The sequence below is a fragment of the Centroberyx affinis genome, unplaced genomic scaffold (assembly GCF_046629955.1).
Source record: "Centroberyx affinis isolate AG114_WGS23_722 - 3 ecotype Tasmania unplaced genomic scaffold, CSIRO-AGI_Caff_v1 ptg002475l_1, whole genome shotgun sequence".
Lineage (NCBI taxonomy): Eukaryota > Metazoa > Chordata > Actinopteri > Beryciformes > Berycidae > Centroberyx > Centroberyx affinis.
Genome location: NW_027280707.1, coordinates 528,355 through 660,987, shown reverse-complemented (window position 1 = coordinate 660,987; position 132,633 = coordinate 528,355). Strand labels below are relative to the sequence as shown.

The 132,633-nt window shown below is 43.0% G+C and overlaps 11 protein-coding genes and 4 non-coding genes across 24 annotated transcripts; 9 read left to right on the top strand and 6 right to left on the bottom strand.

The window, feature by feature from the left end:
- Nucleotides 1-93: 93 nt before the first annotated feature.
- LOC139656426 (chloride channel protein 2-like) lies at nucleotides 94-12,299 on the bottom strand (the record flags this gene model as incomplete). The annotated part of the gene is made up of 14 exons (XM_071534000.1): nucleotides 12,131-12,299; nucleotides 8,429-8,560; nucleotides 7,153-7,281; nucleotides 6,546-6,679; nucleotides 6,087-6,167; nucleotides 4,543-4,566; nucleotides 3,935-4,013; nucleotides 3,679-3,804; nucleotides 3,262-3,346; nucleotides 2,590-2,691; nucleotides 2,028-2,112; nucleotides 803-958; nucleotides 587-656; nucleotides 94-204 (listed from the first exon to the last, which is right to left on the bottom strand). Coding segments are annotated over exons 1-14 (1,483 nt in total), but the record flags the coding sequence as incomplete, so codon positions are not given.
- A 558-nt stretch (nucleotides 12,300-12,857) lies between these two features.
- LOC139656415 (zona pellucida sperm-binding protein 4-like) lies at nucleotides 12,858-15,075 on the top strand. The gene is made up of 8 exons (XM_071533979.1): nucleotides 12,858-13,143; nucleotides 13,384-13,571; nucleotides 13,644-13,741; nucleotides 13,877-14,034; nucleotides 14,110-14,302; nucleotides 14,432-14,579; nucleotides 14,766-14,841; nucleotides 14,924-15,075. The coding sequence occupies exons 1-8, from the start codon at nucleotides 12,858-12,860 to the stop codon at nucleotides 15,073-15,075; spliced, it is 1,299 nt and encodes a 432-aa protein (XP_071390080.1).
- Nucleotides 15,076-28,701: 13,626 nt separating this feature from the next.
- thpo (thrombopoietin) lies at nucleotides 28,702-31,566 on the top strand. Its single transcript, XM_071533999.1, is given in 6 exon segments — nucleotides 28,702-28,708; nucleotides 29,394-29,552; nucleotides 29,719-29,843; nucleotides 30,046-30,132; nucleotides 30,484-30,648; nucleotides 31,423-31,566. Coding segments are annotated over 6 exon segments (687 nt in total).
- A 1,682-nt stretch (nucleotides 31,567-33,248) lies between these two features.
- LOC139656434 (solute carrier family 12 member 9-like) lies at nucleotides 33,249-39,629 on the top strand. Its single transcript, XM_071534014.1, has 14 exons — nucleotides 33,249-33,450; nucleotides 33,780-33,914; nucleotides 34,245-34,382; nucleotides 34,477-34,583; nucleotides 34,745-34,946; nucleotides 35,223-35,330; nucleotides 35,529-35,640; nucleotides 36,105-36,262; nucleotides 36,845-36,927; nucleotides 37,417-37,541; nucleotides 37,755-37,947; nucleotides 38,028-38,202; nucleotides 38,401-38,547; nucleotides 38,674-39,629. The coding sequence occupies exons 1-14, from the start codon at nucleotides 33,249-33,251 to the stop codon at nucleotides 39,627-39,629; spliced, it is 2,841 nt and encodes a 946-aa protein (XP_071390115.1).
- A 9,651-nt stretch (nucleotides 39,630-49,280) lies between these two features.
- Nucleotides 49,281-77,308, top strand: per2 (period circadian clock 2). Of its 4 annotated transcripts, none has more exons than XM_071534011.1 (24): nucleotides 49,281-49,427; nucleotides 57,835-58,409; nucleotides 62,901-62,993; nucleotides 63,273-63,430; nucleotides 64,003-64,124; nucleotides 64,394-64,595; nucleotides 65,482-65,533; nucleotides 65,888-66,030; nucleotides 66,285-66,363; nucleotides 66,499-66,605; nucleotides 66,718-66,871; nucleotides 67,077-67,191; nucleotides 67,609-67,758; nucleotides 68,773-68,878; nucleotides 69,064-69,241; nucleotides 69,508-69,632; nucleotides 69,833-70,039; nucleotides 70,414-70,677; nucleotides 70,825-71,729; nucleotides 72,187-72,303; nucleotides 73,234-73,486; nucleotides 73,975-74,182; nucleotides 74,729-74,879; nucleotides 75,704-77,308. In XM_071534011.1, exons 2-24 carry the CDS (start codon nucleotides 57,961-57,963, stop codon nucleotides 75,881-75,883), a joined length of 4,518 nt encoding a protein of 1,505 aa, XP_071390112.1. In that variant the 5' UTR covers nucleotides 49,281-49,427; nucleotides 57,835-57,960; the 3' UTR covers nucleotides 75,884-77,308. The 4 variants fall into 4 exon arrangements, with proteins under 4 accessions (XP_071390112.1, XP_071390113.1, XP_071390111.1 ...); XM_071534012.1 differs by having other exon boundaries at nucleotides 69,061-69,241; nucleotides 73,975-74,101; XM_071534010.1 differs by having other exon boundaries at nucleotides 69,061-69,241.
- A 2,391-nt stretch (nucleotides 77,309-79,699) lies between these two features.
- On the bottom strand, nucleotides 79,700-81,665 carry hes6 (hes family bHLH transcription factor 6). Its single transcript, XM_071534015.1, has 4 exons — nucleotides 81,388-81,665; nucleotides 81,210-81,296; nucleotides 81,011-81,092; nucleotides 79,700-80,609 (listed from the first exon to the last, which is right to left on the bottom strand). Exons 1-4 carry the CDS (start codon nucleotides 81,460-81,462, stop codon nucleotides 80,185-80,187), a joined length of 669 nt encoding a protein of 222 aa, XP_071390116.1. The 5' UTR covers nucleotides 81,463-81,665; the 3' UTR covers nucleotides 79,700-80,184.
- Nucleotides 81,666-83,610: 1,945 nt separating this feature from the next.
- On the top strand, nucleotides 83,611-89,072 carry itm2cb (integral membrane protein 2Cb). 3 transcript variants are annotated; one of them, XM_071534002.1, is made up of 6 exons: nucleotides 83,611-83,721; nucleotides 85,922-86,059; nucleotides 86,175-86,363; nucleotides 86,492-86,602; nucleotides 86,833-86,983; nucleotides 87,798-89,072. In XM_071534002.1, exons 1-6 carry the CDS (start codon nucleotides 83,635-83,637, stop codon nucleotides 87,887-87,889), a joined length of 768 nt encoding a protein of 255 aa, XP_071390103.1. In that variant the 5' UTR covers nucleotides 83,611-83,634; the 3' UTR covers nucleotides 87,890-89,072. The 3 variants fall into 3 exon arrangements, with proteins under 3 accessions (XP_071390103.1, XP_071390102.1, XP_071390104.1); XM_071534001.1 differs by having other exon boundaries at nucleotides 86,172-86,363; XM_071534003.1 differs by having other exon boundaries at nucleotides 83,623-83,721; nucleotides 85,904-86,059.
- A 401-nt stretch (nucleotides 89,073-89,473) lies between these two features.
- Nucleotides 89,474-93,757, bottom strand: LOC139656431 (G-protein coupled receptor 55). Its single transcript, XM_071534009.1, has 3 exons — nucleotides 93,683-93,757; nucleotides 92,309-93,041; nucleotides 89,474-91,580 (listed from the first exon to the last, which is right to left on the bottom strand). Exons 2-3 carry the CDS (start codon nucleotides 93,035-93,037, stop codon nucleotides 91,377-91,379), a joined length of 933 nt encoding a protein of 310 aa, XP_071390110.1. The 5' UTR covers nucleotides 93,038-93,041; nucleotides 93,683-93,757; the 3' UTR covers nucleotides 89,474-91,376.
- Nucleotides 93,758-95,195: 1,438 nt separating this feature from the next.
- On the bottom strand, nucleotides 95,196-101,871 carry snorc (secondary ossification center associated regulator of chondrocyte maturation). The gene is made up of 3 exons (XM_071534017.1): nucleotides 101,730-101,871; nucleotides 97,047-97,217; nucleotides 95,196-96,415 (listed from the first exon to the last, which is right to left on the bottom strand). Exons 1-3 carry the CDS (start codon nucleotides 101,860-101,862, stop codon nucleotides 96,306-96,308), a joined length of 414 nt encoding a protein of 137 aa, XP_071390118.1. The 5' UTR covers nucleotides 101,863-101,871; the 3' UTR covers nucleotides 95,196-96,305.
- Nucleotides 101,872-103,632: 1,761 nt separating this feature from the next.
- gigyf2 (GRB10 interacting GYF protein 2) lies at nucleotides 103,633-119,622 on the bottom strand. Of its 5 annotated transcripts, none has more exons than XM_071533980.1 (29): nucleotides 119,567-119,622; nucleotides 117,378-117,429; nucleotides 117,017-117,173; nucleotides 116,731-116,826; nucleotides 116,264-116,372; nucleotides 115,103-115,211; nucleotides 114,847-114,887; nucleotides 114,710-114,745; nucleotides 114,316-114,492; nucleotides 113,698-113,909; nucleotides 112,529-112,679; nucleotides 111,859-112,107; nucleotides 111,535-111,707; nucleotides 111,240-111,396; nucleotides 110,947-111,113; nucleotides 110,205-110,299; nucleotides 109,818-109,940; nucleotides 109,500-109,630; nucleotides 109,238-109,338; nucleotides 108,812-108,952; nucleotides 108,539-108,697; nucleotides 108,194-108,442; nucleotides 107,642-107,764; nucleotides 107,206-107,442; nucleotides 106,433-106,641; nucleotides 106,097-106,248; nucleotides 105,778-105,995; nucleotides 104,282-104,423; nucleotides 103,633-104,156 (listed from the first exon to the last, which is right to left on the bottom strand). In XM_071533980.1, the coding sequence occupies exons 2-29, from the start codon at nucleotides 117,413-117,415 to the stop codon at nucleotides 104,089-104,091; spliced, it is 4,020 nt and encodes a 1,339-aa protein (XP_071390081.1). In that variant the 5' UTR covers nucleotides 117,416-117,429; nucleotides 119,567-119,622; the 3' UTR covers nucleotides 103,633-104,088. The 5 variants fall into 5 exon arrangements, with proteins under 5 accessions (XP_071390081.1, XP_071390082.1, XP_071390085.1 ...); XM_071533981.1 differs by having other exon boundaries at nucleotides 104,282-104,426; nucleotides 105,784-105,995; XM_071533984.1 differs by having other exon boundaries at nucleotides 104,282-104,426; nucleotides 105,790-105,995.
- Nucleotides 119,623-121,634: 2,012 nt separating this feature from the next.
- Nucleotides 121,635-121,706, top strand: trnap-agg (transfer RNA proline (anticodon AGG)). Its single transcript has one exon. It is a non-coding gene; the product is annotated as a tRNA-Pro (tRNA).
- Nucleotides 121,707-121,995: 289 nt separating this feature from the next.
- On the bottom strand, nucleotides 121,996-122,067 carry trnaw-cca (transfer RNA tryptophan (anticodon CCA)). The gene has a single exon. It is a non-coding gene; the product is annotated as a tRNA-Trp (tRNA).
- Nucleotides 122,068-122,436: 369 nt separating this feature from the next.
- trnai-aau (transfer RNA isoleucine (anticodon AAU)) lies at nucleotides 122,437-122,510 on the top strand. The gene has a single exon. It is a non-coding gene; the product is annotated as a tRNA-Ile (tRNA).
- A 464-nt stretch (nucleotides 122,511-122,974) lies between these two features.
- Nucleotides 122,975-123,046, top strand: trnag-ucc (transfer RNA glycine (anticodon UCC)). Its single transcript has one exon. It is a non-coding gene; the product is annotated as a tRNA-Gly (tRNA).
- A 2,179-nt stretch (nucleotides 123,047-125,225) lies between these two features.
- kncn (kinocilin) lies at nucleotides 125,226-130,743 on the top strand. The gene is made up of 5 exons (XM_071533972.1): nucleotides 125,226-125,373; nucleotides 126,977-127,045; nucleotides 127,281-127,352; nucleotides 127,909-128,002; nucleotides 130,671-130,743. The coding sequence occupies exons 1-5, from the start codon at nucleotides 125,226-125,228 to the stop codon at nucleotides 130,741-130,743; spliced, it is 456 nt and encodes a 151-aa protein (XP_071390073.1).
- Nucleotides 130,744-132,633: the final 1,890 nt, after the last annotated feature.

Genomic DNA, 132,633 nt, shown 5'->3' with positions numbered 1-132,633 from the left:
GCTCAGGATAAAGTAGATGAATAATGGTGAATTAAGACATAGTGTAAAAAACAAAATTGTAAAAATAACAGCAACTGAAGACCATGTGCTCACCAACTACAGCGTAACCACCGGGAACTATGGGATACACACTGCCGTCAGCATGTATACCATCAGGAAACATGGCTGCCATGATCTCTCCAACCAGTCTGCCAAATGCTGCACCTGTCCATCACACATAGAGATACAGCAAGAAGTTATGGTCGCACTTGCACTAAATCACTGTAATATTGAGATATCAAGCCTGACGTTGCTTGGCAGTAAAGCTTCCATGGTGTTATCTAGTACTTTCATAATGGGTATTGGAAAAAGTATTACATAGTAATTATTCACTAATGATTGCACAACTTACTAAATGTAGTATCATGCTAATAATTAATTGTTATCACCAGAAATTCCGAGTTCAATCCTGATAATTTTTATGTAATTACACAGTAATTACCCTGTAATTTGTGTACTGTAATATAAAGAGCTAAAGTGTGTTTTTACACCATGAGAGTAGAAACCAATTAATAAACAGACGCAGACCACAGTAAATTTTACTCACCAATAAGGAAAACTGGCATGAAGGCCCCGCATGGAACGGGCATAGTGGTCGCCACAGCAGACATCCAGAACTGATAAACAGGGAAACAGAAACAGAGACAGTGAGGAGGAGAGAAGAGCATGTGTGACTGTCATGAAATCACATGAAACCATATTCAAATCCCGCACGTTCAAAACCAAATATTTCCTGAACACGCCAACTCATGCCCAGGCTTACCTTCATGATGATGAAGAGGATGAGCGTGATGAAGACGTTGACCTGGGGGTGTTTCCAGGCGTGGGAGTGGCTGATGTAGTCGAACTCCTCAGCCACGCCCTGACGACACCAAGTGCGGTTGTCAAACAGAGCGACCAGAGACTCGTGCTGCGTCAGCTGAGGGGTCGACAAGGGAAAGTTAGCTGGATATTAGACCCGTTTTTTTGCTTGTAATTTTCCAATGGCAGTATAAAGTGCATTCAATTATTATTATTATTCATTCCTGAGGCTACTATCTTTGTGATACTGTGTTTTATCTTCATCTTTGCAAAGACATGTTACATTTAGCAAGTTTTACAACTCTTTATATTAGCATTGCTAGCTGGCAGCAACTACAATATAGTACCATCAGTAGCTTATAATGCCAACATTACCTTACTGCCTTACCCTAGCTAACTGTTTTGTTGTCTTATTGGCTGTGACTGTTTTGTCTAACTGTCATGTTGCTTAGATACTTACAAAGATAGAGCTAAGGATAACAGCCATGCATGGCCGAAACACAACACAAAATGTGATCAGTATTTCATCCTTTCCTGTGTTTAGCAGTGAGCTGATTGTTGTAATTAAATCACATGATGACACTTAAAAAATGTGTTTTGATTAGAAGAAAGTAAGGAAAGAGAACACACTGCTCTTACTCTCATTACACCCATGGATAATGCGGCCAATCTGCCAACCTAACTGGTCGGTTAATGACTCACCCTTAACTGATAACTTACTTACAGCCCAATCTGGTCTATTTAGTACATATTCAGCATTTGTAAGAGGGTTGTGGTGTGTGCAAGGCGGACTGGAGCAGGATAATACAGAATGGCCCAGGATGGTCACTGTTGTAGTGACTAACACACATACAACAGGAACATAAAGGAACACACATAATGCTACCATTGCTATGTTGAAAAAACAGAGAACAAAAAGAAAAAAATGTGATTTTATTGCTACTTTGGCAATGGAATCTCCCCCAAGGTCTGTGCACTCACTTTGTCTGTGACATTGCAGAGAAACCCGTCTGCATATTAATCCATATCAGGAAACATGACATGGCTATACTGTTGAGCAATTTATTCTATCAAACAAGAGGAGTAAAGATGACCTTACCACCTAGAACCAAATCCCACTTCATTATTTAAAATCATCATCAATCTTTCAAACTGCCAAAAAAGTGTGAAAGGTTGTATTTTCTGACCTGTCCAGCCATGAACTGTCCAAAGCCTGGAGGGAATGTGAGGGTGGAGACGAGCAGGGTGACGAGTGCCGGATACACCAGGCGCCTGACAGGAAGAGAGGGGCTGTAGGGTCATTAATGGGTGTGTTTGTCACACTGTATGTGCGTGCTTGTGTTCTGTGTGGTGAGGATGGACGTATTGTACAGAACGCTTTTGATATGCGTGAAAGAGACCCCATTTATTCTAGCCATGTAAATCCATTTCCAGTTATAACCATAGGCTGTAAAAACATATATCTTGAAACACCACGCCAATTTTAAACACTAGTCTAAAGTCACACAAAAAGGATTTTGATTTTTCAAATACCCACATGGGTGCTTTAGGAAAATTAATTTCCTTTCCTTCTTGTGTCTATTTACACTTTAACAGCGCTGCAATGTGACTTGGTGCCCTATCTAGACGCACTCTAGATACAATCATTTGCATATGGATTTTTATGGCAGGTGGAAATAGGCTCACAGGGTCTATATATGTGCACAAATGTGTTTAAGTACTGTACAGTATTGGTGTTCAGATACTCACTTCCTCAGCAAGAACTTGTTAATGGTCTTCTGCTTCCTCATGCACTCCACAATCAGCCGGTTCAGGTAGACAAACAGAGCGCCACCAAAGCCGCAGGCAATCCTGAGGACAGAGGCAGCACAAAACCTATTTAGTCTGTTGACGGTTAAACAGAAGAGCATCCTGGGATAGTGCAAAACCAGCTACAGTGAAGTAGCATCATGTACTGTGCTACTCTGGCTGACCTCTTACCAAGATATGCTCTGGGTGACCCATAAATCAATCACCTTGAAATTAACGCCAACTACCAGACAAATACGGCTGTGTCTTGGCTGAGCCTGGAAGTTGGTCAATTTTACAAGCCTCTTTGGCAGGTAGCCAACGTGTTAATTTGTTTTATTTTCCCCTATTAAAAAGTACTTTGGTGTCAAAGAAATTAAATTTGGCAAGTCATATTCTGGATTCAGCCTCCAGTTGTAATCAGTAGAGTAAAAAGTTAATTTCATGCCCCATTCATCTAATACAAATCAACCTTCAGAGAACTCAATTGGAATGTAGAAGTGAAAGGAGACTAGAGGGGCGGGGCTGAAAGAGAGAGAGAGAGAGCAGTCTCAGATCTACTCAGACGCCAGACTGTAGCGGGGAAGGGGGGGGGGGGTCGGGACTCATCTCGATCCAGAGGGACGTACTCACCCCAGGATGGCAAACGCTGGCAGCTCCTGAAGGTCAAATGGGAAGTCCAGACGGAAGCGAGTCTTAAAGAGGGCTGTGATGGTCTCTGAGATGAAGAAAAAGATAGTTCTCACTCTGTGTACGCTACACAGCAAGGACGTCTGTTACAGAAATGTATACTAAACTGACGTTCAAATAGTTTCCTTTGACCTCCTGGTACACAAATACATTTTGTACATGAATCCACCCCCCCACCACCACCTACACACCCACAACAAAAGAGAGACAAATACAAACTCTGATGTGCACAAACATAAAAGTAGAGGTAAAGGCACAGAAATACACACACACAAACAGAAGAATGTTATCAAAAAGGTAGAAAAAGGAAATCTATATACAAATAATACAAGTAATACTTTCTCTCTCTCTTGTCCTTACCTTCCTCCTGGTTCCACACTGCCAGGACTCTGAATATAAAGGCACTGAAGGTGGCAGCAAAGAAGCCCCTCCAGTAGTTCCTCACCGCAAAAAACGTTGAAGTGACCTCAATACTGAACAGCACCCCTGCAGCGCGCACACACACACACACACACACAGAAAACAATCCCACCCATACGTGCACGCACACACAGATTACAACAATACTCCTCATCCAATTAGCCACCATATGAAATCAATCAGAAGCTGCACTCACCTCCAATGGGGGCGGCGAAGCAGCAGCCCACACCCACTGCACACGCAGCCGACAGCATCTCCGTGTTCCTCATCTCGTTCTGTCAGAGTAGAGTCAGGTACAGGTAGACACAAACACACACATACACACACATCCATACATTCAAGCCCACCCACACACACACACACACACACACACTCAAAGCCAAACAGATATATCCACGTACGCACGCACACACAAACCCACCACATATGCGAACACAAAATTCACAATACATTTCACAAAACAAAATCGCTATCTGTTTACAAATGCAATGGCTCACTGTATCGCTGTTGCTGTATCAGTGCTTTTGACATTCGATGAAATTACATATATGAGCAGTGGGATATGGGACACCATAATTGAAAACCGGGACTGAGCGTTCAAATCATGGAATGAGATGTTTGTATGGAACCAAAAGGCAACGCAGATCGATGCCTCGGCGCGATGGTTCGCTGAACAACAGGATCAAACGCAGCGCAGACAAATGGAATGGCGTCTATCTATCACAGCCTCAGAAATGGACAGCATGGATTATTCATGTAGATGAAATTGGCAATAAAGAAGCTATCTGACTCGTGCATTCATACCTTGTTTCCCTCAAAGGGCTCTTCCTTTAGCAGTAAAAGTGAAAAAGACAGAAACATGTGTGAGTGCTATCCGTCCAAACAGAGGTCACTTTTTTTTTTTTTTTTCCTGGAAGACATCCAATTTATTATCATAGTCACACAGAATCAAATATGCAGAGAATGGGCTTTGGCAAACAAAGTCTTGATTCCAGAGTGTACTGAATGAACATTTTTCCAGTTTGATTATATTTAATGTCCACACAGTCGACCCCCTGGACTATTTGAGTGTCTCTAATAGTGCTGACGTGTCTCTTTCTTCCAGCACATCGCTCTCCTCCATCTTCCTCCATACTGGGTGTTGCTGATGCTGCTGGTGCATGGAGGAGAGCTCTCCCAGTGACAGAAGTACAGCGACCTGTCCAGTGCAGAGTGAGACAGAAGCCCAGGTGTGTCTCACATGAGTGGAGGTGAGAGTGTGCCCTAAGGAATGGCAGAAAGTCAAATAAACCTGAAAGACTTGTGACAATACATTTATAATGTGTATGTGTGTGTTCTCTATACTTGTGAGGACCAAATACCCTCGCAAGGATAGAAAGATGAGGAAAATTCTCCCAAGTGAGGACGTTTTGCTATTTTAGGGTTAGGGCTTGGGGTTAAGTTTAAAATTAGGGTTAGGTTTAGGTTAGGGGAAGGGTTAAAGGCAAAATCCACGCACCCTAAATCACTTTAACACTGTTATTGGTGATGTACCTTACATTTCTGGGTCCATTTTGTTGTTTGATGGTGTATTTTTCTTATTCCGAAGGATAACTGGCCAAATGTAGACAAGATATTTCCAGCGCAGCTGCAACAGAGTTTGATATCAGAATTTGTTTCTGCTATCTAAAACAGCCATAGTAAACGTCAGGTTTTGGTGTCAGTCCCTCAGAATCAAAGAGCTAGTGCTTCTTTCTAGACTCACCATTTTACACCGAGGTTCAACAATCTTACAGGGAGAAATCCATCGCTGAAGAGGCAGAGAGACCAATTTCTCCTCTGACAGTAGACCAGAATGCAAGATATGTTGTGTTTTGAATAAGGAGCTCAACTCACTTTTTCGTTTGCAAAAACATTTGCTACACTATCGCTATTGCTTTCTTCACCTAGACATGTAACCCACAGCTGAATGCAACATGTTCAGGCACGTTCTCTGAGGGCTGCTGAAAGTCATTTGGGGAAAAGTAGGAAATTACTTAAGTAGAAGTAGATAAGGCAGGTTGAGGGAAAGTGGGCACACTAAAAAAAAAATTAATTACAACACAAAATAACTCCTGGAAAGCATTGAATGACTGTTGATATATAACAGTGTAAAAGTATAAGGTGGGTTTTTCCTTCACGGTTAGGCATGTAGTGGACAAGGGTTAAGGTTAGGGATGTACTCACCGAAGGTCCTCACAAGTATAGTAATACAAACGTGTGTCTATGTATGTATGTGTGCGTGCCTCTGTCTGTCTGTGTGTGTGTCTCTCTTTTCCTCTGTGCCTGTGTGTCAGTATACGGGTGTGTCATGCAGTTACGTCCCTCACCATGTATGTCCCACCAAAAAGAGCAGCCATGAATTTGCTCAGGAGAGCGGCACACAGGCTGGCAACATGGACGAACGGGCCCTAAGAGAGAGAGAGAGAGAGGGGAGAGATTAGGATGTCAGCAGACAAGCCCATGACCACATGGTTGAAAGCACATTTTAGTACTGAATGGAGCCCGCCCCATTCAAGATGAGGGCACATAATCGAAACACTTCCACAATGAAGCCCTGCTCAGATTCAGATTCAGACAACTTTATTACCCCCTGAATGGAAAATGCAAGTATTATTAGCGATATATCATGTTTTATTTGCACAGCCAGGACGTTAATGAGACCAGAAGAAGCAAGATTATTACCCTCCAATAGGAAACTTCAGCAATTGTCGGCAATAAGTCATGTTTTATTTGTACAGTCAAGGCTGCGAGGGTCATAGATGAGGCTAAAATGAAAGGTGTTCTACCTCCTTCCCCAGCGGCATCCCGCTGCCCAGAGCGCAGGTCAGACCAATGACTTTGGCCACAAACGTCTTAAAGGTCAGGTATTCCTTCAGCACCACTCCTCTCAGAATAGTCTTCATCTCAGGAATGCCTGAACCTAGGAAGCAGGGAGAAAGAGATGACAGGTGGGATGATGAAGCGGAGAGGAAAGGCGGGCTGGAGGAAAGCAATTAAAGAGAGGGGGATGAGAAGAATGAAAGAAGAGCAGGGAGGGAGGAATGGCTGGAGGACGGAAAACACTGTAAAATGCTGATTGATATTCATATAGCTTTCTGTATGCATATATCATCGGACGTATATATTTCATGGGTTTTCTACAGAGTTGCTTTCCCAAGATCAACGATTCATGTCGACTCAGGCCCACAGTTCTGTGACCTCTAAAGAGAAAAGAGGTGTACATGTCCTTGCAGGCCTTATGGTGCATTATAGAGACAATTACATTATTCAAACACTGAAATGTGTGCATGAATTAGGAATACGCATACATATGAATATGCATGGGATGTTTAAGTGACTGTGTGTGTGTGTGTGGTGTGTGTGTGTGTGTGTGTGTGTGTGTGTGTGTCTTACCCACAGCCTGCGGAGCCAGTATCTGTGTGAATCCTGCTGAGAATGTGATGAGCACTACAGGGTAGGTGACCCAGGCAATGTACTGTAGAAGCATGTTACTGTCCAGTCCACCGTACATCCACTTCTGTGCTGCACACACACACACACACACACACACATACACACACAGAACTATATAAGTAGCTATGCCTTAGTGTAACGCAGTATTTTATATCAGGGCAGAAAGCTCAGATTTACAGTTACGCCACTTAAAAAACCTGGTTCCCCATCTATCAAAGCTTATCAGTTGTGAAAAGATTCTGTGATTCCTCTCCTCATTGCTGTCTGTCCCTCCCTCCATCATCCATCTTCCTTCAACGTTATTAGCAGAAGATGGTAGTCATCATGTCAGTCATCATTTAGCATTCACCGCTTCATACTTACCAAACTATCACTTGCTCCGTCTCTTACTCTTTCTCTCTCTCTCTCTCTCTCTCTCCCTCTCTCTTGAACACCTGTACCCATGTATGTACAACTGCACAAACACTACTACACATAATGAAAGCACACAATTAAAGTCTGTTTCCCAGACAAACATCTTTGTACATTCAGTTCCCTACATAAAACGTACAGTTCCAGTCCTCTGTTCGTATTGGTTCAGTTGTGGGTGAAGCCGTTTTCTTTTTCAAAACAGAGATTATGGGCTGGAAAGTGAGCTTTGAAAGTCTTTGCTACACAAGTAAACACACGCGCAGATCACCTTTGCATATTTGTCTGACATATTTAATCTGACAAAGGTCAAAGGACAGAAACGTCGATATGCAGAGGTGATCTGTATGTACAGGAATTTGCTTTTTTTTTATAAGGACTAACGATTTCAGTGGATTTTATTCCATGCACTACTAGAGCGAACACAGTTTTAGCGAGTTTTGAAAGCCAGAAATCTAGTAATGGTTGAGTCATTGATATCGATCAACAACCCTGTAAACCCCATAGTCATTTTGTGCTATGGGGCAGTAAAAATCTGATTTATTGCCCCTTTAAAAATTAATGAGAAGCCACTTTGTTTAGCTACTGTTCAAGAACTATATAGCTTGGTGGAAAAATAACATTTAATTGTTCTATTATTGATTATTCTGCTTCACACCATGCCTGACAACACCTCTTAGCTGTTCAATGTGAAGCACGGCCTCACATGGCTTACTGCTTAATTATCACATGTTGCCTCTATTATTTCCCACATATTCCCATACAGTCTGCCCCTCTCTCTCCCTCTGCCTCTCTGGCTCTGTCCTACCTTCTTGGCAGAAGGCGATAGCGTAGTCCATGACCCAGCTGACCAGGGCCATGAGCAGCCCCAGCAGAATGAGGAAGATCCAGTCCTCCCCCACCCGTGAGATCAGGAACTTCTGGCAGCGAGACGCACACACTGTGGGCAGAGAGAGACAGAGAGAGAAGCATGAGGGAAACGACAGAAAACTAGCACTCTCCAAAATGAAACTTGAATGTGGGATGGGGGCGGACAGAGATAACTGTTGGCGAAAATTGAAAGAACCAGGAGTGACAGAGAGGGAAGAAGAGAAAAGAGGCGATGGGCAGCAGCAGAAACGAGAACGGGTGATGGATGGAAGGTTTATAGGGATGAACAAAGAGATGGATACTGCTAGAAGAAGAAAATTGAACGAGTATTCACATGCTGTATGAAAACAGGGATGATTCAGTGTCACATGAAACTGTAGATGAATGGGGAATAAAAAAAAATATGCAGATACAGTCTATCTGCCAGGTGGGAGTGATCAGTGGAAGAACAGTAATTAACTAAAAGAGGTCATTATGGGGTGGTGAATATTGTGTGTGTGTATGTGTGTGTGTGTGTGTGTGTGTGCGTGTTTGTGTGTGTGTGTGCGTGTGTATGCATGTGTGAGTGAGAGAGAGGGAGAGAGAGAGAGAGAGAGAGAGATAGATAGAGAGAGCACATCACTTCTGCTCCATCTACCTTCAATATGAGAATACGAAGACAAAACAAAGCTAGGTCACGGTTATAAATTCAACCATTACATTATAATCTATAACTCTGAGCTAGGTCAGCTAAAAGAAGCATCACTGGACTCATTTCTTCTCTCTTGTCTGCGGACCCTGCCAAAGCCTGGAATTCACTTCAATATCCAGAGCGTTCATAGATGTGTCTGTCCCTTGAGAAGCTAAAAATGTGCCACTAACACATTTGCTGGATCCATATTTCATAAAAATGCTACAGTCGAGATACCTCAAACTTGATTTTGAAAGTGTCCCGCTTGGAACCCGTGTGTGACGTTCATCGTAGAGAAAATGATCAAATTTTAGGAGAAACCACGCGAGGAGCTGAAACGTGGCGGACAGCGAGATAAGGGGCGAGGGGGAAGAAAGAGAGAGAGAAAGAGAGAGAGAGAGAGAGACAAAGAGACAGAGAGAGAGAGACAAAGAGACAGAGAGACAGAGAGACAGACAGAGAGACAGCGATCAGACAGTCAGATTGTGCAGCAGGCACCACAGTAGAGGATTCAGGTCACAGGGGGATGCTGAGTCTCCCAGAGGGCAGTGGGGCACAACTGTGTGCATGGCGGTGCAAGCTGCCGGGCAGCCAGGCCACCTGCCATGTGGCAAGTTGCACGTGCATGTTTTCCCATAAACATGCACATGGACTACACACACAATAACGCATTCATATTCACACAACATACACGTTGGTCTATAAATGCTATTTTTAGACCAATGTGTATGTGTGCATCATCAATAATTGCTGACATGATCTTTATTACATTGTTTACTGAAAGTACATTTCTGTCACTGCCTCCCCCTATCACTACCATTATAAATTCTCTCTCTCTATCTCTCTCTCTCTCTCTCTCTCTCTTTCTCTCTCACACACATACACACACACACACACACACACACGTCTTGCCTGGCACCTATAAAGCAGTCGTTTGCCCAGTGCTTCCGTGTGCATCTTGGCTAGCGCTCACATCCGCAGGCTCAGTGGCGTTCACAGATGTCTTCTCCTGATCCCGTAATAAAAATCACACTCATTGCCAGACATTTTCTTCACCTCTGCTAGTCCTGCATCGCATCACCTGATGCCAACTAGCTGGAATCGGGAACGATGCTTAACACACAACATACACTGTTAAAATAAGAATATGAATAAAAATAGGAAAAGATGAGATTTTATTAATATACATACAATGAAACTTGCACTGAAACCACGCAACCACTGAGTGAACAACCAAAAAATAACTTTATGTACGTGGTAAGTCAGTGCTCATTCTTGGAGCGATTTGCAGACAGAGGTCTGAGAAATGTCAGCTATAAACTCCCAGAAAGATTCTGATATTATCCGCTCCATGAGTCATGCAGTGCGATGAATCAGGCTACGGTCCTCTATACAACTCTGCACAATAAACACCACTGCAGAAGAGCGGTGGTGAGCAAGAGGAATGACACTTCGCTTCACCATTCCATGTTTTTAGCTCTCCGTCACGATCAGCAGCGGAGCCTTTGGCTGTATGTGTAGGCTGCATTGTTCAAAAGCTGTGGCTCCGGTTACTGAGCAGAACTGAGGCACACACTCGTAGTCCATCTCCCACAGAGGTGATGTTCCCACACACACACACACACACGCACACACTCTGATACTCCCACTTCCGCCAATCTGAAGATGCTTTGGTAAGTGGGAGTGTTGGTGACCAGGCTCTCCTTAACATATTACATAACAAGAATACAGCAGAATCCAACCAGAATACAAGCATCTGTCTAAAAATATAGAAACCTACTGTATTACACACATATATACACACACACACACACACATACAGCACACACACACACACACACACACTGAGCACACAAATCACTTTGTCTCATAATCTAGAAGTGATTGTTTTAAATGACTTCCATTACAGCGAGTGGGTGATGCTAGTCTGATGTAGTGTGGCTATCACCTATGGTGCAATATAAAGCTTTAATCAGATCACTAGTCACAAGGGCAAAGAGACAAAGACAGAGAGATCTTGGAAAACAGCCACACTGGCTCACTTGAGTGTGCGAGCATGTGTGCAAACACTCTCACTCTCTCTCTTTATCCCTCGCTCTCTTTCCCTCACTTTCTCTGAGCTTATCTATTACTCACTAATGAAATATTTATATTGTTTTTTTAACTCAATGTGTTGCTGCTGTTTTGGCTGGGTCTCCCTTGTAAAAAGATTCCTTTGATCTCAGCAGGACTAACCTGGATAAATAAAGGTTAAGTGCAGAATAAAAATAAGACACACACACACACACACACACACATACACACACACACACAGCCACAATCTGTCTCTCCACTGCTGTTGAGTACATCAGTCTAAGTGGAGCTCTCTTCTGCTGCCACTCCCTTATCTGCAGTGATCTGGAAAGACTAGACATAAAATAATGTGACAGTTCAGATCAGAGTTCTGCTCGCACAAACACACACCCACACACACTCACCCACACACACACAACCAAACAAACATCTACACACAGGCCACGCATGCAGACATGCACGCAGTGGGCCACTGGCAGCCAGCAGAGGGGGCTGTCTTTGTCTGACATTGAGACGGTCCTGTTGGCTGGAGGTCACTGCACAGATCAGTCACATTTAATCGTGTTCACATCCTCCTCCTGCTCCCTTGAGTCAGGTAGCCACTCTGGTGTTCTTTAAGAAGTCAGTGTTTTCACACAACTTTCACGCTTGCTGGAGCACTGCAATCTGCTCCACAAGGCTGCTTTAGGCTGCCCACACACCAGACCCTCTTTTGTTTATGAGCACTAAACACCTCTTTGGTCTGCTTCTCGTCTGGCCTTGAAAACACTGCAGGTTTGTGCAGCTACAGTACCTGTGCCCTTTATCTCTGGGCGAAGATTGATCTGTAGCACACTCGAAAGAAGATTTAGGACTTAAGCATTAGTTTGTTTGGTTAGTTCGGTGATTATGACTTACTTTGGCACTTCGCACAAGGGTCTTTCTCATACTCCAGCAGATCTGCAGCACGGCTGCGAACACTGGTGGTCCTCCGCAGCCCCCCGCCATCCCGCACTCCTCCATCACGCAGGCGGGCCGCTTCCTCCTTGGCATACACACCCAACTCCTGGGTGTACCGCCCATACATCTGTGTGTTTGTATGAGAGAGAAAGAGAGAGACAGAGAGAGAGAGAGAGAGAGAGAGTATATAAGGGTAGTGATGGGGGAGGCAGTGACAGAAATGTACTTTCAGTAAACAAAAAAGTTAAGGATGGTGCAGCACTTGAGGTCTCACTTAAATGATTCATATATCATCAGGACACAGTAAATAGGGTACGCCTTTCCCAGAAGACACTGTGACAGAGGTTCAAACCTTTGTCTCTGGCAGAGTAAAATGGAACTGAAAGTCAGCAAATTTACTGCATGCATCTCACATCTCCACACAACTGGCAGTCACTTTCAAGTCTCCACCCCTCAGCTTTGAGTCAACAGTGGCTTCTCTTCCGACAGATGAGTAGACAATAAGCTCCACCTGTCGGCTCCCAACTGATTAACTGTGCAGGGCTGGCACACAATTGACTCCTAATGATGAGAGGCGGGGTTCTTAGCAAACTACACATTATCAATCATTTATAAAGCCTACGTGGGGGGGCATAGGTATTATTGTTGCAGTTCTGGCCAGTGTGCAGGTATCATCAGCAGCATAATGGGGCTTTTGCAGTATCTGTGTGGAGTTGTGGTGATTGCCCTTTTGGCCTATGGTGTTGCTGCCCAGCATCAGTGGATGATGCCTCCACAGAGACACCAAATGCCTTCACTTCCGCAGCTGCCTCAGCGACAGCAAAAGGCCCCGGTGCCTCAAGCTCCCTTTGACAAATGCCAGGTAGAGGAGGGTGAGAAGATCCAGTGTGGCACCCCAGACGTCACAGCTGAGCAGTGTGAAACCATCAACTGCTGCTTTGATGGGCAGCAGTGCTACTACGGGAAAGCAGGTATCTATGCTCTACTGAAAGGCTTAGCTGATGAAGAATGTTATATACACCAGTTTGACTACTGTTGACAAAATGTACTTATTGTAAGTTGCTTTGGACAAAAGTGTCTGCTAAATGACAATGCAATGTACTATATTTGCTGTAGTTATCACACATCTTTTTTTTTTTCAAGTATTGTATGGTCACTATGAAAGGTCTTGCCATGATAATGGGACATTAATCACCTTATTTCTTACCCAGTGACTGTGCAGTGTACTAGGGATGGCCAGTTTGTGGTGGTGGTGGCTCGGGATGCCACTCTGCCCCACATAGATGTGGATTCAGTCAGCCTGCTGGAAATGAGTGATGCCTCCTGTAGCCCTGTCGGCACCACCTCTGCCTTTGCCATCTTTCAGTTCCCTGTCACTGCATGTGGTACTACAATGACGGTGGGTGTGTGAGTCTTGGCTTTACGTGTGTAAAATGTTTGTAAAAATGGTAAATATTTTTCTCTCCTGCAGGAGGAAAACGGTTATGTGGTGTATGAGAACCACATGTCGTCTTCATATGAAGTGGGAATTGGACCCAGAGGATCCATCACTAGGGACAGCCACTTTGAGTGAGTTAATGTAAAATCAATTAAACTTCAACATCAATTTCATGCTCTTGGATAACATGGTGTACGTGTGACTTGTCCTGTGACCCACTGAGGCTTTCTGAGTGTAAATGTAAAACTGCATCAACATTCCCACAGGCTATTGTTCCAGTGCAGGTACTCTGGCAGCTCTGTGGAGGCTCTTGTCATTGAGGTGAACACTGTTCCTGCACCTCAGCCAGTGGCTGCTCCAGGACCCCTCAGGGTGGAGCTCAGACTGGCCAATGGACAGTGCCACACCAAGGGGTGTGACGAGGGTGAGCGTCACAAGATCCTCCCAAGCCAATTTGACACAGTATTTCAATCATGTACTCAAACTATTTCAATTCCAGAGGAAGCTGCATACAGCTCCTTCTACGCTGCAGCAGACTACCCAATCACCAAGGTACTGAGGGAACCAGTGTATGCAGAGGTGCACATCCTGGAGAGGACTGACCCAAACATCATCCTGACTCTGGAGCACTGCTGGGCCACCTCCACCCCCAATCCTAATGGCCTACCACAGTGGGACCTTCTGGTTGATGGGTAGGCCTAATACAGGCAACCTCTGTGAACCTGTTTTCACTACCTTATACTAAATTTGGTAGATTAAGTCTGCTTAACTGAATGGAATAATACTGAATTCTGTTAACAATCGGCTCTCCTCGTCTCCAGGTGTCCCTACCATGATGACCGTTACCTAACCAGAGTCATCCCTGTTGACGGCTCCTCTGGGCTTCCTTACCCAACTCACCACAAACGTTTTGTCATTAAGATGTTCACCTTTGTGGATCAAGAAACATTCACTCCTCAGAAGGACACGGTAAAATGTTTCATGGTGTAGCATTCAAATGCTTAGATCTAGTTGGGCTCATTGTCTTTGAAGTCCTTGAGACATGCTTGTGATAAAGAGCTATATAAATAAACTACTTGAAATGCAGTTGAAAGTGAAGGCATTCTAATGGCTGCAGTTTCTTGACTAAAACATTACAATTTGCAACCTTTTTAGGTGTTCATCCACTGTGCTACAGCAGTGTGCCATCCCAGCAGTACAAACTCATGTGAACAGCGGTGCCACAGGCAACGTGAGTAGTGGGCTCCAGTCTATGTAGAAGCTGTACACTCTAAAGGGCAACTTAATTTGTATGCGTAATTTTCTGTTTACAGGAAGAGCTGTAGCTGCAATGAGGAAGGTTTCCTCAGGCCAGAGGGCGCTAGTGTCAAGTGGAGAGGTTATCCTGGCTGCTCAAAGGCCTTTCTCTGCCAAGCACAGCAGAAATGAGACAACCTCTGCTCCCAAGACTAAATCGAAGAGATGACCATCCATTGGCAGCTGTATCTGAAATTACTTTTTAAAATAAAAGCTTCATGAGCTGATGCTGACAAACTGGTCTGTCTGAATTCCTAATTTTATAAGGTGACTAGCTGTACAATATTTTTTGCTGAGGCAGAGTGGCTTTTATGCAGAGGGACTGTTGTCCCAAGCCAGTAATGCAACCCCTGTTCCTGAGCAGTGCTGAGAAATCAAGAGGTTAAATTACAAGCAGTTCAGTCTTGAATCCACTAATGCAACACTAGATAAGAATCTAGCACAATGAAAGATTAGCTGCCATGCTGGATTTAAAGCTAAGCCTGGATATGATCACTCCTCAGCTGTGGGGAAAATGTAATTGTGCTGAAAGTGGCATCTGATCCTCCTGTGGCGTAAATGCAGGAGCTTGACTTTTTTTTTTTTTCTTTTTCAAGTGTCTAGCTTTGTTTTGGTTTTTTTTGGGACAAATGTTAACCAGTTACAACCCACACAGCCCTCCAAGCCTGCACAGCTGTTAACTGCCCACATGTGCAGTTTCAGTGAATTACAGTAGACTTGCACGTGTCCCAGTCGTCGGTCTTAAATTACCCCGTCTCTGGCTTTCTCCCTCTTTAAATACAGCAGCACAGCACTGATCTGAGTAGCATGCCACAGGCACATTGAGATGAGCATCACGACTCCTCCAGACTCACTGCTCTCTCCTTCCCATTCTCCCTCTTTATTTCTCGATGCAGTCCCTCTAGGTTTCTGTGTATGCTACAGCTCACAACATCTCTCCTCCACTGCTCTGCACCCCCTCCCCTCTTATCCCACTCCAACTCCTCCACCCCCTCCTCCTCATTGAGATGGGCATCACGATTCCTCCAGACTCGCTCTTTCTGCTCGCATGAACAGGTGAGGTGCGGAGGGAAAGCAGAGCAGCCGTAGGTTCAGTCTGACAGACAAGGAAAGAGGGCCATGCTGTCACAGCGCTCATCTCCCCCTGCTTTACCCTCAAACCTGCTGGCAGCCATTTAACCAAGACACGTCCATACATCATTCAGACAGCGCTCATCTATAGCCACACAGTAAAACCCCAGAGGAGACAGCCTATGCGTGTGAGCCGACAAACACTTATTAGCAACGGATACAGTGTCAATGGAGTATAAATGTAAACGGGTTTTGCCGCTGGTGTAAAAAATGCTGTCAACTCTAACTTGCAGACCAGACACATTTCACGAGGCAAACAGTGTGCCTCCGTTGTCTATGAGAAGCAAGTAACCACATGCGCACAGCATGAGAAATGTTTAAAGAATATATATTATGCAAATGAGCACAATGGTCATGGCGCGAGAACCAATCCCACTCAGGCAAAAATCTGGTTCCCCAATCCAGTCGTTAAATTTTTGTTCCTAGCGCCACATTGTCTTTGAATAGAAGATGGAAAGAGAATTATTACAGCTGTCGGGATTTCACAAATTATATGACCCATCTGTCATCTTATAAAGATTTGACAAATGAAATAATGGATGGAGGAAAGTGTCAGAGATTGTTGGTGTTCCCAGTGGGTGTCATTACCTGAAGCAGCCTCAAATATTTTAGCAGCTCACTTCAGCTCTGGTAGACTAAACAAATAATGTTAGCTTGCAGGCCGGCTGATCCCATCGCATACAAATAGCTATAGCCACTTAGCTAGCTAGCCAGTAAAGCATAATTTCAGGATTACATTTTCAAGACAGGATTATGGACTTTATTGGAGCATAATGATATGAATACATTTATAAAACTCAAAATAGGTCTACATTAACAAATATTGTTAGACAAACCCAACACCCACAAGTTATTTTTGATAGAGCAAAGCAACAAAAGTGGCCACACTTGGTCTGCATGTACTGTTAGAGTTCCACATTAGCAGCTGGAGACATATGAACCATTTTCACTTCCATAACTACACCAAATTGCAACTTTCAGAGTCCTGTTTCTTTCCAGGATGACTTCACTGTATGTGCAGCTATAATTAGCTTGTCTAGGCAAACAAACGCATATGCACCCAGTCATATAGACACACACAAAGTCACCATCAACAACAGACCAACACCCACCAGGAGTGTAAATGGAGGGCCTGTTAGTGTTTCTTTCTTGGGCCTGTGAGAAAGCAATCAGCGGCCATCTGGAGCATGGCCCCCTGGGATAGCAGCAGGTGGGACCTTGTGGGTTAAATGAGCTGTGATCGCTAACCAGTTTACCTCCCACATTACTACCTTCTGTATCTCCATTAGTCAGTTTGCCTCCCACATCAAAACCCTCTACACCAGTTCAACTCCTACCTCACACTAGGTGCCTCCCATTCCGCACTTGGTACTACATTTAACTCCCTCAACTTACATTTCACTCTAAAATACTACCTGCCGCACAGGCTTACCCACCAGATTAGCCTGCCATTATCATCACCCTGTTAACATAATAGTATTACATGTCCAACTTCAAACTGCATGTGACCACCCACTTTACTATCTGGTGCTCCACTCATTTTACCACCCAACTCACACTATGTGCAAGCCAAGCATAACAGATGAGATTAAGAGTTCTTTGTTATTCAGCAATTCCCAAGGAGGCACTGGAGGATAATTTATTCATTGTGAGGAGACAGCAAGGACAAATATTTGACACTCTAATGATGAAGGCTCGAACATCTAAAACTCTCATCCTTGCTGCCCCTTTTTGTATTAATACATATTCATGACACGATTTTAATCTCGGGCGAGGTGTGTGAGGGGGGGGTTGGGGCATCGCTGCAAAGAGAAAGATGGATGTTCTATATCCTGAAACCCCTACATATGGAAGCATAGTATTATAGTTGTATCATTACTTAAGAGCGTGCATTGATGAGACCGAGGGAATAAGGGGAGGACTAAAGCGCTCCGGCTAATCTGAGCCCTCTAGCCTCCAGGGACAAAATTGGAAATTGAATTAGAGGAGGAAGTGACAAATTTGACTCATGCTGCTGTCTACAGATTTGCATTAACATAGGTAGTGGAGGCTGCTTTTAGAATACTTACCTATGAGTCAGATTCACACGCACATACATGCACATACTGGAATAGACATGCAAAACCTGGGTACTGTCGAGTAGACGTGCGCACGCACACAAAACACACATGAACACAAAAATACACACACACTCCCATCATATTAGTAGAAAGCAACACAGGGGGAGGGGGAGGGTGTCAGAGAGAGTGAAGAATCAAGCTGAGAGACTGACATCTTGTCAGGAACAGACTACAGGGGGGAGCTGGTTGTTTTGCACACACCAAGACACACATTCACACGGATTACATTTTTTGCTCGAAGATATCCTTCAACAGGTTTAAGATGAACATTGTATTCAGGGCATTAACCAGTGAAATAAAAGGCGCACTCCAAGGTCCACTTCATTTCACGAAAATAAACCATGCACACTACATCTTCTAAAAATGACAGCGTTTTATTTTTTTCAAAATAATTGAAGAGTTTCATTTCAAAATGCTACATATCCATTTCGGGTAAAACATATCCATTTTGGGTTGTTAGCTCATGTTCATTGCTCAAAATTTACACAGTACAAACGATTACATCCTCTGGAGTGTAACTATTCCATGAGCAAGGATCCCAAGATAGCAGACAGAGTAGATATCACATTCTGTCATTCTGGAATGAAACTCTTCAGTTTCCGAAGACACCATGTACAATGGCCATGTTCTATCCCAAGTGCTGAATGAATTGTGATAGATTTTTCTGTCTGCTCTCTCTGCAGTGGCTCACTCTGAGGTGTGCAGGTAATAGCCCTATTTGGAAGTGACAGGACCTGAAATGGACCCAAGCCCAGCTCCATGTGGGAGAAGGCACAGAATGCTGACTATGAGGAACTAGACCCCCCTGAAGAGACAGCGCTTTTCTGTGTGTGTGTGTGTGTGTGTGTGTGTGTGTGTGTGTGTGTGTGTGAGAGAGAGAGAGAGAGAGGGAGAAAGAGAGAGAGTGTGTGTGCATGTGTTAAGAGAGAAGAGAGAGACATCAAGATAGAAAGCGCAGGGAACGATAGATAGATAGATAGATAGATAGATAGATAGGTAGATAGATAGATAGATAGATAGATAGATAGATAGATAGATAGACACACATACATACATACATACATACATACATACATACATACATACAAACATACATACATACATATATACATACAAACATACATACATACATATATACATACAAACATACATACATACAAACATACATACATATATACATACAAACATACATACATACATATATACATACAAACATACATACATACATATATACATACAAACATACATACATACATATATACATACATACATACATATATACATACATACATACATACATACATATATACAAACATACATACATACATACAAACATACATACATACATACATACATACATACATACATACATACATACATACATACATACATCTATATGATATTCATATATATGAGGCTTTTTAAATAAAGCTAGGAAATGTCCCACTTCCCTCATGTTTACCACCCCGGCCGGTCTGTGATCACTTCATACCAAAGAATACTAAAGGGACCAAAGAGGTAAAACATCTAACATTGGTGAGTCCAGCTTTCTCTGGACGGAGCGCTCGCTCGCTGCTTTTTAGGAAACAGTTTGTATTCTGCTGTTTCGATTCATCACTTCCTGCAGGCAGACAAGTGTTTGTCAATACCTAACACCAGAATTAAATCTGGGCAAATAGGGTGAATCTATTGGGTCTCAATAAGGGGGAATGGGACACGCTTCTTTTTCTAACTCCACTTTGTGATTTAGGCTGATAGGACGCGTGTATTTTTTACATTAAAATGTTGCCTAGTATAGCTTTAACCTTAATATAACCCATAAAATAGTAAATACAGTAGACAAATAAAAATGTAACAGTAAAAACACCCACAGACACATACATAGAAACAGAGGGGGAGATGAGAGATAGAAAAAGAGATGGAAGGAGAGAGGGATTTTCTCTGCAGTGTGTCTTCATACCCAATGCAGCAGTTGCTCAGAGACATACATAGCTACATACACACACATACAGAAAGACTAACACACCACGTGTGCAGCGTTTCAGTGGCTCTGCGGCGCCTGTGGGGGGCTTTTCCTCTTCAGGTTGATCATGACTTTGATCCTTGCAGCAGCCAAATCCTGAACCTCCTGCTGTTAGAAGGACATGAGCATGCTGTCTCCAACATCTGCTCTGACAAAGTCTTACCACACACTCATTTAAGTGCAAATACATAAACGTAGGCACACACACACACACACACACACACACAAGACCTATGGAACAAACATGCACACGCTCATGAACGAAAACACATGCACACATACACAAAAATATGACACATACCGACCTCCCACACCTCTCAAAAGAGCTTTTGAAAAGACATCAGATGGAACGCTGCAACACTTAGTGTTGAGTCCAAGTCACCATAACACCGTCTGTCTCTCCTCTTTCTTTTTTTTTCTTTTTTTTTTTGTTTTTCTGTCTCTGACCTGGCCTCTCCTCCACTTTACCTGTTCCCTGCCTCTATCCCAGAAGTCACTGGGGAGGCAGACAGACGCTGCCAGCTGTCCCAGCATGCAATGCACCTGACAGCAGTTGTAGAAGCCGGTGACCCATGCGCCCGTCCCAAGTTGCTTTCCAACTGTCAGTCACCACTCACAGGACCTCTGCTGCACTCCCACGTCACCACACAGCTCCCAGAAAACAACAGCCGCTGCCCACAAAAAGGCTGAAGCTAATCAGGGTGACAGGCACCAAGGTGGAAAAACATAAAACGCTTTGTTCATTCAAAGTCTCCATTGTTATAAATAGCTTGTTTATTGTTTTCACTACTCCCTTTGGATAATGGGCTCAAAGAGGTTAGTAGGAACTATGAGATGCTTAATATTCTCCAAGCTGCCTATTTGAAGCAAGGCTGAAAATACAGTATCAACACTATTATACTTGAAATAGTTATGAGAACATATGAATAAAATTTACATATCAATAACTGTTTTGTTAAACTGTCACAATAGGGCTGCTATTGCACTGGAGGAATGGGGATCATTTACCATATGCAACATAATAGTGCAAATCATTAAATCATTACCTCTTTTAAATTGTATCATAACCACCACATTATATCTTAGTAAAATGTCACAGCAATACTCAGAGTGATTGCAAAACTCTAGCCCTGAAAGTAAGCCATAAATTAAAGGTTATTTTTGTTTCATTGTCTTGGCAAACACTACAGTCTGTCAGCTGCTGAGTCTATAAAGAGGTTGTTGCGAGAAATATATAAATAATTGAGGAAAATAGCATTTGTGGTACAATAGCTGTGAGTGAAAAGATGACATTTCCATGCTGATTCTTCCAGCAGAAGTTATCAGACAGATCTCTATTGTTCTCTATCTGGTCCATGTCATCTCGTCTGTCCTGCTTCCACTGTTCCCGCGCTGACAAAATCCCAGCAAACGCCGTGATTAGAAAAACTCGTAAATCGTACTGTTGGCACAAGCCAGCCGCAATCTGAAAAACCAATAAAACACGGCGGGTCATTTGTCAACCTTAGAATCCAATTTCGGACAGCAACTACATCTGCAAGAAACTACACACCCCATCACTTGTCTGGTTAATATCTATGAGACACGTATCATTCAGTTTTCCAAGCGGAATAAATAGATGCCTTGCCTTTCAGCTGAGGTAAGGCATTTGAGGGATAGTGCTGCTGCTTGATACTTAGAGAGTATCAAGGCACAAGACACACACAAGGCACAATCACATGCATGCGCACACACACACACACACACACACACACACACACACACACACACACACGGCATCTATTTTTGGACAATGGGCTGGGATGCAGGGACTGAATGATAAAGCCATTGATCTGAGCACTGTTCGGCTGCGGTCAGAGAAGAAGGAGAGGGCAGACGGCACGTTCCACAGAGACTCTGGCTGCCATTTTACATTACTATTGATCTTTACACTGAGACACACAGCACATTGATCTTCACACCAATAAGAGCAGAAAACAGCTCTGTGTCTCTGGAGCCCAACGCACGCACAGCTGCACAAAAGACAGACTGACCGACAGAGTGGCAGACAGATCTCACACCCTCACACACACGAACACACACACACACACACACACACACACACACACACACACACACACACACACAAACACACATCTCTTTCCCAGCATGTGCTGCTACCACTTAACGCCTACTGGCATGGACAATAAAAAAAAACCCTCACGAGTCCCCTCACTCCCCACAGCACAGAGAAGAGGAGAGACAGACCAGAATTTACTGCAGTCTGATACAGGTGTACAGCAGTATGCACACACACACACACACACTTAGACACATGTGCATACACTGTACACACACACACACACACACACACACACACAACTCAGGGTGGGAGGACACTTTCATCCACCGGTCTGCCTGCCTGTCTATCTGCCTCTGTGTCTCTCTCTGAATATAGATATCCCTGCGTGAAGTGCTCCAGGGTATCACTGTCAATCCTGCTGTGACATGAGTGGGGAAAACTGGTGCATGAGGCAATTAATATTCAGAAAGACTCCACTTTTAGTTCATAAGTAAAAGGGGCAGAGCCGGCAAAGAGGGAGGGAGGGAGGGAGAGGGATGGTGGGAGATGACAGAGGAATACATGAGGGGCACAAGGAGGGACAAGATCTGCAGGAGAAATGGAGGAGATAAGGAAGAGACCGGACGTGAGCAAAATATATTACATCTCAGTAAGCAAGCAAGCAGTAAGGGTCTATCTTGTAGATCTGGGATATTAACATCTTAATGATGGCCCATTAGGCCGTACATATAATTGAGGTGGTAGCTCAATACATGCATTTCTGTGGAAGTGGAACAAATGAATCTGATCCAATTAGGTCAACTCTAAATTGATAGGAAGTAATGATGAAAGCGGGGTTGGACAGAGGTATAGAGGCTACAAAGAAGGCAGGAGCTGTGAGTGATGCAACACCTGTGGATCAATGTGAAGGAATAGAGAGCTGGATTAAATATTTCTTAAAACCACAGGCTTCATTCAGCTCTGAATCTCAATCTTAATCCGCCACCGCTACATCTGAGAATGTCCTTTCAACCCAGAAGACCCTCAACACAGTTTTAGCTATTTCAGTGGAAATCAACACACAAACACAGACAGGGGGCACGCGCTCACGTACACACATACACACACACACACACACACACACACACACACACACACACACACACACACACACACACACACACACACACACATACACACACAGCGTTCTGGCTCTGGAGATTGCTATTTTTCTGAATCGATGTAAAATCACCTCCATCCTTGAGCAAGACAGAGGCGAGCATCCAGCAGCTGCGCCTTTATGCTCTGACGAAACAAGCAGTCATGAAGCGTGTAGCCTATACGTGGCCGTCCAGGACTAAAAATAAGGTCTTTGGGTTCATCAGAAACTCACCAAAGTTTGCTGATACTGGAGCGTCCGGTTTTCGGCCTTGTCCTTCACCATTGCCGCAATATCCTCATTAAAATAACCAATCCGGGACTCGCAGGAGTGTTACTCGCCTGGTAATTAATCTGCGGAGGAGGGATCGGCGGTGCTGGCTGCCATTGCATGTGCAGTGTAACAGGTTTCTTATCATAAGCCCCCCTGCAGTGAATGAAGCAGCACCGCGGTCTGTGCCAGATGAGTAGCTGGCTGTCGCCTCAGTGCGCTGGTGCGGTTTTACTGCAAAACACCGCCTCCCTCCTCCACTCGCACTGTGGTACAGTCTCTGGAGTTAGTGGAGTTGATGATGTTCGGCATTTTTTTGTGTAGCTTACTGCGGGGGTGTGTGCAGGTGTGAGTGCTACTGGATGATTGTAAAATTAGGTGTGTGTTCCCTTTTTTTTGTCCGCTTGTGTGGCGTTTCTGAAAACCTCAGCTGTCCTTTGCCCCCGACGTGAGTCATCACGGGTTTGGTGATATGATGACTAATTCACGGCTCTTGTCTCAAGGGTGAGGCCAGTTCTCCTTTGGACCAAGCGCTTTTATATTCAGTTTTACTTTATATGCCCTAAAGAAAAATCTCCACAATATTCCTATAATATTCCTACAGTAACCTATTTCTGTTTGTGTTACTAAATAGTGAGTTTATAGTGACCTTATCGTACTTTATGGTATTTGTATCCACTATGATATCACATATCATATCATTCATAAAGGATATTAGGCTACAAAGCTGGGGGCATCTTCCTGATATCGAGTTGCAGTCCCTTCAGCACAATCCACATCTCAGTTATCTCAAAGTTTAAAAATCACCTGCTTCTCTTTATCTATATCTCCTCCTTTGTGAATGGCATAGATCTAATAAGGGAAATCAATGAGGGATAATGGCTTTTTTCATCAGTGTACTTAATGAAAAGAGTAAGTGTCACTAATATTTTGTACATTCAGTGTATAATTTAACTTTGCTTTCATATGTGCATGGCATCCTTCTAAATTTTATAGGATCATTAGCTGTAGTTTCATGAGGGTGCGCTTCATTTGGTGGATGCAAGGTCTCTGCACTTTCTGAATGAGAATGCCAATAATTCCCTCAAGGACTTTCCTTGCTTTGAATGCATGGAGCCAATAAGCAGTCAATGCCTTGAAGAGAAAAATATGGGTTGTCAACGAATCACGGTTCCCTATTTCTAGGGAATGGTCTATTAACCGTCAGGCCATATGAAATCATGAAGGACAGAAACACCATGGTGAAAATAAAAAGTCTAAAGGCTTGAAATGTTTCTCATTTAAAGCTACTGTCCTTGCTCAAGGCTTTCTCTCTAAGCCTTTGTTCACTCTTCCACCAGTGAAGGGCAAATTGACATCTGACATTCACTCAGCAGCGAACTGTTTTAATTGTATTAAGCACAGATGAGCAGTGTGTGTGTGTGTGTGTGTGTGTGTGTGTGTGTGTGTGTGTGCGTGTGTGTGTGTGTGGAGCTTCCCAGGACAGTCTTCTACTGTTGGCTGAACAGTCCCATTGGAGGAGCAGTTGGCAGTTAGGTGCCTTGCTCAAGGACACCTCAATGGTCTTAGTGGAGGGAGCGTTAATCATTCATTTCCCCACTCAGATTTTCCCAGGCGGTGTAAAGCAGCTCATCTAAAGTCTATAGCACTGTCCTGTGTGTGTGTGTGTGTGTGTGTGTTTGTGTGTGTGTGTGTGTGCTTGTAGAGGCACTTTTCAGGAGAGAGCTATTTGCACTTCAAGAGCCTCTCCTTACCTCAGATGACACATGGCATTATAATACTGTGAACTCGGGTCACATGTCGTCTCTCTCTGCTCTTCACCAAAGGCTGTCTGGAGGTGCTACTTAGACTGCCAGAAAAATATATTGCACTGAGAAACATGGTGCCAACTGCCAAGCGAGGCGCAGACCCTGAAGGTTGAAGACCACCGTCCCAAGATTCAGCATTGGTTTATCTCAGGACAAACAACATCGTATGTCACTCATGTTTGGCAATACGCCTTCAGAGAATACAGGAGGTGAGATGTTTGAGTCAAACTTAAGGGTTTTCAAACTTCCTCAAGCCAAAGAAAACATGCTCACATAACCCATACATAGCATTGTTTTTAGAAATCGAGTAGCAAAGCAGCGGATTGCTAATGACTTCTAGCTTTATGATAGCGGCATCACATTATACAGTTTAACCGGTCATAGGGCTGCGGGCCTTTGGGTACCGAAGGCTCTGATCCTTCACAGGTTGAAAGACTTAATTCCTCTGAGAGACAAAGCCTCTGACTGGCTGACAGATAAAACAATCCTACACAAGACTGTAGCTGATAGGCTGTTGGCAAGGCAACCAGTTCAAAGCGGTGGACCACAGGCACAGGAATGGACCAGTACCTCAGAGACCACTGAGTTTGTACAGCGATGGGGGGCAGGAGGGGGCTAACACACACAAACACTCTCTCACTCTCTCTCTCTCTCTCTCTCCCTCGCAGAGTGAATACCAATCACCTACTTATTCATGCACTTCAGGTTCCGTGCACCTTCAGCCTACAACTCGTCCTCACATCACATCCTCCTCTAGTAACTGAGGGTAAACGGTGTCAGTGACTTTGTTTCATCATTACGCTGGATGCAGCTGGCAGCCACAGACAGGCAGCTATATTGTGGCCCCTGCAGCAGAAGAACTGGGTGCTCTGCAGCCCCAAGCACCAGCACACTGACCCACATCTCTCCATCTCAGCAGGCTTCTTCCAAAATACATACCCACCTCTGGAGGCTGGTTTGGTACCAGCATACGAGGGGGAAAATTATACGTCACCAGTCATGTGTGTGTGAGAGAGAGAGAGAGTGTGAGTGAGATAGAGGCGGATTGAAAAGGAGAGAGATCAATGTTTTTGCCTCCTAGGTGATTAGAAAGCATGGAGGAAATGATCACTTCCAGAACTCATTACAAAAAGGCTTTAAGGCATTATAGGGTTAAGATTAGAATTAGAGTTAGGTTTAGTCAAGGTGAAGGCTGTGATTGTAGTTCTGAAGGTTAGGTTTAGTGTTAAGGGTTAAGTTATGATTGTAAGTGTAATCAAGTGTCCTCATAAAGTAGCCTATAACAGCATATGGATGTGTATGTGCCTGTGTGTGTGCGTGCTTGTAAGGGAAAGTTCTCATATATACAGTATATAGCCCATTTCATGAATTTCAAGAAGGTCATCATCAAAAATCTTCTCTCATCAACTCTATTTTTATATTCCGGCAACTTCTTCCCTTAAAATCAATTATGCTAAATCTGAATATTGATTTGAGACGCATAATGAGTCGACAAATTCATTGATTTGATATAAAAGGTGGAACTATGTGCATTTTGTCATGATAATTCTACCGCAATATAAGGACCTACAAGGACCTTGAGTCCTTCTAATGTCCGGATGCGCAACATCGATTGGGATGTACAACCACCTGTACCCCTTTCTATTTTGTTTCGCAAGTTTCTCAATTATAAGTGATAGCTACTGCTACAACGTGCAGAAAATACTTAAACTCTCGTGGAATAACCACAATAACACTAGATTATCAGCAAATTATCGCTAATCCAATCAGACCTTCAATAACCGTTTGCCCTTGAGCAAGACATGGCCAAAGTTCAACGGCAAGTAGACACACATAGGATTTGACACTTAGAGAAGGAAAAGAGAGTATGATCCATCTTGTCAGTACGCAGCATACTTACGGTTTTCCCTCGGGCAGCTTTGCTCCTCTTTTTTCTTCTCTCCTCCTCAGGTTATGGATCCAAAATCGTCAGCTGTGTCCCTCCATTGCGCCTTGGTGGAATAATGACTGAAAAAAAGGATACACAGCTACAGGTTGCAGCACCCCCTCGATCGGGGACCTGGTCGGGCAGCGGATCCCTCCTGAGGATCACACTTGACTCCACCGAAGGGAATTCTCAGTAGATCCCAATTAATGGCCTGTTGCTGGTGCGCAATCCACACAACGTCGCGCCAAAGTTGTCAACACAGCGCGCAATTACCGGCTTTGCGCCTGCAGACCAGAGCAGACAGCAGCTGGCTGGCTTTGGAGACCAGGAGCGACAACAGCCAGCCGTCTGAGAGTGCGGCTGCATGGATTTTGGGCATAGAAACTCTATAATAAGATGCTACAGTCCCCCCGTCGGCTCGAGTTGTGGTGGGCGGGAGACAGCAGGGTACCGGGTCCGTGATGCAATGCGGGTACCGTCAGTGCCATGGCCCCCCGTTTTCTCCTTGTGTGCAGAAATCCAGGCGCTCCGGTCATTATCTGCGGAGCCGCGGCGCACATTCGTCTTAATTAACGGCGGTCGGGATTTTCTGCAGAGATATTAGGACGCGTGGAGAGAAACAAAGAACATGTGTGTAGTGTCCATAGTCAGCCAGTCTCTCTCTCTCTCTCTCTCTCTCTCTCTCTCTCTCTTTCTCTCTCACTCTCTCTGTCTTATCTCTTTCTCTCTCCCACTCCCTCTGTATGTGACATCGACGACACACACACACACACACACACACACACACACACACACACACACACACACACACACACACACACACATACAGAGAGAGAGAGAGAGAGAGATAGAGAGAGAGAGACACACACTTCAGTTAATTTTAGGTGTCATGCGTCTTGATCATAGCGCACATGGATAGATTGGGCATAAATAAGAGGGGGGGGGGGGCTCAATCAGTGTCCGAGGTGGTTGTTTTATGACTGTGAGACGGGGTGAGCACGTGTGTCTGAAATGAGAATAAATGGTGCATTCCCCCATGTTTTCTCTTGCCCGTGGCTTTGACAGCTATTACATTTTTCACCCCGCACCCCCCCGGCTGGAATTGAATTGGAGCGTCACCGCATCTCGCAGCTGCGGCCCCCGGGCATTACAACCCGATAGATGATTGTATCCGGGGTGAAGAACACTTGTTCACTTCTCCTCCTGAGAAATAAATACAGCGAGCCTGGCTATAAAACGATCCCGGGATACCTAATCAGGGTGACAATGATTTCACCTTGTCCTCCGTGCGAAGACGGATAGGCCTGTTATAACACATGGAGGGTAACATACCCACATTGAACTGTAAAAATGGTCACAACTAAAGTTATAGAAACAAAAAATATCAGTTTGGAGATTTTCTTATTAAAAGGATGGGGCTTTTGGCCCCAGGGAGAACAGCCAGATAGTCTGGCTTGTGCCTGTATGGTCGATACCTGGACGAATATGCCATATGCCTTGAGGATATTTATTGATATAAACCTTTGATATAGAAAGATGCTTGTGGGTCTATCTGAAATCCAATCAATTAACACGCTTTTGTAAGTTGTGTACGTGCATTATGTCAGATAGAGAGAAGTAATCACACAGAGAGAGAGAGAGAGAGAGAGAGAGAAGGGGGGTACGTGTGTCGTTCCCATCAGTTTTGTGAATTAGCCTATATGAACCCAAGCTGATAACTCTATTGGCCAAATGAAACCTTGACAAAAAAGTAAACAGCTTCCAGTAGTAGGCTATTCAACGACTGGATTCAGCGTCAGCTGTGTAAATCGAGTCTTTCACAATAATAAATCATTAACCGGTTACTCAGCATGCTGTCCCCTGAAGCCAGCAAAATAGCCCTGCTAATATCAATGAAATGCCATTTTCAGTCAATAACATTTTGTTATGTGGCGCAGCAGGGAAGTTGGAGCGCGCCTCCTGCTCTCCGGTCAGATAACACTCGCACTTCCCACTGCTGAATGAGAAGGTGGGAAATCAAGTGGTGAGAAGACAAAAAGGACACACAGCTTCTCTTTATGAGAGAAAAACACCACAGTGGACATAGGCTGTTTTCCATCTGTTACTTTTCTTAATGGAACAAATGTATACCCATCGGGAACGGCCAAGCGGGGCATGGCTTTAAGCAGTGAGTAATGGGCAGAAACTTCAAAGTTTTACTCTTATGATGATTTCATTGTAACTGAAACAAGTTGGCTTATGGCACCACAGTTTCAAGAGGTTGTGTGTGTGTGTGTGTGTGTGTGTGTGTGTGTGTGTGTGTGTGTGTGTGTGTGTGTGTGTGTGTTGTCCAGGACTTCTGCTGCTCTGCATGGTAGCCTCTGAGGTGTGGGATGCTGAGACCAGACCCATAGACTTTGTGTGTAATAGAGAGTCCAGGTGGGCTATGAACATTGTGGCAGATCTGGAGACGGCACTGGTGAGGCCCGCTGACAAGACTGTTGAAAGATAAACCTTCTCTGTACTTGTCTGTCTCTCTGTTCTCCTGCTGATCTGTCAGTCTGCCAGAGTGATGTATCTGTTCCCCCTGTAGTCACCTGTCTGTCTGTCTGTCTGTCTGTCTGTCTGTCTGTCTGTCTCTTTGCCCACCTGTTTGTCTGTCTCCTATCGCCTCCCCGCAGAGAGACTGTGATGGTTTGACGACTCTCTCCTCACCCGTTCAGCTCCCCTGCATCAAGGTTCACAAAGCATCTTGGGAAAACAAATCAGTATGTGTTCACATATTTGAGTCCAAAGTCATCTACCACAATGGCTTATTAATGTTAATTTTAGTGTCTAGTCTAGTCTTGTTTATTTATATAGCCCTTTATCACAGTCACATATACCATACATATATACACCACATACATATATATACATCATATACATGCTATGAGGTCATTCATATACATTGTTTACTACACCATTTACATACTACACATCATATACTACATACTACATTATTTTAGTGTCTTATCTTGTGTTTAATGATTCCTTCTGAAACCGATTACATTTCTCTGTGTTCTGTCTTTCTTTTCCTCTGTGTGTGTGTGTGTGTGTGTGTGTGTGTGTTGCCACAGCATCAGGAGAAGAGAGGAGACATAATCGCATCGTTGGGGCTTCTCATTGAAGGCGTAAAGGTTGCCGGGGCCCTGAGCCAGCCGGGATGTGCCTCCTCTCTGCTTCAAAGACTGGAGCACAGCATCAGCAACTACCTGCACATCCTCATACACCTAGAGCTGAGCGTAAGAGCCTGTCATGGTGTTGATTTGCATGCATTTATGCCAACAAGCACACAGGCGCATGTGGCCCTGGTCTCAAGTCTGTCCGTCTTATTCTTTTCCACTCATCACGACTCACAACGCCACATGAATTCATCAGTGTGATAACGAAAGATCACACGCAGTAAGTGAGGACTTGTTGATGTGCTTCTCTCTGGTCTGCATCTGATATGGAGACACTATCAGTTTCCAAAGGCGCAGAAGAATCCCAGTTTCCCGTAAATCCATTGCTTTCTGTCTGTTATATCTCTGCCTGGTAGCAACGGCCTAATTGTGTGACCCCCACGCCTTCCTTCCTCAGGACAAGTAGAAGATTAGGAGAGCATGCTTAGCCGTTGAGACAGCCGTTAACCCCTTACGTCATGAAAGTCACACACAGAGTGCAAGATGGATGTTCTGTTTGGAGTGCAGAATCTGTGTCTTACGTAATATCCGCAAATCTTCGGACTTAACATTGGCAAGAATCAGTTTTTAACAGTACTTTGGCCTTTACTGTTACTCTCCATCTGCAAATAGTGACATTTTTGTGAGTGGGGTGTTATCTTCTACCCTCCTTTGCCCTTTCATTTCTAGCCTCCTCTCCTCTCTTTTGTTCTATTTATTTTCTTTCTTTTACTCTTTTGCTATTTTTTATATTTTACTCTTTTATTCTTTTTTATATTTTACTCTTTCGCCATTTTTTTTTTACCACCATTCTGACCACTTTTCCCTCTTTGTATTTTCTGTGTGTACCAGCAGGGGCCAGTGGAGAGTCCAGTGTTGTCCTGTGTTCCTCAAAGCACCCAGAGTCTCAGTTCAGTCCTGTGGACCTACAGCCGACTGATCTCTGGCAAACTGGAGTGGCTTGTGGTGAATCTGGCAGACAAATGCACTCCCCAGTGACAAAAGAACAACTTCATGCTCTTCAAATATAGGGGGATAAGTTCAACTCCATGGCTGTCCCAGGTCAATTAAAACAGAATGATACTCCACCTGGGAGAAATAGCAGAAGTGATCAGAATTTACACTTTGGTATTTTACCTTTCACAAAAGCCCTTTTTGTTAGCAGGCTGCCTTTGTATCCTGTGAGGTGTCCAAAGACTAAAGAGTCACTCAGTGGAAGAGGCCTTTTGGATTAAAAAGTGGAAACATACTCTTCTCTGCTGGTCATTATGAGGAACTGCAGCTACTTTGTCTTGTTCACTGGATAGCTGTCGAGAAAAATGAAAGACAGAGCACTGGCTATAATGTTTCTGCAGAAATATAATGAGCGTAATGGATGAGTGAATGTTTGATAGGAGAATTTCTTTCATCATTCTTCATAAAAGGAGGGATGCTTTAAACCTGGCTGTAGAGCAGATACAGGCCTACAGAGTACACGTCCCAGCAAAAAACATCAAAAGGTCAAATAATCTTACTTTTTTTTATGTACAGGCAGCTTCCTCATGTTCCCACTGATTCTGTGAATGAGCGTCTATCTCTCCTTGTCCTGAGTTAGCCTTCCAAGCGGGAATCAGTCCAAACAGCTTTCCCCTCAGGTGCTGTGCAGCTTGTTCACCTGGCCAGAACTGTCACTTTTCTAGCCAGCTTATTTTTGTTTGTTTGTCTGTATTCATGCCAGAGAATTAATTACTAAAGGTCTAAAGGTCTGATTTCAGATTGCTTTTGCTCCTGCTTGTGGTGCAAAGCTCTAGTAAAGTGGATGGAAGCTTTAAATATCCAACCAGATTTCTTTAATTTCACAATCCCTGCATTTCAGCATTGATTATTATCATAATATTGATCCATATTTGTCAGATGTTCCTTGTAAATGTGTTGGAAACTAGAAAAAAATAACAAAATCACTTGGACTTTCAAAAGAGATTTAGCCTACTATATAAAGAATGTTAATGAGACTTAAACAAGTTGCTCAGCCTTCTGGTATAGATTTAGTGAGCAGTATACTGGAGTGTTTATTCTGTTGCACTTTTTACCCGTTTACATTTTTATTCTATAAAAGTTGTTGATTTTACATAGACGTGTACCTTCGTGCTTATTGTTTATTGTTTGCAAATACTTTTAATTTACTGTGTGAAATAGGCCACGTGTAAAGACTTAATTATTTCTGTAGCCTATGAAAATATCCAATTTATGCATCCAGCAGGCAATTTTTGTACCAATTTATATTACCATTAATGCTGTGGACGAGAAACAGTTTTTGAACACAATAAACTTGTCTAATTTCATACATCATACTTACTCGTTCTAATGACGTCAACATATATAAACAAACCCGCCATTGGATAATGATATAAAGGTAAACCTGTAACTGATTGGTTGAACCAATTACAGGAAGCAACGTCACTGTTTCAATTAGAGCGGCGCGCTTACCTGCAGAAGGTGAAGTGCTCGGTAGTCGGTACCGCGGAGGCCTGCAGGTGGACGGACATGACTGAATTAGTTAAATGCCTTTTCAAATTGTTGCGCATTGCACCGAGAAGGGGACTTTACTAACTTGTGAGGTTGTAGTTCTGTTCCCATAGGTGAAATTGTGCTTTTCATTTGACACCTGCAACCTGTAGTCACCGTGGCAGAACTTGGCCACCATGACAGAAAAGGCTCCTCTTCTCCACTACCGACTCACCGCCGCCAAGGAGCCGGACGGTGTGTCCCATCCCACCGGGGTCACGGTGGAGAAAGACGGCCGCCGCCCAAAGGGCAAAACCGCCACGAAGCTAGGCGTGGTTTTTGGAGTTGTTATTCCGACTTTACTGTCCATGTTTAGCGTCGTTGTGTTCCTGCGAATCGGTGAGTAGGACTGCCACACACAATGAATGAATGAATCAATTAATATTTGGCCATAACGAAAAATCGCTAGGCCTAGCCTATATGTTCCTGTAGGGACTCATAGTGTATCTGTGGCACTCGGTAGTGACCAGTGTGCCCATTTAATACTTTGTTTTTTGGGTTTTTTTTCTCCTATCTCCTATCCTATTACTTGCCCCATAGGAATTTCTGTGGTATATTTTTTTTAACCCTATTAAATAAACTTGATTAACAATTAACACCTAACTTTTATTTGTCATGTGGTGTTCAAGGGATTCTTTTGTAAGGCCGATTTCCTCTGTTTCTTTTAGGATTTGTCGTGGGTCAAGCGGGGCTCTACCAATCCATTGGCATGTTCCTGGTGGCCTACTTAATCATTACCATGACTGTGCTCTCTGTCTGTGCCATCTCCACCAACGGGGCTTTAGATGCTGGAGGTGCCTACTGTATCCTTCAGTGTTGAGAGTGTCTTTAGATGAAGCCCAGAGCCAAGGGTTGGTCTCGGTCCGTCTCCCTCATGAGATATGAGATATGATTAAGCCTGGGTAGTGGGTTGAAAAAAATCTCCCTACTCTGAATTCGCTCCATTATTTAACCCAACCACAAATTGTATGGGTTCCCCTCCTAGTTTTAACTTGACTAATTATGTGGTTGATGCACAACCCTTCTAATTTGGGTGAGAAATTCATTGAAGCAGCGAGATTTTGTGCCTATAATTATAGTTGCCCTACATTAACTAATTCGCAGTCATGAGATACCTCAACTTGGATCCCCAGACATGATCAGTCGAGCCTTGGGTCCAGAGTTCGGCGGCAGCATTGGGATTATGTTTTTCTTTGCCAATGTGTGTGGCAGCGCTCTCTATATTTTGGGTCTGGTTGAAGCTATCATCTCCGCATTTGGCATCCCAGAAGGTAGGGTGCATGAAGGGCATGACGGGAGATCCCAAGGGGTGTGTGTGTGTGTGGATGTTTTTTAATTAATTCTCTCCCTCCCCTGCCTCTTCAGATGTTGCAGCAAACGTTGCAGGTCCCCATCAGGTGTTGCCGTCAGGATACTGGTGGTCTCTGCTCTATGGCACCGCCCTGCTCTTCCTCTGTCTCATCGTCTGCCTGGTGGGACTCAACACAACATTTTTAATTAGGATACATTCAATCAACCGATCCCTGTTGATTATACAAACAGAGGGGGCTTTGTGATTTTTAATTTCAAATAAAAGCAATTATCCCATAGTACACCTCTGTCTTTCTTCACATTCAATGGTTTGTCATTACAGGTGGGAGCCCACATCTATGCCAAAGCCACCTTTGTCATCTTCATCATTGTCGTGACCGTCCTGGCTACCATCTTTATCAGTTTCTTCATTGTGGGGCCCAGAGTCGTGATGCTGTCTGACACTTCTGGTGTCAACATGACCGGCCCGATCAGCAGCAACTACACAGGCCTCCGGCTCCACACTTTAGAGAGCAACCTATGGCGTAGGTGTTGAACATGGTGCTGTTACGTTACACATTATGTACACAAATGGTTTGGGATTTTATAAACTTTGACAAACTCCATCTATTTAAACAACCTGGGATTAAAATTCTTATTTGGGTTTGATTTGTCAACTCAGGACTTTGATCTATTTAAACAGCCTGTGTCTGAGAAGAAAATAATTTATTGATCCAGTATAGTATACATCCCTGCTGTCTATATATAAATGATCCCTGCTGTCTTCATGTAAGTGATCCTCCTCATGTCACTCCTTCCAGCTGACTACACAGTAGACTACACCACCGGTGCCATGATGAGTTTTGTGACGGTGTTTGCTGTCATGTTCAACGGCTGCACTGGAATCATGGCTGGCTCCAACATGTCAGGTGACAGGAAAAAGTGTTCATAATAACCTAATTAATAAGTGCTTGCTGAAAGGCAGGCATGTGTGGCTCAAAGATGGAAGTGAATTCATGCGTATACATCTGGGAAAGGCAGAAGTCTGCATGGACTGTGTTTGTTTTTCGGGTGTTAATTCAAGCACTTGTGTTCAAAAAGGAACTTTCCTTTCATGTGTTGCTCAGGTGACCTGAAAAACCCCAGCTATTCCATCCCAAGAGGAACCCTGGCAGCAGTGCTCATAACCTTCATCACATACAATCTCCTTAGTCTGCTGGCAGCTTGGTCCTGTGACCGGTTGGGGACACAGACACACACACACACATACACACACACAGTAGTTCTGCACTGGTCAGTACTGGCACAAAGGTGCCGGAATAGAAAATGTAAAAGTTACTTCAGTGTCTAAAAAATTACACTCAAAATCATCAGCTCTAAAATTCGAAGCTGTAGAAAAATAGCCCATAAAATCAGTGTCCTTTTTTAGAAGCACTGGAATGGAAAAAGAAAAATATAGTTTCAGAAAAGAAATAGCTGCATATATAAGCATGATTTACTGCCTGTTTGAGAAGTAGAATGTCTTCGCTGTAGTTTAAGTGATTTTTAAATCACTTAAACTACAGTGGTTTTTGTTTTGTTTGTACACAGAACAAAAATAAAGTGGTATTATTAGGACAGATTTCTAAAGTGCTGAAGCAAGTATGCAATTAATATTGTTGACAAAAATTCATATTTGGAGTTGTGTCCCTCATCTCTCTTAGCCGCCTCCTCCAAAGAAATTACAGTTTCCTTGGGGACATCAATATCTGGCAGCCCCTGGTGACAACGGGCATCTACTGCTCCACCATATCTGCTGCCATGAGTAATCTCATAGGAGCCTCCAGGATCCTCTATGCCCTGTCCAAAGATGACCTGTTTGGTGAGATCCTGTGACACCGTCTTGTATCATGCTCTTAGCTGTCAGACTAAGCCTCACCTACCAGGGAGCAACAAATTAAGTTTCCTTATGTGTTAACTGACTGAGCGGGGTTTGGCCAATTCTGGTCTCTGGCCAGTGGCTTTGTGAGAAGGATTTAAATGACTAACCCAGATTATGTTTGGGTTAACAACATGGCTGAATAGTTGATCCAGATATATGAAAGCATATCCCAACCACTGGTTATTAATATCATCATGTCTCATTTTCCCAGTGCAGACATGTTAATTTGCAAAGCATTATATTACACAACAGATGGCTTGCAGTGTTGACCTTGTCAAAAAAATCCACTCATTGTGTTTTTGGCGCAAGGATCAATGCAGGATGACTCGGTGGTTTATCTGATTTGTGAATTTGCCAATACACACGCTGAAGAAGGGCGTCTTGCCCGAAACGTCCGTATGGCAAATAAAAAGTCAATTTGGAGTGCTGTCCTGGTTTCTTTTTCATTATCTGATTCAGGACCATGAGTCATACTGAAGGGCTGAGACTGACTTCTGTTGTTGATGTTGTAAAAATCTACAGGTGGCGTCCTGGCTCTGGCGAGGAAAACATCTCTGAGTGGGAACCCCTGGGCCTCAGTGCTCATCTCCTGGTGTCTTGTACAGGTAGAATTATATAATAGTCATTAACTGTCCCCCTTGTGCATAAAGTTTAGAGTGACTCTACTTAAGCTCTGCTTAGTTACGTTGCTGTCATTGGATATAGCTTTAACTCCAACCTGTCAAGTCATTTATCACAGTGGTTCTCAAAGTGTGGTCCAGGGACCCCCGGGGTCCTTTTTAATTTCATGCTCATTTAATTCAGTAGAAACTGTCCCAGTTAGAGAGTATACAAAAATGACTACTCTAATCATAGGTTTCACTCTCCTCACTGTTGTCTCCCTACTGCAGTGTAGACAGTTGCACAATTTTATACTAATCTACTAATTTACAACTAATACTAAATTGACACCAACAAAAATCTTCCCACGTAGAGGTCCCTTGGCCAACATCTCTGTGGCCTAATGTGTCTGTCTGAGGGTCTGTGACATGAAAACTGATTATGTTTAACGTTTTGAAGTCAACCAAATTGGTGTTCATTCTTCCTACCACTAGGTGGTGCTGTTTTCTGGGAAATTGAACACCATTGCTGGAATTGTAACTATCTTCTTCTTGTTGGTCTATGCTGCTGTGGACCTGGCCTGTTTGGCCCTGGAATGGGCTTCAGCACCCAATTTCAGGTACAGTATGGTTAACCTGGGTCCAAACAATCCTTTAGACCTCAGTTCTTTAGGAATTACAGCATGGCATATTACATGCAATACGGCATATTGCAGTGAATCAAGCATCTTTTGGAATCTCCATTTCTTGTTCACTTTACACTAAACCTGCATCAAAAGCTGATTTTCCTCCATTCCATGTTCTCTCCCTGTCTTTTTTATTTTGTTTTAAAGACCCTCATTCCGTTGCTTCACCTGGCATACCTGCGTTCTGGGCATCCTTGGCTGCCTGGTCATGATGTTCCTGATCAGTGCCATTTATGCCTTTGCCAGCATAGCCTTCATGCTGCTGCTCTTAATGCTTATCCACTACCTCTGTCCCACCAGCAACTGGGGCTACATCAGCCAGGCCCTCATCTTTCACCAGGTACACACACACACTGTCTCACAAAATGCAACCATAGAACACAAGAACATATTAATTACTTCATCCTCTGTTTCACTCAGGTGCGCAAGTACCTGTTGATGCTAGATGTGCGAAAGGACCATGTGAAGTTCTGGAGGCCCCAGGTGCTGCTGATGGTGGCAAACCCTCGCAGTTGTACAGGCCTCATCACCTTCATAAATGACCTGAAGAAGAGTGGCCTCTATGTGCTGGGACACGTACAGATGGGGTTACTGGGTAAGAATGGTGTGGTTAGGTCAGAACTGGGTTCTGTGTAGGAGAGGGCTGGTTCATAATTGGTCAGTGCTATATAGGAGAGAACAAAAACATGCTGCTTTTGACAGCATGAGGTCCATGCATGTGGATCAGTGATAGTCCATTAATAGTCCACATCTTTGACATTTTCTTTCCTTATGTGTGTGATTGGTCTTTCAGATGGGTTGCCCTCTGACCCCCTGCAGAGCTGTTATGACTCATGGCTGTCTCTAGTGGACCATCTCAACATCAAGGCCTTCGTCAACCTCACCCTGGCCGACTCTGTCCGACACGGAGTCCAGAACCTACTCTTCATCACAGGCTTTGGTTAGCAAGTTTCTCTTTTGTCTGTACAACCATTTGGGTATGTCTGTTTACATCTTTGACCAATTGTGACAAGGAGCTTGTGTGATTGACAGTGTGTGCAAATTTGCCACATCTGTTTGCATCTAGGTGGAATGAGGCCGAACACGCTTGTCTTGGGTTTCTATGATGACTGCGCCCCTGAAGACAATCTCCAAGGCAAAATTCTCCTGTCTACAGGGCACTGCTTGGATGCAGTGAGCCCAACCAAAAACCCCAGAGAACAACGGCCCCCCTTCTTCCCAACTCTGAGGGGAGTCGAGGAAACCAAAGACCTCCAGGAAGAGGAATATGTGTCGGTGATTGCTGACACTGTCAAAATGGGGAAAAACGTGGCACTGGCCCGTTACTTCAACCTGTTCAACCGGGAGGAGATCTTTGGGCTGGGGCGAAAGGTTGGGTGTCACCGTGGCAGGACGGGGCCATTTGTTGATGTGTGGCCTCTGAACCTCCTTCGACCAGACAGCTGTGGCTATGTGGACACCTGCTCACTGTTCCTGTTGCAGCTGGCCTGCGTGCTTCATGAGTCCCGTGCCTGGAGCCAGACGAGGCTGCGCCTCTTTCTGTGCGTGGAGGCCGGGTGGAGCCTGCAGGAGGAGGAGGAGGCGAAGCTCCGGGTGATGCTGAAGGAGCTGAGAATCTCTGCTCAGGTGCAGACGGTGGCCTGGGACCAGGTGGTGGCACTGCACTGGCAGAGACGAGGAGAGAGGGGGGCAGGCAATCGAGAACAACCTGCAGAGGATGAGGAGAGGGACGGGAATGAAGAGGAAGAGGAGACTAAGAAGCAAGAGCAGGAGGAGGACAGTATACAGAGGTTCCCCAACAACGCTGCGCAGCTGACGGATGAATATATCTGTGCTGTCAACAATCTGATTCGTCAGCATGGAGCTCCTTCCCCTGCTGTACGTTTCCTGTACTTGCCCCGCCCACCAGCAGACACAAGCCGTTACCTGGCCTACCTGCGCCAGCTGGACCTGCTGAGTCGAGACCTGGGACCTACACTGCTCATCCATGGGGTAACTCCTGTGGTCACTACTGACCTCTAGTATTTTACTATCAACTACTTAATCCATCATTGACCTTGGTCCCATATTGTTCATCCATGGGATTATGCCTGTCATCACCAATGGTTCTCAATTCTTTACCTGACATTTAACATTTCACCGACCAGTATAAGACCTGGGACTCACACTGCAACAGTCCATCTTTCCACTTGACTCTGACCCACAACTTTCCTACATATATGCTCTCCATATGCTACCAAGACACTGCCACACATCGGAAATCAATGAATTACGTGGACATAATGACCTCACATTTACTCATGGGAGATCTGGGAATTGGGTCAAATTATGCATGTCACTATTTTTAGGCTGATTCTTCATCACAGGGATTTGGAGCTATATTGATATACATATGTATGTGCACATTTTGTGGGGCGAAGAGAAGAAAGTCCTGAAAAAAAACTTAACTGTTCATACCCTTAAAATTATATTTTCACACAGGGATAATATATGTCCTCCCTAAGCTTTTGAACATTATGTGAATCATTTGTGTCTTTGTACATGTCAATGGAAAAATAAATTTAATTATTGGTATATTACGTCAGATTTGTCTTCTACAATTTCAAGAGAATTTAGTGGAGAAAGGGGACCTACCAGGAAAAAACTGTTGAATAATCAGCTTGTCTTGATAACTGATAGTCCTTTTTTCTTTCCACACAAATACTGGTGTATTAAATAACAAGGCTGAGGCATGACTGAGTCTTGCCTCTTAAATGCCTGCAGAGGGCGACATATGCTTAGTAACCTTGCTATGATGGTAGGAACTAAGTTGTACAAAGTCATCCAGCACAAGGATGTCGGTATAGATAGCATAGTCGAGGCTGAGGACTTGGACCAAAAGCTTTATACTCTAGTGAAATTGTGAATGCTCCAGCACCTAAGCAGCCACAGAAAGATGTCATCACAGGCTGTAATTGGGGTATATGTAGGCTGATCATGGTTTTGTTGTATGATCCCATACTGGCCTCATAGTCACTAACATGAAATCACTGCTGGTGTCAAGGTTGGTCTGTCCCGACCGTTTCCTCTCATGCTGACTTGAACGGTCTTTAAATCCTCAGTTTAACAGTTTGCAGGACAGAGAGGCTGCATCATCTTGTTTCCCAAGTGTGTTCATTTACCCCAAATGGCATATAATGAAGGAACGTATAAGCAGAATTATTTACATTGTGAATTTGTATGACCAAGGCTCCTCCTTGTTGAATAGGTGATGCAGCATTGAATACTGTTACCATTCCAGATGGGAAACCTTGAATTATATGACTAATAACAAGCAGGTGAATAATTACTTAACCCTTTGGTCTTCCTGCCATGTTCACTAGAGGAGAATACCTTGTGATGGGAAGAAACAATTATGATCTGATTGAGATAAGATGGTTCGCCGTTTGACCAAACGAATGTACAGACCTGTCATCTGGTTTAATCTTGCATAAAAATACCTGGCTGACGCACTTGGCACATGAGTCTTGTGGTGGGCAATGGCTAGACTGCATCTTGTCATGAAGAAGCAACGCCATCTGTGGCATACGTCACGTTTACAGCTGAATTCCATGACTTTGCATACAGGAGTAATAACACCCACCGACACAACGCTGACAAACTGCGTGTGGGAGGGGGTGTGCTGACAGCATGAGGCAGATGGGCTCCAAATACTATAAAGGGATCCCACATTCACACTCATGCAAGTTCACATTGCACTCCTGTTAAGATATAATTGACTGAATCTTTATCAGCATCTGCTGCTCATTTTGAAAGTAATAGGTTTTGTTGTAATTACAAAGAAGCGATAGTGCCCCCGAAAGGATCCACCCAAACTGCCAGAACAGCCTTTGGTGTCAGATTGAGGGTGATCCCTCTCTTCCGACTATGCTGCAAATGGTACTGAATCACTTCCGGCTGGTGATAGGCTGTGGGAGTCAGGATTGTTGCTGGTGTAGGAAGAGCGTAATGGACTGTGAATATAAAAAGCACTATCCGTCTGTGACCCTCTATCAGGCTGGCACTTGTATTAAGTGTGACAAGAGGAAACGGCATTTACATAATGGAGCCTTCAGATGTATTTGTTGTTAAACTGAGGATGCATGCATTAGTGCCCACATGAGAAAGAGGCGGCAGGTGTATTCTATCTGCAATAAAATGGATACTATGACATTGAATAACAAATGAAAGCTGATTTGAAGCATTATTTTTGGCACAAAGCATACTGGAGGCAACAATCATTTCTTTTTAAAAAGCATCTTGTTCAAGTGCCTTTGAATATTTAGAAAAGCGCTATACAAATAAAATGTATTATTATTATTATTATTAAAAACACTGGGAAAACAATGACACACTGTATCATCAGGTTGTAATGATCCTGGATCCCACACACAGACACCAAAGACACACTTCGAGATCCTCAGAAACCCTAGAAGCAAAGCATCTAAGTTATTAATCTAAAGGAGGGAGATAGAGAAAGATGTTTATTGTGGTCTTTTGTGATGTTTACCCCAGGTTCAAGAACTTTTGAAATGATATGGACTGGAATCCCATGAAATGACATCTTTACCTGTTGAAACAGGATGTTGGGCCGGGACATAATGAAGTGAGGGGTCATTCAAAAGTCTAAACCAATGGAATATCAGTCAGGGAGAGAAAGGTAGTTTATGGGAGGGGCGGAGGGGCAGGATTGTTAAAAAAATCAGTGATGGTTTTATTGGTTGGAATTTATTTTTACGCCCCTACTAGTGCAGCATGAAGTCAGCATTAAAGATGCTCTGTTTTCCAGGAAGTAAAGGTAATGGGAGTTCATTTCATGGGGACTTTAAGGCCCCCTCTAATTTACAGCAATTAAAGTTGAAGTGTTTTTCCATGCCTGCTAGGCTTTCGTTTCCCTTTTAGCACCTAGTGACTTTAAAACTCTGTGTATAATTCTGGCAGGAGGATACTGCTGGCTCTTCCAAATGAAATGAACATAAGAAAACTGTACCTTTTTTATCATCCTGTATCAATAACGATGTATTGGCTGTTGACTGAGTGGTCAACTGTGTGGAAAACAAAAGCAAGCGCAGAGAAGACTAATTCACCTTTAATTAGTTTAATTTGATTAAAAGACATTAAAAGTGCTTTGAAATGGAACATATGCATCAGCATCCTCAGTAATGGAAGGCTTATCGGTGCTGCAATTAGATGTGTAAAGAGGTGCAGGATAGCTGGCTGACTCATAACTTTAGCTTTCGTCTTCCATGTTCACAGTGGGATCCACACAGAATACTGACAAGGGAATAATTTCCATCTCCAGTCATCTGTATGTTGTCACAGGCCACCCACAGATCAATTCTAGGAAGAGCAGAGCCAAAAAAGAGGCAGGGAGAGAAAGCGAGTAAACATCCGGTCCTATGCCACAAGATCTTGCAAGCCTATGAATCCAGGTCACAGAACAAATATAACCTTTTGGGAAGCCGAATTGGGTAGCAGAAGGGCATAGTGACTAGGGAGGCTTTTCTTTGCCAAGAGGGCTCAGGTTCACGCCGCCGTAACGTAACCCCTTCCAGCTTCAGAGACGTTACTGTCTAGCTGAGCGGCACAAGTGAAAAGAGAAATTCCCTATGGGATCAGTGAAGTATCACAAAAAAATAAATAACAGTGTGATTCAGGTCAGAGCACCAGTTTATTCTGTAACGGGTGAAGTTGATACTGGGAGCTGTTTAACATTATTGTGCCACATCAAGGAGGCACAGTTTTGGATGTTGAGAGGAATAATAAGACACTATTCTGAACTTCTGAACTTCTTGAGTATGACATATCCCACCAATCAAGGGCTCTTGATATGATTCTATATCTTCAGCACACTGCAGCAAATTAGATCTCTCTTAACTCAGTCTCAAAATCCATCCTTATACCCTTGTTGCGATAGGTGGAACTAGGCAAAGCTGACCATCAGGTAAAACTGCATATTGCTCATCATCTGTGCACTGAATTCAAAACCAATTCAGAAACACTGACAAACCACAACAAAATTCGAGACCTGGGAGCAACAAAGGGCCAGACGGGAACGAAAATGACTAATCAGTGGCCTATGTTCTGAAAATAAAAAGTAAGTGAGTAACCCTCCATACACACAATGTGGCTCCTTATGGAAGCAAAATTGAAAAATGCCCTTTAGTGTGTGAATAGGGGGATGTAGCGCATGTACCCAAAGCTGCTGATATGTTGCCAGGGTCTGAAGTGACACAATCAGTGCTTTTGTAAGAGTCCCCACCATTTCCTGCTCTAAAATGTGTTTTGGCATCCTTCCACTCTGCTTTCAATCAGTCAGTCAGTCAGTCAGTCAGTCAGCTCACCCCCCTCTCTGGTGGCTTCATTTGCTCCGTATCTCTCATCCAAAAGCTATTCATCTCTCTTTTCCAACCGGAGCTGACGCAGGCATCGTCTGTGTTCCGTTTAATTAATGAGTGAAAGTTACAGCATATTGAGTGGTTCTGGATAAAGGCCTTCAAGCACTCCTATATAGCTGATCGTAGGGTTTGTCGTTATTGCCTGGATGGTAGGAGAAAAGCCTTTGTTGGGTTTGTTGGAGTCAAAGAGCGATAGGAGAGGACCGCACGTGCCAGCTTGATAATTGCTGTGAAACAGGGATGGGTACTGGTAAAAAAAAATGTGTTTCAACAAAAATAATGTGACACGTGAATGATATGGTTTCTATTATTATTTTAACGTATTGTTTGATGTATTGCTCCATTATTCCATCTTTTGTTATGTACTTCGAGCTAGTTATTCTTGTTACTTTGCTCACTTGAGAGAAACTGCTTTAGAAATCCACAAGTACTTTTGGAGTACTTCTGAATATAAGATAAGATAAGATAAGATAAGAGTGTCAAAAGCTCCTCTGTGGGCAATACACCCACATACTCCTCTCAGGGAACGTAGTCGCTTAATTTTGAACACTCTTTAACTTAAACAGATTAAAGGGTTTGAGCGTCATGGAGAATGCCAAAGAGGAAGGATGAATGTGTTAAGCTCCTAAATTTCATTATCCGTCAACCTTTTTAGTTCTAACTAAAAAAACGAACTAATCAAGTATCATCATTAACTAGTAACTTCTTTAGTTCCTTGACTTAGTAAAGACTAATCTACCATTCTTATCTGTTAACATGATTTATCTTAATATAAGAGGAAGGCCACCACCTCTAACACAATGTTTTTCTTCCAAGTGTGAGTAGGGCTGTAACTTTAAAACAGGAAGACTGAACGCTGGCGGCAGTCCATCCCATAGTGTTGCTTGCTCCTGTCTGTGGCTGGGTGTAACAAGCTGTGTAATGACATCACACCAGTTGCCTCTGTGGAGCTCTACAAGTGACGTAGTCCAAAGCCCTGTTACTGTGGAAATAGCAGCTATACTTCATCCCAGCCATGCCAGGAAAGACAGCAGACAATTCTGCTCTGTTGGGAAGGAATGCTGCATTCTTCCACTGCACATACTGTACATCATTCATGATCAACCATGATATCAAGTTATTGGTGGACTAGTGCTAATGTGCAGATTTTACCATTTACCATAGATTTTGCCACACCATTTCAGTCAGTTTTGTCAAGATCTCAAATGCCCAGTCCACAATTTTCATTTTAGTGAAATGAGATGCCAGTGTTTGTGATACTCAATTGATCCCCAGAAGAAGAAATTAATCTCTTTGCTTTGTGCTTCTGGTTGAAAGACAGTCTCCCTAAACAAGGTGCCACCCTGCTGCCCATTGTACTTCAGACTTTTACAAAGGATGTTTTGATGTTGATCACAAATGCCTCTAAATGTGTTGTTTATTTGTATGTTTTGTCTTATGATCAGGTCAATATTCTGTGCCAGCGAGCTACTAAACCACTCAACTCACTATGCCTGTGTGCGCTGCCTTACCACCATGCTGTTTGAACAGTAGTGGCACTGATGATCATACTGTATGGTGGCTGTGTCACTCCACCCCCTCATACCAGGGAGGCCCCTCTTATCAGAGATGATAGGACCTCCAGAGCTGATTTGCGTCACTCTCACACTTCCATTTTTAGGCAACAAACAAGGGAAACACTCACACCTCATCATTATGTAGCCCTCCGGTTGGAAAGAGAGATAATTGACAACCAAAATGATTTTCATTAGTATGCTTAACCTTGGTTCAGTGACATGCTAGGATGTCTGCGTCACTGAATGCGTAGGAACGGTTTCTCCTCGCTGTGTGGATTCGAGGCCTGTTTCCATAAGCCTGCGTTCAGGATGATTTCAGATTTTCCTTCATGGAAAGTGGTTGATGCTTTTCATGATCTAGCTGCTGTGCTGCTTTAGATGCTTCTCAGACTTTGCCCCATGAGACGTTTTTAACAGACTAATGAAGCGCTTAAGGACTATTTTGAAGGCTGGAGGTACTTTATATTTTGTTCTACTTTGCTATTTCTTCAGGCTAAAACATTTTCATTGTTTAAACTCAGTCATATGCAATCCGGCTGCATTGGCAAAGTGCACAGACAAAGTTAAGTGAATTTAATGTTTCACCAGTTCTATGAAGCATACAGGCCTATTTATGTGTTATGGCAGTATTTTGTTATTTGTCATAACTTTCAGTGTCATTTGTGTCTTTATTTAGCATCTTGATTGTTTTTATCTTTTGGGAAGGGACTTTTTTGTGCAAAAAAAGATATATTAAACTAAATTAAACCGAGCTAAATTAAACTATCCTATTCAGTGAATGATTGCAACACATTTAATACAACAGTGTAAACTAACTAAATATCTGTGAATAAAATAAATGAATGCCTGTATTGGCTGCTGCAGTGTTGTGAGAATGTTTGAATGCTTAATGGGCCAGCCATGGGCGCAGGAACATTTCCAAATTTGAGAATCATGATTACATTGTATCACTATTTTCAGTATGATTTCATATAATGCAATTTTCAGTTTGGGGATAGGCATCAAGACCACTGTGTTCATTTTAAGCATGTGAGATATTTGTTGTCAGTTTGCCAAGGTGTCTTTTTAAATTTTATGTACTCCATTTTGAGGCCAAGATATTTCATCTTTTTATATTCATTAAATCATTAAGAGAAAGGTTTTGAGACGTTCAGCCAGATTTTAAGAATGTCAAAGCTACTTTTTAGCAGCACATGTTGTTGTGTCCCATCAACATGGCAACAAATTAACTTCGGGAGGTGGATATAAATAGTACATAATACTGTTGTCAACCTGTATCTAAACCCATTTACAGCTTTCTGCATCTAGATACATTTTGACAAAATAAATGATGTTGGCCTGCCAACCTGTTGCTTCTTGTACTAGTTTATATGATGTGTCTCAGTAACACGTGAATCTGTATGGGCGGAAGAGGATGTGAGTGTATGGAAGACATATGTGTATCTTACCTATTTTCTGGGGCTACACATGCTTGGCATGGGGCAAACCTGCTTTCTCACCTTGTTTCTTCACATTTGCTGAGACTGATGCAAAGCGAAGGCAACCAAAACCAGCCAAGACTGGCTAGTTCTTTCTACCATCTGGTGTTATGTTGCTTCTGTGAAAATGTGTGTTTCTCTGTATAGAGCAGACTCCAGACTCTATGCCATCTGTGGTCCCATAAAACACTGGATAATACATTGAGTTGCTGCGGATGAAGGAAGCGAGAAAACAAGCATTTTAATGGCCTTATTCCTTTTGTTAACGATTTTGTCAACAACAATCATAAAGTTTCAATGCTAAAATGTCAACAGCAATCCTTGGAAAACGTGTTTTTCTTCAGTTTAGTGAAATCAGTGAAAATCCCTCAAACACACGTTTGAGGGATTCAATATTTGGATTGGATTGGATACATGTGGACAAAGACTTTTGCCAGAAGGTAGGCTACCTAGTGAAAGGACCTTGATAACATAACATCATACAGACATTCCTAGATAAAATCAATTAATACTTTACAATAGCCACTGTCTGTTGTTAGTGAGTACACCAACTGCAGCAAGAAAATAGCCTATAGGGAAAATGTTACCTGCAATTGCAGTCTTTGTGCAATGTGCTGCTTCGTGTTCAGGATTTTGGGCACCAAACAGATCAACCAGATTTTGTGCACAGACCAACCTGCCAATACTGATCATATGTTCCTAACTTCCTAACACTTTTTTCCATTGATCACAGCTCGTCTTAGTGACATCCTATTTCTGCAAGTGACAGCTCAATGTAGAGCAGATGGCGAGACGTGTCACAGCAGCTCTCTGCATGTGTCAGCAAAGGTCGACCTATAGTGTGGGGAAAATGCTAATTGCCCGCTAGTGTGGTGGGATAGGAGCAAGTGTGGTCGGTGGTTGAAAACCAGCTTAACTTTTATTTTTGGGTCATGCTATAGGTGAGGCGGGGGGATGGAGAGAGAGATGTTGCTAACCTAATTCTCATGCAGCGTGTTTCTATGATGGATCATGGTTCCTTATGAATGCAAAGTTATCGCTGTAAGGCAGTCACATTGGTGCTGTGACATGCATCATATAGGCGCTCACGGCTGCCACTGTTGTCCAAGGACAGTTTACTCTTCATTTACCTCCCTAACAGCAAGTTATCCATGAATGTCCAACAAAAGTAATCTTTAGTGAAATCTGAATTGTCTCTAGTGACTGCTCTAAATCTGACCCCCAAAACTTCTCCACATTGACAGCTTTGACCATGTTCGGGTAACAGTAACCTTCTCAGTGGCCCAATCAGTTCACTATCTGGCATCCTGGTGGCAATGCTGTAAATAACATGGGGCTGCACAACTGTATCATGAAATTCACCTGTTTGTATTTGTCTGTCCGTGAGTAGGTTTCACCCTTAAACTGCTCCAGTAAACACCTCTAGGTGCTCCAAATGGCTGTCAGATGCCATTGGGGTTTCCTCTGGAAGGACGCTATTGGGCACAGAAAAAATACACAAATATTTTGTGATTACAGCCTCGAACCACAAGCCCCCACGTGCACGGATAGAGACTGATAAACTTGTTATTCTCTTTAGAAGGATGCTATATAAATATCACAGCAAACCTACAACACCTTATAGGTATATCATAGAGATATTACAGTGATACCACAGGAGATACAAAAAATACCATAAAATCAACCCACTATTGAGTAACACAGGCACCCTACAGTGATTTTTAGGTAGGGGTGGGCAATGTGAACGAAAAGTTGTTTATTAATAACTACGAATAAATCCCTCCATGCAATATCAAACATTTTCAGAGGGGTCAAGATCTTTTCGTCTGACGCATATGAGAGCGCATTTAACAATTCGCCCACATTGCCTATACACACACTTGTATAACAGTTTAGATAACAGTCGGCCGTATTGAGCCGCTGTGAGCCAACCACCGGCACCGCTTCATTCACTGGGAGCTGCCTCGTAGTGATTTGCTCTCGCCGCTTGCACGCCGGCAGTTACCGTGGGTTTCCACGTGAAGAGGATGACATCCTTATATAAAAAGACTGACAGCGCGGGCAGCCACTCACCGCGCGGGACGGCCGCTTCCGTATTGTTTCCGCGGACACGACGCCCGTCTGGACCAATGAGCGCAGAGCTGAGGGGAGGAGCTGAGGGAGGAGCCCGAAATGAGGTCACCGCCTGGGCTGGAGATTCAGGGCAGAGCTGGTGTGGAAACCTGAAGAGGCAGAGCACTGTGTCAAATCGGCTGCGAGCTGGTAGCACGTATTTGCTTCCCTGTTGACGGAATTCAACCGAAAACACCGCTGCAAGAGATTTTATTTTGCGGGACACGTTGGAAAAAGCAGAGGAGCTGCATCTGAGAGGTTGGTGGAGTTTCTTGTATTTTTCTGTGCGGTTTAACCCTGTGCGTTTAGTAACGTGCAATGTGATAATGGATTTCTCTTAAGAGCCTTGACTATTTGTTTGTATTTCTGCATCATACAGAATTGTGGAAACTGCTAAAAACAAATGAAGATACGTGTTGTTAAGGCGAAGTGCGCTGACACTGCGATATAGCCCACAATGTGAGCGTGAAACGGGAGTTGCATAACTGTGTCAGTGTGTGGGTCAATCCCGGTCAGTAGACTACAGTAAGCTAAGCCCTGCCCACATGACAGCAAGGATTTCGTCCTTATTCGTAAATGGGAAAACGTGCGGTAAAGCGATATACTGCTGCCGCCCTGCGCCCAAAGACATATATTTTACGTAAGTAGGCAAATTGTATTATGCAACGTAATTGATCTCTGTGCGCGAGGCTCTGGGTTTTTTAAATACAGACTGATAGATGACTAATGACGTAATTGCATCACTCACATATTGGTGTGTTGTAGGTATACATTCATGTGTCGCGGTTATGGCAAAAGTGGCTTCAGCGTAATGCCTTACATAAAGAGGGGAGGCTGCTGCAGCATCACATGTTGCTCAGCTGATGGCAACTTAACTTCTCGTAGCAGGAGTGAATAGAGGATTGGGAGATACTCTGGTTTTCGAGTTGTAATGTTTTCCTGCTGTGATGTTTGAGTCGAGGTGTTTTAGTTTTGAATAGTTTTAAAGAAAATATAATTTTTTTCTCCATGGTTAATGCACAAGTTCCACTATAAGCTTTCTCTCATTATGCAATGCACACGTTTTGACAATGTTAACTGTTGTTTAGTAATTCTTTATTCACTTGTTGAATCCACTAAAAAGGTGTTATTAATGTTTATATTTTACAATGGTTTCATCTCTGCCTAGAGGAACACAAAGCAAAGCTCTCCAAAACTCAAAGCTTGAGAAAGTAAGTGAGTAAATGGTAGGCTGTATTAAGGCTGATACAGTCTGAGACATTGTCTTTAGTCTTTCTGGTTAATATTTAGCAGTGAAACATGGGACTTAAGTTTATGACAAATGGTTAATCCAACTGCATTAAAGTTTGACAGGCGTAGTCACATTCAGTGTTCTTTGCGAGGGTGGAAAGGGAGGGGAAAGGAAGAATGACGCAAAACAGGCTGGCAAGAACAGGGAAGAAGTCATTTAGAGCAGTTATGTTTGTGTTCTGTACAACAGAGGAAGCTTGGCACGGGGCCGGGTACAAATTTCCCCTCCAGCCATTTACAATTGCACCAGGGGAGGCGGCTGCAGCATTAAGCTTAGTTAAAGCAAACTTAGTCCAAGGCTTGAGTGTATGCTCACAGGAGGACAATCTAGTGTGCCATTCTTCAAATAGAAGATAGACTCACATTTTCAAGCCCAAGTGTCCACATGATATGTTTGTGTGGAAGATTACCTTCAGAATCCTTAGTGAATGCATCCTTTCCTCTTGCTCTAATGTGGAGTTCTCTAATTGACCTCCAGTGGTTTAAGAATAAAAGACAAAAATGGCAAATATTATCGTTTCTCTGCAACGGGACGCTTCCCTGTTGATCAAAACACAATCCATCAGGCTCCATGCCCTTTTGTTTTGCCGCCAGGAAGATGGATAGGGCCCTCGGGTGCGATAAGGTGGTCTTCCAGGAACTAGGGAGGCGCAGTACAGCACGTAGACTGCATGTGATCCACCTTGACTATTTAAGATGATATTCAGGATAGATATAGGTCAGAGAATGGGGAAACAACCAAGGCAAGCTCAGCGCTGTCTGCACATGAAAGAACCTGTGTATTCCCTGCTATTAATGCCTCAAGTGTTGAGTGTTAATGAGATAAAAGAAGTGCAAGTGTGTATCAGCACATTAACAGCTCATTAAACTTTACTTTATTTAGACTAACAGTGGTAATGAAGTTGGGTTGCTCAGTCCTGTAACAGGTTCTTAAAGCAATTGTTGCAGTTGTCTTGGGGTAAAACAACCCTATCGACCTACTGTAATGACAATTATATGATATGCAGCATTGCACTCAGGCCCCCCCACTCACCCTTTTTCCTACGCACATTCATTTGACTGTTCCCAATTATGTTAGTTCCTATGTAAACTGAGCTGGTTGCACAAGATTGTTGCTACACAGTGTAATTACATTAATGCCACCAACATGATACGCAGTTACAAAACTGCAACAACTCACTCAACGTTGTGTAAGGTGGTTGAGATTACCTATTAGATAGCATGACAGCGGGTTTGTGAGATGTGTCTTCTTCAAAGGGAAAATGTAAAGGGGACTTTTCATGATGTGGAAAGTCTATAATGAAGAGATAATGTACAAGTGATGCACAATTTCCATTCTTAACTACAACACATTTGCTGACAAAGCCCAGCACTTGCAACTGTTTAATTTTCAAGGGTCAGAATATTTCCCCAGCAAGAGATGAAAGAAGAAGGCTAGGCTATAGTTCACATAGCTATTTATTCAGACAATGATGGAACACATAATTGGCAATATAACAAGAAGCTGCTTAAATCTAACATTAACACGTTCAAGAGAGCAGAAGTGAACTGCTTTAAATGTTAAAATCTTGCCTTGCTTGTCATGTTGTCGTTTTTCATTGAAATATCACTTTTTTCTTTGCCCCCCCTCCCCCTTTCCTGCTTCACTTGCTGCAACGCACCACTTCTCTTATCTGTGTCCGCTGGTCTTAACTCCGACAACTTTCTACTTCAACTTGTCTTTTTCAAGCTAGACAAGCTAAACTAACACAGTGGGGCTTTGAGGCTTTGAGATGTTTTCCCTTTGTAAAGGGATTTCATATCAAAACCATTTCTTTTCAAACTACATTGCTGAGTACATTGCCCGTGAGTGAGCGTAGGGACTTGTACTTTCTGTTTACCTTGGTAACAGAACAGTTTGTTCTCAAAGTGCGTTGCTAAGTACGGTGCCCGTGAAGGGTCATGGTTAACAAAAAATGCGTATAGGACGTACACAGAGAGCAATGACTATTTCCATATGCGATTTCGCTTCCGTACGCTTCGAAAACGGTCTGCTATCTGGTATTTTTTTCCCCCCACATTGTGCAAACTTTGTTCATCCGTCACAAAGGCGGATGAACAAATGTCCCAGCCTCTGCGCATGTGACGGCAGATGTTAATTTCCCACCCTGATTAAACCTGGGCTGAATGGTTATCAGGCAAGTCTGGATGCAATGTTCCATCCTTTTACAACCAAAAAAAAAAACGTTGAATTTGTCTGTCTGAAAATCTCTTTAAGATTGGGAAAAGGCAAGTGAACAACATGTTCCCTAGAAGGTGAAGATGCTGTTTCCTCCTATGATGGTCCGGAACTGATCCGATGATTGTATTACCCAGGCTCAAGAACAGTAGTATATCAACCTTAATTGTGTTATCTACCTCATCTTGCCTTGTTAGCCACCTTCCTTGTGCCTGGATATATGTAGGACACAATTGCTATTTCGTAGACCTGTTACCCCCCCAGTTGTTTGACATGAAAAGCAGCATAACCAAATTAAATATCAATGCATGTGTTTTTAGATGATGACACACTAATGAATGCTGCCGACTGAGAAGTATCACTGCAGTAATGCCACATGCTGAAGAGCGCTTATCAAGTTCCCTGTGAGGTCACTCATTTTGAAGTGGATCATCCTGACATCGGATGGCTTAGCAGCAGCCTGTTTGCTGTTTAATGTGATGATAGGTGTGTTGGCCGGACGACACGGGAAACCTGTTTTCCCCTCGCTCCCTGGTGCAGCTGGAGCGGATGGAATGGATCCCAAAGAACAGGGGCAGAACTGTAGTGAATAACAGGAAAAAGAGAAGCAGAAGTGCTGCAGATGAGTGTTCAGCTCAGATTGTCGTTAGGGATATAAGGATACATTCAGCTTACTGATGGGTTCACAGTTCGATATTATCACAATGTTTTGAACAAAATGTGAATGAAGACAATTATAACTGAAAATCCAAACAAACAAAAACTAAAGTGCAAACCATAAAAAGGGTGACTACAGCTTTCTTTAAGTTAAATTAAACACCTTTTAAGACCTATTTAATGCCAGGTCAAATAAAATTCAAGACCAAAAGGTTAACAGGTGGTTGACAAAATATACAAAAAATAACCGTTCAATTTAATATATAAAACGATATCTTAATACATTTGACTGTATGTTATTGTATGTTTTTGTTTATCTGTATGATTATGCTACAAAATAACATGTAAGTGTTTTAATGGACTTTTCCTCTAATCCGATTTAGAGTAGAACTTAATTCTGATGTTTTCTAACAATTGACCAATATGAAACGGTGAAGCAGAATTGAACCAGGCAGGAACCAAAACATACTAGCTTTCTATTTTCCATCATTAGGCAGCATACACCTGAGGTAGGTTGGTATGCCTTTAAGCATTTCACAGAATAAGGAAACAAAAAAAAAACCTGGGTGTTTACATTTGGTGCTGGAACATTGCATGCAAATTACAGGCTCATAATTCAAAACTGATTCTCTTCCCTGTTAGAGGCTGTTGCCTTACTTCACCTCTTTCTCTCACACACACGCACACACACACACATACACACACACACACACACACACACACACATATACACACACGCGCACACACACACACACACACGCACACACACATATATAAACACACACGTACACATGGGGTCTGTGCAGGTCATATTCAGTCAGTTGACCTGACTTGACTCCAAGGAGTACACCAATCAGTTAGCTGATAACTGGAGTTTGCTTTTGGAGTGGGAACACTATTTGAGTCTGCTCTTTAACTTTGGCCCAAACTTTGTCAGCAGCCGCCAGTTGCACTGCGGCGCCTGCCAAAAAATTCTCTATGCAGGAAAAACCCTGGCCAGCGGTCATGGCGGTTTGTACAGAATGTTCAGTATGTTCAGTATGTACAGTATGTTGACTGAGTCATTTCCCTCGCTTGGGTAGATGCAGGCATAGTAAGAAGTGGCGTGTGATGGCGATTTTTAGATAATTCTGCAGAACAAAAGCAGATAACAACTGCTGCACTCTGCACAGTAGATCTCAGAGAAGGATAGCACATAAGTTTATCTTACCAGAGAACCTCCAACCAAGCCATACAGTCCTGCTAGCTCATTCACGTCTTCTTGATTGTCTTGGTTACTCTGTCGCCATATGCTTACTCAGTAATTCACACTAGCTATACTGTCCTCCCAATGATCAGACTGGTGAATATGTACTCACTCCTCTTTGCTGTGTAAAGAGCATCAGACCACCAGTTTGATTATTCATTAAATGGAAAAAAGTTGCCAGATGGACATGTATTACTACTGTCACTTCGACATAAAGGTTTGGCTAAATCATGACTATAGTGTCATATTGCATCATTCATTAGCCACTCTGAGCTACTTTTGTTGTTGTGACACCTCATAACTCAACTGGGCCCCCATACATACACTGAAAGTTTTCAATAATCCAACCAATTTTTTAATACCAAGTTGGGAAAACCTACCACTGCACATGCACTCTCAGTTATGGGCCCCTTCATGTTTGTCCCCTCCTCTTTTCATTTCTGTACTCTACCTCTTATACTTGGCTTTATGCTGGCTATGATCCTTTTTTTCCAGTTTTTGCATGTTGTCCCATTTATAGTGTGAGCACGTTTACGAGTTAACTGAGGACACAGACCGAGGTGGAGGGAGGGGCAGAGAGAGGGAGAGGACAGAGAGAGAGAGAGGGAGGGAGGGAGAGAGAGAGAGGGGAGAGGACAGAGAGAGAGAGGGAGAGAGGGAGGGAGGGAGAGAGAGAGAGAGAGAGAGAGAGAGAGAGAGAGAGAGAGAGAGAGGGGAGAGGGAGGGAGGGAGACAGAAACTCTGAAGTTCTGATCTTGGAAAACAGGTGCGGTTCAGAGAAAGCAGGGGCAGATGAGGTCAAATGCTCATACAGTGTTTTGAGAAACAGCACAATAAAATGTTCAATGAAAAGATGAATAAAAATAAAATAATAACATGATTGAGAGGTGAGTGCTTTGAAATGCTTCCGATATTTCCGGATAAGTAGAGAAATTGGACTCTTTTCTCTAAGTAACTTCACACTGTAACTTGTTACTTGCTATAATAAATTAGCGCTCTCCAGACAGTCCTAATGAACACAAAAAGTGAACAAAAGTACATTTGTTGTTTGCAGTTCATTAGAGATTTAGATATTTTTTGTATGATACAAGAGAGTTTAAATGGCCTAATATTACCCATTACCTCATTATGTACGATTGTTGCCAAGTCATATCTTTATCCTAGTTCTTTGTCCTCAACAGTGTATTGCTACACCAAGACTCTTAACTCCTCCTATGGGTTCATGCAGGGTCTCTTCCCACATTACCTCAAACTACCTTTTTGTTTATCGTGGGATGGTACCTCTCTCCAACAATACGTGCACACAACATATACACACAAACACACACCTTATAACACAACCTTATCGTGATCATGATATGGCAGAACAACAGATTAGGTGAACGTCAGACCTACATAAGCCTATGCAAACTCTGCTCCTGTTGTAGCTTGTTGTAGCTTGCTCACGCTTCCATGGACTTGACGCTTAAGGTTAACTGGGTGAGACGCATATACACACACACACACATATAGGGCTAAGTTGTCTTTAGTCAGAGTAGAAAATACCCACTTTTCCGTTGCAGGGCAGAGAGGATCATCAGGTTATCCCTGGAATAGAGCCGGGACTGGAGGTTACTGAGTGGCTTCCTGTCGCTTAAAGTGAACAGCGGCTGTAGTGTCACCTTGACATGCTGCCCGGAAACAGGATTATCCAAGCAATGGCGTTTTATTTCTGTACGTGCTAAATCTTAAGTTTGACCAGTATACCCAAATCAGAATCACTTTTGTATCACTGGGTTCAGTAAATGTACAGGAACTTGGTGACTTTGGTGTAGAGATGTTGACAGCTTACAGAGTTCACAGTGCTGACACACATGGTAGAAGAGGTACAAGAGTACTTCACATACACATATACTCAAAGCATTTCTGTTGTTCATTCATAGCTGTTGGAACAAAGCTGTCAAAGCATCCTCACCTGTCAAGAGTACTGACTTAAATACATCCACTGAGAATAATGTGGATTTGTGTCCTTTTCAGTAGTGTCATGCTTGTATCGGCATAATCTGACAACCGAGCTTACTCTGGTTTTGTACTGGGCAGGGTGCCATTAAAGCCCTGCCTTTCACATTATCACTATCTCTTTAGGCTACTTAAAACAAGGGCAAAGTTCCATGCTGTTAGTAAGTCAGACATGCTGGCAGCCAGACATGCATTGGCTAGTGTTTCATGTGTCCCAGGGAGGTTGACCCTTTGAAAGCGTTGGATGGGATAGACCCACTGTTCTGAAAGGCCACAGTGTCTGGTCTGGTGGCCGTTTTTGCCGTGGAAGTGAGGGAGACCCGCAGGGGCCCTTGAAAGGTCAGGGGTTAAACCTGCTATGTGCTCCGATACAACACAGGACAAAAACACACATCTCTTTGAAGGAGGATTGTGTGGTGCTTTGCCTTTTTGTCTCTCAAGGACTTTTGAACTGTATGTGTGCTTACATGTGTACTTCTGTGTGTATGTGTGTGTGTGTGTGTGTGAATAATGATGCGCTACTAGCCGTCTCTTTAAATCATTAGACCGACACTTGTTGCTATATTTAAAGTTGCTCTAACTCCTCATGGGCTAGCTATTTTAACTTTGCTACAAGGACATCAGAAAGTAGTTGCCAGAAAGTGATTACTTATTCTTCAACAAAGATAACAGAACAGCGATCAGCTAGGTTATATCTGTCACAGCCATAAGATTCTACCTTACATCTATCCACCAGTATCTTATTTCCCCCTCAGTTTTTTGGGTTAGGGTTTGTTTGTTTTTTTTGTTTTTTTTTGTTTTTTTGTCTTCTGAGTCCCTTTTGAGAACAATAACACCAAGACACATTCACATTCACATGCGTTGCTATTGTCATTCATTTATTGTCTTTACTCGCTTATTCCAATTAAGGGTTGTGGGCAGCTGAAGTCTATCCCAGGATGCATTAGGTGGAGGGAAGCAGGGAATCACTCTGGACAGGTCACCAGAGCATCATGGGGATAACACGGATAGACAGACAATCACACTCACATTAACACCTTAGGGCAAATTAGAGTGTCTGATCCACCTGACTTGCATGAAACTGGAGCAGCTGGTGGAAACCGCTGAGTCACTGTGCTGCCCCCTATTGCTATGTTGTTGCATTCTTTTCATCACTCATTCCAGTAAAATATTTTTCTCATGATTAAAGTATGCATAACTTGCAGATGGCAAGCGTTATTGCGTTACTGACATGCATGCTGTCCCTCTCCCAACAGATCGGTCAGCTCCCTGTTCCATTCCCTCTGGCGAAGACCTTGTAGACAATGGGGTGATTGTGTTCCTCAATCATCCACTCAACTTTCCTAGATCGAGCCCTCGCTACAGGACAGCACTCCATCCTCATGTCGGACGATTCAGACTCCAAGCCCTATCGGTTCCCGGTGCTGGAGGACCAGGATGGTGCCTCAGGGTGCAGAGGGTCCTCCTCGTGCAGCTCCATGCCCCGGGGCGCGTCCGGGTGCAGCTCCATGGCGCAGCTACACCGGATGAGCGGCTACAGCCAAGGCGGGCCTGACCTGGGCCTCCCCTCAGAGGGCAGCGACAGCAGCGGTCAGGACCCCCCCGCCTTGCCGCACAGCCACCGCAAGAGCGCCCGCTCCCGCTCGCTCCCCGAGGAAGACGTGGAGATGAAGAGTAGCGGGTCCAGCGGAAGCGGAACCGAATCGCACGGCAACGAAAGCCACGGGAACGAGAGCCATGGCAATGAGAGCCATGGCAATGAGTCAATGGGCAGCTCCAATGGCAACAGCAAAGACTCCGCTCTCCTGGAATCTTCTGGAAGCAACAAGAGGTCAGTGATTGTTGTGGGAGGGGCTACGTTTGACAGGGGGCATCTAGTAATGTGGGCGGGTTTTTTAACCTGTGCGATGACCCACCATGTGGCCACATTGGACTGGTAAGGGCAGGGCAAACCATCTGAAGTGAGCTGACTTTACGCCTGTGGTACCAAAACAAATACACTGAGGCACGACTAAGATACTAACATAAAATAGAAACAAATAAAGGTTTATGTAATTTGTTCTGTTCTCACAGCTTGATTTTGGAGTGAGGTTGGAGTTCCGAGTGGCACACAGATTCTATAGATGCTAAAAGTTACACTGGGCGTTCACATTGTTGCCTTTTGAAAAGCCATTCTACTCAATGAGGTGGCAACTTCTACTGAGCTTGTCTACACCATTTCTATTAATGTGTTTGTTATTTTCAAGTTCAAGAATTTTTGCCACTGGGCAATTTGCAACCATCACATGAATTTTGAAGTTATTAAATGATCATGATGAAATTATTTCCACAAACTGCATGTTGTAAGAGGGTCAACTATTCCTGCCCCTAGTAATGGATTTTGTTATGCTCAACATCTGATTTGGAAATGTGCGGTGTCGAACAAAAGGTGAAATCGGTTTTCCGCATTTCCTTTTGCCATTGTAGTTGACCTTGACGTATTCAGATTTACTGTCATCAAAAAATTTAAAAATAACTGTATCCTGTTTACCGTCTACCGCCACAGTCAGAACACAGGCTGAATGCAGCCATCAGCATTGGAGGCGTTTGTCAACGTTGGTCTATGTTTAAAGATGAGTGAACCGAGGCTTCATTGACGGCCATGAGGATGGCCATCAATGAAGCCTCGGTTCTCGGCGCTGACATTTGGCTTTTAAATGTAATAAGTGTTGAACCAGCTCCGTTTGGCTCGGTTCTCTGTGACCATGAGAGTTTCAGAGGAAATCTAAAAATCCAAAAAGGAGATTGATTTGAATAATGGATTTTAAATTGTATTGCTTTTTCTTCCTGCCAGCTGAGCACTTTCTATAGCCGGCATTGAAGTAAACATCACTTAAGCACAGACAGCTGTATGTCATCTCCTTTTATTTTGGGACTGAGCCCATATGAAGATGAATGCCCATCATTCCATATTACCATGTTTTTTTCAACTCTGCTATGACTCTTTCCTCCATCCATATCTGACGGCAGTTGGCATCACATAAGTGACTCACGCTTCGCTTCTGCTACAGACCGTTGCTGTTTTTCCTCGAAGTTCACAGCTTTGAGTCTCATCATTTTCTGTTTTTTATATTCATTTTGATTAAACGGCTGAAAAGGAGATCTTTACATCTGAAATATAAGTGATAAACAGTGAAGTCAAGAAAGTGAAGAGGGTTGCATTGGTTGGGTCTAGGATACTAATCCACATGCAAAATTCCTTTTGGATGCATGTAGGTTCAAAGCAAACACCTTTTTTTTGAAGGCTTGTTGGTGTCTAGAGTCAGCGATTTACAATGTTCAAACTTTAAGGTGCTGACTTTGAACTTGTGCCTGCCAACCCTCTTGGTTTCAGTCTGTAAGTGTACAGTACACTTAAGTCTTCTGGTGAAGGGTCTATTTCCACTCAATCTTTGAGACGGATCATTACCAGCAGAGACTTACCTGTTTTGTCTCAGCGTGAATTTAGGTTGAAACACCAGCCTGTTAGCGCTCGCTGGACTCGACCAGAGCCTGACCTAAAATAGATTAAGACATGAGTACACTCTGTACACTCTGTACAGATGACGACCAGACTGGGACGTACTGGAGGAAAATAAAATGATTCCTGCTCTCGGGGGCCTGGAAGCTGGCTTTCGCTCTATACCAGATGGGACGCTTCACATCCTCCGCCTCTCATTGTTCCCATGGCGACGTGGTGTTTGTCTCTGTTTACCGCGGGGCGGCGCAGTCGGGGTCGTATTACTTCACGTTCCTGCTCTCTTACCCCCCCCCCCCCCCCCACTCCCTCTCTCTCCCACTTGAACGCAGTATTTCTGGCCTCCTTAACTTTTTCCTCTTTGTGTCTACGGGACATTAGCACTACGAGCACCAGCTCTCTGCCTCGTCTATTGTCAGGTCGCTGTCGCCTCAAAACTAACTCTCTCTCTCTCTCTCTCTCTCTCTCTCTCTCTCTCTCTCTCTCTCTCTCTCTCTCTCTCTCTCTCTCTCTCTCTCTCTCTCTCTCTCTTTCTCTTTCTCTTTCTCTTTCTCTCTCTCGCTCTCTTTCTGTTTCTCTCTCACTTTTTTCTACCTGTCATCTATTTGCCATCTATCTCTGCTACATAAAATTTTATCGAAAGGCTAAAATACCCTGTCCTTCACAACCTATGCATTGCCATAACATTGGACCGTAGGTGTAGATTTAAAAAAAAAAAGATAAAGCAAATGGTACTGGTTATCAAATGACAAAAGGGACACCTGAAACTACTTTCACATTCATATTTAGGCTGAGGTCTTGGTTATATGTGTTTTATTATACAATCAAGTGGCAACTCCCTCTGCCAGAAAAACAAAATTCAATTTTTAAGCCCATTGGAGCTCCTCAATATTGTATTTATATGCAGTTGCTTCCCCATGGTGTTCATGCATCTTCAGAGTAATGAGGAATCCACACACACACACACACACACACACACACACACACACACACACCTGATGAGGTAAGAGGTGGAGTGCAGCATACAGGGCTTCTAATTAAACCCCTAATGAAACACCTTCCTCTTTGCAGAAAAACATCCTAGTAGAAAGTCTTCTTTTGGTAACACATGTCCACAGCGGGCGGCACACACACACTTACTACCACGTTGTCCATTAGCCTACTCTGTTAAATCTCACAGACTCTACTTGTTCAGGCTGTCGATGCTAAAAACAGTATTGTATTCTTGATTAGGCTATATTTGATAGAATTAGATCCCTAATTGTGCTTGGCGGAGCTATTTGTGAAGGTGCTTTCTATTCTGAGCCATGTAATCCTGGTATTCTTGGTAACCTGTGTTGTATCTTAGGAGTCAGTATATTAGGCAGCTGTTGATAGTCTTTGAGTGAATTAGTGCACTGTTAAGCTTGTAGGCTAATACAGTGGCACACACACACACACACACACACACACACACACACACACACACACACACACACACACACACACACACACACACACACACACACACACACACACACAAACACACTTCAGTTGACTGTGCCAGCCAAAGCCTTCTCCATGTGTTTCACTGCTTTGTATTTCCACCACAGATTCATGGGTAGTTGCTTTGAAAAGAATATAACAGACCTACAGATGGAGAAAGATAATTAGGGATTAGGGAGATGATAGAACATGAGCAGGCTATTGAAACAGTATAATTGGCTGTTTTTGAACATATTCTCAATATATGCCATTTGGATGCTTTTATCCAAAGCACTTCACAACCCAATGAATGCATACATTATTTTTTAACATAGGTAGTCCCAGTGATAATAGCACATCATTCTCTACCCACTGAGCTACAGAACCACTTCAAGTCCCCTAGTGGGTGACGGTGACCCCAGGTGTGGAGTGGGGTTTCTTTTGTAATCTGCACAATTCAATGAAAGATGGACAAGCTGCATGTCTCCTTGTTCCCTAGAAAAAGTAACCAGTTTCTACGCTGGCAGAAATCAATTTATTTCATAGGCTAGGCTTAACAACCAGCCCCATACGGAGAGATTTCAGTTATCTCTTCTTTCATCCAAAATGAAAAAAGATCTTTCACACACATAGATCTGTGCAGTTTGCATTTATTATTATACTATTACCGCACACTCTTTTTCACTGTGTATTCAACAAATAACTCCACACCTAAGCAAAGTGAGCGGTAGACAATTTTATCCAAAATGAAATGAAATTTGCGCTCCTGAAATATAAGAAATAGTATCATCATGTACTACATCAAACATCTATGGCAAAATTATTTTCTTATGTTTTTCTTTACTTAAGTACAATACAATCAGCGGTCGTATCTTTGAGTAGGCTATATTTGGTAGAATTAGATCCCTAAATGTGCTTGCCGGGGCTATTTGTGAAGGTGCTTTCTATTCTAAGCCATGTAAGCCTGGTATTCTTGGTAACCTGTGTTGTATCTTAGGTGAGTCAGTATATTAGGCAGCTGTTGATAGCCTTTGAATTAGTGCACTGTTAAGCTTGTAGGCTAATACAGTGGCTCAGAAACACACACACACACACACACACACACACACACACACACACACACACAAACACACTTCAGTTGACTATGCCAAAGCCTTCTCCATGTGTTTCACTTGTTCGTATTTCCACCACAAATTCATGGCTCCTTACATACATGGCACACTCTTTTTCACTGTGGATTCAACAGGTATTTCCAGCACTGTAGCAAAGCCTCTCAGTCTGGTGAGCGGTAGACACTCTGGACACTCTGAAATGTTTCATTAAAGACAATTGAAATCAAATCTCTCTCTCTCTCCCCCACAGTTCGAACTCCCACAGTCCGTCTCCTCCCAGCAGCTCAAACGCCTTCAGCCTGCTGAGTTCGGAGCAGGACAACCCCTCCACCAGCGGCTGCAGGTTAGCACGCCGACCACCACTGTATCACCAAACACACTCCCTTTCACTACATAAGTCACTGTGGACTGAGGCCTTATCTTTTGTGAACTATCCAGTACTGCTTACATTACCCAACAGTGTTTATCACTTTGCCCTAAGGCCTTGAATATCAAATATATGAAATATCTCTAATTTGAAGCTACTTCAGCAAACCTTTATTTCACAGTTCGGTCCATAAAGATCAAATTGCAATATCTGACTTGCTTCTATGCATGTGCGTGTGATTCATGCGACTTGCAGCAGCGAGGAGTCGGCCAAAGCCAAGACCCAGAAGGAGCTGCTCAAAACTCTGAAGGAGCTGAAGCGTCACCTGCCTGCTGAGAAGAGGAACAAGGGCAACAAGTCCACGACCCTCAACACCCTGAAATATGCCCTGCGCTGCGTCAAACAGGTGGAAGGTAAGGACGCTCGCATCGCTGTCTGTCTGCCTCATCTGTCTTGGCTGTCTCTTGTGTTATAACTATTATTATTTTGGGCTGTTTTATCTGCAGTGTATATGAAACATTTTTTTATGTGTAGGCTGTCTATTATTTTCCAGTTAAGGGACTGACTTGAATGTCTGTTTGTGTATCGTTCTTTTTCATACTATAGTATAGTTTGCATACTACACTAATGGGTAATGGTGTGTAAACTGTAAAGGATTCATTTTAGCCTGGCTAAATATTTACAGATGGAAATGGGCGGGCAGAGGTTTCACAGTGTGATCTTTAATTCCAGCGTCACAGCAGCGGAATGGAGTGACGAGTTTTAGCCCTGAGGGATTTTTCATGGCAGGCAGACTTGTGATCTAATGTCTGCATGATCTCATCAAGACTAGTCACTTTTTGTTTTTGTTTTTTTTAGATTGCCTCATATCCATTGTTTTGTGTAGAATATGGCTGATGTTTCCTCTGTTTTCCTAATTTATCCACCCATCTATTCCATTTTGTGTATTATGTTTTGACAAAGTGACTGTTTTTGTTTGTTGCAGCCAATGAGGAGTACTACCAGCTGCTGATGATCAATGACAGTCAGCCATCAGGCCTGGATGTGTCTTCTTATACCATAGAGGAGATTGACAGCATTACCTCTGAATACACCCTCAAAAACAATGTGAGTCATCAAATCCCCTTCAAAATAGTATTTTTCCCCCTCCAAATACTGATTAATGATGTATAAACCTTCAATAAATACCTCTGTAAATGCTCCCCTCTTTTCAAACATAATGGAATAGGCAGTGCTAACAGATTTGTTTGATCAATTAATTTTTTGCACATGCTTTAATTTCACTGTGTATGAGCAGTTTTGTGTATGTGTGTTTTCTCGTTCATCCCCAATTTGTAATTTTCCTCATTTTACTTATGGATCTGTCTCTTCAACAGGACATTTTCGCGGTGGCAGTGTCTCTCATCACTGGAAGAATAGTCTATATTTCCGACCAGGCTGCCTCCATCCTCAACTGCAAAAGAGATGTGTTCAAGAACGCCAAGTTTGTGGAGTTCCTGACGCCGCAGGACGTTAGCGTGTTCTACAGCTTCACCACGCCGTACCGCCTGCCGTCCTGGAGCATGTGCACAGGAGCAGGTACAGCATCGGATTACAGATACCTGGGAGGGAATAATATCCAAGAGGGTTTTGATTAGGATTGTGCTTATGGGTACAACAGTGATGTGGCAAGATAAGAAAGACACTTTTCTTTTGAAGTAGTAGAAAAATATACAGGAGAAAGCAAGAATGATCACAAATTAGATCCCTGGATACCACCAGTTTGCATGGCAACCAAAATTTTTTTTAATAAAGCACAGCCTGCCATCAACATGGTGCATGAAGTTCAAGTTGTTCTGACCTAAGTCATTCATATAATCAATAAAGTGATGATGCTGACCACTCAGAGTCAATTTAGCCAGTGACAGTTGTAAAACTAATATACATTAAGATCCAGTCTAAACCAGCAGTTCCCAGCAAAAAACAAAATGTCCTAGGCACTCTGTCTCATACAGAAAGTAAAATCCCTTGATTTCACGTGGCAAGAGCAGATTAAAAACATTGCACCAATGTGTTGCGGCTGAGTCTGGCCTTCATCAGGGAATGTTCCCTGACAGAGCGTCTTGGACAGGGAACTGCTGGTTTTGACTGGATCTTAACAGTATTAACAAAGACTTCCCATGCACTGGCAAGTCTGACTGCTGTTCCTTACTGTACATCCACAGAAGACCTGTCCTTCCTGTCTGATTTTGGCGACACATGACTGGAAATATTTTGGCTGGCATTCTAAAATAGGTGCTTGATTATGTCTAAATTCATTGAATTAAGAGGCAGGGCCGTGCTCCTAAATTATGTTTATTGATGGAGCTGATGAAAGCTCAGTCGCCCGTGGGAGCAGAAATCCGACTGACTGAAAAAGACTGGCATTTGGCTAGATCATGTTCCTCCCTCTTTTGAATTTAAACATTTCTTTTTCCCATTTCAGAGTCCTCCCCACCGGACTGCATGCAGGAGAAGTCCTTCTTCTGTCGTATCAGGTGGGTGTTCGCGCGCGGCTCCGCTGCCAAGCCATCTGCTCCTTGTGCCTTTATTTAGTAATTATTCATACTTTCTTTCCACTCTAAAAGCTTTTCAATTAGGTTTTCCTTTCACAGCCACGTAAACTTCAATCTGATGCTTTTTCCAGGGCAGACATATACATACATTCAGGCAGACAGACACACGTATAAATGGAAAAATAGCTCAACAGTGCCCCCTTGAGTCCATCAACTTGAAATCCTAAATCCATTGAATGAGAGCTTTTATCACACAGAAAACTTGTAATAGAATAGTAAAAGAATGGAATAGGTCATCCTTCGCTCTGTCTGACTCTCCTTTTAACTCCTATCCAGTGGTGGTAAGGAGTGTGCGGGGGACCTGCAGTACTATCCGTTCCGCATGACCCCCTACCTGATGAAGGTCCAGGACACGGAGCACGCTGAGGACCAGTTCTGCTGCCTCCTCCTGGCTGAGCGGGTTCACTCTGGTTATGATGGTAAGGACCTGACTGCCTTTTACCATCAGGGTGGAAAAGTCTGGAGAGGTTTGGAAAGTCAATTTGGAAAATTTTAAGGTCTTGAAAAATTTTGGAATCAGACTGAATATATGGGGGAAAAAACTATTTCTGCTCATTTTACATAGTTGTAGAGTGACATACTGCCCAGCCAGTATGACTGTATCAAGTCTAACTTGATATGAAGAAGTACTAGTAAGTACTAAAATTTAAAAATTATTTTCTCTTTCTTATAGCACCCAGAATCCCAACCGACAAGCGCATCTTCACCACCACACACACTCCGAGTTGTGTGTTCCAGGATGTGGATGAGAGGTAAGGCCCGAATGCTTTTACCCCCTGAGCCAAAAGTATTTGGCGAGGGATCACTGAACTGTAAAGGCACAACAGAATTAGTGCTGCTACTTGCTGACTAACAGAGTGATATGTTGTGTGTTTTGTGTACATCAGGGCGGTTCCACTTCTCGGGTACCTCCCCCAGGACCTGATTGGCACCCCGATCTTACTACACCTACACCCTAATGACCGACCAATCATGTTGGCCATTCACAGAAAGAGTGAGTTTGTACACTGGAATGGAAGAACGAGTATGTTTATCTTTTAGGGCCATTTGTCTGCACAGCAAATTCATCCCCACAGTGTTCTGACTGTGTTTTTGTCTCTCCATAGTCCTCCAGTACGCAGGGCAGCCATTCGACCACTCATCCATCCGATTCTGCGCGCGGAATGGAGAGTATATCATCCTTGACACCAGCTGGTCCAGTTTCGTCAACCCCTGGAGCCGCAAGGTCTCCTTTGTAATCGGGAGACACAAAGTCCGCATGTGAGTCCTTGAGCCGCAGTCTCCATCCAGATTAATATCTATGTTTATATACAGGGTGTCATAGTTCGCCAAGCCACTGTTTATGTTGATTGCATAGGAATTACATAGTTAATCATGTATGTTGTAGAAGTGAGATTAGGAGCTGATAAATGGGTGATACGTCTTGACCGGCTTGTGTGTGTGTGTGTGTGTGTTTATCTCCCAGGGGCCCAGTGAATGAAGACGTCTTCGTGGCCCCGTCCCCGGCCCCGAGCGAGACCAAGACCATGGACTCTGACATCCAGGAAATCACTGAGCAGATCCATAGGCTCCTACTACAGGTGAGGAGGGCACAACATGGTGGAAAAAATACAATAACATTAAGACCCAAAAGAGAAGAAGGTGAAGATAGAAGATGCACTCCATCTTTATCTCTCCTGTTTAAGTGGGAAAATTACTGGGCAGGCAGATGTGTTTGTCAGATCTATTTGACAGACAAGTCGTGCAGAAAGCTCCAAGAATGAGAATCAACCGATACAAAAACTCATTTATCGCCAGTACTATCAAACTACTTTATAGCCATTCTTGAGGAACTATTCTTCATTCACTTTTGACTGCTACAATGTTTAAAAACTGTTGTGTATTGTTGTTTGAGATGGTTTTGCACCAAACCAAATTGCCCTCTGGAATTATAATAAAGATTGAATTGAACTGAACTGAACTGAACCTCCTCCTTCCCTGTCTGTATCTGTGACCAGCCGGTTCATAACACCAGTTCCAGTGGGTACGGCAGCCTGTGCAGCAACGACCACGTTATGGGCTTGACCTCCTCTAGTGAGAGCATCAACAATGGCAGCGGGAACAAGATGCGGCCAGAGGAGGAGGAAGAGAGCAGCAAAGCCAAACCTGTAAGTTGACCCAAATATTTGTAGTTTGATAAAGCGTTGCCAGCCCAGGTGGATAACTCGGTGATAGTAGATAATGGGTTTAGGGTGACCACCTGTCTCGCATTTCACGGGACAGTCCCGAAATTAGAACGTTTGTCCCACATCCTGCACATCACATAAGCAGTGTCCCACATTTCAATGATTAGGCCTATTTTTTATTTATTTTTTTATTTTTTAATAAACAACATACTTATTACTTATACTTATATTTAACCGTGCATTTTCTAGTCACTACTTAAGGAAACTGGTCTGTTTATCCCTCTTATTCTTGCATAAAATGTGATTTTCAACCGAAGTATTAACCTGTTATATTTAATTCATTATATTTATTGGATTGAATAGGCCCTAGTGTCGTTAAAATAAACATTGCATAAAGTCTACCGATGATTTAAAGCAGGTTAATATCCAAGGCAACTGCAAATAGGCATTCCGTCTAATATTAAATCAATATTTACATAGCCTAATAATAGTCATTTCTCTCTCTCCCACGTGTCCCGCAAAATCACATCTGCTGTCCTGCAACGGAACAATTAAGAGGTGGTCACCCTAACTGGGTTGTCTAACTTGCACCGTAACCTTGAAAGCCTGATTGGTCTTGGACTGAATGGACTTTGGGTGGGATCATTCCAGTGAGGTGTTGTTTTGTAGCCTCAGTGTGAAGATTATTCACATCTATCCGAAATTGGTCTAGAGTTTACTTTGGTTAAATTGGTCAAGTTTACTTTGGTTAAATTTCTGTTGCATTGTAGACTTGTGTTATCAATGAAAGTTCTGAATCAAGGTATTCTTTACATGAGATCTCTGAGATAAATCTTGGACACATGGAGTTCTACTTTCATGCGCTTTAGTTTGCTTCACATTCTATAAGCTATGTTACCCAGGTGGATACCAAGGTGTTTGAAATCAGATACAACTGAGAGCTGAGTCTCTGTATTTGATAGAGGTTATGCTGAATCTTGTGTCTCTTTTCCACAGCGAACCTTCCAGGAAATCTGTAAGGGGATTCACCTTCAGAAGAGCCAGGAGCAGCAGGTCTGCCTAGCTTCTTCCACCAAGCCAGACAACAAGAGGAGCAATGGCAGTAAGTCCAGCTAATAATTGTCCGTGCATCTTATCAGAGAGGGAGAGAAAGAGAGAAAGAAACACAGAGGCAGAGTAAGAATGCATATGTATTTGTGTAACTTGATCAGCTAATGACATTGCATTTGCCTGAAATATCGACCGCATCCCTGACCCTGCCCCTAACTCCTGGCCTCTCTCCAGTAGAGTCTCTGCAGAGGAGCCAAGCTGTGGTGAGGCCCAAAGACTCGGCTGCCCCTCTCACCTGGAAGGAGACAGGGGCCACTATGGAGGAGAGCAGGACTGCTTTCCAGGAGGACCTGGCCTTCAACGACCCAACGGTCTACTCCTATCAGCAGATCAGCTGCCTGGATAGTGTTATCAGGTAGAAAGATATGGGCTTGCATGATCTCATAGAGTGGAAGCCATTGTTAAAGTGCCTCACCTTGCATGCATCCTGAGTTATACGTAATGCGGGGGGTAGCATAACAGTACAGCAGCAGTGCAGTAAAAACGTAGAAAAGGGACTACTTTCTTGCCTCCACATTTGGTACCAACAAGATTTTGGGAGGGTGGAATGGTGATTAAAAGGTAACATAACAGAGAGAGGAAAAAAAGGCAGAGGCTCATCAGTGTGTTTTTTCTGTTCAGGTACTTGGACAGCTGTAATGTTCCAATCACCATGAAGAGAAAGTGCCAGTCGTCCTCCAACACGACCTCCTCCAACTCGGATGAGGAAAAACAGAAAGGACCCAACTCCATGCAGGTGTCTGAAGGTATGTTTCACCACTTAAATTCATACCACTAAAGGACACCAGACTCTGGATCATAGTCTTATATTGGCTGTGAGTCATCATACAAAGCTCTGGCCTAAAATAGTACATTGTATGAATGTTTGCTTGTCATTTGAGCTCATTTGGGTGAGCTTTTCTCCCAGACTCCAAAAACCCTACGTCTATGGTTTTCTGTTTGGCAGAGCCGGCCTTGTTGAAGGATCAGCCTGGTCTCCCTCCTCTGGATGTTGCAGACAAAAAGCCCAGTGACACGGCCACAGCGGTAGTGGGCACCTCCCTGCCCCTTCCAGTCCCTAGTAAACCAGAAAGTGTGGTGTCGATAACCAGCCAGTGTAGCTACAGTAGCACCATAGTGCATGTTGGGGACAAGAAACCTCAACCAGAGTCAGGTAAATGCAACTGTACAGGCCTCCACCTCCTGTGTGTGTGTGTGTGTGTGTGTGTGTGTGTGTGTGTGAAGACAAGTACATATTTTTCCCACTTTGTAAACTTTACTACTGTTATTACTTCTCATTTATAATGTCACTTGCTATACTTCATAATAGTCCACATCTAGCTAGGTTTCTTAGCAATTTTAAGCTTGGTGTTTGTTTTTTTGTGTCCCATGTATGTACCAGCTTATGCCACAATATTATCCTGCAATACTCTGGATCAACATTGCTTTTGTCATTATCACTGCAGGTGCTGAACAGTTTTAATATAGAAAACTCAAACTCTCATTGACTTAAGTTAAACGTCTCTCTCCACCCTGTCATCCATGCAGAGATCATAGAGGATGTGTCTGGAGCCGGGGAGACAACAGAGGGCATCCAGATCCCTGGTGTTCCTCCCTGTGCTGTTTCACCTCCCAGCCAAGAGAGGGAGTCCTACAAGAAGCTAGGGTTGACCAAGCAGGTTTTGGCAGCCCATACACAGAAGGAAGAGCAGGCCTTCCTGTACCGCTTCAGAGAGCTTCGAGGAGACACAAACCTCAAAGCCAACTGCTCTCAGTACCTGGAGCGCCAGAAAGAGCAGATCATCAGTGATGGTACACTGACCGCCACACACACACATCATTTCAGAATTCTCACACTTATAGTCATCTTGGAAAGTTCCCCCCCAAAATGCACTGTGTCAAATTCACATATCTCTTCTCAAAGTTCCCTCTTCTTCTGTCTTCTTCTTTACCCTGTAGCTGTACCTGCTGCTAGATCCTGCAAGCAGGGTGGAGCAGGTGCGGAGCCCGTCACACGCCGGGGCGTACGGAACAAGAAAACCAAGTCAAAGCGTGTGAAGCATATTGAGTCCTCAGACAGCACAGAGTCCCATCACAGACAGCAACAGCTGCGGCCTCCTCTTCTCAACCCGACCTCGTGGTCCCCCTCCGACACCTCGCAGTCCACTTTTCCCATGGCTTACCCTGCCGTGATGCCGGGCTACCCCCTCCAGGTTTACCCCAGAGCGAACTCCTTGGCCCCTCGCACAGAGCCCACTCTAACGGGCTATGGGGACAACCATGGCAACTGCAACCAAGCCCCTCCCTGCCCCCCGCCCATCCATCCTTCTCCCTACACCGCCCCCATGGTCACCCCCGTCGTGGCCCTGGTTCTGCCCAACTACATGTTCCCTCCGATGGCCAACGGGCCTCCACCACAGCACTTCTACCAGACACAGACTGGTGGCTTCCCCACTCAAACGCAGCCCTTTGGTCAGACTGCCTTTCCGGGCCAGGGCCCCTTCGCAGGTCCGCCTGCTTTCAACATTCCGACACAGTTCAACCCCCAGAACCCCTTTGTTGCTCAAGCGGGCTTCCTGACCCAGCCGTTCTCTTTCCCCCCTGCCACGGAACCCCCCAAGGCCCCTGCGGAGGGCCAATCTCGCTCCTCAACCCCGCAGTCTGGCGGTGGCAGAGACCAGGCCTCCCCACCCCTGTTCCAGTCTCGCTGCAGCTCGCCGCTGCAACTCAACCTACTGCAGCTGGAGCTGTCTGTGGACCGGCAGGACAGCACAGTGCTCTCTTCAGGAGGACAAGGGACTAATACCGCTGAAAGGGAGAAAGGAGCCAGCGGCGGCCAGGCCAAGGACAAGGAGCTGCAGCAGGTAAATAAAGGAACCAGACCTCTCCTTTGCTCTCTTCCTTCCTCTGCCTCCCTTTTCTCTCTCTTTCCCTCCCCTCCCCGAGTCTCCCATTGCCTATGACTGGTAGCCACTAAGTTGTAACATCCATAACAACCTTACTGTCAGGATATAATGTCAATGACTCACTGAAATTACTCATTGTGGGTTATCTGAACACCCGTAGGTAGATGTTCCCCATGGCATTCACCCATATGTCAGTAGGACTCATCGGCTTTAATGCCATTGTCACACTGATCCCCCCAGTTTATTCATAGTATTACAATGCAGCAGTTTTTTTTGCTAATATCTTCCTATTGTATTGCCATGCCATGTGTGAAGTCAAGACAACCTAGACTCCTCCGATGAAATGTGCCCCTTGATCTGTGGTTTGGACCATAGGGTGTTAATATATGATGTTATTATCCCTTACACCCTTTAGCCATCTCTCAATCTCCCTGGTCCACCTGGACCCTTGTATTCCGAGGGCACACCCTGTGTCTGTGAGCGTTTGTATTGGGATAAAGTGTGCTCTAGGCTGAGGGCTTACAGCAAAGAGGTAGGCTAATCATCAGAAACCCTCCACACTTCCCCAATCCCATGCCTCCCCGCTTCCATTTATCAATTACAGCTGTAAGAGTTCCTCTTTTTCCTGTATATGATTTATTTTGATTTTTTTTTTATAATTTTGCGATGCTCTCGTCTACCCAATGAAACTTCTTGCCTGGAGTGCTGTTGGTTTCACTGGGGCTGTATGGCATGAGACTGTGTGCCTTTCAAAAGATTCAAAAGATAAATCTGTAGTCATCATGAGCTGGAGAAGAATTGATGTGTAGAGTCGCTGAGAAATGTCCACTAAGTTGGAGGATTAAACCATTTTATACGACACAGTATACACAGTAGTATATGAATATATTTATTCACACAGGCACATGCATCCATACACTCTGTGATTTTGCATGCAAGAACACCGAGCCTCGAAACATACCCCTGGCCTCATACTGTACCGTGGAACCACTTTTTAGCATCAAAACAAAACACTGGGGACAAGTTATTGTTTTCTCTGTATTGTATTGTACAGAGATGTGACCAGGAACGCAAAAAACGCAAGAAACAGAAATCTCCCGTTAGAAATGAATGTAATGAATTGTGTGTCCAAAAACCCCTGAAAATACATATTCCAGATTATGAATGTTATTATTTACCCTCCTTTTAAAGTAGATGCATGAGGATCAGTGTATGTACCAGAGAAACACACTTTTTGTGTGTTTGTAACTGTGCTCAGCTTCACTGTGCAGTGTACATGCATGCTATGTGTGTACCGGGTAACTGGAATGGAGAATATACACCCAGTTAAAAATGCAGAGGCAACATTGAAAACACATGCTGCAACACTATTACACTCGCCTCTATTATAAGGATAGTGTAGGTGGAGGGAGTGTATGATGACTTCTGTTCAGTAGCATAATTTTTGACCTTTTTCTTGCAGGCAAGCTTACCTGGTGACGGGAACAACAGCGACGTCAACTCCTCGTCAAGTGACATGTTGGACATTCTTCTCCATGAAGACTCTCGCTCAGGCACCGGCTCGGCCACCTCGGGGTCCATGGGCTCTGGGTCCAACGGCTGTGGAACCTCGGCCAGCGGGACGTCCAACAGCGGAACGTCCAACAGCAGAACGTCCAACAGCAGAACGTCTAAGAGCAGGACGTCAAACAGCGGAACCTCCGGCAGTGGAACAGGTCTGTCCAGCAACTGAGCTTTTAAAAACTTAATTATGGATGAGATGAGGTGAATTTCATTGATCCTCAAGGGTAAATTGGGTAATTGCAGCAGTAAAGAATAGAATATAGGTAGTAGTATGATAATACCAAGAAAATACCAAAGATTACAGATACAACTTTGTGTTTGCAGTCACAGAGGTACAAATTTACAGTCCAGTGCAAGAGCAAATGTGCATTTTGGATATTCACATTTTCTGATTTGTAAAGCAGATGTTCAAAGGTGCACTGTTAGCTATTTACACCTAATTTACAGATAGAAATACATGTGTACAGAAAGGGGTCTTGTTTCTCTATCAAAAAATAAACTTTGTAGCAAACGTTTTTGCTCGAAGTGCCCTATAATTATATATAGTTATATATTTGGTCATGATGTACACCACATAGGCCTACATGATGTATGCTCTGACATCAAATTGAATAATGCCCTGCTGTTTGGGTGTCCTCAGGGAGCAACAACAGCAGTAACTACTTTGGCAGCGTGGACTCATCCCAGAACAGCCAGAAGGTCAAAGGTCACTTGAGCAGCAGCGAGGGAAGGCCCATGGAGGTGGAGCAGAACGAGCACTTCATCAAGTATGTACTGCAGGACCCGCTGTGGCTGCTCATGGCCAACACAGATGACAAAGTCATGATGACCTATCAGCTGCCCGTGCGGTGAGTGGGAGGATGCGCCCTGTGACAGGAGTAGCTTAGTGGCCCTTTTAAACTCTTTGATCAGATTTATATTATCACCCTGTTGAATGTTTGGGAAGGTTATGCTGATCCTAAATCTGTGCCTAGACACAAGCTTCCCCTTAGCCAAAGTTTCCTGTATTCCTCATGGTATAATTGGGCTGCAGCAAAAGCAACCCTGTTTTACCGCATTCTCCTGCACACCATAGCTGCCCTGTGTGAACAGCTAAAAATGGCTAATTCTTGCTTCACCTATGCTTTGTTAAACCACTTGTATCTTAGTCCATTTGTGTTCTCACATTTATGCTTGAAAGACTGTGTGAGATGCACAAAATTTCCATTGCGGCCAAACTTCTCTCAATGGAAATTAAGCATTAGCGTATGAGTTTGTATCTGGTGCCATCTAGCATCACGCTTGCAGTGACACATTTTGACCACTAGGTGGCACACAGGCAACAAAATATGAGTGTGGAGTAGTAGTATATTGGGTGTGAACTTATGTGTGTGTGTTTGTGTTTGGGTCTACAGTGACATCGAGGAGGTGCTAAGAGAGGACAGAGAGAAGCTGAGGCAGCTACAGAAGAGCCAGCCACGATTCACCGAGGACCAGAAGAAGGAGCTGATGGAAGTTCACCCCTGGATGAGGAGGGGAGGCCTGCCCAAGGCTGTAGACATCAAGGTAGAACAGAATATCTCTCTCTCTCTCTCTCTCTCTCTCTCTCTCTCTCTCTCTCTCTCTCTCTCTCTCTCTCTCTCTCTCTCTCTCTCTCTCTCTCTCTCTCTCTCTCTCTCTCTCTCTCTCTCTCTCTCTCTCTCTCTCTCTCTCTCTCTCTCTCTCTCTCTCTCTCTCGTTTTGTTTTTGTTGCTGTGCGTCAGGGTTGTAGTCAAGGTGGGTTTATTGACTCGGTTTATCCAACTTTTTAAGGATGACATTCTTTATGACATAAATTCTTAGTATACATTACATTAAGTGTGGTCTTTTAAGGGGAAAAGTTTAACATAAATAATTAACATTAGATAGATAGATAGATAGATAGATAGATAGATAGATAGATAGATAGATAACTTTATTGATCCCAGGAGGGAAATTGAATTGTCATAGCAGCCAAGATGCATTAAAACACAGATAACAAGATACATTAAAACAAAACAGATAAAATGGTAAAATAGTTGATGCAAAATAAAAGAATAAAACAGGTTATTAAGAGTAAAAGAATGACAGTATAGAGGAGTGTGAACATAAGATCCCCTGTACATAGAATAACCCTAATTAAAAGACAGATTAAAAATATGTCTTTAACCTTTTCTTAAAAATACCAACAGAGCTTGTCTTTCTGAGGTCTTGTGGGAGGGTAAAGAGTTTAGGAACTGGGTCTTGTTTTGAGATGTTTCTTTAAAGAACACACTCTCTCTCTCTTTCTTTCTCAGACACACACTCTGATCTTTCTCTCTTTCTCTCTTCAAATCTAAAAGCCTCTCTCCTTGTCTGTTTGTGCTGTGCAGGTCTGCTCATGCTGTGAAGACGCCTCACAGGCGGCGGCGGCAGAGGAGCAGCCAGATCTGGACATTGGGGAGACTGAGACGGAGACGGGGGAGGTGAGCTGCGCGAGGAGAGCCAGGAAGGAGCCGTCGAACACCCTGCTCACCTCCTGCCCCTGCCCCTCCCCTGGCCCCGGCTCCTAGCCACCCACCGCTGTCAGTTGGACACTGAACTTCTCAATAACCTCAGAATTCATCCCTCACCCGGTGATGTTCAGGCCTGTCTAAGGATCGTCAGCCTCTCGTTCTGCATGACTATGACTGTCAACAGCCTCCTCCAGAGAGGAAACAGTTCAAAGGCGACATCACATAGTGACCAGGCCCCCGGCTCTTAGCACCAGCTATGATTTACATCCGCCATTACTGTCTCTGTCTTGCTTTATTTATGAGTTGTACCTGTGTGGGTGCTATAAAGACTTGTGGCTCATACAGGCGAGACTCTTCTGTAGAGCCTGAATGTAGTTGAAGACAAAATACATTTGGGCTTCACTGGAGAAATGGGTTAAATGGCTTTACTGGGCAAGGTTTTTAGGAGCTTGGGAGGAACACATCTATAGGAGCCGGGCTCTGTGTACGTTTGTGCATTTGTTCGGGTGTAACACTCTCTGCCATGCACAGTGCTCAGAGGAATTACAGTATGCACTGTGTTGGCAACGCAGAGTCCTGCCTAAGGGAAATCCGGTGTGCGCTCGTACACCAGGCGGGTACGGTAGAACAGACAAACAATTGGAGGCAGCTTTAAGTTTTCATTCTTTTAAATTCATCCGTGTCTTTCTTCATTCTTCAGTTCTTCACTAGATAAAACATTGATCTCAGTATCCGCTGTGAACCCTTTTGCTGACTTTGTTTTTCAGCCGCCTTTTGGGTCTGAGAAACAATTCATCTGTTAAACTCCAACCATAACTCAGTTCAGTGGTTGTTAAAAAGTTTGTAGTCGTCAGTGACTCTAAACATATATTTTTATACAGAAAATAATTGTTGCTGAAAAGCAGATGTATGTGTTTTTAAGTTGTTACAGAAAAACCCAGCATAAAAAGCAAGGAGGACCAAAATATGAGATTAATATTTATGTAAATACTATTTAAAAATGTGAGTTGTGTAATTATTTTTAGGACAGCCTCCACCATAGACTGTTAAATACTAGAGAGTAGTTAGTAGTCTATGGTGGATCTTACGTACAGTATAATATGAGGAAAATGTAGGTGGTTTCACCCAGTTTAAAGGTGTCCTGCAACATCTTTGAAATCGTCTCTTGTAGCCCCTCATACATGGAGAAGAGCATCCTGTAGTAGTAGCTGTGGCCCAGGGATTACCCTGCAGAACAAATGTGTGGTCACTTTTGAAGTTAAATTTTAGGGTTATTGCACGGGCATAAAGCAATTCTAACAGATGTCAGATGAGTTTGTCAATACTTTTCTATCCTTTTTAATGCTATGCTATAATTTGAGATGAAAATGTTCACCACTTGGCTACTTGCACATTTCCTGAATACTGTCTGTACAGCTTGTCATTTTTTTGGAAACGGAGACTATTCTGTTACGTTTGATAAAATCTCTCAAAATAAAATGTTGGGTTATTAAAAACTTAAAACGTCTGTTGTTTATTGAGAGACTGAGTTGCAGTGTTTTGTCCCAGGATAGAAGATGGAACAGAGAAGAGTCTCCAGACAGAAAACTGCCGGCTGACAAGCAGCTTTGTTTCATCCATGCAGGCCAATGGGATAATGTTTGTCAATTCACTGCATTTTACTGAGAGCTTGTTTGCAGAGTGATATATTAGGCTAATTTGGACAAATGCTTCAGACTCATTGAAGATTGCAGTTGTTTAAGAGCCGATGACCAATTAATGAGCGTAAACGACTTGAGAAGTCATTGCCTGTTGCCCGCAGATGGACAAAGTGCAAATTGGGGCGGGGACATTTGATATAGCCTGAACTGACGTAGGGATACGATGAAATACAATGTAGCCTATTCAGTGTTTGGCTCGTTACTCAAAAAAGCAAACATCGTTACATCTTACTTTTCCGATACACCCCCCAAAACCGGTTGCCTCCTCTCTTACCTTCAAAAATCAGGTTAACTCCTTTACAGACAAGGTTGAATACCGTTAATGTCTGATATTCATTTTTTTTGCTCGATAAAATCAGTGGGAATTTAGCCCACTTCCACTCGGAGAAAGTAAACTTTTCTGCCATTTCTCATCCAAACTAGCTTAGTGTGTGAAGATGACAAACAGTTTGGCTATGACCAAACAAATCACAGGCTGGGGGTAATTCATAGTTTTTGAATAATAGCCTACAACTTCAATCTGATATTTAGGGGGGGGGGGGGCGGACAAAAGTTAATTATTTTTTTGATTGATTACTGTAATATTATACCTGACATTGAAGCAGTAATTCGTTCCTCTTCCCCTTCCTGGGAAAGTCGTTACCTCCCTGCATCAATGCAATGCTGTAATGTCCGACCCCTAAAATCACATTGCAGATGGTATCTACTGCAGACTCCATGCCTCAGCAGGTTTGATCAAAGCGGCCACGGTCACACACACACACACACACACACACACACACCCTCCCCCCTCCCCTCTGTTCACACCTTAGCCTACTTCCTCCAGTTTGAGGACGAGGTGCGAAATTTAAAAAAGCTGCCCTCCTGCAGCGTTCATTTACACCTCCGTAAATCCGGTCTACCCTATATCCAGGCATTACAACACACATCTGAGAGGAAGATCCTGAAGTGTTTCAGGCTGAGAAGACGTATTATGAGTTTGATATTAGGCTAAAAGAGAGTTATCCAAATAGGCTATTCAGTATGCCTATCTTTGAATAGGATCCTACTGTAAGAACCTCAGGGTGGCTAAATATTTAAAAAGACAGAAAGTAGACCCACATAACAGTTTGGGCAGATGGAAAGTCAAATCTTAGATGCCCTGCAATCAATTCCAAGATCACCATATATGAAAACATCCTGTCCACACACACTATAAACTATTAATCCCTATTCATGTAATTTCATGAGAGGCAACGATTCCCTCTAAATAGGACGAATGTTTTGTGTGTTTGGACAGTGTAAGAAGTAACACTAGTAGTGGACATCACAGGAACAGAAGAGGTGGCAGCTGAGCAGAGATTAGCAGGACCCAGACCGGGTTAAGGATTGCTTTCTTTTCTTATTCATCTGTAGCTGTGGGAGCTGATGGTGCGGAGGCAGAACAGTGTCTGTTGCTCTCACCAGGCCTACAGAAGATCTGTCTGAAAATACAGACAAGTTTGAAAAGCGTCTCAGTTGGTGAACACTGGACTCCTGATCCTGCTAAATCTGCCTCTCCTGCTGGTATAGAGGCAGATTCAGATTCGTATACAGAACTTGGCAATTTGGGTCCACAGATGAGAAAAGAGCTTTACATTGTCCTGTGTTGAAAGGTGATCCACACAGCAAACCTATGCCTATAAAATGAAATAAAATGAGAAATTACATAGTCTGAGTTATAGCCCATAAGTAAGCAAATTGTCTTTTATTTCCCTTCAGAAATGAAGACAGGACTTCCATTCCAAAAAGCTGAACACAAGCCGAGTTATAAAACCCATTTGTCAAGTCCTAGGAGAAGCCATATAAGGAATGAGTGAGTGGATTACTCATTCACACCTCATAAATGCCTACGATGTGCTGAGGGATCTTCGAGAGTGCACATGGCCCACAGTCGCAGCATTATAACTAATATCTTGAAAACAACATCTGTGAATAGTTGGTGTGATCCCTCTGTGTGTGAAATGCAACCTGTTTGAATGGGGGGGGGCTTCACTGGCCAAGAATTAGCTGAGCTCTTTGTACCGGCAGGAAGGAGTTTATGTAACACAATGAACTAATTGTTAGCCACATAGGCCTAGTTGAGTTTATAGGGAAAAGCAAATAGGATTAAAGCAAAGGGGATTTATCAAAAGACATTTATTGAAAAGTCAGTGTAAGAGTTTGAGCATAGGAAAATCAGCTGAGGTAGCCTAATAACAAGTCATTTGACATTTATAAATACACAGTTGCAGACATCCTAAATACGAAATAATTTACACATGACTAACTTTGCATTACTAGTGGGACAGGTATCTTCTATACAGCCATGCAATACTGAACAAGTAAATATTTACATATGCATTTACCCCCCCTTCATTGAAGGTATAAACCAATATACTTCCAAATGAAGACCCTACAAGTCAGTTACTGACCTCTGCAAAGCGGATTTAAATACATAGTTAATTTCTTAAATAATTTTTAGTTTAATTGCAATTCCAGAATAAAGAAGAGCTTCTCAGATGCCATTCAACAAGCTGTCAAAGTTGTCATGCCAGCAGTTTTATCCTGACTTACAGTAGGCCTATCCCACGCAACAGCCTAGCACAAAGTTATTCCTCTATTTTAAAACATGCATGGCCTATTCCTGTTTTTAATAATCTACCATGGTCTCCACATTGACTTGGAATACGTTAAAGAAGGCAAACTCAAGACATCCTGGCTGTCAACCTCCTCTGCAGAAATATGGCTTTGCTCGGAGTCTGTGTCTTCCAGGTCAGAGCAGAGGTCGTCGGTGGAGGAGGTGGAGGGGGCCGGGGACACCAGAGCCGTGTACATGCTCTCAGGCAGGGGCCAAGTGCTGCTGTTGTTGCTGCCGGGACAGTCCGCCATGATGTCCGACAGCATCACCCGGAGACGGTCCTCGTCGTTCAAGGGCATACTCTCCAGGAGGTGGTTCAGCAGCTCCGCGGCGATTGCTGGGTCTATTCCCGGACAGCTGGAGACAAAAGTGTGCACCTCGTGCATGCACTGGATGTAGCCCGCTGCAAACCTCTCGCACGCCTCCCGGTTCACCGCGTCCACCTCTGGAGAAACACAACACACATTAGAGTTAGATAGAAACCCTAATAAACAACACACAAATTGGGAAAACTCCAACTATTAAACGGATAGTTCAGGTCCTCAGTTCTGATTGGCTGAGTCGCGTTCGAAGCCGTTGTAACGTCCCTGATCCACTCACACCTGTGACAATTAATTTAAATATTAATGCGCTATAATGGAAAAGCACCGGTACTTATACGTCGCTTAGCAACCACTTAGTTTAGTCACATGTTTAAGAACTACTGCTTGGCAGAAGACTGACATTTAAGTGTTATTAGGCGTATTAACCTATTTAATGACTATCGATTAAAAGTAGCCTAATTTTAACTGAACTTTTGCTTTTGACAATTGTGTATTCTCAAGTAGGCTAAACATCAAAGTTTACCTTGAGCCTGGCTTTGCAGGATGCTCTCCACCCGTTTCACTGTCATCTCAAGCACTTCGGCATTCTCCATCTTTGATTGCAACTGTGGGTGACAAATAGTTCTGCTTTAGTTTCTCAGTTATTCAAGACCGTCCAAGTCGTTTTAAAGAACAACCCAGTGTAAAACGAGGAGGAAAAAACATTTTGCATATCATCTTACGTCTGTGTCTGCGATGAGAACTCGGAGTTCTTGTAAACTTTCATTGATGCGAGCCCTTCTTTTCTTCTCGACCAGAGGTTTCCTGATCTGTACAAACAGTACGGCACATTTGAGTGACTTTGCCAGCTTTATAAACATATGTAATATCAATAAGTCCGCAAATAGCCTATGCCCTTACCTTTCTGTCAGCTTTGGTGCCACTATATTTATCATCTCTGTCCATTCCGTTTGTGTTATTACGGATGGGGGCCATGTTGTTGAAGTTTAACCCAGGCGCTGCCAAAGAGAAAAGCCTGAAGCTTGTAGTAATCCACAGAGCCGTTACAACTTGTCAATGGGACAGATGGCCGGCGACCCCAGCTGCCAACAAAGCGTGCAGAGGGACACTAGGCTTGTTACTGCCGCTTCGAGAGGGCATGTACTAGGTATATATGGCGGTTCATTTACATGTGAATAGGTGAACTAGCTACGCGAGTGTGACAGCGAGCGCGCGCAGTGCTCGTACCCGCCAACGGTCGGTCATGGCTTTTGTCCCAAGTGCAACTCTCTGTCTGACTCTGCAGAGGGAAGACTTGAAATACGAAGTTAAATTCAAATATGAGGTGTGCATACATTTAAACAACTTAAGTTATAGCATACAGCTCATACAGCTATCATTAAAAAATGGATAAGCCTATAAAAAACACATTTATTTTACACTTGGGCGCAAACATAGGCTATAACAACAGGCATATGCAATGTCTACATGTAATTTAGTCTAACCAGCTCTTCCTACAACATCTGGCTAACTGCAACACCCACAAGCATGGCATTCATCGGGAACATTTAGTATTTAATATTAATATCTATTAACATTAACTAATAATGTGTGATCATCTCACAGTTTACTGGCAATTTTCACACTGCATCATTAGTCACCTTTTCGTGTATTTCATGCTTGATTGTGAGCCATCAGCCCACCCATTAGGACCAGTACATGGTTGGACTACTCTCCAACCTTTGGAAACTCATTTGAATTGGAAGATGGGCGCCATTTGTCAAGTACAGCGCCACTCTGAGGAATTTCAGTAGGCCTACCTATAGGTCATTACAATGTAAAGAGTCTATGGCCGGATTGAGAAATCAGTGAGCTGCCTGAACCCGATTGACCAAAGAATGAGTAAAGATTTTGCATCACTAACCCAAGTTTCCATAGTAGCGTTCAAAACACCCCTTTATTTTTTTTAAATTCAAAACACTAGCGTCTGTAGTGAATCACATGGACACATTGCCATGACTAGTCACATATGCTGATGGGAGCTGTGTGTATGTCTGAGCGAATTTGCATGTGTTGTGGGGTTTGCATTTCTAAGGGAGAGAGGCATTAAGACTTGTAGTTGTTTGGTCAGTGACCTCCACTGATAGGTGGTGAAATGCTTGCACTGCTGATAACTCTGATAACTTTGACAATGACTTTTCAAGAACTTATTCCTGAAATCTACAAAAACGTATTCATCTTTTGAGAATCCTTGTGTGAATTTGTAACCACACACTCGGATTTGCTTTGATGTTCACTCATAATAGCCTAATGCTTTTCAAGACAAACAACATTTTCAGTACATGTGGTGTAGGCTAACATTGTCTATAGAAGACCCCCTTCATGAAAAAGAGTGGGTTTGATGATGCTCTGGAGACTTCATTGAAATTCAGACCAGAATATCTTCCTTTGTTTCATGTTATGGTATTTTCTGTTATGGCAATATTATGGCATCTTTCATGTAAAATATGTTCTGTTTATGTAAGCTATATGTAGGCTACCCGTTTTACCAGTGCATGGTAATTATTAGCTATAATTCATGAAGCAGCTTTCTCAGACTGTATTGAAAAGTGCTTGAAGAGTGAAAATCAAGCTAGTTATATTATGATCATGATTATTATAACTTTATTTGCAGTCTTGTCTTGTTTCTAGCAGCATTGCTGTCGAGGCTTGAAACATCATAGCATTTCCGGATGATCAGTGTGTTACGGAGAGGAGAGGCAGCTTTAAATAAAATACGGAACGCACTACCATATCTGGAGTTTACCTTCAGAATAAGAGACCCGGGGGGGATTTGACATCGACGAATGGGAGAAACGAGGGGATTTCTCCGTTAGGACAACTTCTAACATTGAAAAACATTTAATTTTATGCTAGAGAATACATAAAGAATGTATATTGTTTCATATTTATACATTTAATTTGCTCCTCGACTCTTATTTTGACAGCGGAGAGGAGGATTTTCCTGCAGACCCACACACAGTTTGTTCGTCAGAGCGGACGCTCCTCTGAGGTCACACAGCCCGTGTGAGCAGGCGGGGGCGAGACGGTGCCGCCGCTATATATTCCTCCCGGCTCGGTGAATGAAACCAGTGCACTAACACAGACAGACAAAGAAAACATACAGACATGGTGAAGATAACTTTCCAGCCTGTTTCGGCGCAGAAGCCTGAAAAGGAGAACGATGGAGACAAGATTATTATACCTCAGGCGCACGTGAGTTTACAGAATCTCTGTCTTTGTTTCATGTTATGGCATTTTCTGTCATGTAAATATGCTTTTTTGTTACGTATAATTATGTATCGTTTTTACCAGTGCATATAACTAAATTATGCCTATGCTTATTAATCATGCTCAGATATTTGGTGAAATGAAAGAGTGGGGCTATTATCCTATTGCTTAACATAATAGCCTGTTCATGTATCAACATAGCACGTGATGGGATTTAATGCGGTAAAGTATGATCATCAAAAGGCAAACAACCACCAACATAAACAGAAGTTAATAGAAAAGCATTCATTTATGGGGTTTTTTTTTGCCTCTAAAGACCATATCTTCGTGTAACTTACCTCATCCTGATACTTCTCACTATGATGCAGGCTATGTGAATTTATGACAACCTTAAAATTAGGGTAAACTGTATTCTGTAAATAAACAGCTGTGGAAATGAGTTTAGGTCGGTTTATCCTCCAGGACACCCCTGGTACCTTAGTGGTTCACACCAGATTACACTGCGGTGTGTCAGCTTGTTATGTTGCAGCTGCTGGTGCAGTCATATAGGTCAATATTTGTAACAGACGCCCTCGTTATTGGAAAGATGTCTCTCTCTAATACAATCGAAACAGACACGAACTTGTAGGCCAGCACAGCCTGGGGATGTTGACATTACGTCACCTTTGTTTGGGGACACTGCAGATGGGAGAAGTGCTGTCATTGTCTGTCTTTTAAGGAGAATATGAGACCGTCACTCTTAGATTCATAGATTCATAACGCATTTATATTTAAAATTCCCCTTCCCCTAGTCGGTAGGGTTGCAAATAGCCATAATAATTGTCGAATTGGGAAAACAACGGCGCCGTCAGACGCAATCACTGCGCCAGTCATTACGTCACTGCCGAGGTGCTGTTACCACATGATTCCTGCAGGTCGCGCCTGAGAGGGCCGGATCTTTGACGTGAGAGTGGTAATCCAGGATCATGGTGTACAGTGGTCATGTCTGAATGACAGGTGTAGACTCGGGTAGAGAGGATAACACTGATATTTCACATGCACACATTTTCTTTTTTCTTTTTTTTGCACAAAAAAGCACCGATCTCCTTTGTGCACCTGCTCTCTGCCCCACATAGTGTCTGGAGCTTAGCAGTATATAGCAGTTAATAGCTTAAGATAATAGCAGTATAACCAAAGAGATTAAACACCAACATAAGTGCTGACATGAGCAAAAATATGGGTAGATATTCTAGTCGTAGGTATATTTGAAATATTCCTGTATCTTATGAAAAGGACGGATAGAGTCTGGAGAAACTCCTCAGTGTAGATATGAGTTCTTCACTGGAGGGACCATGAGTTCAAAATGTAATTTGGCATCTGGCACACAATGGGATGTGTCAATCTAAGCCTGTTTAAGCCTGTTTTTTTTTTTTCAAATACACTCTGTACACAGTAAAGTACATATATGACGCATTTGTCACTTATACAAGTTTATTTGTACCAGTTTACCCCATCAGCAGATATGCAACACATGATCTCAACGTTGTGTGGCTCTGATTGGCCGACACGGTGGGCTAGGCGTCAGAGGCAGTGTGTGTAGACCTATTAATACGACCGCCTCTGTCTAGGGACTCTCTGCTCCACGTAATTGTTCTCATTTTTGACTCCCGCTGAGAGTGCCAGCTAACTATCTACAAATATGGAGCGTGGAAGTAGGCCTCTAAGAATAGCACCAGACAGCCACGTGCCAGCATCTTCGTCAGAGCCTGGCACAATCTGCCGCCTCCTCTGTGATTCTCCGTAGCAACAGTAGTACGGAGAGGCAGCAGATTGACTGAGAGACTGTGGGTGGGCATCTGGCGTGGCTCATCCCAGTCCGGCCTACGTCTACCAGATCTCCTCCTCTGACTAACTGCTTGGCAACCACCAGTTGTCAGAATTAGCTCTGCTACGATTTGGGCTTTGCACAGGAAAGCATGGCAGTGTGAGGGAACATTTTGTTCACTCATGCTGCACTGTATTGTTGGATGTGATAGGCATTATACTGTATGGGCCAATATACATTAAGCTATATGTCCTTGTGACATTCATCATGGTCTAATAGACTGGATTGGTGTACCCTGCTCACACCATAATCTAAAGCTTAATTAACCTTTCCTTGTAGACCTCGGCCTGTTTTGTAACCAAGTTGCTCTTCTATCAACAGGAGGAGCTGGTTCTCCCTCTCAGGCCCAAGAGGTCTTTCCTGAACGGCCTGTGCTGCCTCACCTTTGGCCTGGTGGTCTTCATGTCGGGACTGGTGCTGGCCTCCATCTATGTCTATCGCTACTACTTCATACCTCAGGTTAGTTCATGTTTCCGACATGTAAAAACATGTTAAAAAACATAATCGTTAAAAAAATCATCAAGTTAAAGTAACCGCCACATACTAACTCAGTTGCTTTGCGTTCATCTAGCAGATCCCAGAGGACAGCTTGTTCCACTGTCGGGTTGTCTATGAGGACTCGGTGTTCGCTCCACTGAGGGGCCGACAAGAACTTGAGGAGAACGTTGGCATCTACCTTGATGACAACTACGAACAGATCAACGTACCTATGCCACACTTCGGAGGCAGTGATCCCGCCGACATCATCCACGATTTTCACAGGGTAAGAGAGACAATCATCCCTGCTTACTTTACTGCAGTAGTTTCAGTAATGCTCACTGGCTTCCTCTCCATGTCTTTTCATGTTAAACTGTTTCAGCATCGCTCATGTTTTGACTTTTCACATTCCAGGGCCTCACAGCTTATCATGACATTGCACTGGACAAGTGCTACGTCATTGAGCTGAACACGACCTTGGTTATGCCTCCGCGGAATCTGTGGGAGCTGCTTGTCAACGTCAAGGTGAGTTACCATATTCACCACTGCTGTGCCTTGTAAAGCAGCTGTCAGAGCGTTATTAGAGATAAATGGCTGTCTGAGTGAGTGAAGGACAGCGTGTTCCCACCTCCCTTCCTGTCTGCTGCCTACAGAAGGACAGGGTGATTCATTTTTTTTTTTTTACGTGAAAGCACAGTATAATGAGTGCAGGTCAATGTAGTAACCTCTGTGATGTGATTGTTCCCTTCCCACAGAGAGGGACATACCTGCCTCAGACCTACATCATCCAGGAGGAGATGGTGGTGACAGGCAGGGTGAGGAACATGCGACAGCTGGGCCCATTCATCCACAGGCTCTGCTATGGCAAAGAAACCTACCGCCTCAGACGCCGCAACCAGCGCCGACGTGAGTGCAAATACACACACACACACACCCACACACACACATCCCAGTTTATTCACTTCCTTTCCTATCTATTCAGCCGCCCCCTTTTCATGCAAGGTAGTCCCTCGGCAATGTGAGATGCTAAATAATGAGTAACGAGTGCTGGGTCATTTCCGCTAATGTGTCACACATCGCACACGGCAGCCAATGTGAGACGCAAAGCCATGTGATTATGTGCTAGGAGCTCTCTGTACCTTGAAGTGAGAAAAGTATTCCACTAGTGAGTCACTGGGCATCCACGGTTGTGAGCAGTTTGTTGTGTTATGGGAGTGACCCTAAAGAAAATGAATAATGCCAGGACCAGATAAGGAGTTCCTTCCACGTCTGTGCGTTTGTGCATGTGTGTGAAGATTTCAGGCAGCCACCCACAGTGTAAAACCCTCCTCTAACAGCTCCTCGTATGATTATCATGTCAGTTGCTGTGTGTGTGTGTGAGTGTGTGTGGGCTCAGCCTGGGAGCTTCCTGCTCTGTGAGTCACTTATAGTACGCAGGACAGATCCACACACTGTGGAGGAGGCGAGTGTTGCGTATGAGTGATATCTTTGTAGAGGCTGCATTACCGACTGGCCTGACAGTTGTAGAAATGATGCAACAGACTTCCTCTGGAGTACTGTATATATATGGGTTTGCATTTTGAGAATAAACCACGACAGATTCAAGACCAGGACTGCAGGCAGAATGGTAGCGGTTCAAGTGATATGGAAGCTGCAAGTCTCCTCTACTGCGCTGCGGTAGACTATGCATTTCCTGAAAGTCTGTTCCATTTCCTTCCAGGTATCGACAGGCGCGAGACAAAGAAGTGCCACAGCATCCGTCACTTCGAGAACACTTTTGTGGTTGAGACCGTCATCTGCGACAGGATCTAGACCTGATTTGGGATTCTCAAACCGTCCAACTCTGAAGCCAACTTCAAACCATACCTCTTGAATTCTTTAGGCTTTTTACTGCACTTTATGAGCGAGTATTTGTCTGTCAGTTTCCGAGTTTTGTTTTTTTTCTGATATGTTTTCTTTTTTTTGTCTCAAGTCTCAAGGATTGCTCTCTTATTGTTCATGTTTGATGTTCAGGTCTTTTGTATTCAGATGGTCTGTATATTTGGATGATGTTATAAATGTATTCGGATATATCTGTAGCTTGTCATGTTGCGCAAAAGGTGTTGATTTGTGTCAATTTGTGACATCTGCATCGAGAAACTTGACCTGATTTAAATTTATTTTACATACAGTATGTCCTCGTGTTTTTTTTTTTTTTTACCCAGTGCACTGTGGGTAATGGTGACGATACTTGGGGGCAAAAAACAGGCTGCTTGCACTGTGCACTTGTCAATATTTGTTTCCTGATTAATTTTGTTTTGGATGTCAGAAAATGGCAAAACATACCTCATGTAGTTTAGACGTTTCTTTGCAGGTACTTATCATTGACAAATTGTGTAAGTAACTTTAATTGTTCCTAAGCAATATATACTGTAAATGGATTTTCTCCTGGATTTCATATTGTTACATGCATAGATTTTTATCTGAAATCAACTTGTGTTGTGAATGATAATTTCTTTATGGTTTGTCTATTTCCTTTGGTATCTTCCACTTTCCTACTCCCTGGATATCCCATGGCTTTAGACTGTATTTAGTAGCAGTGCTTTTGATGGACAGAAGGAACCAAAGTCTGCAGTCACCAATGCTATGCTTAGTGTTAAGGATCTATTAAATATTTAGAAAGAATGCTTTATAGTTTAGATGGCCTACTGTAGATGATATCAAAGGCTAAAACTCTTTTTGTCTTGCTCTTCCTCCTCATGGTTGGATTTGCCTCTTGTCTTTAGCTGTGGCCAGTTCCCAATCCTTACTATCTTGGCATTATTATCTCTACCATGTTCATCCGTCACACCTTAAATAACAATTAAGGTTTCTTTCTACTGTATGATCTGGAGCCAATCAGTCTCTGTTAAGAGAGACCTGTGGTATGTGCTCATATTTCATTGTCTTGGATACTTTCTCCCGCTGTACAGTCAATTCTGCTTGTAATATTTTGCTGCTTTAAGAATAAATGAAACAAATCAAACATTTTCTTGTCTTTTGAATGTTCAAAAGTAAAAGTTTCAGTAAAGCATACAAATACAGTCTGTAACTTACATGCTTGTATAACTGGAGATCATGTTTACAATGTGGCACTGAAAACCAGCAGCTAGCCTTTAAAAAGAGAATGTCAATATTTGTGCTTTGTAGACACTTCCTGTACAGTCATATTGCACATAACTGATGCAGGCATTATGTAACTGGAACACACCAAGCCCCAATCTGTGCTGTTCTCTCTCTCAAGGACATGCTATGCATATATTAATCTGTGATGCTTGATATGTGTGGATGACGTTATTAATTAGTTATTATTAGATAACTTTATCTTACACATCACAATTTGAATTTGAAAAAAAGGCCAGACATACAAAATGCAGGTGAGATCAAGAAACCCCATGGCTTTATAAAAACATTTCACCACAAGAAAGAGAGAAAAACATCAACATGACAAACAGCGGTGAATTGGACACAGAAACCAAATGACTAACCCTAACCCTCAACACAGAGGAGGTGCAAAATGCATATGCCTAAATAGCAAGTAAGGGACGTAAATTAAAAAAAAAAAACAGGTTCTCTTCTTGCTTTTCTTCTTCTTGGCTTTGGAAGGGAGTTTCTCAAGTTCACAGATATTTATTGGACATTCTAGACAATAGGAATGACATAATATGAATTCCCCTTTAATAATGCTAGTGCCATGTAGAAATATGAACACTGTCCATCATTACCACAAGGTGACACTGTTCTTTATGAGCAAACAGAGGTAACAAAATGTACAATGTAGCACTTTACATTCAAATGTAGCTTGTTTTATATTTACAAAACAGTCTGAAGCTAGAAGCTGGCCTTTCATAATTTAATAAACAATATTACACAGGCTCTGTTGACTGTGCATGCATCATAGACATCAAATATTAATTTAAAAAAATTACATTCGCATACATTTTACCCAATAGCATGTCACATATATACATTGCAGTGAGGCTAAGAAAAGGTGAAAGAATAAACATAAACAAAAGTCAACCTGGATTATATCAAAAAACAAACTTTCCAACAATTAACTACTTGGCTCTTATTTAGACAACTATTATAAGTATGTCAGTGCTATCTCCCTGAATTATAATGCCTTTGCATGAATAAAGTAAGTGATAAAGTTCCTTAATTTTACTGCTTGTTAAGTATTTATGTTTAACTCTGGTTTATTTCCTGTTTTTATTTATGTGAAGCAAGTTCCAATCTGTCATTGTATCACGACACCTCCTATTGAAACATTGTCACCCTGTTACTGTTTATATAGTGATTTACTGGATGACTATGCAAACATAGCCCACCTCAGCGTCAAATTCTTCAAAAATGTGCCAGTCTACCCAAAATTGATATGGTAAAATACATTTCTGATTGTATCTTTACAGTTTATTCATTATTCAGTTTATCATGGATTAAATTTTCCCCATTTCTGAAGTAAGTTACAAAGTGCTGAAGAACAAAGCAAAACATTTCAACAATCAGGATAATAATAATAATAATAAATATAATAATAATAATAAGCATTATTTTATGAATTAAAAGCATTAGTTTTCAGAGTTTTCAGTTCTGTCTTAGAAGAGGATCCATAATTTGTTAATTGTATCTCCTCAACCAAATTGGCACAACCAAATTGTCTTTAATCTTCATTTATGTGTCTATGGCTTCACTTCTGTATAAAGGGAGTTAAAAGCTCTGTAATGTAAGTGGGTACCAAGCCATACTGATTTAAAATGAATCACACTGGGACGGTTACTTGGTCATGACCGATGTGAAGCACCGGGTTAGGGTTAGGGTTACGACCTGAGTGCTTTTAACCATCTCATGTGCTTGTATGCGTCCTGAAACAATTTCAGAAATGTGTCACACTGTGGCCTACTTGTGGTTTTTTTTTACATTTTGGGTGGCAGAACGTTCAATGCTGTTTACAGGTACAAAAGGGACTGTTCGCTTCCTGTCACTGGACCAGATTGCTTGTCGTCTGTTTCCACGTCACATCTGTTTCCCACACTTCATTTGGGCGTTACTATGAGTGGTGTGGTAAAGATCATACTCAGGCATACTGCATCCCCACCTATTACTCTTAGGGGACACATAGTATACCTATCTACCAACCTATTGACGCATAATTCAATCATAATGGGTGGTAGAATCACAGAATCCTCTCCTCTGCAAAAACTACACCACTGCTGCCTATCAGGTTTCACTACTCTTTCAAAACTTAAAACCTAAAGATGAGTGAGATCTTCGCATGACTTGCTCAGACCTCTGATGTGCTAAAGGTGGGCCTTCGGCTGGTCATGGACGACCTGAATGTTTTTTTGGTGCTCCTCACCTCGTGGGCGATGAAGTAGTAACACAGAGCGTCCAGGCAGCAGGTGATGTTGGCCAGGCACATAGCTATCTGTATGAACAGGCTGATCCTGGTCTTCGTGCCGCAGTCCTCGATCACATCTTGCCGCACCTGGGGTGATATGAGCGAAACAGAAATTAGAAACAGAATGCGCACATCCCTTTCAGCTCAGAAAAACACTAGAGTTAGTACAGCAGTGTGAATTCTTGCTTTGTGGCTTTGTGTCTTATTGTCAGGATATTTTGAAGATGATCTCTACATGCATCTGATTTCCTTGCTCCATCATGCTTTTTTTTCCCCCCTCCCTTGCGCTAGATTTTTCAGTCATGTTACACTGCTCCACACATGTTACACGGCAGTACTTGTTAGTTCTGTCCTGATGCCTGTACTTGTCACTTTTTGTAAATGAACACCAGACAAGACCAGAGTTTCTTCCTTATTATTTGCAGTCCCCCATTGTTATTACCTCAACCTATATCAGACTCAGAATCAGATTTATATTCGCCAGGTACATTTTCACATATTAGGAATTTGACTTGGTGAGGTTGGTGCAGTGCAATAAACAGACATTTAGACAGACAAACAAGCAGCAATCAAGCTTTACAAATAGAATTTAAATATCAAATGTCAGAGACAAATTAAAGAAAGAAGAGATTCCTGAAAATATATACAGAAGTGGGGCTTTTTTTTTTTACAAGGGCTAGTAAGTTGCATTCAGTGTATGATTGTTTTCTTTATTATTCTCAAAGTCACTTCTGTTTAAGTGGGGTTTTTTTTCATGACACATAATGTAAAATGCACTCTATAGGTAAATTTAAGCTGCAAGTGATTAATCTCACCAGGAACTGCAGCAGTATGGCCAGGTGGCTGGGGGTGAAGGGCAGCAAGAAGGCACACAGGCTGCTGTAGATGATCTTCACGCAGGCCTTGCTCTTGGAGCTGTGCTGTCCAGACTTCTTAAGCACCCAGATGGTCTGGACCGAACAGCAGACCAGCACCAGCGCAGGCACCAGGAACCCAAACACCTCCAGGCAGATGATTACCACTGGGCTCCAGCCTTTCTCTGAGAAGGCGTGGAAGCAGTGGAAGTCCCTCTGCTCAGTCTCCCTGAAGCGGGAGATTGTTGAAGAGATCGCCACCAGCACCAGCAGCCAGACCACCACACAGGTCATCAGGGCCACTTTAGGTGAGCGCAGCTGCTTGGCTTTGAACGGGTGTCGGATAGCCACCCAGCGGTCCACGGCGATGCACATGATGGTATAAATGCTGCCGTATATCCCGACAAAATACAGGCTCTCTAAGAAGGAGCAGAGCAGGCGAAGGTGGGAAGGCCACAGGTGGTTAGTGGCGTGCATTTTGAAGGGCAGGGGCAAGAGGAGGAGCATGTCCATCAGAGCCAAGTTGGTCATGTAGATGGTCGACTCGGTCCATTTGCGAAGGAAGACACAGAACACCAGCAGTGCCATGACGTTCAGAACCATACCGCACAGGAATATGGGTAAGTAGATCACCAGCTCCAGGTATTTCATCAGGTGGTCCACCTCCTCAAATGAACAGTTGCTCATCATGGTGCTGTTGAAGAGAAAAATGTTGACTTGTTGGATTTGAACAGCTGACATTTGATCATTGCCAATTCTGTACTGGAATTTCTGAGCTGAAATTGCACAAACTCTCTTTCTTTTTCACACACAACCACCAGCATAGTGTGCCACCATACGAAACCGCCTTTCTCAGTTGTGTGGGTTCAGTAGCTGTGTGCTCATTTCTTTTGTTCCTAGTTTCTAATGTGAGAAGCCCTGAATGTCACAACAAGTGCAAATGTAACAAAGAAAATATACACATATATTTACTTAATATATTTAAAGTAAAAACATGGATTGTTGTGTCATTCATTTTTCATATGCAATTCATTCACATATTAACATTTCAAATTCTAGAACCTTTAACAATTGCAGATAAATGTAACTTTATTTTAGTTTATTTGCACATATTAAAACAAATAAACAAATAATATATTTACATAATAATTAAAAAAATAACAATACATTTAGAGAATTAAAGAAAGAAAGGGAAAGAAATGTACATGAGCAGATGAGGTAAAAAGCCTAAGATGAGCTTATATCAAAACATTGAGAGTTTAACACTATAACACTATAACTCTCTGACTTACACTGTGGAAAATATGAAATATAATTATATGATGGTGCCCTTACCTCACAGCTGCCAGTCCATTAGTACAACAGTCAGTCTGTCTGTCTGCTTGTCCGCGCTGTGCCAGACACACTTCTGCTTTCTCAAGCACTGGGTTTTCTATCACCACTTCCTGAGTCATGATACAGATATGCATGTTTGTACAGATATACGTGACACCAGTCGAAGCCCACAAATGTAAGGTAAAGGTAAGTAGGTATAAAGGCTTTTAAAAGACGTACATACATAATTACCACAAACTGCCATGATAGTGGATTTTGTTTGTATTTGTGAACACTTTTGTAAGCAAGATAGCAAGATAAGCAAGATAATGTTGTTGGCTGCATGCTGTGGCCTTCTCTTCTCATCCCAACAGAGCATTTATGGAGGATTTGATTCATTATAGTGGATTTCCACCTCTATAATAGAAATGGTCGCTCACAACCTATAATGCTATTAGTGACCTTTCCCTCTTGAATATAAGTGGTACAAACCTGTCAACATTACCAAAATTAGTGTTGGATTTCCACTATTTTTACCATATTCTGTATGTGGTGAAGAGCACAACCCTATGTTAGGACAGAGAAATACGTGAAAACATATATGAAGAATAGGATTGGATCTGATGAGTTCATATTTGTATGCATTGTCTTTCTACTGTATATGTTGAGGACTAATTTGTTTATGAACACTCATGTTAGTATCAATTGTCTTGATGTAAAATATATATTGAAAGAATAAAATCAGTCTAGTAGTGATTATTATACATTATTTAACATGAGATGAGATGAACATCAATATTAAAAATCTTGTTTTTATTAGTATTAATATTAGTGTTGGTGGTATTAATATAATTTCAAAGGAAATCAGTAACTGAAAGAGAGCTCAACCCAACTCTGCTGTAAATGTCATTGTCTAACTTCCTATTTCATTTATGTGTCTCATTATAAAGTGCTGACGCTCTCAAAGATGGCTTTTCATTTGAGCAGGCTGTGAATATCATCATTATCGGTTACACAGACCTTACTGTCAGATTTAACAACAGATTCAAGACCTTTATCTTTTCAGTCTGCCGTGTCTATGTGAGAGTCTGCAGGAGCAGATTTGCAGTGATTGTGTTTGAGGGTTTCCTGGTTTCGGGTGGTGAATGGCATGACCGTATTTGCACAGTGGGACTGAAGCTGCCTCAGACTCATGTAGGCCAACAATAAAATGCAAATGGAAAATGAACATGGCCAAGTCTTGTGGTGATGGTCTTTGTGAAGCACATTATGAACTGACAGTGGCACATTTCACTTAGCATAATTATGTGAAATGTTACTTTCATCCATAATGTAAAGTCCTGCCACCTAGTGTTTAGAATCACTATGACAGGTTTAGGCCAGTCTCTCTCTGTACTGGTAAGGATCAAAGTAAATCTCTCCTCACCTAATATTACATCGTCCGCTATAAATATTACTCTGTTCTCTATAGTCACTGAGTAATGATGTTCAAAAGCCACATGGAAATCAAAGACATTTGGCACTGATTTATTGGATTTATTTATTCCACATAAATGTCAAAAACTTAATTGGGCAGTGATATCACTATGGAAACATATATTTGTATGGCAGATTGTTGAGGCCACTGAGGCATACAGAAAATGGCAGTATTTCCAAAAGACAGATAAAACAATCATACCAAGTACACCCCCTGCCCCACACCCAGCAAATAAAACAACAAAAAACTATAAACACTCACTTGAGCGCACACACACATCCATCCATCCTCTCTTTCTACCCTAACTTAATATTTGCTCTGCAGCTAAAACAAACGAACCAACTACCCTGTTTACATTCATTGAAGAAGCCTGCCTTTTCTTCTTTTTAAAAAAAATGTTTTCTTCTTATTTTGTCTCTACAAATGTTTGTACAAATGGAGCAAAATAAATGGTAACACCAAGGGAACATTTGGGAAATTATTCTGGCATAAAATAAAATGTGGAAATGAGGAATATATTCTGTGTAGGTACGTGAATCTGAAATATCTGTCTTGTTGAATGGGGAAAGTGAGAAATACACTACCAAAATGGATGTGATGAGCAAATACCTTCACCATGGGATACACTTTCTCATGCACACACACTCCATGTAGAAATAAAAGCAAACGCATCCAGGATACATCACAACAAAACTCTCAAGACAAAAAAAAAAAAAAAAACTATAAGAAAGGAAACTCTACTCACATCTACAAACAGATCACAAAGCTGGACAAACATTTTGGACTCAGATGTAATATCAACAAAAGAAAATCACAAGTAAGGAATAGCTAAAAAAACAAAATATGACATGGCTATACTACGATTTACACTGGAAGAACCAGCCAGTTTCTAACATTGTACCCTTAGTTACAAGTGGACAAGTGTGAGCAATTAGAGTATGTTTACAGGGGAAAATAGTCTGAAGAGCAACTGATGTTTCTCAGTTAATTCTTATGGACAAAGGGACCTGCCACATTTTTCAGCATCCACAGTGGAGCAAAAGATGCACTCCTACTCATCCTTGTAAGAGAGAGAGAGAGAGAGAGAGGGAGAGAGAGAGAGAGAGAGAGAGAGAGAGAGAGACAGAGAGAGAGACAGAGAGACAGAGGAGATAGGAAGCATTCACTCTAGGAGGCGGTGAACTTTCTGAGTGTGATAACGATGAGGGCCAGGAGGACAGATGCTCCCAGGAAGACTGCTATAACGATGGCTGTGATGGCCCCCGGCCCCAGAACTCCTGCACACACACACACACACACACACACACACACACACACACACACACAGAGGGAACTTTCATTATTTGAATGCTTAAATGGACACACACAGAGTGAACACATGCAGTAGATGTTTCTTTTGCATAATGGGTAGTCTTGGAAAACATGCATATAATTGAAAGTTAAAGGTGCAATAAGTTAGATTTGGACCATAATATATCTGCGGGGGGGGGTTTGATAAGAGTTGGTGATCAATACCAATGACTCAACTATTACTTTGCCTGGTTGCTGAGATTTCTGGCTTTTAAAATTCACTTCCCAGCCAGTACTCCCTACCCTCCCACCTACTCTCATTTTCAGCTGCTCAGTGATGGAGGACGGTGCTGCCAAGGAGCTGCCAGCGTCAGAAGATACTAAAAAGCAGTATTATCACTACAGTATTTTGCATCGTGACATATTACCTCCTCACATACAGACATTTCTGTTGGATTTCTGCTCTAATTAGCCAGGTTACTAATTTCTATTTTGAAAATGTGACTTTATTATTTGCACAATTCTTTATTAATTTGCCTCATTATTTACTTTATGCTCCTTTATAAGTACAGGTAAACAGATTGATTGTTAGTCTGTCAGACATTTTTCAAGTTTTACCTTCCTCCTCATCCATGGCCTGGGAGTGTGTGGAGTCCTCATAGTCGTAGGTGAAGGATCGCTCCGTCATGTCCTGGAAGGGGTCTTTGGTGGTGACATCATAGGCTCCTCCTCCGGACACTGTGTCCTGGTTGTCCCCCTGGAGAGTTGGAGCAGGGTCTGCGACTGTCTCTGGGGAAGAAGAAAAAAACACACAGAACAGTGTTGTGCTTCTTTTAAAACGGTTTATCTAGAGCCAGTCATCAAATAACAAAATCATTTGATCTCTGCACTGACTGAAAAACAAACGCACATCAATTTATTTCTAAAAAACCTGGGAAGAAGGTTTGAGAACACTGACTGTCTGCTGTGCCGTATCAACTTACTGTGTGTTTATGTAAGGCAGTAATTTTACCGAGGAGGTGCGTGGCCTTGCTAATGGCCCTGTTTGCCTTCTCTCTGGACAGTGAGGCCTTGGGGATGCAGGGCTACATACATGGCCCAGTCTTTGATGACTAACAACCTCTCTCTGTCTCACTGGCTTAACGGCTCAGGCCGGGGTATAAGGATGTCTTTGTAGAGGATGAACATTTTGTCCACAGGAGCTACAGGTAGCCCCTGCCTACGTGCTCAGCTCTCTAAATCTCTTTTCTCTATTCTATATGGGTTCGCCCAAGCTCGTTGATAAAATGCTCCAGACGACAAAGGACTTTACCAAGGGTTTGGGCAATTATTTCTGTAAAATATGTTGCAATAAGACAGGAGACGATACAAGATTGCAAAAGTTGGATTGAGCAAAAAGTTGATGGCCTTCGCATGACCTCGCGCTTATTTCACATCTTGCACAGTCAGTAAAGACAACTGTGTGATGTGAACAACTAATCTGTGTGCGGGACATACCCAGTTCCACATGTTAAACAGTGGACCAGATAGGTTTTAGTACAAAAAGCCCATAGAGCAGGCAGTGTTTGGCGAGCATGCCTGTAGCTCAGTTTCTACACAACTACTCCTCTACCATCTGTACTCTCGTCCTCTGCCAATCTATCCTCTGTTCTCCTCCTACCATCCCAATTTGTCCTTCACCTACATTCCTCCCATCTGAGAGACTTTTCACACCTCCACAATAGCCATAGAAACAGGGCTTACTTCTCTTTCTAGGCCACATTTCTGACTTTAGGTAAGACTGGCTTCTGGAAATGCTAAACGAAAAGTCTAAACTACCACGTTTGAGTCAAACGATCCTGAAATCGTGATCCTGGCTGTCTCTCCAGTAAGTGGACAGCTGTACAACTTCGCTTTTGAAATCCAAAGGAACAGGGGAAAATTTGATCCCGATCTCCCCAGAAAAACAAACTCTTCACACACAAGCCCACCCATTCACACACTCACTGATTCACTCATCCTACCCTCACGCTTCGCATACCAACAAAACCATACGCCAAACATATTTACACCCAGCTTATTTAATGTGCACCCTACATATTTACTTTGTAGCCTCTGACGCCTGCTCTAAACTCCCTCACCTTACTTCACATCTTTCTCTATTGCTCCTTTTTCATTTTTATCTAATCCTTATTAAAGACTCACACAATTTTAAGTGTCTCTAATGCAGTGCAAATCATCAAACACAATAACCAAGAAACCAATGAACAGACATAATCTTAGGAGCTCGATGGCACCATGTTAGCTGTGTTCTTCTCAACAATATCATATCACAAACTACAATCCTGATCACTCTGATATGCAGTTCTAATGTAACATGCTAGTATTTTGATGCTGCTGTGTTGATTCTGTGTAGTGCGCAGCTTCCTGTCCTGCTGGCTGAAGGTATGGAGGCCTGGGCCTCTGGCCAGCACCGCCATCAATGAGGCCTTCAGCCGAGGGCACAAAAGGCCGCTTGTGCGGTCATGGAGGGCGGCGGGCTGCAACCAGTAACAACCGGCCAGGCCCAAACCAGGCACCGGCTGGGCACTGGATGTCAAACAAACTTGTTTATTAAATAGTCTCTGTGTGTAAAGGTTGTACCTTCTGGACAGCTTGATTTAATGAGAAGACAAAAAAATAACATGATGTTTTTCCATTGGTGTTTGTTTCCTCTTCAAGGAGGGGTTTGCTTGTGCTCGTAATTTCCGTTAATGGAATTAACATAACTGAAGCCTCTAGAAAAATCTTTGTTATCCTTCTAACATCGTCTCAACCAACACCCTTCCACTAGGTTACACTTTCTGAAGAAATGAGTCGACCTGTCAATCAACTGACCCTCCTCTTCCACTGCACATGGTTCCAGACATGTAAAAACATGGCAGACAGTAGGAAAGGCTGCTTGCAGAGACTAAAAACACAGACAGCCATTTGTTTGTAGCTTGGGCCTGTCCAGTCAGGATTTCACACCAGCCAGAGAGATGACAAAGCGTGCAAACGGGTGTGTGTGAAAACCAGCCTGCCCCGGCATCGAGGGGGCGAGCAACCCACCCCAAATATGGCAATGGTGGTGCCTGTGTCCTTGCCTCACCCCCTTTCACTTCCACAGGTTGAGATGGCCTTTCACTCCCAGACCCTCTAACATAACATTTAACAAATGGCCAGTGTTTAAAGGCTTTATGCTGGTAATGACCAACACAGTCAAACAAGAGGAAGGGGGTTCAGTGTAGAGACGCTTGCTATTACTAGTCTCCATTTCCGGTTACAACACTGACGGTGAGCCCCTTCTCATTTATCATTCTCATCTCGCTCATACTGTAAAGGACAGGATTGGAGGTGTGAGTCATCTTGGCAAGTGTGACAGGTTGTGTGTCTCACACTTGATCAGATCAGCCACTTTGAGGAAGATCAGAGGGAGAGAGAGAGCGAGAGAGTGAGTAACTGTCACATTGTGATAACTGAGCTTCTCATTTTGACTCTTCTGGCTTTGTTTCTCATGCTGAGTCAACAATTGGGGTTGCGTGTCATGCTGATCCAGTCACCCGGTTGTGGTCAACATGGGTGGCTCTGTTTCAAAACAACATGTAGGCCCACATGTCATCCACGTCACTTACAACAGCCATGTTGATGATTAGCTGGGACTGTAGTGGAGTCTCACATTGTGCAGCCAAATAACACTCACATCTTCATGAACAAGTCTATTGGCTATGTTTAATGTTAATTCTGCCCCAGAATATGCTTTTCTGTTAGGTTATCTTTGTACCTGACGGCAGCCTAGAAAGCAAACTAGTTAAGAAAGGCTGATGATGGTATAGTTAATGGTATTCAATAACTTCTCAGACAAATATTCATCTAGCCAGTTATAAAGATGTTTCTAAACTGTGTATCCATGGCTGTTGAGAGGCAGTAAAAATAATACAAAACCCCCCATTTGTTTCTGCAACAATCCACCTCAAAATTGCACAATCCAAAGCAAGAGGAGACCGCAAGATATTTTGGGAAACCTGCCTAGATGTAGGAAAGTCATGTGTTTGAAGGCCTGACGTGGCTTTTAGGTCAAAGCCTTGTTACAGTGACAGTAGTCTAGTGTCCCGTGTAAAGGTGACAGTTCTCAACCTGTTATATTTCTGTCGCCCCGCCGCCCTGCTCACCCCTGCTCTGACCTCTGGGCCTGAGAGCTGCTCCACTGTGTGTGTTGGTTGTTTCCAACTCTCTAACAATCCCTGGCTTTGTGGATTCACCTCCTTTCCCAAGACTTTTCTCAAATTTATCAGAGGTGTCACACAGAGGGAGTAGGAAACACAGGGAGAGAAAGTGAAAGAAAGAAGGATGGAAATAAAGAAGGAAGGAGAGAAAGAAAGAAAAAAGAAAAAACAAAGAGACAAAGAGTGGAGGTGAATGACATGAGAGTGTTGATAGAGATCTCTCCTCATGTTTATCAGCCTACTCTTAAACCACATTCACACAGATGCTGGGAACCTGTTGAAGTTTGATGTAAATAGTTCCACACCAAGAAAAATGTTCACAAATCACTTAAATCTTTGCTTGAGTCGGTGAATATTCAGTTTCAGACCAATTGCAAACATCGGGGCATTATGAAAGCGACTGAGTCATCCTGTTGGTCAAAGAGCAGCTTTCAGAGCTCAGAACTTCCACTAGCTTCAACAACTGCATCATTTAGATCAGAACGCTCACATCCAGGCCTGTGTGTATGGAACAGAGTGGGAGAATGACACGTATACACACACACACACACCTCAGGCATTAATACGCTGAGGACCAAAAATTACATAGAGCATACAGCATGGCAAGTTACCGACACCTTAGTGGCCCAAGATGAATTTCAAGCATCAAGAGTAAAAATACCGTAAACCTGCCCATTCCAAGTTGTTCCACAAATTAAAGGAAACAACTTTATAGTGCAAAGATCAGCAGCAATTCAAATTCATGCCTCATTTTTCTGTGGCGAGAGGCAGTGACTTTGTTGGCAACTCTTGACATAATTTGCTGAGAAGCTATTTTCCTCACATCATGCCGAATAGCTGTGCACTTTACAAACCTCTTTCCAGTTTTCCAAACCCTTAACCTGTTTAAGTTTGACAACCAGATGCAACGTGTGTAAATCAGACATTTTGGTCTTATGGGAAACATTCTAACTTGCTCACTCTTCCATTTCTGCAAACTAGTTTCTTCCATTTCTACGCACAAGCAGAGAAACTCGTATGCTTGTCACCATGCCACACAAATCAGACAACTAGTCAGCAGACCCAAGGAGAGGCTTACCTGTGTGTACGGTGGTTACCAAGAGGCCTAGGAGCGCCAGGAGGAGGAATCTGCAGATACTACTGCTGTGAACCATGGTGCCTGGGAGGGATGAGCGAGAGAGAGCGCAGCGTCTCCAGAACTCCTCGAGCATGGACTTCAAACAAGCACTGACCCTGGGAGAGGAGTAAGAGAAGAGTATGGAAGAGTGCAGGAGGGAGGGAAGGAGGGATGGATGGAGGGAGGGAGGGAGGGAGAAAGGTAGGCAGTAGTAGGGTGAGAGAAGGGGCGGGGCTAGGTGTACAGAGAGCTGTCTGGACAGTGTGGACTTTGTGAGCACATCATCACAGGGCCCACCCACTCCATATTCCTCTGACCACATACTTGGGTGGGTGGGGGGGTAAACATTCTGTAGCCACTGACCTTGGTCGGGTCAAATCACAAAGATCTCTGCTGGACCCCCTTTACTATGCAAACTTCTGGATCATGACGCATCAGAGGAGAAGGAACGTCTCCGATGGCAAACAAAAATTAAAGAAGGGAGAGAGGAAAATGATGATGATAGCAATGTGATGCTTTACTGACCTGTCACTCAAGTCAGAGATCAAGGTCTGCTTAAGAACAGTTTCCCCCCAAAGCTTGTAGGGACTCACTGCATTGCACTTAGCACACTTCAGCAGGGCAGATGCTTGCCAACATGGGAGGCTTGTAGCCAGCACCTCTGGGTGAAGAACAGCCACCCTAGTCACTATGCTGCCCTGTCACACCTCTGACATTTGATATTCTCACCAGTTTCTTTCACCAAGTCTTCATACAGCCTCTACTAGGCTGACCTGGCATGGTGACGACCCCGCTGCACGCTTGGAGATCTATGGTGCTGCTCCTTATTATGAGAAAATTGGTGGGTTACATTTCTTCTTTCTGGATACAAAAGCCTGACTGATCTGTGTACATGTATACAATCGAATGGCAATTTGATAATCTTTACTACCTGAAAAAGATTGAGAGTTGTCAACCTGGAAGACTACATATTTGTTACAGCTACATGGATATCTGCTCTGAATGTCAATGTTATCCACTTCATGGGACAAACTGTGTACATGGAGAGGAAAAGTGCTAGTAACAAATCTATGCACTGCATATCAGTGGAAAGAAGGCATGTGATGTAGTTACTCCTCGTTTTCCATGAGTTGTATACTTCAATGTATCCTCATATTGGCTAGGCACTGTCAAGTAAGCCATACCTTTTTTGCATGATAATTACTCTTCAAAGCAACAAATTTGCAATATAGGAAACAGCCACCAAGCAACAGCTACATAAATTGTATGTGCATTGGGATGGAACACTTCTCCAGAATTTTGGCAAAATTCCCAAACTTTTCAACACTTGGAAATGATAATTTTTCATTTCTGTATGTTTCCAGTCCTGCGCAGCAACACTGTAAAACTTGATTTATAGTAGTGTGACTAAGTGTATACATGGGCATCAAATGGATCTTACACTTTCATGGTTTTTCCAAATTGCTCATTCAGACACAGGTGTGAACAGCCCACACAACAGACTGTTTTATTTCATACCGCAATAAAAAAAGTATGACTCCAGCAGTTCATCATTTCCATATATTATAATACAGATGCAGAATTGAAAGTTTATTCTTTAAACAGCCTAGTATTTTACAAGAAATAGATAACTACTTGGAACTTTCGAACATGCCCTTAAAACAGGACATAAGTGGGCACGAATCCTTGGGTCCTACTTTGCCATCATCATTATCCATGAACACCCAGCAGAAAACAGGGAGGGAAAAGAGAAGGGAATTTAAGTGTTGGGGAAAACTTTCAATAAATAAAACAAAAACAATGGATATAATCTCTCTAACCATTCCCATTAACCCCAACACCACCCCGCCCATATATCCACACTTTTAAAAAGAAAAATTCCATAGGATGCAGCCCAAATTTGGAATCGGTCGTTATTGCAAATTTCTACAACAGGACATGAGCAGGGACTGAGCAGCTGAACGCACACGGACATCAACATCTCTGCAGCCTTTTCCAGAAACTTGGGAGCTCATTGGTTGATTGCTTTCTTGCTTGGCTGGTTGGATGATTCATTGGTCATTTTGCTTGTCCCTTTCTCTCAAGGGGGTTTCATTAGATTAAGGATCCATTAGCAACGGGAAACACACCCCGACTCCGATCACTGTTGGGAATTTGGAATTGACGTAGGATTATCGGAGATTGCTTATTAAATGAGAAAAAAAAAAAAAATATATATAGATGAAAGATGTTGGGCAGTGGGGGGGCAGGGGCAGGGAATCGGGTAAAAAAGCTGCTGTTCAAATCGGATACAGTCAGTGGGTTGGTTGGCAGCAGTCCCTTAAAAGTCCTCCACAGTCTCAATCTCGCCCATATTCAATCTTTCAGACGACGCATTCACAGAAAAACCTGAGAAAAATAGTACAAGACACCAAGCAAGAGGTTATTACAAGATGTTCAGATTTAGCAGAGAAAAGGACAAGTTTAAAATAATACCATCTCTCTTAAAGCCCCCCATTTATGTTTGCTCTCACCTAGAAGGCTGGGGTCTGCGCGGACCATCTTCTGCTTTTTCTTCTTCTTCCCTGAGGTGACGGTCTCAAAGCGCGGCTGCTGGAGGCTCGTATGGTTGGACTGGTAGAGTGACGAAGATCCTGTTCCACCCCATACAGAATCCTGGGCAAGACAGAAATGGGGATTCAGAAGACTGATGGAACCGCAGGAATAAAGCTATTCTGTGATGCTTGAACCCAGGACACTGGCAGATTCAAAACAAGTTATTTGGGAATCATTCATTCATTTAAACCAAAAGCCAATGTTAGTACTTTTGAGAATGGGGAACCAAAACTATGTGCTTCCCAATTTGGTTTTGCACAACTGTGGAATGGTTGACTGAATGCAGTTCATGATTATTTGAAGTCATCTGGAGCATGATTTTCTGGTAAAATATCATGCAAACTCAATCTATGTGTAAATGAGTTTTCACAATGATTTACATTTCCAAATGTGAATTTCATGCAACCTGATGACACCGAAACCGATGCACCAATACCAATTTTTCAGAACCAGTACCAAGTACTTTATAATGTAGATCGGCCTATCTGAGTACCGATCCAAGTACCACTCAATTCACATCCATTCATACCGCTAAGTTTTGGTGATTGTACCAGGTGTTTCAAAACAAGGTGTACATTTTCATATGCATTATTAATATTAACTGCACTATCAAGTATTTTTCCGATTTCTAGGTACACCCATTATTTACGGGCTATTGGATGTACCTAGATGGTTAAAAATGACTAAAATTCAACTTTGTTTTTCATTATTATTTTTTAAAAAAGTGCTTCATTTTATAAAAATATGCACTGAAAATTGTGAAACATTCCTCAACTAAAAGAATTCAGCATTTCTGGTCACATTTTCAGAATAAAACCCATGTTGATGAACACGTTGCAGTTTTTTGAGCAATACAAAGTAACAAAGTGAATATATTTAACGGGGAATGAAAATATCATGTTTACACCATATTAGAGGTGCAGTGATAGTATCTGTAGTATCGGAAACAGTGCTGATGCAGCTTCCAAGTACTCGTACTCCAATTGGCAAGTGAAGCTGTCCTGATACTGATACTTTATTGAGCTGCGCTTTGGTGCAATAAAACACTTTTCTGGCGGGAGGAAAAATATCTGCAACATGGCAATTCTTCAATTTCAGTGAAGCAAAGTGCCACCTGTGCCAAGCTAAAGTGTCTCGTAATGTTGAGAGTTGAAGAGTGGGGAAGCAGCTCCATCAAGCCAGCCAGAGATAGTCAGAATAATACTTGAAGTGAGGCAATGCTGCCTTCAACAAAATAAAAGCGTTAAGTCGGTCACTTTCACATTAGGTATAAAATTATAAATTAAGCACTGTTAGCTGTTTAAAACCATTAAATAATGACACTTTATTATTATTAATTTGTTTGATTTTGTATTATTGTTTGATACCAAAAACACAGAGCCTTTTTCTGAGGTACCACTTGTGCTTCTCTCACCTGCTGCTGCTGCTGCTGCTGCTGCTGCTGCTGCTTGAGGGCTTGCTGTTGGTTCTGCGGTGCCTGTTTCTGTTGGTTGGCGTTCTGTTTGGCACGACGTTCCAGGAACTGCTTGGCAAACTCCTTGGCCTCGGGAGTGTCCCCCAGGTAGGCCCTGACATAGTCGTGCACCTCGTACGGAGAGTCCACCTCCTTCAGGAAGGACGCAAACGTTGGAACTGGGGAGGGAAACAGAGGGGGAATACTCCTGAGTTGGACAACCACTTCCGGTAATGATCATGATTGAGTTCCTTTGAAACACATCATTTTAAGACTTTACCGTCCAGGTTGTTGGCTGTGTTGAGGGTGTGCAGGGTTTGCTCACACCATTGCATGAAACTGTCCTGCTGGCTCTTGTTGACCCCTTGGAACAGTTTTAGCAGCTTCTCCTCCTCTTCTACCTTCTTGTTGGCCCGTCCGCTCACAGAGTTACTTTAATTGCACATGCAAACGCAGGACAAAGACAAAAAAAGTGCCATGTAAGTTTCATGTATTACTCAACTGCTCAATATGATACATCATGTTCCTCACCAGGGGCTGTGACAAAGATATTTTTGGGTTATGACTTCCTAACTACATCCTATCCTTAGCTAACAAAGGGTCCCAGCTCATGTACCTGAGGTTGGCGTTGGCCTTGTTGTTCTTCTGAGCATTGCCCTTGGATGCCCTGGATTGCGGAGGGTGCTGGACAGCCTCCTTCACAGCCTCATCCCAGAAGCCCATGTTGGAGTTGTGTGTGTCGCCCCAGATACTGCTGGGGTCCGAGGTCCAACTAGAACTAGTGCCGGTGCCGACAGATCCCCACACTGAGCTGCTCAGAGTTGTCTGAGAAGAGAAGGAGACGCAGAGTCAGAAACATATACATCCCTCGTTCTCTCCCCAAAGAACATTGGCAATTGTTACATATTAAAAAGGCCATGCGCACCCCCAAATTGGCATTGACCATTTGTATGATCTCTGACTGTTCAACGAATATTTGCCAATACAAATAACTTCACTTCAGAGCTAGGAAAACACAGAGCCACAACTCTAATTTGTGATATCTTAAAGCGACTAGTCCCAGAATTTATGTACTGCTAATATACGGAATGCTGACCTTGAATATTTGAGCTTTCACATCCAAATATAATTGATATCATGGTAACATTATGTATTACAATTCAACACAAGAATAAGAAGAACACAAGAATGCGCCAAGAATGAGTTGCTCTCTTATTGTAGCTTTCTATGACCACTGGAATAACATAACATTACAGTTTTAGGATTTGTGTTGTAAGGGAGAGGCAAATTTGCCAGACTGTGGTTTCAAATGACCACAGTCTTACCAGCAATCACTTTAGAGAAGGAAAGGCTAGTAACACAAAGTGCACAAGAATATGGGGCACATACAGCTGCTCTGTTCTGGGTGCGGTTCTGCTGGGTAACAGTCGGGTGCGGCTGCTGCTGCTGCTCCTTGCGCTGTTTCATCTGCTGGGCCTCCTCTCTCTGAATCTCCAGCAGCGACTTTGTGGCAGCTGGCTGCTTGGCCACGCTACCCCAGCCAGACAGCTTGGCCTGGGGCTGCTGAGCCTGCTGCAAGGCCTGCTGCTGCTGTAGCTTCAGGAGCTCCTGCTGCTGGCGTCGCTGCTGCGGGATGGACAGGGCAGAGGAGGACGGGCGGGAAAGGAAGATCGTTAGTACAAAAAAATGGCATTTGATTAAAAAACAATGAGTAAATAAGCATTAGTGATCCCTTACCACAGCTACTAAAACAATAGTGGTGGCAAAGGGACCATACACAACCAGACTGCCTTGAAAAAGGAAGACTGCTGCTGGCTGCCCTTACCTCCTCCCGCGCCTGTCGTTCTCTCTCCTCCTCCAGTTTCTGGATCTCGGCAAGTGACAGAGCGTTCTGAGTCTGGTTTATGACGTTGGCTGACTGCTGGCCCCACTTTGAAGAGGATGGGAGCTATGGAACAAAGCAAGACAAATATTTTTGTAAACTGGAAATAAAATTATACATATATTTTGCATTATTATGCAATGAATAGCACTTTATCCCATAGAGTGGCAATTCAAGCGGGATCTGGGGAACTTCAGGGGGTGCCAGAGGTCCCCAAAGACTGAGAAATCATTTGAATATTATTTCACACAGTTGCCAACATTATGCTGATACGCTCCTTTGTGTTTGTCAAAGAGCATTGATTATAGAATTAATTTCCACTGAAATCCAACACATTACTATTTCAATAATTATCTTTTCACAAAAATGCTTACTGGGCTAGGGGAAGATCAGATGATGTTTTGGTCTTGCAACCATCATCAAAGGATTGAGTAAAACAACCACAAGTATTTCTTGACATTTCTGGCAATGTTTTCTGTCCCTCCTTGCCCTTACCTTCATTTGTGCGAGCTGCTGCTGCTGTTGCTGCTGCTGGAGTCGCCTGAGGGCCTCTTGCTGCTGCTGCCTCTGTCTCTGCAGCTCCTGCTGTCTTTGTGCCTCCTGCTCCCTCCTTTTCTGCTCCTCCTGTTGTTGCCGAGCCAGAGTAGCTGCCGCAACCGCAGCTGCAGCTTCCTCCTCCGCTCGCTTCTCCTCCTCGCGCCTCCTCAAAGCTTCCAGCTCCTCTTGCTTCCTCCGCTCTTCCTCCTGGTGGGGTAGCCAACATTACTCATACTGCTTGCTGGAGTTTCACAAATCCAGCGAGGAGGCCAACTATAATGTCACTTGTGTTCTTGGGCTTACCTGTTTACGAAGGAACTCTTCCCTTTGCTTCCTCTCCTCCTCTTCTCTCCGCCTCTCCTCCAGTCTGCGGAGAGCCTCCTCCTGGGCCAGTCTCTCCTCCTCTTCCTTCTGTCTGCGCTGCGCCTCTTCTTGCTCTCGCTGCCTCCTCAATGCCTCCTCCTAAGGGTTTACACCACTGGGTCAGTCTCATCTCCCACATAAACCAGTGACTCATGACGAAGCACTAGCTCAGGGCTGGGAGAGCTTCAGAATATTATTGTTCAAGTGTTATACCTGTTTCTGCCGTGCCAGTTCCTCTTCCTCCAAGCGTTTGCGTTCCTCCTCCTGTCGAGCCCGCAGTGCCTCCTCTAGCCGTTTCCTCTCCTCTTCCTCCCTCTTGGCCCTCATTTCTGCTTCACGCCGCTCCAGCTCCAACTGATATAGGAGAAAACAGGAATTTCCACATGGTATTATCTCCAGAAATACAAATATTAAAAACTTTTTGCTGGTTTTGGTCCTATATCTTAAAATGTGTATGTTCTTTCTAGCCTGCTTACTGTTTTTATCTCTTGCCATTTTTTTTTTTAGATCTACTTATGTAATTTGTCCTGTGTAAAGCACTTTGTGACAAATCTGTTTGTTAAAAGGACTTTACAAACACATTCAGCTTGACTTCTCTTACACTGGCAAGACAGACAAGTGATTAGAAATACTGTTTACCTTAGCAGCCTTTGCCTTCTCTAACTGTTGCATCTGCTCGATGGTTGGAGCCTGCGCCATGGAGTCTATAGGTAAGTCCCATACGCTGCTGCCATCCCATGCTGTTGAGAAAGATAGATTTTGATGCATTGCACATGGTACAACTAACACTTAAACATTGTTAAGTATAATGTTAAGTATTTTGACATGTGTGTGGGATAAAAAAAAAGAAAACTTTTGGTCCCTTAAGGTTCACACAAAATACCAAAACTTTGAGACTCACTGCTAGGAGCAGCTTGTTGGAGGTTTGGTGTGCAGGAAGCCTGAGAAGACGGGTTCTGCATTTCCCACACAGATCCAGAGTCTGGTACAGACAGAGACCGGGTAACAGGAGGTAGGAGGCTCTCAGAGGCTCTATACAAATATAAATAAATAAATACATACATTAATACATAAATAAATAAATGGATTCAATGTTCCCTTTATGCCAGTGCAAGCCAAGATTTCTAAACACTGAAGAGCCTAAACCAGTATTGGCACAGACAAATGAAGAGGCAGGACATTTCTGATGTGTATGTGCAATAAAGTGCGTGCAACTGACCTAATCTTAAGCGCCTGGTATTGCTGTAGCAGCAGGTTGATCTGCTGCTGCTGTTGCTGCTGCTGTTGAAGAGGAGCTGAGCTGAGGGCAGCAGCTTTCTGCTGGGCCAGAGCATACTGCTGCCTGAGTGGTGGAAAACAGGATGATAGGAGGAATGATTGGGGAGGTGAAAGGAGAAAAGGGGAGTTAAAATTAGATTAGGGACAATAAGAACAATAGGTATGACTGATGATTTTGGTTCTGTGGCCCAGATTCGCTACTCAGCCCATTCCTGGAACAGTTCCAGTAGGTGTAGCACTTTAATAATGTCCTTCTATCATGATAAAAAGGGCCAATCATGCTATAGTTGCAACTGGCTAAGGGGGTCAGAGCTGAGAGACGGCATACCTGAGGAGGTATTGGTATTGGAGCTGCTGTAACTGGTAAAGGTTGAGGGCAGTCAGCTCCTGCTGCCTCTTCAACCTCTCTTGATCACCATCTCCCTGCATGATATATAGAGAAAATGAGTCAGACTAAACCAGAAATAACAGACTAAAAGATAAATCCAAGCCCACAACATTTGTGGGGTACTGCAATTTTTCCTTAACCCCACAGTAGCCCTGCTTGCATTTATATTGGTCAACCATCAGTTAGACACAATAATCCAAAAGTATTCCTTGTGAGGTCATTTGCATGTTCTGATAGTCTCCTACCACTTTCATTTACAGAAATAATTCCAAATTATCGTGCATCAAAATGGGTCTCATGTGTTTGGCATGTGCACAACACAGATCCAGAGGTTACAATCCTCACTTGGCAGTCATGGAAAATAATTAGTGGCGTGATTGCTTTCTTGGCGTGACGGGGTTATTAAATTGTGTTTTACAACTTCCAATTTTCACCAATTCCATGGCAAAAAACAACATCACAGAAAACATCACAGATTGCAGGAGAAAAAAAGAAGCAATCAGAAGGAGAGGGACCATTCAACTCTGATTAACCAAGCCATGTCCTCTGACATAAGTTAATGGTAAACTGTGGAGTGGAGTAGCGCACCACCTGGAGCTCAGGGCCAGCACTGAATATTTCAGATTAGGAGTGCTGATTTACTTAACAGGAAATATGCGGGTCCCAGTCTACAAATATGTACCTGTAGAGGGGGAGGTGCTGGGCCGGGGGCGAAGGGCACCCTTCCCCACATCTTGATGATCTCTCCCAGGGGCTGAAATACCTCGTCACAGCCCCTCTTCACCAAGAGAGTCATCGTGAAGTAACCAGCCTGGAACCACTCAGTCATCTCCTGGTTACTGAATGGACCTGAGAGAGCATGGAGGTTGCATTAGAGTTGAAATTCAAATAACTAACCAACTATGGTTTAGTTATGTCTATTTTGGAAACGGCTCTTTCAGCAGATACAGTCTCTAAAATGTCTCTCAGTCTCACCCTGTATCTCTCCCTGGGGATCTTTGTAGAACCATTTGAGAGCAGCCTCATGGGTGAGAGGCAGGCCTGCAGGCTTGGGCTTCTCTGAGCTCTTTGCTGCCAGCCTGTCATCATCTGTCACACCATCCTGTAGGTACGCTACCATCTTTTCTGCCTCCTGGAGAAGGAAGGGAGCCAAGAGAGAGAGAGGGAGAATTGATGAGTGACTGTGCATTACTGATAACCCTGTATAAATAAATTCAAACTAGTCTGGGGACAACAGCTTTGACCAGAACCAGTCCACCAACTAACTTACCTGCTCAAAGTGTTTTAGTCCCTCATCTTCATCTGTGTCATGTGGTATGGTGGCGGGCCTGCCAATGGGAGCCATCATATTTGTAGGGAAGGGCAGGGTGTTGGCCATCGCCACAGGAACCTCCATGGGCTTTTGCTGCTGTAGTTGGACGGTGGGCGACGGAGCAGAGACTTCTGCATTGGACAGGGCATGAAAGGGGCAGATATTAGATATATATATATATATAAATATATATAAGAGAGAGATATTGAGAGATTTTCTAGGTGGTTATAGACAATTGACAACAAAAACTATTTGCAGTGACATGAATGAATCACAACACACCTGCACGAGTGGTGGCAATGTGGGCCATTGGTAGGGACTCGAGCATGCTATTGGACATGGGGACATGCAGGGGGACTTTGCTGGGCTCTGGCCGTGGCTGCGGGGGAGACAGTCTCTCAGTCCGCTCAGTCGGCCTTTCAGGCTCTTCGACTCTGCTGGGCTGGAGGGGGGGGAGCGACTGGGCCGGAGCGTGGGGTTCAGGTGCTGGGGGAGCAGCAGGTGGAGCTTCCTCCTCCACTCTGGCCAACTCTGGAAAAATAAAGTCAAGACAGTCGTTAAATTTGGGGCAGTAGGGTGGCATAGTCTGTATGGAGACTATCCTTCAGCTGGAGGACCCAGGTTCAAACCCCCCTGTCAGCAAGCTTAAGTGTCCCTGAGCAAGACACATCCATCCCTATCAGCACTAAGGTTACAGTTACTGACCCTGTGCTCTGATCTCGATGTGGAGAGAGGGCAAACAAAAAGAGAATTTCCCTCCAGAGATCAATAAAGCATCACATAATAAAGTTAATGGAAGATGTGGAAATATTTTTTTTAAGACGACAGCATGTAATTTGATACAAACCATACGCAATTTCCATCCTTGTCCAAAGTTCAACTGATTTTCTATCCAGTCCATCAAAGATTGCAATACAATGAAAATCAGTACTTAACAATCCAAGTGACTCACCTTCTTTTCTGTCAGCCTCTCTCCTGGCCTCTGTTTCGGTCTCTTTGGTCTCCTTGAACTGACTGTCCTCCTCCTCCAGGCCCTCTTCACACTCTTCCAAAGGTTTGAAGTCGAGCTCCGCCTCCTCCAGGATGGGCTCCTTGGAGGATTTCTGATAACCCAACAGAGAACAGAATTGCAGTAAGTATATGTCACAGCTATCACCCCATAAAACATCCAGCATACAGTCTCATATAATAGAAGGTCTATATGTCAGAAAGTCAATGGTGGTCACCGGTCGGCAGTGAAAACGAATGCATTTGCTTGACAAATACAACTGCCTGTGCAACCGAATATAGTACATATAGCTCAGAAGCAAATGAAAATGTGACACATCTACCCACAGACCCAGCAGTCTGTGTGATGGGAGCAGCATTCATGACTGACAGGGAGAAAACCTCAAAGCTGCATGCACTGACACTTTTGACAGGCAAGCCACCAGCATGGTTCAAGGAAACTGACATAAAATCTATGCTTCGGGTGATTTAATACACAGGACAAAATTCAGGAGAGCACCTACAGGTATTGAAGCACCCAAGTTATTAATGGAATGAAGGAATGACTTAAGTTCTAAGGTATATACAGGGAGCTCATCGATCTCTACTTTAACCTCCTTGTGTCATCTGTACAGAATATGGAGCTAAATCTTCAGTGTGTCCCTGTCTAAATACCTATGGAGTTATCCAAATACTCTTAATTTTTTTCAATCTTTAAATGTTACTTTATGCTTGTATGATGTAAAGAGCAATTTGGGTTAAACATTTAAAAAGAAAGGGTAGTAGTAATGGTGTGCAAGCCAGAAAAACCAAACCCAGATTTGCCTTACAGAATTACTGTACTTGATCTCTGTTTTAGTCTGCTTAAAAAAAATCCAATTTCCAATTGTCACAGGATTTTGGTATTTTGTATTCACCCCTGCACCCCCAAGTACCATGGGGGTGCAGGCCAATAAAGATAGATTTCACTAGATTACGGCTTGCCAGCTGTGATGTCAAAACTTTGACACTGATTATCTCAAAGCTGCACTCTAACCAGATAAAAACCTTAAAATTCCATGCTCGCGACTTCTCATTGCAGCATCTTATCGAGGCTGATACATATTCATAACATCCTCTCATGTCCGCCCTCACCTTGAGCGAGAGAAAGGCCCCTGACGAGTCAAAGGTGCCCGCCTCCTCTTCTGCGTCTTCCAGACACCACTCTGGCAGGCTGTCCCTCTCATCCTCCAGGCTGCCGCTGCCCGATCGTGGCCTCCGGTAACCACGTTCGTCCTCTCTGGCATCGAACGGGAAACGACGGCGTTGCTCTGGGTGTTCCCGCCACCCTGCCGACCGAGGCCCATCTGGGGAGGAAGCAAACAGTTAGCAAACTCAGACTGTACGACCAATCTTACCTCTACATTAGCTCTTATTTGCATTAAAGCAAATTTAACAGAGCTGTAAATTATAATGGATTTCAGATGATGGATAGGGCAAGCCTCCAACATGTGTGAGACTAGAGACAGTGCTCACAATGCTTTGCATTATTAAGGATTACTTTATCATACTGCTGCTTTATTAGGTAGTATATACAGTGGGGAGTGAAAGGGAATGTAGTACAAATGCAGAGAACATAGGTACTGGGATGTCCTGGTCACAACACTTTTAGAAACTCAAGATACCACCCTGTAGAAAATCTCCCGCTCACACACTCGTCTAAAGCGGACTCAAACGACAAGACATGGGTAATGGGGTCAATGCAGTGCCCACCTGGGCTCGGGGGGCACCACCGGTCGCTGTCCCGTCGAGAACCCGCCAGACGCCAACCCCCCTCATCATCCTCACCATTTTGATCGTCGCGAGAAGTACGCCAGTTCTCACTCTCTGCGCGCGTAAAGTCGTGCTTCCTCGGCAGGCCTGTTACGACATCCTCATAGTTGGCTCGGACTGCGGGGAGTTGGGGGGTGGTGGGGAAATGAGAGGCCATTATCACTACATTGGTAGTCTCCATATAAGATGTGCTGCCAAATTTACATCAGTCAATCACAAAAAATCCAAAAAAATCCAATCCAAGAAAAAGGTTAACTTATTTACAACTACGCTCAAGACTCAGTGCTGCACTTCCTCTCGGTAAATAATGAAATTTGCACAAGGGCACACTTACTGTGATTCATCTGAAAATGGCCTGGAACTGCATCTACTGGGTTGGCAGAGAGAAATGGGAGAGTAGATAAGTGCATTTGCCAATGAGTATATGAGAGTCATTTATTGATTATTTGAGGAGCAAATTTCAACACTAACCTGGGTCTTTTCGACCTGGCTTTTCAAACCTTCTATCTCCCCTGGTGAGTGAAAAACAACACTCATCATTAAAAAATATGAAACAAATCATACAGTGGACATCCTAAAGACATGACAATGAAGTCACACAAGGAGACTCATATTGAACATCTACATTTGTTCTAACTGCCTATCAAAATAAAGACTATCCCCTTATTAAATTTTTTAAATCCCCAAAACAACCTTACTGACACCCCATAAACAGGTGTTTCAGTACCTTTCTTCCCAGCTCTGGGAGCGGTGCATCTCCCTCCCTCCGCGGCCAAAGCCTCCTTCCACATCATCAAAACTTCTTTGGTAAAACCCTCCGTCTCCTCTTCCCCGACCTGAAAACAATCATGAGTTAACATGAGCTGACGAGATCTAATTAATGATGAGTATGTGTAACTGTGTGGCATAAAAAAAGTTAATTTTTAATAGAATCTTAGGCTTACACTGACTGAATGTAAAGTATAGTCATTATGAGTCTTTTCCATTAAGATAATCTTTAATGTTATGGTAGGAGTGCTTGATAATCTTTGTAAATAAGATTTTTTTTAATTGAATAGTCATTATTTTGAAATGACATTTTCCAGACTATTCCAAATGACAGGCTTGTGTTTCCATCTTGGTGAACAGACATTCCAGCAGCTTTGCTTTATCTATCCAGTGACCTTGGTTGTCATGACAGTTAAGAAGACTTGTTAATTTGAAGGATGACAGAATACACAAAAAAACACTAAAATCAGAAATCAACTAAGGTCGAGTCAGTGTAAGAGACCCAGAATTTACCTGATCTTAGCACTACTGTTGATTAAAATTACCCATTTTCTAAAAAAAAAAATTCTACCCAGTTATATGGCTCTAGAGCCGTGCATGTGGACTTTACAAGCTGTTCACATGATAGAGCCACAAGTTAGAGAATGTGCAGAAATTATGAATTAATATATTATATATTATAAATGACTAGCTTGAATAATGATAGTATTGCTTTTTTAACAGGTCAGACGGGCTATATGGTGTGTGTGTGTGTGTGTGTGTGTGTGTGTGGGGGGGGGGGGGGGGGGGCATGTTCGAGGCACATCAAGATGAGTTCAACCAGCTGGAAGAGTCTGCTGAGTAAGCACAACACCTACAGAGCGCTAATATTACAACCCTTGTCTCAAGCTGCGCTGAAATTGGTTGAATTCTTTAAAAGGCATTTTAACTATCTGCAGCAGTTACGGCTCTTCTGAAACTGCACAGACAGAATATCTAAATGGCTGAAAGTATGTCATATGAAAAAACTAAAATCCACCATATTGCTCCCATAGCGGAAATTCCACCTGCAGCAATTTATCCTTAAAATGAGAAAGGAAAAACATGATGCATCCATGTATAATTCGAATAAAGCTCTTACCTCTACCCCTTGAGGTACTTCGGCCTCTTGGTGCCCCTGCTATCGGACCGCCTCCTCGCCCTGTCAGCCGAAGTACAGCTGCACTGTTTACAGACATGGAAAAATTTCTCTGCAAAGAAAAGACAGGGGGAGGGGAACAGGGGGGGGACAAACTCTCAGCTCTCTTCTGTGCACCTGCTCTGCATTTGGTGAGGTACAGTATATTCCAAGATAAACCATGGTTCGACAATGAGGCCTGTCCGACGGCCCGAGGCCAGTAAACACTGACTTTGGGCTGGTTGATTGGTCAGCAACTGGTTCTAGTCTTACCATTTGTCACTCAGTAATAAGCCTGTTACCAAGTGTAAAACAATTCTCAGTGCTGAACCCGGTAAATGACTTCTATTTTAGGCATTTCCTGAAGTTGCAGCCAATTATGAACAATTCATGCTTGTGCAGTGACATGATATTAGGACAAGTATTCCTACCTGTTCCTCCTCTGTAAAAGACACAAGCGCCAGTGGTGGCAAGGGCTCCTCTTGCAAGATGGGCAGAAACTCCTTATCGTGTAGGTCTATAGGGATCTGGCAGGGGGAAGAAAGAATCACATGCCTCACTGTAAAGATGCATGATGATTTGAAATAATGTGCTTTAACACACCAAATGAAAAAGATGTAAAGATGCGAATCTAGCCTTGGCTGTAACATTATTTGTATGCAAATCATGTGAAATGCAAGTCTGCATCCACTGCTAAAATGCAGATTTTATACCCACCTTGTTATCCTTTACATAAAGTGCTAACATTTCTTCTCTCCCGTAGCGGTAGTCTGCAAGTTTATACTTTGGCAATGCAGGTGAGAGGGGCGGGGAGGCAACAATGCTGCTGCTTCCACCACCACCGCTGCCTCCACCTCCAGACAGGGCGCGGAGCCTGCAGAGACGAAAGGGTAGCATAAGCAGAAGGGACAGAGGAAGGAGAGAGGATACTAAAGCTGAGGTGGCACTCTGCATGTCTCAACATGTATAGAAAAGCTGCATCAGAAAACCAGTTCAACAACCCCCAACAGTGTTAACCAATTTGAGGATGAAAATCACTTTAGCCTGACTAATCATGAATTTATGCCAAGTCAGTTACCATTCTGGTCCAAAGTTAAGTGTCTGGGTTTCGGCCATTCTTCCTTGAAGTTCTACAAAAAATGAAAAGGCGGAGAAAACATTAGTATGGGTCAGTATATACTGGTATGGTTATAGTATAACTGTACTTCTGTTGGAGAAAATACTTTAAAACTATAAACTCTCAGAACCAATACATGCATGATCGTTATGTTGTAGTTTTAACTTGGACCAAAAAAACAAAACATCCTACTTACATAAATCTGTTTCTTGTTTTTCAAAGATTTATTAATGCCTTTGGGTAGATGGTCAATTTTTTTTTCATTTTATTAATTTGCCAGCTGTGCAACACTTCATTGTATGAATTATATCCCTTCAAAAATACTTTAACGTCTTTTTTGATTAATAGTTTAATTATTGCATTTGCAGTGTGATTATTATACATTGGTTTTAACAAGGCTACATCATTCAGTTTTTTAATCTATATTTGGAACCAACTGATATCTGGGCTGATACTGTTAGCTAACCTATGCTGTTTGTTTTTAATCATGACAACACAAATGAAGTGAAATTTTGATGTAAGAAACTCATAGACTCTTTGGCTGCTGGTATGCCAACTCATTCCATAGGATAGCCCATCCCTCTCTCACACAACCAGTGTACAATTTCAATCTGCTAAAGCTATTTTAGGAAGTCTGGGAGGAGGGTTCTCTCAGACACCTGTAATTGACAACAGGGTTCCCTTAACTTCAGTGTATAAAATAACTACAAAAAGAAAGTATCATGTTGTAGCAACGACTTTAGTTTGTTTACGTGTGTCTCTATTGCAAAGTTTTTTTTTCTAACAGATGTGAAAGCAAGATTTACTGTCACAGGCTTCCGCAAATGTCAGACACAAAAAGGCGACAGGAACATTCCTGGAGATTTCTACTATACGCACTGACCATGAAGCCAGAAGAAGCCACGTGTAGCAAAGCAATAAAAGCAGCATCTCAACTAACGTTAACTACTTCCAGGGACTTTACTCTTCAAGCTAAAGTGCTATTTGTCAGTGCTAAAATAAAACAATAAAGACGACAAACTATTGCATAAGACTTCTATTGTTATCGTTAAAACGGACCACCGTGCCAAACATTGTCAACTGTGCCAATCTGTCCCCAAACAACGCAACTTTTATCAGTTAACGCAAGTTCGTTTTTGATAAGGGGGAAACGGCTACAGTCAGCGGAAAATTGACTGTCCTCTAATACTTCATACTTAGACAATTGGATAACGAGTTACCTTTCCGACTAGCCTAGGTTACTAACCTAGCTATGTGAAACGTGAGTGTGATGTTCAAATAGGCAGCCAGACAGTAGTCAGCTTACTAGTTAATAACGCTCAGACCGAGCTCCCCATATTGCTGTAATAAATCATCTTGAAGCGACTTCGTAACTAACCTTTTACATAATGTTAATAACATTTGCTACTAACGTTACACTGCCGGACTATCGTAACATTACGTGGTGATCATCCTCGATAGCCGACATTAACGTTACCTAGCTAACACGTCAAGTTAACCAACTTGGCTAATTATTTACAGAACAGTTAACTGTTGTTAGCTAATACGCTAACTATTGAAGGTTGACGATACAGTTTTCTGCCACTTTGATGCATGTGGCTTGTGACACCAGGGTATTTCGCTAGCCAGCAGGAATTTAGCCAACGCTAGCTATGCTAACACGTTAGCTAACTGCAGTTGCCAACTAGCCAGTGAGGCAACGCGTATCATCCTAACATGATGTAAGCTTACCACGCGTGAAAGTATGTGCTTTCCGGTAATTCAGTTTTCGAAAGGGAAGAAATTGTGTGATGTTGTCATGCAAGTTAGACAAACGTACACTGCCCTGACAAGAGTTAATCCCTAACCTCAACACTTGTAGCTAACAAGCTGACTTAACTTGCTAACAGGTTAGCTACATGCGGCCTTCGACCAGCCTGAGTCCACAACAAATTTCCTCTTCGCGGAGTCCCGCACTTCGCTCTGCTCCAATACGGAGCCACAGATACTAGAGGCCGGTGCTGCAAGGCCAAGTAAACATGGTGGTTTAACATCAGTCCTAATCAGCCCCGACTCGTTAGAATATGACTCTATGGCATGGTATTTGAGTTAAATGTATAAATGTACTTCACCTGGGAGATCACTAGCGTATTAAACTTTCGCTGTCTTACCTCTGCTTGTTCTGACAGCACAGGGTTTGTATTCGACTTGTGTGGCTCTCTCTCTTCGTTTTCCACAAGATGGCTGAGTGTTGGTCACATGACAACAGATAAAACCCGTATGCCATAAGATTTGCTGACTGGTACGTATTCATTAACAGTGGGGCGAATAATATATTTAAACGAAATTGCTGCTATCACTGCATTAATCGTCATGTTATATCATACAACTCTACACCATACAGGCACAACAATCATGTCATGAACTAATATTTGAATATAGCGGTTTTTACTTTGCGTTTATATCAAAAGCATTCAGGTAGGGTCATAGGTGTTAAGCCACTTTTTATGGTTTGATTAGCACGCGATTGCCATTATCCCCCCTCACACACACTCGCATGCACAAGTCAGAGGAAGCAGTCAATGAAATTCATTGCTTCGTATAAGAAACAATAACCTTCTAAACGCGTTTGAGTGTGAACAAAGTCTTAAAATCTCATCATGATAATTTAGTATTACATACACACACACACACACACACACTGAGCTAACTATACAATTAATACATAGATAACACAGTGATTATCAAATTAAATTAATATATTTAGGTATAAATACATAAAGATTTGAGATTATGGTTGAAATACGTATTCTGAATTATGGAGTCATACTGACGCCTAGTGGTGAGGATGCGCGCGCAGGATGGGGTTGACGATTTTGAGGATGCGACAATTACACGTGCTTTCACCGTTAGCTAAACTACAAAGAAAAATGATTTAGGTAGGTGATTTTGTTAATATGAAAATAGCCCAGTCTGTTGAAACATTAACAGTTCTGTTGAAGTCAGTTTATCAAGTGAAAGGTCTCAACAGTCTCAACCCAGTTATCTTTAGCTAGCTCACTTTAGCATGCTAAAGTTAAGATAACGTTGTTAGATAACCTGTACATTGCAATCTCAGATATGTTTGATGGATGCAATATGAGTTTTTACATCCATGGATATGTTGAGATTCACAAGAGGTTGTGTTTAATTAAGCAATATTACACGAGAGGGTGATGCTGACCGCATCACTGTCGTGCAAATAATGACCGTAAAGCACACCCTCGACTGTAATATTGCGATTATACAACAGTTACCAACAAAATAAAAGATATAATCAAAATGTATTCATATTGTGGGGCAATTCGCTCTCAAAATAAAAAACTTTTTGCTAGTGTTATCTCCGTTTCCCTGGAAATACATGGGGTTTGACTAATAACTGGAAAACAATCACGTCACGTCAGTAGACTCCTATGTAATGGAACCTTGTTTACTAACGTACTCCAGAAAGTAGGCCGACCTTTAGTAACGACCTAGCAACAGAGACGATTTCTAGTCCCTGTTGAGTCAGCCTGCCAACTTGAGCTAATGCTTTCTAGAGATCGCGGGATTTTCCAAATTGAATAAATACCACACATATAAACACAAAACTGCCTTGCTAGCTCAATCTTGTTGTAACTAAGATATGTGCTGAAAAAAATATTTTTTCCATGGACAGATTTAGCTACTACGTCCGCGAACTTCACATGTATTTTTAAGCTAGTAGCGCCGTGTCACCGACTCACCGGCACAGCTGATGCAGGATGCAGAGCGTCTGGTAACATCAAGGCTGAACAGAGTTAGCGTTGTATTTAAATATATTGTATGATAATATGGCGGAGTAATATTTAGTGATGAGCACGGCTAGGTGTGCTGTCATGCTGATTTGATCACGTTCTAAATGTCTAGTTGACCAATCAGATTGCTTGGTCGGAACTACCTGTTGTATAATATTGGTTGAAAATGTCACAAATCAAGGTGTTGTTGAATGTAAACCATGGCTATGTATGCATTGAGGTGACTATTATTGTCAAATGTAAGACTCTAATTCAAGTCAGCTCTAACTCAGAAGAGCTAATCTTCGATTAGCTTGTGTCTGAAACGGTGCCTTCAAATAGTTTGTAATATAGTTTGACCCTCGCCTTAAGATTATGGTTGGAAGTTTTGACAGAGAGAGATTGTAATTTTGTGAAGGCAAAATCCGCAGTTTACTTCTACCGCGGCTCGTTGGTCTAGGGGTATGATTCTCGCTTAGGGTGCGAGAGGTCCCGGGTTCAAATCCCGGACGAGCCCACTTTTTTTTTTTTTTTTAAGGTTCTTCGACTAACTCTGTTCATACTGTGCACCTTTTATCTGTTGTGGACAGATCAAGGAATGCGTATGTGGATGTGGGAATGGGTGGACACATGGGTGGACAACACAGAAAACTGCAATAGAGGCTAGAGACTCACTGTACAAATTAACATTAATACAGAAGAAAAGTACTCGGTCGTTTGATTTGACAGGGGTAAGGCAACGCCAGGCGAGTGAAACAGTTTTGTCAGCGAGATTATTTTTGTGCAGCTACTTTGACAAAAATATTTGACCCCGACGTGATTTGAACACGCAACCTTCTGATCTGGAGTCAGACGCGCTACCGTTGCGCCACGAGGTCTGAAACTCAGCTGATGTAGTGTAGGTATATATTCCCAGTATCTTTCTCCTACAACCAGTAACGTCTGAGAGCTTTATGGGGACTATAGGACTCCGGGTGACATAACGCGCCCTCTGGCGGCCATACTGGAGGTCCTTAATTGGCTCTTGGAAACAAAATCTGATTGTATTTCCGTATGGAAAAAACATAATTAATTTTGGTGTTGCTGTTTTTTACAGGGAACTTATAATTTTGTCACTGATACATCTGATCAATTCTGTGTTTGCTAATATTACATTAAACCCCCATTTTGTATTCTGAATCATTGTGGATTCGTTACAGCTGAATAGTGTGACAATATTTCCAACAGTTTAAAAGCTATAGCGTCGTGGCCGGTTAGCTCAGTTGGTTAGAGCGTGGTGCTAATAACGCCAAGGTCGCGGGTTCGATCCCCGTACTGGCCAAGCACGTTTTGCAGGCTTGGTCTGCTTTTCTATCGGACGATACCGACGATACTCCAAACCGCCTCAGGATGCCGCTGCAATTCATTGATCTGTAGTGCAAACCATATGACTACATCCTCAGAGAAATCTGTTTTGTTGTTGCTCTTCCCACAACCCATTTCAACCTGTACTTATGAATGAATCGAGCTTCTAGGATTGCCTCATCTTATTATGAGTTATTTAGTAGACCTTTTCCATTTAGTAGGTAAACTGAACATCCTGTAGTTGAAACCATAGACTACTATGCTGTGTGTGCCATGATTGATGTTCAAAATTGTGAACAATGTGGCATTTTTAGGAAAACCGCTATGCCCGACTGTCTCGCATTTAAGCTCTAAACTGTGTGGCTATCACAACATACCATAGGGTTAAACTTGTGGAATTCTCAGTTTGAATTGTAGACATTTTAGTGTGTATGATGCAAGGCGTTGGTGGTATAGTGGTTAGCATAGCTGCCTTCCAAGCAGTTGACCCGGGTTCGATTCCCGGCCAACGCAGCCCTTTTTTCTCCTCCGCTTCCGAAGCAGCACACTTTTTATTAATAGTTCTGCTACTTTTACTCTTCTTCCACCCAAACACTGCGGAACACTGTGGACCCAGCATGCGACTTCCTTTTCATGCTTTCAGGTATAAACCCACTCCTCGCTCACTACTGAGCCTCTGCAAATGCTACCTATTTCTTAGAAAATTGATAACTGGTGAAACAGTTTTAAAACAAACACCCTTCCACATTGATAGCCCAAGGTGTGGTGGGTGAGGGAAACCAACCATTATCATTATCATCATTAACGAGTATTAGATGTGGTGTGTCAATTCAGTAGGTGATTACAATGTCTCTGTTCCCCCCCAGTTGAGAAGGCCATGCATGAATGTCCTTTAAGTCACACAGAAATTCTGCTAGCGGTAATTTCACATCAAGATCATAACATTACCCCACACATCTTTAATGTGCCTGTACCTTATTCTTGCCCTGTGTTGTGTCATCCCCCCTTGTATAGGCCAGACTAAATTACTTTTCAAATTATTTTCATACTATTTGAGGTATTGTGGAATTTATTGTGTTTGTGTGTGTGATGTATATTCCTATGCGCTCAGGTCTAACCTTTTAATCAGCTACTAAGGCCATAGAAATATAAACCTTTTTCACAATTCCAAGCTTTTTAAAATTAGTTTGGCAAGAGAGAGAGTCGGCAGTACAGAATTTTCTGCCAGAGTATTCTGCCAGACGGTCACTCTCTTTTCTTTGCCTTGCAGAAATATATATATGACGCGAAATGGGAAAGTTTATGTGAAAAGCGAGATACCATGCAGACAGACGTACAGTACAGCTTTACGGCATTCAGCCATATGAGGTTTGTCCCCTCTTCACCTGCACATTCAGAGACAGAGGACGGACGTGAGCTAACTGAGCTTACCATGAATGATTGAAACAGCCTGGTTTCCCAGTCTGACTCAGCACCAGGGGTTCTCCTTCGACCTTCTCACACCAGCCTAATTGGCACCTCTTGCTTGTGATATCATATTGGTTTCTGCAGAGGGCCATTTGGACGATCTTTTAAAACTTTCATCTCAATTACTGATGGAGCACATGTTTTTTAGGTATTCCACAACTACATAGTATATATAGATAGCCCTACATGCTGTAGCAGACATGCACATACTTTTTTACGAACACACACACACACACATTCACACACACTCACACAAAATTACCAGCAATCATAAATAATAGATGTTGGTATGTGGCACTAGAGAAAAATGGAGGGAGTTTACTGCTTGAACAGGAAATGTGTCACTGTTTCTTCTCTACCCACTAACTTCATTTGTTACCCTACTCACCGGTGTTAATCCCGCTTACCCTCTTCTCCCTCTGTTGCCATGGATATGCTATTCCTATGGCAACTGCAGGCCTTTGTGGACGGCCTCGGGCCCCCACCGTAGAGGACTCTCTGAACCTTTCATTACACATTCCCTTCAAGCTCACAGACAAATCGCACAAGTAGCACATACTCTCTCTCTCTCTCTCTCTAACTCTGTCTCTCTGTCTCCCTCTCTCTCTCTCTCTCTCTCTCTCTAACTGTCTCTCTGTCTCTCTCTCTCTCTCTGTCTGTCTGCCTCTCTCTCTCTGCTGCTCTGCCCTCAGTCATGCTACCTTAATTTTAAATCTTTGACACGTCCCATGCATTGGAAGCCAGACAGCTGTTTGTTTCTCTGTGTTAATTTCTCTGACATTACACACACTCTATCTACTTGAAACTGTATGCCAGTGTTTGCAGTGTTTGTTATAATGCTGGCAGGAAGAGAGCAGGCCAACTGTGATCAGATTTGTAGCTATTACGCGTATCGCTGTCATAAGAGTCTGTGCCGCAAGCTTTTTAATTTTCGGTGGCAATGGAAACCAGAGCTCCGTCTTTAAAGATGCATGAGAAGTCTTGAGCAGCGGAGAAGGGAGAATGGAGATGGAAGTGCTGGCAGAGAAAGTGTTTCTGTGTCAGCGAGTGTGGCAGAAGGGAGGGGCTATAGGCTTGTGCAGATGACACTGAAGTTGCCGGTGGCTCTGAGGGCCCCAAGTCAAAGCAGAGTACTTGGTGTGTCGGGACCGGTCACTGTGTGTGTGTGTGTGTCCGCGAGTCGGGGGCAGCACACGTGGCAGGTGGGGGGGACTCCACCTGCTGAATGAACCCAGTCAGCATCGGGGAGTACCATGCGCTGCGGGTGGGCTCGGCCCTGCTCTGCATTGTGGCCGGCTGCATCATCATCGGGGTGTCCAGGGAGTGTGATGCTGATGCTGTGGGAGGTATCTTCCTGGGAGCGGGGGGCCTCGGTGAGTGTCTGTCAAACTCTGTCAAACTGGTCATTCATGCTTTCAGGGACTTTAATTGTTAAATTATTGCCAATCCTAATTGCTGATTTTTGCTATGTTTTTCTCTCTTGTATCCTCAAATTTTAACAGAGCCTCTAATCGCATACCTTACATTGTTTTTTTTCCCCCTGTAGTGACCTTACAATTTTTTGGTTAGATATAGGCTAGTAGTTTGATAGTGGACAAACAATCTCCCCCTGAAAGTGTTTGGGTTTGGGTTTGACACTCACTCATATCTGCAAGGCCCATAGCCAAATATTTGTCAGAAACACAGGTGAAAGATCAGTGGTCTGCTAATTTCCATCCACTCTCATTGAAACCCCCCCCTTGATCATTTGATACAACAGTGTAACTGAATCTAACTGATAGCCTGCAGTGTAGAGTTCTCCACTGCCAGATAAAGGATTGTCTCAAGTCGACAGTAAGAGCAAAGGGCAGGGCTTTTGATCTGAGAGAGCGTCAGTATGCAAATGTGAAATATATTCTCGCTGTTTAGCTGATCACCTTTCAACAATTCATGTGTATTTCTGCACACATATAAATGTGCACTAGAATTTATCAAAATTGTGTGCAGCGGTATGACAAGGCGTTTACTTGGCGGTGCTTTGCAGCAAAGCAGCATCTGATCTGATTAGACGAGGTGTTTTGGGGCTCGTGTGCCGTGATGCTTGCTCCGACACATAGGCTGACTAATGAGTATGAACGGAGTGTTCTCGACAAAGTCTTCTCACTCCTTCTGCAGTTTCATGACATTATAAGCACAGACATGCATCACAGCCACCCTCAGGACCTGCCAGGCTTTAATGCCAGCTCTAATGGCTTATAAGGGAAATCAATAACTGTGTTGAATTGGAGGGAAGTGCCACTGAGAGGCACGCAAGACCTTCAGATATTACTTGATAGTTTAACAGGAACAGGATGAAACATCACATATGTACTCTAAAAATAATCTGAATGTTACGTCAGGATGATTACAGCTCATGTGGGTTAATATTGATATTTCATAAAACACACCAGTTGGTCACAATGTCTGTATTTAAGTATGTGAATTTTTATGAGAAAGGGAAGTGAGCTCTTGTATGTGGCCATTTTCTCTAAGTGTTTTTGTGGGTCATAAGCATCTATGCAAGTCAAAGTGCACTTCAGATGAAATTAGCAGCTTGCCATTAATTGGAATATGTGTGAGCGGAGAGATTTACAGTGTCATATGCCATTTAGCTGTGTTTTCAATGGCACCGCAGGGAAATCTGATATCAGCTTAATGAGATTTGTCTTGGAGCCCTCGGAGTGCACAGTTGTTTCCTCCACTCATATTAATGACACGGTTTCTTTTCTATCCACCACGGCATAAATTTGGGACAAAGAATACATTTCATTGATCATCAATCCTTTTATTATCCAAGATAGTGACACCAGTTATTTACACTACCCCTGCAATCAATCAAACTGCTCCCTGTTATTAGTTCTAAACTGAAAGGACGCATTCAACCATGATGATCAGGGACATAGAAAAACCAGTGTTAGTTTATCATTCATCAAATTAATTATACTTTGTGCTTTCCAGGCCTGCTGATAGCTGTCTACCCTTTCGTAAAAGCCTGGCTTAACATCAACAACATTCTTCCAACCCTGGGTAAATTATTTGACATTTTTTGTTCGTTATTTGACAATTCAATTTTCAGACTTTCAACTTCCCACCTACTTTAAAATCTTAAAATTCAAAGATGTTTCATCACTTGTGACGTGCTGACAAATTAAATTTGTATATCAAAATTATATATATAAAAAAACAAAAAGACAGTAATATATGTTCTATCCAAGAGACAGCTTAGTTCTCATTAGTTCAATAGTTTGCTTTTCCTTCCCAGGACACTTCAGAGTGCACCCCACGCCTGCCAATCCTCCTCCTGAACAACCAGCAGAGACACTAAGACGAGAAGGTGAGTGTGTGAGTGTGTGAGTGTTAGACAGCCTCTCATTACACGTTCCAACTGAAAGACAGATAAGCAAATACAGCTGTCATTAAACATTTACAGGTAGTATTCAGTTTACGACTTGATAGCAAGCAAGTCCATGTCTGTTATTTTTTTTGATACAGATCTGACTCCTCACCAGCCCGTACACTGGGGAGTTAACAGAGTTGAGAGAGATGTTGATTGTGGTTGGTTATTGGAGAGCATCAGCCATCTCTCTAATAACTCATAATCTCATATGAGATGGAGATGGATATCTCTGGGATGCTGCAGCCATTACTTGCCCATAGCAGCTTTTAATCTGCTCTGGTATAGACTGGTGAGGACAGATAGCCAGAAGCAAAAACAGGCTGACTACAGAACAGATAATTCCAAATGTGTGTCCCTGTTTCCCAGAGGTTTTGTATTTGTCTTCTACCCGTGCTCATGACTCGTTTCAGCTCTCAGATAACCCATAGACCGGCGATACATATAATGTTACATGTTGCAATGAGTTTATCAGCTCTCTCTCCTCTCTTGGCAGCGACTCAGAGCCAGCTAAATCTGGAACGCTCCAAGAGTCGTATGGGAACCTTTGTGGACGGTGGCCCAGTGGCTGAGGGCAACCCAGAAGAGGGGTATGACATGGACACACACACACCTGACCTAACTGACCTTAACCTAACCCTAACTCTGACCCTGACACTGAGATTAAACCTAACCCAGACACTGAATCTGTAGACTAATTTTCACTCGCATCCCCTGAAACTCTAGACTTTTAGTGACACATTATAGTCACTTGATAGCAGGGCTGTAGTAGTCTCAAGACCGGACTCGAGACCGATTTTTGGCGGTCTTGGTCTCGTCTCGGACTCGTAGTTAATATGACTCGGACTTGAATCAGTCTCGGGAGTGAATATGACTCTGTCTTGAATCGGTCTCGGATGAATTAATGTTATATAATGTTATTGTTTTTATAATTATAATCTCTTCTAAGAAAGTGACCAGCAGCAAATGATAAAATTTTCACAGTTGATAAAGTTATGCGCCCACCGAAAGGTTTAGTGACTGCTGATTGGTGATATGCCAAGTACTACCCAACCAATGACTTTGTTTTGATAAAAAAAAAAAAAACTAACCATGTCCATATGTAACGTTACTACTAATGTTACTCCTAACATGTTAATTTTGTTGAAATGTCTTTAGAAACCTCCCTTCTATTTTAGGCAATAAACAAAAATATGCTATTTTAGTCAATAAATACAATGGTAGCCTTGGATAATACATTGCTATGGTATTGGTCTCGAATTGGACTCATAGTTTTGCGGTCTTGGTCTCGAACCCCCTCGGTCTTGGTCTCGACTCGGTCTCGTTCCTCTCAACGCCCCCCCCCCGGTCTTGGTCTCGACTTGGTCTCGACCCCCCTCGGTCTTGGTCTCGACTCGGTCTCGACCCACTCTGGGTTTTGAGATAGTCTCTGTTAGGGACAGGTTGATATGGAGTAATGCCGTTGAGCGATTGCTCTCTAAAACCATTTGGTGATTTTTCAGAGATTTTTTTACTATCTCTAATAATATTTTGCCATAGTATAAAAAAGAACATGATGTAATGACATAAAATGTGATGAGCCTGTATAATGGCACCAAAAACTTAAGCAGCAACCTAATGTGTTTAGGTTGTTATGCTGATGGATGAACAAAATGATTAATCACCTAATATAAAGGGCATGGTGTTGATTAAGCCATGCTAATGAAATATTTAGAAATATATTTACTTCTATCTCCCCTTTTGAGGAGGTGAACCTAATCTCAATATTTCCACATCTGCTGCACCGTGTCTGGCAGATTGTGGTTGAGGATATCAGGTAGGAAGAGGATAAACTTGTTATTCTGATGAATTATGGATATTTTTTATCATCAACAGAAGTGGTGGTAGTCTAGCAAAACAAGCACCTTAGATAACAGCATATGCTTTTCTATTGCCTGCCTGAGCCATTTAGAAGAGAAAAGGCGACTTCCTCAAAGTAAACAGTACAAGTCATCACCTCCTTTTCATAATCAAACAATCAGGTCACATTGGATGTTGTTGCTATGGAAACCCAGATCCCAGATAGATTTAATTTATGTCTGACTCGATCATTCATCAGCCATGCAGGCCATATGTTGGCCAATTTGACAATGTTAGCAATCTAAATATTCGCCAAAAACCATCGAGAGGCAGTTGTGACAAAATGTTTATTTCTTTTGCGTGATAATATTTAATCTAGAAATGTTGTCACAATTAATGGCACCCTTTATTGCAAAGCTAAAGTTGGATATATTAGCTTCATGTATGACCCAAGTAGACCATGAAATTTGTGGTGCAATCTTTTGAAATTCTCTGGAAAGTCTTAACTTCTGCTTTCTTGCTTTTGAACTGACATTTCATGTACACATCAAGGATGGCTATTTATTTTTCTCTGGAGTTCAGTGGACCACATACTTATAAAAGGCCAAAGGTATTGAAACATGGAGCGAGTACAAGCCCCTTTAACTTTTCCTAACTTCCACTGAAAAAATGCATAATGGAATAGTTTAGTATGAGGTGCTCCTTTGCAATTTTCCCCCTAGAGGTCAATAGAAAAATAACCAGGAGAAATCTTAATCTAATCTGTATCACGTTGTGGTTTCAGGCTAATGTACTCCCTGCAAGTCTCAGTGCTTTGATATTCCATTACTTAACCATGTTCTCTTTGTGTAGCATGTACAGCAACAGAGAAAATAACAGCTCAGCCTGACGATAACAGACACATCCATTCAAATGCAAGACAGTGCAGCTGAGGTTTTAGAGAGCATTATAAAGAAATACACAATTAGTCTAGCGAGGTAGATGGGTCATATTTGAAGCAGTTATATAAAATTGAATTACGCAGTAGGTAGTTATTCGCACATCCACTAGACTTGGTGCATGTGATGAACTCCGCACCCTGCTCTTGCAGTATTTTAATGAACACAGTACTAGTGCTAGTGTTCTCTTTACCATATAAAATTTAAATGAAATTTACTCTGCAACAAATTTTGGACAACTTAAGGAATAAAGGTGTGAAGGTTATCACACACTGAAAATAGACATTGTTTCTGAAGAAATGCCTCCAAATAATGGAAACAATGGATTACTTGTGTTTTTTCTTTTTCTAGTTCACATTTAACAACTTATGTAATGTAGTAGTAATGTTGGCTGTACACATGTATGACAGAGAGACAGACACACACACACACACAAGCCAACATCCCTTACATGCCTGACACATGCTTTGGTCTGTTGCAGGACATCAGACATGCCAGACATCTTGTCTAGAAGGAAACTTAAGCAGCCTCCTTCTGATCAAGACGTGCCATGATGTCATCACACAATGCTGACCTGACTGAGCAATATGGCGGCATTATTTAATCCTCTTCTTAATCTTCTTCTTCATTAAGTTCATGTCGAATGTGGGACAAAACAATGTTAATATTGGCAGGATTTGATTATGATTCATTGTTTTTTTTCCTACAGAAATGTTGCATTAATGTACCAGCAGAACTCCTTATGATATTCGCTGAGACTTCATGACGTTATATACTCATCTGGTCTAATAAAGAGCTCCAAAGATGAAATTAACCTCTGGCGTCAACATGTAATTGTTAGTGAAGTAGGTCCATCCTTCACATTGCCTCCTGAAGTGAAGTAAAGCAAATGAAGTGCTGTAGGCCCACTCCTGAGCATCTCATCTCATCACACAATGTACTCAGCCACCAATTAAGAAATGATTATGGTCGTTATGTGATGATTGGGATTTTGCATGATTCATATCCATCCGTTTTAGCACAGCTCAACTTCTCTGTGTTTGTCACGAATAACACAAATAAGCATACATGCATCTGTACACTCACACACACACACACACACAAATGGCAACATACATGCACACGCTGAACTGCACCCCCGCAGTGAAACATTGATATTCAGGAGAGCAAAGGCAGAGTGGCTGCTGCATGGGAAGCGGCGTGGGGGGAACGCAGCGCTCTGACGAACAGCGTGACGTGCCGCGAGGCTGAAGGATGCTGGTTGTGTTGATGGGTCTCAGGGACACGAGCTTGAAGAGTCCACGCTGCTTTGATTAGAGCCAGGACTTCTATTGTTAGACCTCACCATGATCCCTCTGTGTCTGTAATCACTGGAATGACACAGTATGTGCATTTAATTGCACATCACCCTAATTGTGGACTACTGATTTTGGCTTGAGCAGCTTCATCTATGATTGAGGATGCTGAAACACTTCAACCTTGCAAGTGTTATCAAAAGTATTTAAAACTTGAACTTTGCAGATGTTACTAAAAGTACTTAAAAGAAAGCCAGGCCATTGGAGGGAGACTTTACAAACATGATGTCACATTTTTTTCTAGCTTTTAACCTTTTTAGATTCATACCTCAGTGTTTGCGGTCCCTATTTTCTGATAATGAGCAAAAAATAAACCTTATAATATGCCTATGATCAGACTAACTTGATAGTCATACCAACAAAGGAATTCAGCCCATTGGCAGGTTTTAACAATAGCACTAATTTTTTAATAGATAGATAGATAGATAGATAGATAGATAGATAGATAGATATGAGTGAAAACAGGATAAGGAACTGAAAGAGAAAACTGTCGCCCATATGACCTTTGCTCACAGTATCATTTATAAATCAAAGAACTGTTACAAGTCAAACCACAAGGGCAAAGCAGCCATTATGGTCGATAGATTAACTTGACCTAGTTCACCTATTTCCAGGCACTGAGGAACAGAGCATTTTTTCATTCTGACAGAAAAAAAAACAAAAGTAGTGAATTAAATAAATTCTTCAGACAGTCTAGCCCTTTGCCTCATGCAGATGCAATTAATGCATGAAGTCAGCAACAAGTAAAACTAGGTGGTATGCATTGTGAGTTTTAGCCTTTACCTTCATCACGCTCCCTCCCCCGCCAGGTTCAACACTGGCAAAGGGAGGAGCGGTGTGTGATGATGTGTATGGAGACAGGAGAGACTCGCATCCAGTGGTTCACAGTCTCGGAGGAGGCAAGCTTCTGCGCGGCAGATTAAATATGAAGACTTCACACCGACTGCGAGAGAAATGCCTCCACTAGTTGTTTTTCCTCCATTTAATCTCCAACAACCCTTCCACACCATGCGGAATAACCTGACAGGTGTTGCGTGTCTCACGGTTCACATCCTGAACAGCGCACGGTGTTGCGTCTATACGGCAACT

Coding starts and splice junctions, on each gene's coding strand:
- per2 (XM_071534010.1), top strand. CDS start 57,961: ATGTCGGACGATTCAGACTCCAAGCCCTATCGGTTCCCGGTGCTGGAG. Junction 63,431..64,002: donor CTGCGTCAAACAGGTGGAAG/GTAAGGACGCTC, acceptor TGTTTGTTGCAG/CCAATGAGGAGTACTACCAG. Junction 74,183..74,728: donor ACCTATCAGCTGCCCGTGCG/GTGAGTGGGAGG, acceptor TTGGGTCTACAG/TGACATCGAGGAGGTGCTAA.
- kncn (XM_071533972.1), top strand. CDS start 125,226: ATGAACCCAGTCAGCATCGGGGAGTACCATGCGCTGCGGGTGGGCTCG. Junction 125,374..126,976: donor CCTGGGAGCGGGGGGCCTCG/GTGAGTGTCTGT, acceptor TGTGCTTTCCAG/GCCTGCTGATAGCTGTCTAC. Junction 127,353..127,908: donor AGAGACACTAAGACGAGAAG/GTGAGTGTGTGA, acceptor CTCTCTTGGCAG/CGACTCAGAGCCAGCTAAAT.
- LOC139656431 (XM_071534009.1), bottom strand. CDS start 93,037: ATGATGAGCAACTGTTCATTTGAGGAGGTGGACCACCTGATGAAATAC. Junction 91,581..92,308: donor CCATACTGCTGCAGTTCCTG/GTGAGATTAATC, acceptor ATATCACCCCAG/GTGCGGCAAGATGTGATCGA.
- hes6 (XM_071534015.1), bottom strand. CDS start 81,462: ATGGCCCCCATCCGTAATAACACAAACGGAATGGACAGAGATGATAAA. Junction 81,297..81,387: donor GCACCAAAGCTGACAGAAAG/GTAAGGGCATAG, acceptor CTGTTTGTACAG/ATCAGGAAACCTCTGGTCGA. Junction 80,610..81,010: donor CCTGCAAAGCCAGGCTCAAG/GTAAACTTTGAT, acceptor GTGTTTCTCCAG/AGGTGGACGCGGTGAACCGG.
- itm2cb (XM_071534003.1), top strand. CDS start 83,635: ATGGTGAAGATAACTTTCCAGCCTGTTTCGGCGCAGAAGCCTGAAAAG. Junction 83,722..85,903: donor TTATTATACCTCAGGCGCAC/GTGAGTTTACAG, acceptor TTTGTAACCAAG/TTGCTCTTCTATCAACAGGA. Junction 86,603..86,832: donor AGCTGCTTGTCAACGTCAAG/GTGAGTTACCAT, acceptor CCCTTCCCACAG/AGAGGGACATACCTGCCTCA.
- LOC139656415 (XM_071533979.1), top strand. CDS start 12,858: ATGGGGCTTTTGCAGTATCTGTGTGGAGTTGTGGTGATTGCCCTTTTG. Junction 13,144..13,383: donor GTGCTACTACGGGAAAGCAG/GTATCTATGCTC, acceptor TTTCTTACCCAG/TGACTGTGCAGTGTACTAGG. Junction 14,580..14,765: donor TCACTCCTCAGAAGGACACG/GTAAAATGTTTC, acceptor CAACCTTTTTAG/GTGTTCATCCACTGTGCTAC.
- snorc (XM_071534017.1), bottom strand. CDS start 101,862: ATGCTCGAGGAGTTCTGGAGACGCTGCGCTCTCTCTCGCTCATCCCTC. Junction 97,218..101,729: donor GGTAACCACCGTACACACAG/GTAAGCCTCTCC, acceptor CTTCTTCCCCAG/AGACAGTCGCAGACCCTGCT. Junction 96,416..97,046: donor GGCCATGGATGAGGAGGAAG/GTAAAACTTGAA, acceptor GTGTGTGTGCAG/GAGTTCTGGGGCCGGGGGCC.
- LOC139656434 (XM_071534014.1), top strand. CDS start 33,249: ATGACAGAAAAGGCTCCTCTTCTCCACTACCGACTCACCGCCGCCAAG. Junction 35,331..35,528: donor GGCTGGCTCCAACATGTCAG/GTGACAGGAAAA, acceptor TGTGTTGCTCAG/GTGACCTGAAAAACCCCAGC. Junction 37,948..38,027: donor AGGCCCTCATCTTTCACCAG/GTACACACACAC, acceptor TGTTTCACTCAG/GTGCGCAAGTACCTGTTGAT.
- gigyf2 (XM_071533980.1), bottom strand. CDS start 117,415: ATGGCCGAAACCCAGACACTTAACTTTGGACCAGAATG. Junction 109,631..109,817: donor TACCAGGCGCTTAAGATTAG/GTCAGTTGCACG, acceptor ATATTTGTATAG/AGCCTCTGAGAGCCTCCTAC. Junction 104,424..105,777: donor AGCAGCAGCAGCAGCAGCAG/GTGAGAGAAGCA, acceptor TGTCTTGCCCAG/GATTCTGTATGGGGTGGAAC.